This window comes from Mauremys mutica, chromosome 13 (genome assembly GCF_020497125.1).
Source record: "Mauremys mutica isolate MM-2020 ecotype Southern chromosome 13, ASM2049712v1, whole genome shotgun sequence".
Lineage (NCBI taxonomy): Eukaryota > Metazoa > Chordata > Testudines > Geoemydidae > Mauremys > Mauremys mutica.
Window position 1 is genome coordinate 32,761,723 of NC_059084.1, and position 141,907 is coordinate 32,903,629.

At 52.1% G+C, this 141,907-nt stretch overlaps 2 protein-coding genes across 2 annotated transcripts in view; both read left to right on the forward strand.

Moving 5' to 3' along the window:
* Nucleotides 1-12,933: 12,933 nt before the first annotated feature.
* Nucleotides 12,934-118,910, forward strand: LOC123347263 (arf-GAP with SH3 domain, ANK repeat and PH domain-containing protein 2-like). The gene is made up of 28 exons (XM_044984667.1): nt 12,934-13,071; nt 32,448-32,520; nt 34,223-34,368; nt 42,236-42,310; nt 47,439-47,488; nt 47,596-47,725; nt 55,199-55,284; nt 55,758-55,833; nt 57,335-57,421; nt 58,870-58,970; nt 65,151-65,220; nt 65,986-66,073; nt 66,928-66,976; nt 67,940-68,103; nt 70,657-70,790; nt 72,224-72,315; nt 77,826-78,012; nt 96,275-96,360; nt 98,043-98,158; nt 103,790-103,857; nt 105,034-105,141; nt 105,725-105,947; nt 106,557-106,733; nt 107,435-107,498; nt 108,437-108,492; nt 111,382-111,527; nt 113,403-113,525; nt 117,451-118,910. The coding sequence occupies exons 1-28, from the start codon at nt 12,934-12,936 to the stop codon at nt 117,523-117,525; spliced, it is 2,988 nt and encodes a 995-aa protein (XP_044840602.1). The 3' UTR covers nt 117,526-118,910.
* Nucleotides 118,911-133,730: 14,820 nt separating this feature from the next.
* Nucleotides 133,731-141,907, forward strand: part of LOC123348703 (CMP-N-acetylneuraminate-beta-galactosamide-alpha-2,3-sialyltransferase 2-like) — a 9,965-nt gene continuing 1,788 nt past the window's right edge. Inside the window, exons 1-5 of the mRNA XM_044986317.1 lie at nt 133,731-134,015; nt 136,341-136,531; nt 139,644-139,823; nt 140,711-140,756; nt 141,871-141,907. The exon at nt 141,871-141,907 is cut by the window's right edge and continues 83 nt beyond it. Of these exons, the coding sequence (XP_044842252.1) occupies nt 133,731-134,015; nt 136,341-136,531; nt 139,644-139,823; nt 140,711-140,756; nt 141,871-141,907 (739 nt within the window). The remainder of the gene's footprint in view (nt 134,016-136,340; nt 136,532-139,643; nt 139,824-140,710; nt 140,757-141,870) is intronic.

A 141,907-nucleotide genomic window follows, 5' to 3' on the forward strand; every position in this document is an offset into this window, starting at 1 on the left:
CACTTCCCGCTGCCGGTGAGTCAGGAGGGGAACCTTTCCTTACCCCCCCGTCTCCGAGCGACATGGCTGGGGACAGGGCAAGGGAAGCGGAGCGGGCTGGGGCTGCCGGCAAGAGCAGGGGGGTGTCCTTTCCTCAACCTCCCCGCACTCACCAGCGGCGGGAAGTGGAGCGCCGCGGCTGGGAGCTGGCAGAGTAGACCCAGGGCGAGGGAAGCGGAGCAGGCTGCTCCAGGTCCCCCGCTAATCCCCCGGGCCACTCTGGGCCTGTGGGCCCCCCAAAAGTGCCTGCCCCACAGCTCCTTCCTCCCAGACACTGGGGGGAGGCCTGGGGGGCTGCATAGGGTACCCAAATGGCTTGGGAGGGCCCTGACGGTACCCCAATCCAGGTCCCAGTTTTTCAGGAGGCTATTTCTGATATGTTTTTGGAAAGTAACTGTCTCTCTTTACATCAAGATGCAACTCCAACGCCTGGGACAGCAGAAGAGTTGAGACCAGGAAATTGCCAGTTGATAGTTTGTGAGAACACAAATGACTCAACTGACAGAGAAGGGGTGTTTCCCCCAGGCTGGCAAGAGACAGGAAGCAGTTATGGAAAAGCTGCTGGGAAAAGGTGAATCTGATCAAAGGGTAAACACACCTAGCCCTGAAAGCACAGGTCACAGCCCTCTAGGGGGGCAGGGAAGGACCCAGTGCTGGGAGGGGGAAACACCGGGTAACCCCAAAACGGGAGCTGGATTTTCTGCATATGTACAGTCCTGGGGTTGGGAGACCACTCCCCAAAGGGCCAGCCAATGTGCCAATGTGCAGGATCCACCTGGACCCTTATCTTGCCAGACCCTGAGATACCAAAATTCCAGAAACATAATTAAATTAAGAGCCCACACAGAGGGGAACATTGGAGGGAAAGAAAAGCCAGTGACTGATTACATGGTGGAGTGTCAAAGGACACCATGGGTAATGAACAAACTAACTTCAAACTACGCTCTTTGAACAGAGGACATGGTATCGTAAAGATACTTGTAAATGCACATCTGTGATAAAATTTTTGGTATTAATGTTAACTTTTGGGGATAAGAATTTTGACGTGGATGTTAAACCTTATGATAATGCTACTTTTCAATTAATACCTGTAAAGAGACTTAAAGCTTACTACAGCGGAGAAACCATAACAAACCTGGTTTGCTGGGTGAGGGGGAAACTGAGGCATGCTGCCTCATGGCCTTAATGGCTGGATGCCAAGAGAACTATAATGCAAACTGCCTTCAAGATAGTCAGTGACTAACCCTCTTGCAGTAAACTAAGGGTGTAGGTGTGACACCCTGTATCTCGGGGGAACACCCTGCACCCACCACATTCATCTTAAACCCAGAAGGACCACTTCTGGATAACAGTGGCTAAGGGACACTGTAAAAAAAGAACTATAGCGCATGCTCCAACTGGGGGTAATTGAGGAATCCCACAGTGAACGGTCTGGTCAAATCATGCTGGTCCCCAAACCAGACTACAGTATTCAGTTTTGTATTGACTACCGCAAAGAAAAGAGAGTATCTGAATTTGATATGTACCCTATGCCTAGGAGTCACGAGATGCTAGATCAGGGGCTCTCAGCCTTTTTCTTTCCGAGGCCCCCCCAACATGCTATAAAAACTACATGGCCCACCTGTGCCACAACTGTTTTTCTGCATATAAAAGCAGAGGTGCTGGAACTAGGGGAACTGGGGGTGCAGCTGCACCCCCTGGCTTGAAGTTTTTTCCATCATGTACAGGGTTTACAGTTTGGTTCAATGGCTCTCAGCACCCCCACTGTACAAATTGTTCCAGCCCCCCTGTATAAAAGCCAGGGCCAGCACTGGGGGTAGAAAGCAGGGCAATTGCCTCGGGCCCCACGCTAGAGGGGTCCCGCGAAACTAAGTTGCTCAGTCTTTGGCTTCAGTCCCAGGTGGCAGGGCTCGGGCCAGCGGGGCTTCAGCTTTCTGACCTGGGCTGGCTCTAGTGAGTCTAATGCCGGCCCTGCTTGGCGGACCCCCTGAAACCTGCTCAACACTTCCAGACTACTGTACCCCTTTCAGGAGTCTGATTTTAGCCCTGGACGGTGGGGCTCAGACTTTGACTTTAGCATGTACCTTAGCTTCACAGGGCCAGTGCTTGCCAGCCTCTAATGCCAACCCTGCACTTGCAACCCCCAAACCCATCCTGCCACCCCAAGGTTGAGAAACACTGGTATGGCATGTAGAGCAATATAAACAAGTCATTGTCTATATACAATTTTAGTGTGTGCTGACTTCGCTAGTGCTTTTTATGTAGCCAGTTGTAAAATTAGGCAAATATCTAGATGGGTTGACGTACCCCTGGAAGACTTCTGCATACCCCTGGTTGAGAACCACTGGCTTAAAGTATGAACCAGGGTGCAAGCTGACTCATAGGCTGCTGCAGCCCCTGGTTTGAAGTGGATTCTATTATAAAAAGGGTTTATAGTTTGATTCAACGGCTCTCAGTACCCCCACTGTAAAAATTGTTCCAGCACCCCTGAGCTCACCTTCTCTGGTACAGCCCACCAGGGTATTTTCACTGTCAGTAACAGTATTGTTCTCAATTTTCTGTTGCTTAGCTATGAGTTGGGCAATGGGCACCAATTGCTTTATTTTTCATTGTACCAAATTAGGTGGTGTTAATTGACAAGGGAGGTATGGGTGATTTTTATTTGGTGGTGTTCGTTACAGCTTCTGTCACATTTTTCTTCATCTGCACATTTGGCCATAGGGCGTGAGTACCAATCTGAGAGAGGTGAGGTTCAGACAAAATTCATTCAGGTTTCCCTGGCATAGTGTTTTCTCCACTGAGAAGCTGTGGTATTCCAGAGCACATACTGTGTTTCCAAGCCATGCCACCTTCTTCATTTTTTTCTTAAATGACTAGATGTGCCCACAAAGTTGCTTGATTACTTTCAATTTTTTTTATTTCCTGCATTAGATGCATAACAAGTTTTGTAGTATATATGCTGCATGCAATTGCCTGAGAAACATTATTACTTAATGAATGAATTACAGTTTTTACAAATATATAATTAATTTTAAAATTTGTGCAATGGAGTGCATATTACTAATAATGCCTTTTGCTGAATGGGTAAAGTGCTACTTCCTCCTCCTTTTTTAATGGCTTGACCTAATTTATTAGTTAGTGAATTAATTAAGTGATGGGCACAGCAGGCATTAACTGAAGGTGGGAGGGCCAGGAAGAAGAGAAGACAGGCTAGTCAATGAAGATACCCAGAGTTCAGAGCCCCAGGATGATCCAGGGTGAATCGCAGAGGATTGCAAGGAGAATAAAAGACAAGAGGACTTCAGTAGACCCGCTCCCACCCCTGGCTCAGTGGCATTGAGGAGTGCAGGGGAGAGAGTTACCCTGCCGGGAACCGGCTCTGCCCGACTGGCCCTTGCACCATGTTGTTGAAAAGAGCTGGTGGGGACCCATGTACCCACCTCCCTGGCCTGCTATTCACCCACCGCCCCCAGGAGCAGCAGTGCTGCAGCCGCCAGTGAGAGGAAGGCCCAGGGCTGCGGAAGGGCTGTTGGCTCCATGGTGCCACCCACTTGTGCTGAAATTCAGCCTCACACCCACCTCCCATCCCAAGATACACAGAGACCCAAGCACCCCGCCCCTGATGCCACCTACCCATTGGCTGCAGCAGTCCCACAAGTCCCGCCCCCTTCCTTTTAAAGAAAGAACTAGTCACCCTGACACAACTCAGGGCGGACACAGTTATCCCGGGCTGGAAGCCGCAGTCCACCTGGTCGCGGTCAGCGCTGCTCCTGAGCAGCTGTTGTTAGCCAATGGAAATGTCATAGAATCATAGAATCTCAGAGTTGGAAGGGACCACAGGAGGTCATCTAGTCCAACCCCCTGCTCAAAGCAGGACCAAACCCAACTAAATCATCCCAGCCAGGGTTTTGTCAAGCCTGACCTTAAAAACCTCTAAGGAAGGAGATTCCACTACCTCCCTAGGTAACCCATTCCAGTTCTTCACCACCCTACTAGTGAAAAAGTTTTTCCTAATGTCCAGCCTAAACCTCCCCCTCTGCAACTTGAGACCATTACTCCTTGTTCTGTCATCTTCTACCACTGAGAACAGTCTAGATCCATCCTCTTTGGAACCCCCTTTCAGGTAGTTGAAAGCAGCTATCAAATCCCCCCTCATTCTTCTCTTCTGCAGACTAAACAATCCCAGTTCCCTCAGCCTCTCCTCATAAGTCATGTGCTCCAGCCCCCTAATCATTTTTGTTGCCCTCCGTTGGACTCTCTCCAATTTGTCCACATCCTTCTTGTAGTGTGGGGCCCAAAACTGGACACAGTACTCCAAATGAGGCCTCACCAGTGCTGAATAGAGGGGAATGATCACATCCCTCGATCTGCTGGAAATGCCCCTACTTATACAACCCAAAATGCCATTAGCCTTCTTGGCAACAAGGGCACACTGTTGACTCATATTCAGCTTTTCGTCCACCGTAACCCCTAGGTCCTTTTCTGCAGAACTGCTGCCCAGCCATTTGGTCCCTAGTCTGTAGCAGTGCATGGGATTCTTCCGTCCTAAGTGCAGGACTCTGCACTTGTCCTTGTTGAACCTCATCAGATTTCTTTTGGCCCAATCCTCTAATTTGTCTAGGTCCCTCTGTATCCTACCCCTACCCTCCAGCGTATCAACCACTCCTCCCAGTTTAGTGTCATCTGCAAACTAGCTAAGGGTGCAGTCCACGCCATCCTCCATGTCCCTTCCTCTCACCTTAATCTGTCCCAGTTAGCAGCCACAAACCCAATATAACCAGGGTGCAGAGAAAACATAGGTGCTGTGGAGGCTGCCGCACCCCTTAGGTTGAAGTGGTTTCCATTATATACAACATTTACAGTTTGGTTCAATGGCTCAACACCCCCACTATACAAATTGTTCCAATGCCACTATCTCCAGTGTTAACACAAATTGTCATAACAGCTTATAAAAGCTTTAACTTTTGAAGTTGAGTGTTGTCATTAAATAGTGCCCCCCATAATGTCCCACAACTACAAAAATGTAAATTGATCAAAATCTTTAAAAATGCTTAAAAATAAACATCAATATTATCTGTTGAAATTATTTAAAAGATAAAAATTGAATTCTGCCAAGTCTACCTGAGGGGCTTCCATTTGCTTTTTAATAGGGCCTCCAGTACTGCTAACGTTTCCTGTTCTAGTAGTTTGATTGTCTTACCCAAGGCTGCAGGTCACTTCTCTGACTAGCAGCTTCAAGCTCTTCACATTTTCTTTCAATATATGCCCTTTTCTTTTCCAGCATTCCTTTTTACCTCTCTATCTAAGGCCTTGTCTACACTGGCAAGTTTCTGCACGGTAAAGCAGCTTTCTGCGGTGTAACTCCCGATGTATACACATCGCCGAGCCACTCAGTGTGCAGAAACTGCACAGTTGCAGTGCTGTAAAAAAAAAAATCACCCCAACAAGAGGCATGCAGCTTTCTGCGCCGGGGCTATGGTGCTGTGGTGCCAGTGTAGACACCCTGGTCGATTACAGCGCGGCAATTGGCCTCCGGGAGGTGTCCCACAATGCCTGTTCTCACCTCTCTGGTCATCGGTTTGAATTCTTCTGCCCTGCCCTCAGCTGACCAACCATCAGCCCCACCCCTTAAATTCCTTGGGAATTTTGAAAGTCCCATTCCTGTTTGCTCGGTGACTCGTGCAGTGGGCTCAGCGCATCTTTCCAGGTGACCGTGCCTACTCCACACACCAGGCAATCCCCCATTTGGAGTAATGCCAAGCTGCTGGACCTCATCAGTATTTGGGGAGAGGAGGTTGTCCAGTCCCAGCTGCGCTCCAGCCATAGGAATTCTGATACCTACAGACAGATTTAATGATGCATGACAGAATGTGCCCTGGTCATGGCCCCTCTGCCGTGCAGGGTCAAAGTGAAGGAGCTGCGGAACACCTACCACCAGGCACGGGAGGCAAAACACCACTTCGGTGCTGCGCCCATGAGCTGATGGTTCTACAAAGAGCTGGACGTGATACTCGGTGGCCACTATGGATACTGCGAAGGCCACTGTGGATACTTCAGTGGCTCACATGCCAGTAGAGAGTAGACCAAGCCAAGAGGAGGAAGTCTTGGATGAGGATGTGGAGGGTGAGGGGGACCCAGAGGCAGAGGATGACTCCACCCCAGAGGAGGCTAGTCAGTCGCCAAGCTCTGACTGCTGTGAAGTGCAAACAGGAGAGGAGGCCCCTGGTAAGTAGTTTTGATTTTGGGAATCGCTGAAGCGAGTTGAAGCAGGGTCATGTCTGCATGATGCACATACCACCACATGCCTAGTCTGAGCGGCAGAACAGGGTGTTGATTGACTCCCTCACTTCACGGGAATCTCCCTCAGAGATCTCCACAAAACTCTCATGGAGATACTGGGCAATCTGCTGCCACAGGTTCTTTGGCAGAGCTGCTCTGTTTCTTGCCCCATTAAGGGTAACTTTCCCATGCCACTCTGCCATCACTGGAGGGTGGGGGAACCATTGCTGCACATAGGTGAGCTGCATAAAGGCCAGGGCGGAAGCAACAGGCTTGGAGAAGACCTTTCCTTGATTCCCTGCTCACCCTCAGCAGTGAGAGATTTTCCATAATGATCACCTCCGGTGGAGAATGTGGGGACAGTAATGATTATAGGCCCCCCCGCCCCCTACAGTGCTGGCTCTTCCCAAGAACCACGGGCTCAGTACAATCCTGGCACACTGATTTCCCCTGTCCCTGCAGTTACTCACCGTTTTGGGGGTCTTGTGGCTCATGTGTGCTTGCCTGGGGTCAGCCAGTTAGTGACAGGTGTGTGAGTACTGGCTGTGTTTTAAATCACTGAATCAGTGTCTGTATTACAAACAATACTGCTTCTGTAAAATGTTGCATTTTGGCTTCATAGATATGATTTTGGGAGCAGGGCCGGCTTTAGGAAGTGCGGGGCCCAATTCGGCGGGGCCCCAGCAGGGATGACTCACCCAGCGGCGCTCCGGTCTTCCGCGGCAATGAAGGACCCATCGCTGAAGACCCGGTAGGGAATCGCCTGGTGAGTACATCTCCCCCCACCCCATCCGACCCCCACCCATGTCCTGCCCCCGACTGCCCCCCTCTGAAACTGCAACCCATCAACCCCCCCACACTCCTTGTCCCCTAACCATCCCCTCCCAAGACCCCCCACCTTAACTGTCCCCCAGAACTCCACCCCCTACCCAACTCACCCTGCTCCCTGTCCCCTGACTGCCCCAACCCCATCCACCACCCCGACAGACCCCCTGGAACTCCCACACCTACCCCCCCCTTCCCCATCCCCTGACCGCCACCCCGGAACCTCTGCCTGATCAACCCCCCCCACACCCACTCCCTGTCCCCGGGTCTCCCTGCCCCTACCTTATCCAACCCTCCCCCCACCTCCTCTTACCATGCCGCTTACCCCCGCTGGGGCCAGGCCGGAACCGCGCCACCCGGCAAGAATCAGGGCCGGGGCCGGGCCGGAGCCGCACCGCCCGGCCAGAGCCAGAGCCAGAGCCAGAGCCAGAGCCAGAGCCAGAGCCAGAGGGAGCTGCTTGGCTGGGGCTGGAGCTGGACTGGGCCGGGCCAGGCCGCGCCTCCCTGGAGCCCTCCTCGCGCCCCCTCCCCCACCCCAGCTTACCTTGCAAAGTCCCCGCTTGTTTCTGAACCCTCCCAGGCTTGCCACGTGAACCTCTGATTCGCGGGAAGCAGGGGAGGGGGAGGAGAAGGGGGCGGAGCGTTCAGGGGAGGAGGGGGAGGTGAGTGGGGCCAGGGGCAGGGCGGACAGCTGCCGCTGCTTGGAAACTGGCTCCAGCTCACCACTGGGCACGGGGCCCTCTTAGGCGCAGGGCCCGATTCAGGGGAATTGGCGTAAAGCCGGCCCTGCTTGGGAGCCCAGCCTCTCTCTTTGTTATCGCTGGCTGAACGGCTGCACAGAATTAGAAAGCAGCCACAAAGAACTAAAGAGGACTGTCTGTGTGAGGTCATGATGTACTTTGTGGCCCAAAAGCAAGAACTGAAGGAGTGGTGGGACAGTGAGAAGCGGGACCGAAAGGAGAACGGAGCATGCCAGAACAAAGCCATGGAGCAGCTCTTAAAAGTTATGGCATGTCAAGCAGATACGAGCCAGGCACTTCTAGCACTACAAACTGATCAGCTCCATGCCTGCCCTCCCCTCAGCCACTGTCACAAAACTCTTTCCCATTTGCCCACTAGACACTGCCAACACACTCTATCAACCTCCTGGCTCCAATGTATACCCACGGCATTCCACTCCTGCCCCATCTCAGTCCAGCCCTGCGGACTCCCAGTTCCCACTGCACTCAACACCCATCCCTCTGCCATTTAGCCCTGCTGAAGTACAGTACCCGCTGCACTGTACTCCAAAGGACAAGGTTGCATATGATACTTGGATATACACAAATCTTTAACTATCCCAGGACCGTACCTCCTCCTGGGAACCTCCCTTCCCCCATCCTCCACAGTGCTGATGTGTTTTTTTGTCTCTCTCCTCCAGTTGTTGTTTTTTAATAAAGGAATTGTTTTGGTTTGAAAGCAATCTTTATTCCAGTAATTGAAAGTAAACAGAGGCCTGCAAAGCAACAATTTTCTTAAACCTTCATAGTGCATCGTCTGCACCAGTCACAATCACCTCCTAGCATTACAAGCACTGCACACCCGAGCATAGCAACAAATATTAGTGGATTTCAGCTTCAAATGCCTCAAGGCATCCCTGATCCTTATGGCCCCTTGCTGTGCCCCATCAATAGCCCTAGTCTCTGGCTGTTCAAATTCAGCCTCCAGGCGCTGAGCCTCAGCGGTCCTGCCCTAAGTTAAGCTTTCACCCTTCCCTTCCCAAATATTATGGAGCGTACAGCGGCTATAAGCATAGGAATATTGTCATCAGCCAGGTCCAGCCTCCCATATAGGCAGTGCCAGTGGGCCTTTAAACGGCCAAAAGCACACTCAGTCATTCTGCACTTGCTCAGCCTGTTGTTGAACTGCTCCTTGCTGCTGTCAAGGTGGCCCATGTATGGCTTCATAAGCCACTGCATTAAGGGGTAGGCAGGATCTCCCAGGATCACAATGGGCATTTCGACACTACTGTGGCTTTTTTGGGTAATGTTGATCGCTAATTTGGCTCCTGAACCACTGAGGTCTGAGTATCACTGCTTTATACTTCTCTTTTCCATTGATGCCCAAGTAGCTTCGCTAATTCATTCTTCTCTTTTAGATTCTGTTATTAGAACTGCCTTTGCATTTTCTTGATAGCACTCTGATGTTTTCTTATTGAGTACCAGGGTGAGGAGTAGGATGTTGGTAAAAATATTCCGCTCCTTTGTGGAGACCTGTTGTCTTCTGTTTGCTTTTTTGGACGTATCAGAGACAGAAGCTGGTGTGTGCCAGACTGATTGGGTGGGTTTCAGCAGCCCATCCCTGATTAGCGTGACCAAGCTCCCTGGAGCTGTAGAGTGGAGAATATCCAGGAGTTTATGTTATACAGGGGAGCAGCTCTGGGGAGGGGTAGTGTGTGTGTGCGTCTGGAGGTAGCGCCAAGAGAGTATCTGTTTTTGAGGGGCATGAGTGGTGTCTGGGGTGGGTGGGGGTATGTCTACAGTGGTGGGGCAGCTCGGGGGATGGTGTCTGTGATGGTGGGGCAGCTCTGTGGGGGGTGGGTATGGGCAGCAGGTATTGAAGGCCAGGGCAGGCTAAGCTTCTCCTGACACAGGCTGTGGCCCCGCCGCCCATGTTCCCCCAGGAGGCCCTGCCCTCCTCCATCCTCTAAAATCATAGGACTGGAAGGGACCTTGAGAGGTGAGCTAATTCAGTCCCCTGCACTCATGGCAGGATTAAGTACTCTACCCTGAAATCATCCCAACATGGGCTCAGCTCCATGCTGGTGGCCTCGGGACTCCTCCAGTCATGGGAGGGGGGGAGGGGAGGGCCAGCAGACTAGCCTCCCCAAAGGAGGGGGGTCACTCCCCACCTATGGGGGTGCAGGGGTGTAAGAAAGTCACACTCATCTCTCATGAGCACCCCCTGGCTGAGTGCACGTGCCTGCCCTCTCTCTCTACCTGTTTGTGGTGGGTCTTCAGTAACTCAGCCCTCCGGCCGAGGTTCACACATTTTGTCAGTGTGATAAAAGCAAAGCAAACTCCTTCCAGGGTATAAGTCCAACAGGGGGGCCTATTTCAGCACATTCTAAGGTCCTTCGATCTGCAGCCCTGTCCTGTAGCTCACTTTTCAACCAGTCCAAGAGGGCCTATCACAGTACCCTGATCCAAAGTGTCTCTCAGTCCCTCTGGGCTCTCTCAAGTTGCCCCTGCTCTTTAAGCAGTCCCAGCCCTGGTGTGGAGCCATGTCCCCCAGGGCTCTCTCCTTGAAGACTCTTCACCTCTCTGGGCCTTTCTAGCCCCAGCTCTTCAGCTGGACCCCTAAAAGAGTTCAGTTCCCCTTCTAGAGTGTATCGAAGTACAGGCCACTTTCCCAGTGTCTGGTGGCAGCAACTCAGGCCTGCCCTCTACTCCAGGTCCACACTAAGGGACCCTATAGATAGCAGCCGTCCACCATGTCCGTTTAAATACACTGCATTGCTGTTACAATTCCCTGGGCCACTTCCCCATGGCTCCAGCATAGTTTTCACCCAGACAAAGCCCTGAGGTAAGGTTGAAGTCTCAGCAGCCAGCCCAGAACCATCCACACTTCTCCACCGCTGGCAATGAACTGAACTTTCTCTGGAACTGCAGTTTTACTTATACTACCCTGCTGGGCCCTGATTGGCTGCTTTCCACACAGCCAGTCTAGGGAACTTGGAGGACCTCTCTACTGCCCTTTTCTGGGGCACGGTGTGGCAGGGCCATCAAGCCTCCAGAAGGGGGCCTCAGTACCTAGTCCAACCCAACACAGGGTGTCTGGGTTGGAGGGGGCAGTGCAGGGGCGGCTTTAGGATTTCCGCTGCCCCAAGCACGGCGGCACGCCGCGGGGGGCGCTCTAGCGGTCGCCGGTCCCGCAGCTCCGGGGGATCTCTCGCAGACGTGCCTGTGGAGGGTCTGCTGGCCCCGTGGCTCCGGTGGACCTCCCGCAGGCATGCCTGCGGATGCTCCACCAGATCCGCGGTCCCAGCGGACCTTCCGCAGGCATGCCTGCGGGAGGTCTGCCGGAGCCGCCTGCCGCCCTCCCGCTGGGACGCTGCCCCAAGCGCGCGCTTGGCACGCTGGGGTCTGGAGCCGGCCCTGGGGCAGTGTCATAGTGGGTGGGTGTCATAAACAGATAGTTAAGGGTTAATGTCTCTTTTACCTGTAAAGGGTTAAGAAGCTCAGTAAACCTGGCTGACACCTGACCAGAGGACCAATGAAGGGACAAGATACTTTCAAATCTTGTTGGAGGGAAGGTTTTGTTTGTGTTCTTTGTTTTGGGGACTGTTCGCTCTCGGGACATGAGAGGGACCAGACGTCCATCCAGGCTCTCCAAATCTTTCTGAATCAGTCTCATGTTTTAATTTTGTAAGTACCCAGCCAGGAAAGCGTGTAGTCTTATGTTTGTTTTCTCAACCTGTAAATGTTTCTTTTGCTGGAAGGATTTTTTACCTCTGTTTGCTGTAACTTTGAAACTTAGAAGGGGGGAGGGAGTCCCTCTAGGTTATATGAACTGAATACCCTGTAAACATTTTTCCATCCTGATTTTACAGAGATAAATTTTACTTTTTCTTTCTTTAATTAAAAGCTTTCTTTTTAAGCAGCTGAACGCACTCTGAACCCCTTATTTGTGGCCCCACCCCAGAGCCCTCACCCCCAGCCCAGAGCCCTTACCCCCTCTCACCCCAACCCCCTGCCCCAGCCTGGTGAAAATGAGTGAGTGAGCGAGGGTGGGGGAGAGCGAGCGACAAAGGGAAGGGAGATGGAGTGAGCAGGGGGCAGGGCCTCAGAGAAGGGACGGGGCAAGGGTGTTCAGTTTTCTGCAAATAGAAAGTTGGCAACCCTAGGTGGGGTGTGTCTGTGATGGGATGAGGGGTGGGGGGGCAGTGCATTAGGTGAGTGTGTGGGGGATAGGATGAGACAGAGGGGCTGGTGGGCTGCTGTGGGGGGATGTTTGTCTGGGATGGAGAATCGGGGGCAGCTCTGAAGGAATGTCTGGGCTGGGGGGCGTGTGTGAGTCTGGGATGGGGGGTCACTCCTGGGGGTGTGTGTATCTAGGATGGGATGGGATAGAGACCGCCTAGTTTTGTGTGTGTGTGTCTTGGGGGCAGCTCTGTAGGGGGTGTCTGGGATGGGATGGGGGCAGCTCTGGGGGTGTCTTGGATGGGATGACTGGGGGGCAGTTCAGGGGGGTAGGTTGGGGGTGCCAGAATGGGGCAACTCTGGAGTGTGATGGGAGGTGTCAGGGGTAGCTCTGTGTGAGGGGGGGATGTGTCTGGGAAGGGATGGGATGCGGGGCAGCCTGGGGTTGTGTGTGTGTGTGTCTGAGTTGGGTGGCTGGTAGGGGGCAGCTTCTAGGTGTGTGGGGTGGGGGTACTGGGATGGGAAAGCTCTGGGTTGTGTGTGTCTCTGATGGGAGGGGAAGGTTGGGGGGCAGCTCTGGGGTGTGTGTGTGCCTGGGATGGGATGGGTGGGCTGGGGGACAGCTCCAGGCTATATGAGAGAGAGAGAGAGAGTGTGTGTGTGTCAGGGCAGGGTAGCAGCTTTGGTGTGAGGCTAGGATGGGCAGGGGGCAGCTCCTGGGTGGGGCTGGGCCAGGATATCTGCTCTTGTGTGTCGCTCTCCCTGCATGAAGCAGCTGCCTTGGCCACTTCCTCCCAGGCTTGCGGTGCTCTCAGCAGTTCCCCTTCCTGGAGCCGGACGTTCCGCTCCTGCTGGCCAGACCTTATCACCCACCCGCAGCACCCTGCATATGCCATTCAGGATGCCGGAGCTCATCTCTGTCCAAGACTTCATCTCTCAGACTCTGGAGGATCTGAGCTCCCCAACCACCTCCTCCTTCACCAGCCACATGGGCAAGTGCCGAGGCACCGTCTGCAGCCTGGAGGAGGTGAGGGGGCTGGGGAGGTTCTGCAGCCCGCAGGCTGGAGCCGGGGAGGGGGTGCAGCAGTGGACAAAGTCCCACTTCCCTGCCCTCTCCTGTCTTGGAGCACAAACAGCTGGTGGGGTCTGCCAGGGCTCAGCTTATTGCTGCACTTTGTCTGCTGCTGTCTCCAGCCATCTCTCACCTCCCCACCCTTCAGACCTTGACTTCCTCTTCTACAATCTGCTTGCGCCTGCCTGCTGCTTCCCCATTCAGTTTTTCCATTGTGAAGCCTAAACTGAATGTCCTGGCCCCACAGAATCACTGAGAAAGTTGCTGTGGAATAAGGTTTAGGAGCCTGCCCTGGGTCCAACTCTGCCCAGAGTAATGGATACAATTAAAGTTGGATACAGGGAAGCATTAATTTGAAGGAAGATGAGACCACAGTCATTACAGGGAGATATTCACACCACTGTGGTAAAGGCTGTAACTTACTATTTAACAGACACGTTTTCTAAGAGCTTTTCTTCACCGGAAATGTAGAACCATAGAATTATAACCCTGAAAAGGGTTAAAATGGATTGCAAGGGTCATCTAGACCAGGGGTTCTCACAACAAATTTTTTAGTGGCCTCAGAGTGTGGCCACCAACTCTTGCTGGTGGCCACGCTGAAAATTTTTCCTAAAATACGTAATTAACTTTAGGAAAAGCAAATAAATATGTGTATATACATGTCCAAATCATTGTCATTTATTTATAGAGGACTTTTTTCAGACTCAGTAATAAAAATTATGTACATTTGTCTCTATTCTTTACTGGACCTAAACAGAATAGAAACACAAATAAGGTGCTTTGCATGTTCTTGTCTTTTTGTTGTTGCTTCTTTTTTAACTTGCTAGATAGTAAGTCTGCTGCTGTGAAAAGTGATATTTGTATGTTTGTTAATATCACTTTTCACAGCAGATTTACTCAGCCCCAGCAAGCCCTGGCACAAATTAAGCCCTCGATGGGGAGGTGGGCAGGGAAGCCGCGGGGCCCAGGGACGATGGCATGGGTGGTGAGCCTGGGACCAGATCCTGCTACTACGTAGATGGAGCCCGAAGCCCTGTGGCCAAAGCCTCCCTCCACCCTGGGAAAGTGGGAAATTCACTAGCTGCCTGCACGTCCAGCATTTGTATCACTGGAGAGGGGCAGGGCCCAACCCCCACTGGTGGCCCTTGGAGAGGGGTAGGGTGACCAGACAGCAAATGTGAAAAATCGGGATGGGGGTGGGGGGTAATAGGAGCCTATATAAGAAAAAGACCCAAAAATCGAGACTGTCCCTATAAAAGCAGCAAAGAATCCTGTGGCACCTTATAGACTAACAGACGTTTTGCAGCATGAGCTTTCGTGGGTGAATACCCACTTCGTTGGATGCAAGCCTATAAAATCAGGACATCTGGTCACACTTGAGAGGGGCCACTGCTCCCCCCACCCAGTCACAGCCCAGGAGGCTGTGGTCACAAGAAAAGCCACTGGTGGCCACATTTGAGAAATGCTGAATTCTAGTCTAACTTCCTGCAAAGATACAGGATTTGTTGTGTCTAAACCATCCAAGCCAGATGCTTTCCAGCCTCTTTTCGAAAACCTCCAGCGAACGAGATTCCACGACCTCCCTAGACGTCTGTTCCATTGTCCGACTGCTCTTCCAATTAGGAAGTTTTTCCTGAGATTCAATCTGCTGTGCTGTAGTTTGAACCCATTGCCTCTTGTCCTGTCCTCTGTGGCAAGAAAGAACAACTTTTCTCCATCTTTTTATGGCAGCCTTTCAGGTATTTGAAGACAGCTGTCATGTCCCCTTTTAATCTCCTCTTTTCCAAATTAGCCTTCAGCCTTTGCTCATATAGCTGCATTCCATCCCTTTGATCATCTTTGTCGCTCGCCTCTGGATTCATAGACTCTAGGACTGGAAGGGACCTCGAGAGGTCATCGAGTCCAGTCCCCTGCCCTCATGGCAGGATACTGTCTAGACCATCCCTGTTAAACATTTATCTAACCTACTCTTAAATATCTCCAGAGATGGAGATTCCACAGCCTCCCTAGGCACTTTCTTTCCACTTTCTCTTCATCTTTTTTATACACTAATGACCAAAACTGGACACAATGTTCCAGCTGAGGCCTAATCAGTGCTGAGTAGAGTGATACTATCACCTCCTGTGACTTGCATGCTATGCCTCTGATAATGGAACCCAAAATTGCATTTGCTGACTCATGCTGAGGTTGTGAGCCACCACAACCCCCAGAGCCTTCTCAGCAGTGCTGCTGCCAAGCCAGTTTCCCCCCATTCTGTATTTGTGCATTTGGTTTTTCTTCCCTAAGTGTAGCACCTTACATTTGTCTTTGCTGAATTTCACTTTTGTTATCTAAAGCCCAGTTCTCCAATTTATCAAGATCCCTCTGAATCTTAGCTCTATCCTCCAAAGTGATGGCAACCCACCCACCCCCAGCTTTGTGTTCCCTGCAAATTTGATCACTTTGCTCTCTAGTCCTCTCATTGTCACCACCTGCGTAGCCATGTATTTACTTCCCTGATTTGACACTCCTTATCCGGGCCTTTTCCTTCAAAAGGGAGGATGGATGAGAACACCAGTTGCACCCCAAGCTCTTTTATCCTTCTTCCCACAGCCATATAGGGCTGCCAACTTTCTAATCGCACAAAACCAAACACTCTTGCCCTGCCCCTTCCTGAGGCCCCACCCTGCCCCTTCTCTGTGGCCCTGCCCCCACTCACTCCATTCCCCCACCCCACTCACCCTCACACACTTTCACTGGGGTGGGAGGGATTAGGGGGAGGGGATGAGGGATCCAGCTGCGGGTGCAGGCTCTGAGATGGAGCCGGGGATGAGGGGTTTGGGGTGCAGGAGGGGGCTCAGGGCTGGGGCAGGTGGTTGGGATGCAGGAGGGGGTGTGGGCTCGGGTACAGGAGGGGGCTCAGGGCTGGGGCAGGTGGTTGGGGTGCAGGAGGGAGTGTGGGCTCTGGGAGGATGTTTGGGTGCAGGAGGGGGCTCAGGGCTGGGGCAGGTGGTTGGGGTGCAGGAGGGAGTGTGGGGTGCGGGCTCCAGGAGGGGGTTCTGACCTGGGGCAGGAGGTTGGGGTGCGGGAGGTGGTTCAGGGTGTGGGCTCCAGCCAGGTAGTGCTTACCTTAGGAGGCTCCCAGTCCGCAGCGCAATGAGGCTAAGGCAGGCTCCCTGCCTGCCCTGGCTCCGTGTGGGTCCCAGAAGCGTCTGGCATGTCCAGTTCCTAGGCACAGGGGCAGCCAGGTGGCTCTGCACGGTGCCTGCACCCATAGGTGCCCCCCTTCAGCTTCTATTGGCAGCTGTGGAGCCGGCGCTCAGTGCGGGGACAGTGTGTGAAGCTTCCCTGATGGCCCCTGCACCTAGGGACCACAGGGATATGCCGGCCACTTCTGGGACCCACGTGGAGCCAGGGCAGGCAGGGAGCCTACCTTAGCCCCGCTGTACCGCTGACCAGACTTTTAGTAGCCCAGTCAGAGGTACTGTCTGGAGCCGCCAGGGTCCCTTTTTGACCAGGCATTCCAGTCGTAAAATGGATGCCTGGCAACCCTAGAGCCATGTAATCTGCAGTGATCCGCTCAAGGTCATTCTTTGCAATATTGCTGGTGCCCATGTGGATAAGTAGGAAGGAGCAGTGGTCCAAGGGCTTGATGCATCTTGAAAGACTCTTCGTCACATCCTGAATTCTAACTCTAGGCAAGCAGCACACACTTGTTGGGATTCCCTGTCTGGGTGGCAGATAGATGAATGTCTCCCTTAGGAGGGAATCCCTGACCACCACCACCTTTCTCCTCCTTTTGGGAGTGGTGGTCGTGGAACTGCCATGCCTAGGACAATGCATCCCATTGCTTCAGGGCAACGGGGTCTCCTTCAAACTCCTTCCTCAGATGACTCTTCCAAGGCATTCTCATCAGTAGTACCTGTGCAGAGAGCCTAAAAGCAGTCGTTTACCTCTCTCTGTGCTGGGGTATATTGGTTCTCCTCCTTCTCCTTCTTCTGGAGGTCACATGCTGCTAACTTTCTTCTTTGTTCTTCATTCCCCCCTGCACTGCCCTCTCAGATTCTTCGGCATGCTGTGCCTGCAGTACCAAATCCTGACTTCTATCCAGGAAGTCTACATTTTCTCTGATGCAATGCACGCAGGGTCATTACTTGGGTCTCTACTCCTTTAAGCTTTTCTTCCAGTATGAGGACCAGCCTGCACTTTGTACAGACAAAGTCACTTCTAAGCTCCAGGACAAAGACGGCATCTCCCATGCAGGTCACAACAGCTCATACTTCACTATCTTATAAACTTATAGACTTTAAGGCCAGAAGGGACCATCACGATTATCTGGTCTGACCTCCTGCATACCGCAGGCCACAGAACCTCACCCACCCCTCTCCTGTAATAGACCCCAACCTCTAGCTGAATTACTTATGTCCTCAGATCACGATTTAAAGACTTTATAATTCCTTTAAATGACCATAATTTTCCTCCTAAACAAAGAGTGAGCAGAGGACAGAAAGGAGAGAGAGGCAGAAAAGTAATCTCCATATTTCCAATCTTGTATCAAGAGTCTCTTCAGATGCTGTAACTACTGCTCACAGAAGCCTGAAAGGCAAAACCTGGTGTGGGCTTTTCCCCTAGGCAAACACCCTCTGTTTGCTTCTCCTCTTTTTGCTGCAAGTCAGGTGTTGCCCCTAGCTTGAGTCCTGGTCACACACATGCAAAACACGGAACTTGAGCATGGTGGTGCTGGTGCCTGGACTTGGCTGGCCTGTCTAGGGCCATAGGCTACAGTCTGAGTTAAGCTTTGACTACACTTACAGCACTGCCGCGACTCAGCTGCACCAGGTACGGGAGAGCTTTGCCAATTGGCACAGGTACTCCATCTCCCCAAGGAGCAGTAGATGTGTCAACAGGAGAAGCCCTCCCACACACATAGTGCTGTTCACATTGGGACTTCGGTCAGTACAACTGTGTCAGTCACGGGTGTTTTGCACCCTCCTGAGCGATGTAGTTTGTAGTGTAAACCAGGGTTTACACACAATGCAGCAGCTGCTAATGCAACCACTCTGTACAGCTCCCGTGGCATTTGGCAGTGAGACTGCTCTCACTCGAGCTAGGCTAACTCAAGAGGAAATGACTTATGGGAGCTAACTCTACAGTAAAGACATAGCCTTGGTGCTCTGAAACCCATGTGCTTATGTAACCCTTCTGCCCGTCAGAGTTGGCAGCAACAAGGTCTGGGTTCAATATCCAAGGGATCAATTTCAATAACTCAATGCAAAACCGGCTCGAGCCCCCACCCAGTGACCTGGGACAATTACAAACCACCCCCCTGGGCGCCTCTAAGAGGCAATACTTCCCCTCTAGCAAGCACAGAGTCTGTGTGTAGCAAAAGCCTTTTAATAAAGGAGGGAAACAATGCCACATTATGTTGGGGAAACATCACAAACAGGATTCATAACCCAAACCATGAGCAAAAGACCCACTCCCAAGTAAGTAAGTTTGGCAGTGTCCTTTTCCCCTTAGGGTCTTAAAGCCAGCAACCCAACAGTCACCCCCACCCACAGTTTCAGCCCCCAGACTTCAGAAGTTCATCTGCAGAGTTTACCTCCCAACCCGGGTGGAAGTGCAGGGAGGTATGAGGGGCAGATTACATGCTCCACTGCTTAGGTCAATGGCTGAATACCACACCTCTGGGGGATTCAGTTATAGTCTTCACTGCCCCATAGCCACTTCTCTCCACCAGCTGTCCAGCTCACCACTTACCAGTATGTCTTCAGCCCCCACCTTAAACCAGCTCTCAGTGATTTCAGCTGTTAGTAGAGGCCTAATGCTGGTGAACTTAGAACCACCTACCCCAAACAGTGATTTCAGTTCTGCAGCATGTAACAAGACTCCTAATGGAGTCAAAATTAGCTCTGTTATTACACAGTGGAAAGATCACAGGTCAACATGGCCTTTAGAGGCCACACTGCAGATACATATCTATCCCCAGCTTCTCTCAGTTCACTACCCTTTGGCACCCATGTCCCTTGCCTAGTGAGTGCTACTTAGTTGAGGGCGAGTCCCTCCATCATAAAATGCCATGTACAGTTCTACTGTCCCTGATTCCATAATCAGGATAACAACTCCTGCCCCAATAACAAAGAGACTGGGGTCCCACAGCAGACAGTGACCATTTGGGTAAGCAGTCCCTTCATGCTAGGGATGGGTGGGTGTGCCCATGCAAACGAGATCAGCCCCTGAAGTCCTTTTCCACAACTCACCACCAGATGTCAGGGCAGAGCTCATTCTGACTCTGCTTACACTTAGACAGTGCCCTCTGAGGGGATAATCTATATTGGAGGTTGTTTGAGCCAGGGGTTCTCAAGATACTTCCCCAGAATGATGTCATCAATATTTTACTGTTTTTATTATTTGTTGTGCACACTTGGTGCTCAGAGGATAGCTCTGATCCTCCTCAGACTCACATCACCCACTTGTGTTTGATCTCAGAGGTACTCACTGGCCCTTTGGGGAAACAGATGCTATTCACTGTAAAAGCTGGCTCTACAATGTGACTCAAACCATTGACACATGTGCAGCAGGACTGAGACTCTGCTGCAAGCCAGTCTGTTTGAGAGCCTAACATTAGAGTGAGTGGGTGGCTCAAGGTGCTATACTCTGCCTGTTGACCCTGGTCCCCTCCCCACAACGTATTGTGAGTTTGAGTCCTGCCTTGGCAGCTTTCAGAGTCTGTGGTGGGCATATTAGTTACTCTTGCCTGTATTCCTTCTGGAAGATTTGTTCTCTTCCTAGTTTAATAGCTGATATTTCAAAATTCTCTGAACAGATTCAGATGTTACTTTAGAATTATCAAGGAAAATAGCATTAATTAAATAGAAGGAAGATGAAACAATATTAAGGTAATATAATCACACCACATCCTTCCCAACAATTTCCTGACTAATTGGGCTGATTGTAACCAAAGAAAAGTAAACAGTTGCAACTTTATCAATGTCAGCATGATCAAGGGGGTGTTGCTGAGCAACAGGAAATGAACCCCAAATACACCAGTCCTTAGAGTACAGCTGTCTAAGGTCAACTTAGACTAATGCTGTGCCAGGATAGTGTCAGTCACAACCGACACTTCTATTTCTCATGAAAAACAAACATAGAAAAACTGCAGCTTTCTACAACAATTCATTGACAAATCTAGGAATGATACTTATCCATTTCACCATCGAAGTGTTGTAGTTCCCGTGAGCCCCTCCCCCACCCCCTGCAAGAGTAAGCCTCTTTGGCTTCAGTGCCTCCTGGGACCCCAACTTCCACAGTCAGCAGTGACTCTCAGCCAGCGTCGTAAAACAGAAGGGTTTATTAATCATCTGGAACACAGCATAGAACTGTTCTTTGTTAGCTGTAACTTTCTGGTTTCTGTGCTAAGTACATCTTGGTCAGGCCCAGAGCCCTGGCTCCCACCCAGAGACCCAAACCAGGAGAGTATCCTGTTTCCAGCAGCCCATCCTCATTCATGCCCATTTGCTCCTCCTCTGCCATTCTGGCCTTGGAATCTGTTAATCAAATCTATCTCCTCATTATCCTGTCCAGTGGCCCCTCACAGTGCTCTGGGCAGCACCACTGATTCAAGGAATACTTGCTCCTGTTTGGGATAAGGAACAGGGACCTCGCTGAGGGACTCGGCAGGGCAGGGATCAGAGATGGCAGAGGTAGTTTTTTGCATGTGAATAGGGATGTGAAATAGTGTAACGGGTTGCAGGACTCACCACCCACTGGTTGCTCCGGGAATTAGCTCTTTTCAGCTGTGGAGCACCCTCTGCACCTGGTGTCTCACTAGGGTGACCAGATGTCCTCATTGTATAGGGGCAGCCCTGATTTTTGGGTCTTTTTCTTATATAGGCTCCTATTACCCCCACCCATCCCGATTTTTCACTTTTGCTGTCTGGTCACCCTATGTCTTGCCCATTATCTGCTCTACTGATTTGGGAACCATGTTGAACCCCGCTCAGCAGTGCCCTCTTCAGAACACTGCACTCCAGCAGTGCCCACTGCTTCTTTCTCACCCCCCTTGTGGGGGTCACAGCCATCCTTGGGCTTGCACCCACCACAGGCCAACCACAACCCAAAGTCTAGCCCCTCACTTCAGGGGCAAGTTGCAATCTGTATTGGCCATGCTCCCCCACAGCCAGCTGCAGTGCTAGGGGGACGGGGGAAACCCAGCCCCCCCAGGTCCAGACCCAGGGACCCTCTAGCAGCAGCCTCTCTGTTCTCCTCTCCCCTTGTCTGCCTATTTTCCCTTGGCCATTGCACCTTCTTGGCCCTTTCTGGCAGGGGCCTGCAGCCTAGCAGGTAACAGGCCAGAGCTCACTCTCCGCTCCCCTGAGCCTGCCCGGCACTGCTCTGTCTCAGGTGCTATCCCTGGGAGCCAGTCCTCCTCCCTTGCTGGTCAGGGAGAGAATCTCCTTATATCTGGGCTGCCCCAGCAGCGTCCTCCTGTCTGGCTCCTAACAAGCCTGGCTGTAATTAGCTGGAGGTTTCTACAGCCTCCCTGGCTGCTTCTGCCCCACCCCCTGCTGGAGTGGGCCACCTGCACCACTACAGTCCTCCTTGAGTTCATTCTCACATCAGTCTCCTTGTCCTTTTCCAGTGGTCTTGACCTTGCTGACTAACACGGGACATGGTGCAATTTCCTTGTGTTGCTTCATTCTCAACCGCCACTATTTGTATCTCTCTCCAAAGCCAGAATCGCTTATTTAAAACAGAGCTGCTACATCCGGAAATTGTGGTTATGGGAAATGTTGTTTACTACTGAGCCCAGGCCTAGGTCTCTGCAGACCTTAAGGAATAAAAGGTAACTAGAAAACCAGTGGGGTTGTGCCCCTCTGTGCTGCTTTTATGGTACATAAGGAGGGCCTGGAAGTGTTGGTTTTTGCTTTAACATGGTTTTTACAACTTGGTTTTTACCTTAGAAAGGTCAGGAAGGAGACCACTAGCTAGTCTCTCCTGGTTTTGCTGGAGGCGCCTCGGTGGTAGGGTGGGAAGGCTCAATAATGTGGCCATTGGGCTTAATGGAAATGTGCATTTTTTCTATGTGCATCTTGCACATATAAACATTGAAATACAATGGTGAGAAGGTCAGAGCTGGTGCGGGGGAGGGGAATTGCACAGATGGTGCTTGACATGGAGCATAAGTTATTAAAATAACATCCACTCTCCAGATTCATCGATTCCAAGGCCAGAAGGGCCCACTGTGATCATCTAGTCCAGGGGTTCTAAAACTGGGGGTCAGGACCCCTCAGGGGTCGTGAGCTGTCAACCTCCACCCCAAACCCCGCTTTGCCTCCAGCATTTATAATGGTGTTAAATATACAAAAAAGTGTTTTTAATTTATGTGGGGGGGGTCACACTCAGAGGCTTGCTGTGTAAAAGGGGTCCCCAGTACAAACGTTTGAGAACCGCTGATCTACTCTGACCTCCTGTATAACACAGGTCAGGGAACAGCCCCAAAATAATTCCTAGAGCACATCTTGTAGAAAAACATCCAATCTGGATCTTAAAATGTCAGTGATAGAGAATCTACCACAATCCTTGGTAAATTAGTCCAATGGTTAATTACTCTCACTGTCAAAAAATTACATCTTATTTCCAGTCTGAATTTGTCTAGCTTCAACTTCCTTCCATTGGATTGTGTTAGACCATTCTCTGCTAGATTGAAGAGCCCATTATTAAATACTTGCTCTCCATCTAGGTACTGATCAAGTGTAATCAGGTCACTCCTTAACCTTCTCGTTGTTAGACTCAAAGAGCTCAATCTATTTAGTCTAGCTCCATATGGCAGGTTTTCTAATTCTTTAATAATTCTCATGGCTCTTCTCTGAATCCCCTCCAATTTTTCAACATCCTTCTTGAACTGTGGGCACCAGAACTGGACCCAACATTCCAGCAACAGTTGCAGAAATGCCAAATACATAAGTGAAATAACCTCACTACCCCACGACTTGAGATTCCCCACTTTAGACATCCCAGGACTTCATTAGCCTTTTGGCCACAGTGTCTCATTGGGAATGCATGTTCAGCTGATTATCCACCACAACACCCCAAAACTCTATCCTGGGAAGCACTGACTCTGAAAGAGTCCCCCATCCTGTAAGTATGGCCTATGTTCTTTGTTCCCAGATGTATACATTTACACTTAGCTGTATAAAAAACACCGTCCATCTGAGTGCTTTACAAGCACAACCCTTATGTAGATAGGTCAGTATCATAGTCCCTGTTTTACAAGTGGAGGGAAACTGAGGCAGACAGAGGTAAGTGGCTTGCCCAAGGTCATACTGGGCATCTGTGTATAGAACTCAAAACAATGTGTGTTACGAACTTTAGCTGTAGGTATATCTAGGAACAAAGAATGCTGGCGGCACTTACAAGCTGGAGACTGTATTCTGAAAAGGATTTAGCAGTTGTGGCAGAAAACAACCAAACATGAGCTCCCTGTGTGACACTTTGTATCAGACAGCAAATGTGATCCTTGGCTGTATAAACGCAGGAATATTGAGTGGGAGTTGGGAGGTGATGTTATCTCTGTAGAGTGATGGTCAGACAGTTCATGGATACAGTATCCAGTTCTGGTGTCCACACTGTAAACGGGATATTGAAAAATTGGAACAGTTGAAGAGAAGAGCTACAAGAATGATCTCTGTACTTTTTTTCAATTCTAATATCTCTCTTTTGAGATGGAGCAACCACATCTGCATGCAGTCTTCAAGGCGTGTGTGTACCATAGATTCATATCGTGGCATATGTTCTGTTTTCTTATTTATCCCTTTCCCTATGGTTTCTACCATCCAGTTAGCTTTTTTAACTGTCGCTGCACATTGAGCGGACGTTTTAAGAGAACTATCCACAATGACTCCAAGGTCTCTTTCTTGAGTGGCAACAGCTAATTTCGATCCCGTCATTTTGTGTGAATAGTTGGGATCATGTTTTCCAATGTGCATTACTTTGCACTTATCAAAATCAAATTTCCTCTACCATTTTGTTTCCCAGTCACCCAGTTTTGTGAGATCCTTTTGTAATTCTTCGCAGTCAGATTTGGATTTAACTCTCTTGAGTAATATTGTATAGTATTAATATTATATGTAATATTGTATAGTAATATTGAGTAATATTGTATAGTCTGCAAACTTTGCCACCTCACTGTTTACCCCTTTTTCCAGATCATTTATGACTATATTGAACAGCACTGGTCCCAGTACAGAACCCTGCTATTTACCTCTCTACACTGTGAAAACTGGCCATTTATCCCTACCCTTTGTTTCCTGTCTTTTAACCAGTTACTGATCCAGGAGAGGCCCTTCCCTCTTATCCCAGGACAGCTTACTTAACTTAAAAGCCTTTGGTGAGAGACCTTGTCAAAGGCTTTCTGACAGTCCACGTACACTATATCCACTGGATCACCCTAGTCCACATTTGTTGACCCACTCAAATAATTTGAACAGAATTATCTGAAAATTACTTTTTTTTGTGGGCCTTCCTTGTTGCCAAGGAAGTTGGTGATGGCACAAGTGTCCATGGAGAATCGCTGTGCTGCCTGGCTACAAGCTGTTCCACCCCAAGAATGGTAAACTTGCTCCCTTCCCTAAGGAGGACTCTTGGGCATCTGCATGAGCCCAAGAAATGAGGAGTAAATTTGTGTGCTTTTCCTAAAGGGAGTGACTGTCACTGCATGAAAGGGGTCAGAACTATTGTGATGGGTTGTCACCCCCGGGGTGCAGTCTGAGAGCTGTGAGAACCGCTGCGTCCCTCTAACCAGCCAGCTGGGTCATGCCCTCTCAACCTACTTTGTTGATGATTCAGCCTCTCCAGGCCCTGTTACCACCCAACACGACAGCAGGTGGCGCCACACACCCAAGTAAGCTACCTGAGTGCTCACCTAAGCCACTCACAGACAGACAAGAGACAACAGCCAATTTCCCAGTTTCCCAGGTTCGCACCCCCCACTGGAGTATAAACCCAAAATTATACCATTTTGCACTGCACGGGGGTCTGTACAATGTAAGCTCATAAATAGTTCACCCCTCCCATGGGTGACCAGATGTCCCGATTTTATAGAGACAGTCCCAATTTTGGGGGCTTTTTCTTATATGGACACCTATTACCCCCCACCCCCATCCCAATTTTTACATTTGCTATCTGCTCACCCTACCCCTCCCTCAATGTGGAGAGGACAATGCACACTTGTGTTAACCAAGCAGAGATTTTCCCATGACATTTCACTTAAAGGCACACTGGTTTAGATTAAAACATAAAACAAGTTTATTAACTACACAAGTTATTATAAGTGATAGCAAACAGATCAAAGCAGATTACTTAGTAAATAAACCAAACTGCAAGCTAAGCCTAAAATACTGGAAAGGTTGGATATTGTTGAGCCAAAGGGGGAGGGGGGAGGGGGGGAGCTCGGATACACTCAATGAAGCCACACCAGGTGCATAAGTATAACCGGTTTTATTGCCAAAGTATAATAAGCTTCCCAGCCTTCACGCATCACTAAATACGTGCTTTCCAGCAACCAAGCAAGAATCAATGCTTATTCCCCCTTCTGCTACGGACAGTCCTGGACCCTCCAGCCTTGTCCTTTGAGGGCTCGTAGCAGGTGCTGCTCCAGCATGGGGAATTCCTGGGCACCCACGAGGGTCCGCAGGTGAAACTGTTAATCTAAAGCAATTCTCATAGCTGCTTTTATCATCTCCTTCTAAGGGGGGGGCGTATTCACCCACAAGCAGGCTCTGGCAGGTAACACAACTGCTCTCCATTCCCACACTCAACACTCTCCAGCCTTCCTTATCTCTTTACTTGTTTATCCAGTCAAGTGGCTGCAAGCCAGCCCAGCTGGTCAAAGCCAGTTCACTATTAGCTCCCCCCAAACCATTCTGTAACAACAGCCCAAGATAATTTGTGGTCAGCCCCAACAGATAAGAATTAGCAATCTCTCACCCTGGCTGATGATACAAGCAGGGCCGGCTTTAGGCCAATTCGCCCAATTCCCCGGAATCGGGCCCCGTGACTAAGAGGGCCCCATGCTGGCGCCTTTTTAATTTTTACTCACCTGGCGGTGTTCCAGGGGGTCTTCGGCGGCATTTTGGCGGCGGGTCCTTCAGTGCCGCCAAAGACCCGGAGCGCTGCCGGGTGAGTACAAATCGGGCCCCGCACCTGCTAAAGCCAGCCCTAGATACAAGCAGGCTTGCAGAGTCTCAAGGAACAAGCTGCATTTGCTTTGCAGCTTGGGCCCCCCCACCCCCATTCCAAGTCCTTTTCTTCCAGAGCTTCTCTCAGGTGTTGAGTTGTGGGGGAGTGAAGAACAAGAGATGATGTCACTCCCGGCCTTATATAGCTTTTCCATATGGCAGGAACCCTTTGTTTCAAACTTGGCTTCCAGACCAGTTTGTGGAAAAATACAGGTACCCAAAACGGAGATCAGTGTCATGTCATCTGGTCACATGCCTTTGTATACCTTGTGTTAGAGGGCTTTCCCTTCACCCTCTCCCCGGTTCTTGTCACGCAGACAGAAAGCAGAAGACCAGAAGTCCGAAGTGCAGGCAATGCAATGTTTATTGGGATTATTTTCCAGCAAGCATGTGTCCCATAACTCTGATGCCGCAGAGCCTTGTTGCCCAGTGTTCCCTCTCCCCATCCTCAGCAGGCATAATTATACCTGAAATGCACATCCACAATCATACCCCTTATAACTTAGCATCATGTTCCATTTTGGGTCTGGGGTCTTCATCTCAACTCTTTTGTACCCCATGGGAGGGGTAAGGAGTGAGGTTGTCGTATGGTCAGGGACAGGCATTTCTTTGGTCTTCTAGTGTTTTATACCTTCCCCGCAATTGCCCTTTGCCCCTCCCGACTGGTTGCTTGACTTTGCCTTGAGATTGGGGTTGAGGCAATCTTAAAGCGTTCGTTCGAGTAACACTTTAACTGCTTTTATCTGTTCCCCTTGTACTAACAAACCCATCTGACTAGGTAGAAGCCATAGACACAATCTTTGTTCTTTGTTCACACATAGTAGTGTAAAATATAAGAGTATCAAAAAGTCAAACCCAAAATTCTATCCCAGGCTAACAAACAGACTTATATGCTAACACCTTGCTGAGTCATAACAGCCATTACCCACAGGCTGTCTGGAACGTTCTCAGGAAGGCTCACCAGGTGGGGATAAGCTTCTCCTATGGCCCATTACCTTGAACAAGACCCTTCCCAACCTGCTGTCTAGACTGGAAGCATCTTACCTACAGATGATGTCACTCAGGTGTAACTACATTTGAAATACAGCTACATAGTCAATATTCATAACTTTAGATGCAAAAATGATATATGCACACAAATAAGATAATCATATTCAGCAAATTGTAACTTTTCCCTTCTTCTCTGGTGATGTATAAGGTGGCCTCGAATGCGCCATCTCTCTCTTACATACTTTTCTGGGCCCCATGGGTGTAATATCTGAGCACCTCAGAGCCTTCGGAAATTAGAAAACAGGTTTTATGGTGATTGACTCAAGGAGCTCAAGGGGGTGACTTGATACAGTCTATAAATATCTACATGGGGAACAAATATTTGATAATGGGCTCTTCAATCTAGCAGAGAGAGGTCTGACACAATCCAATGGCTGGAAGTTCAGGCTAGACACATTCAGGCTGGAACTGAGGTGTAAATTTGTTAGAGTAATTAACCACTGGGGCAGCTTCCTAAGGGTTGTGGTGTGGTCTCCATTACCGGCAATCTTTAAATAGTGATTGGATGTTTTTCTCTAAGATCTGCTGTAGTTCAACCTCAGCCATAGTATTTAGAACAGGAGTAATTAATGCAGGGATGTCATGTATTATGCTGGAGGTCAGACTCAATGACCTTAAAATTCATTAATCTAATGTGTCCTCACCCACCCCTGTGAGGCAGGGCAGTGCCCACTCCCCATAGTACCATCAGGGTGCAGAGAGATGGGTAACTTGTCCAAGTCACGCAGGAAGGCTCGGGTGGAACAAGGCACCTTAATGCTGCCCTGCAATAGCCATACAATTATCATTAAGGCAGGGTGGGTTTGTGAGCCTTGTTTAGATTACACTGATTTAAGGCACCATCATTTTTCCTCTCATGGTGTATCCTGACCCTCATGTCTTGAACCCAGGTCTGTAGGGGAGCCTCCAACCCTCCACTTGGCAGCCTGCTGGCTAGCACTTACCTGGGACCTGTGAAGCCCAGCCCCAGTGTGAGGATCCACCCCTGAGGTCCAATTGGTAGAGTCCCAAGGTGGTTGATTAGCCACCGGCCCTGCTGAAGCTATCAGCAGGAACAAGGAGCAGTCTGAGGCCTGGTCTACACTACGCGTTTAAACCGGTTTTAGGAGCGTTAAACCGATTTAACGCCACACCCATCCACACTAAGAGGCCCTTTATATCGATATAAAGGGCTCTTTAAACCAGTTTCTGTACTCCTCCCCAACGAGAGGAGTAGCGCGAATATCGGTATTGCCATATCGGATTAGGGTTAGTGTGGCCGCAAATCGACGGTATTGGCCTCCGGGCGGTATCCCACAGTGCACCACTGACCTCTCTGGACAGCAATCAGATCAGAACTCGGATGCAGTGGCCAGGTAGACAGGAAAAGCCCCGCAAACTTTTGAATATCATTTCCTGTTTGCCCAGCGTGGAGCTCCGATCAGCACGGGTGGCGATGCAGTCCGAAATCAAAATCCAAAAAGAGCTCCAGCGTGGACTGTACGGATGTGATCGCTGTATGGGCAGGCAAATCTGTTCTACCAGAGCTCCGTTACAGAAGATGAAATTCCAAAGCATTTTTAAAAAATCTCCAGACAGAGGCCACAGCAGGGACTTAGCACGCTGCTGCGTGACAAATGTAACAGAAAGCCAAAGAATCAAATGGATGCTCATGGAGGGAGGGAGGGGGGACTGAGGACTCAAGCTATCCCACAGTTCCTGCAGTCTCCGAAAAGCATTTGCATTCTTGGCTGAGCTCCCAAAGGCTGTAGTGTCAAACACATTGTCCGCGGTGGTTCAGGGCATAGTTCGTCAATTTACCCCCCTCACGCACCCCCAGAAGTAAAAGGGAAAAAAATCCTCTCTTGACTCTTTTAAATGTCACCCTATGTTTACTGAATGCTGCTGATAGACGCGATGCTGCAGCAGTCATCCTTGTCCCCCCCATGGGTGGCTGATGGTACAATATGGCTGATATCCATTGTCATCATCAGTCTTGTGGCAGATGGTGCAGTACAAAAGGACTGGTATCTGTCCTCATCATCAGCCCGTGAGTGCTCCTGGCTGGCCTCCAGTCAGGGCCGGCTCCAGACCCCAGCGCGGCAAGCACGCGCATGGGGCGGCATTTGCCAGCAGGGGCGGCAGGCGGGTCCGGCGGACCTTCCGCAGTCGTGCCTGCGGGAGGTCCACTGGAGCCCCGGGAGTAGCGGACCTCCCGCAGGCACGACTGCGGAGGGGGCGCTTGTCCCACGGCTCGGGTAGACCTCCCGCAGGCATGACTGCGGACGGTTCGCTGGTCGCGTGGCTCGGCTGGACCTCCCACAGGCACGCCTGCGGAAGCTCCACTGGAGCCGCGGGACCAGCGAACCCTGTGCAGCTGCGGGAGGTCCAGCTGAGCCGCGCGACCAGCGGACCCTCCGCAGTCATGCCCGCGGGAGGTCCGCTGCTCCCGGGGTTCTGGTGCACCTCCCACAGGCATGACTGCTTGGGGCGGCCAAATTCGTAGAGCCGCCCCTGCCTCCAGAGAGGTCACCTGGGGGCGCCTGGGTAAAAAACTCCTGATCATTCCTGGTAGATGGTGCAGTACAGCTGGTAACCATCTTCATCATAGCAACAGGGGGCTGAGCTCCATCAGCCCCCGCCCTTCATGTGTAAAGAAAAGATTCTGTTCTGCCTGGACTATCATAGCAGCGGGATGCTGGGCTCCTCTCCCCCACACTGCTTAATGTCCTGTCTGGACTATCATAGCAGCTGGAGGTTACCTTCCCCTCATATCTCACTAACAAGTCACTGTTTCTTATTCCTGCATTCTTTATTACTTCATCACACAAATGGGGGACACTGCAACGGTAGCCCAGGAAGACTGGGGGAGAAGGGAATCAACAGGTGGGGTTGTTGCAGGGGCACCCCCTGTGAATGGCATACAGCTCATCATTTCTGCAGGATCTGACACGGAGTGGTTGTGCTCTCTGGTTTTCTGATACACTTGCCCCATATTCTAGACAGGACTGATTCTACTTTTAGATACCATAAAGGAGAGATTGACTTGGGGAGTCATTCCCATTTTTGTCTTTTGCGCCCCTGGCCAATCTCAGTCAGGGGCACCTATGACAGCAGTAGATGGTGCAGTACAAAAGGACTGGTAACCATCATCTCATTGCCAATTTACAATGGCATGGTAGATAGCACAGTATGGCTGATAACCATCTCTGCTATCATGCAAAAGCAAATGAATGCTGCTGTCTAGCGCTGCTGAATCGCCTCTGTCAGCGGCATCTAGTACACATACGGTGACAGTGACAAGAGGCAAAACAGGCTCCATGGTTGCCATGATATGGCGTCCGCCAGGGCAATCTAGGGAAAAAGGGCGCGAAATGATTGTCTGCCGTTGCTTCCCCGGAGGAAGAAATGACTGACGACATTTACCCAGAACCACCCGCGACAATGATTTTTGCCCCATCAGGCATTAGGATCTAAACCCAGAATTCCAAGGGGTGGGGGAGACTGCGGGAACTATGGGATAGCTACGGAATAGCTACCCACAGTGCAACGCTCCAGAAATCAATGCTAGCCTCGGACCGTGGACGCACACCACCGATTTAATGTGCTTAGTGTGGCCGCGTGCACTCGATTTTATACAATGTGTTTTACTAAACCGGTTTATGTAAATTCAGAATAATCCTGTAGTGTAGACATATCCTGAGCAACTGGGCTCTACCCTGCTCCCCCAGTTTCATTCCTGGCATCCGACCTGGTTTGACTTCTGGCATCTAAATTGTGGTTTCTGAGTCCAATTTGCCACTGACGTCCTAACCTGGCCCAACTCATGGTTCGAATCTCCAGTTTGTCTCCTGCAGCAGACTCTGGGTCTGATTTCTAGGTCTGGCCACCCATGCCCGGGCTGTGGCATGGCAGAATTAGAGTCTGTGGGTGCCCTACCCTTTCTTACCTTAACAGATTGGGATTTCTGGGAAGTGTAACCTTAACTCTGAATTGCTTGGGTTTGCAATGCTTGGTTTAGGGCTATTGACGCTGTCTTAACGATGGTTTTGTCATATGTTACCCAGGCAATTGTAATCCTGGCATTGGGGTGCAGGATGTTGCTATCTTAATAATGTACTTGGAGCATGGGCTGAGATGGGAAAAAGTTCCCGCAGAGTTGGGTGCCCAGCTCAACTCCCACTGTAGTGAGCTTTGGGCACGGAGGGCTTGATCCACGAAGAGACGTAGGCCCTAAGTCCAACACTTAGGCACCGCTGAGATCGTCCAAACCCTCACTCGGCTGCCACCTAAGTTCCCTAGGCTCCTAAGTGTTTGCAGCTGGGCATGTGGAAGCTGCCAAGTCCTGGTGCTGGTGTGCTCTGAGCCTGCCTAAACCCTCACAAAAGACAGCTGTGGGTTAGCAGGTCAGGAGTTTTGGGGGCGGGCTAGCTAGTGTGTGTGTCCCAGAATACCCACAGATAAGGCCTTTTGGGGTCTAGCCATGACTGTTGAAAGCCCCAGCTGCAGTATTTTGTGTGTAAAGAGGGGAAAGAACAGGGTATGGGCAACAACCGGGCTGTTGGTTATTAGGGCTCCTTCTAGCAGCTTCCCTCAAACAAAGCCTCTAAATGAGCAGAGGCTGGGCAGGGCAGTGTGTGTTCCTTGGGCCCTGGGGTGTGCTGGCTGGTGCCCAGAGGCTGTATAAACCAACAGGGCCGCCCAGAGGATTCAGGGGGCCTGGTGTCTTTGGCGGCGGGGGGCCCCGTTTCGGCAGTAATTCGGTGGCAGGGCGGAGCGGAAGGACCCCCCGCCGCTGAAGACCCAGAGCAGAAGAAGCTCCGGGGGCCTGGGCCCCAGGAGAGTTTTCCGAGCTCCCGGAGTCAGTGAAGGACCCCGCTCCAGGGCCCCCAAAAAACTCTTGTGGGGGCCCCTGAGGGGCCCAGGACCTGGGGCAAATTGCCCCACTTGCCCCCCCCCCCAGGCAGCCCTGTAAACCAAGCCACCTCCTGGCTGTGTAGCCCATCTGCAATGTGGCCGGGTCTAGTCTCATGTTTAGAGGGTTTGGCAGGTAGAAACCCACAAACCCTCTTTTGTTGTTCCTAGGCCTTGGATTCTGATCGAGCTGTATTGCAAAAAATGAGGAAAGCCACCAAAGCAGAGCATGCTTCTGGACAAGGTGAGAGCAGAGCCGGAGACCCAGAGTGGGCCAGGGGGAGGGAGGCCTGTCTGTTGGGCTGGAGAGTGGGCAGGGGGAGCTGGGGTTTTGGAGACATGCCCTCACGTTTGTGCCTGTTTCTGGGTGTGCTGGAACCCCCTCCAATTGCAGGGGAGTCCCCCAGTCCTGCCGCTCTCTCCTCTCTGCCATCTGCGATCCAGCCCTGATCCTTCCTCCTAGCTTTACAGTGGACATCAGGGCTGGCCTCAGCTGCCTTTCTGCCCTCCTCACAGAAACCCTGCAATGAGTGCTGGGCATGAGTGGGAAATGGGGCAGGCCAGGCCAGGCAGCACCCTTGTGAGCAGCATGCACCCCAGCCACGGCCCCACAGCAATGCCCTCTGCTTGGCGAGCAGCTGAGGGGCAGAGACCACCCCTAGCAATAAGGATGGCATTGCATAACTAGTAGCCATGGCATCACCAAACCCCACTGTGCCACCCAGCTCGGCTTACACGCCCCTGCTTGCGCCACTCAGCTCCCTCCGCATCTCCCAGCCCAGACAGGCCTGGGGTCACTAGTGCTCACTGGAGCCAACAGGCCCTGGCGCTCCCTGCCCAGCCCGGTGAGCATGGACCACTCCACTGATGGGGCTGGATGGGAGCTAGCTCTGCGCTGGAGCTTCGTCCTCCACCCCTGCCACCCCTGTGCTGACCGGAGCATTAGCCCAAGGACCCTGCAGTGTGCCAGGAGCAGGAGGAGGTAGCGCTGCTGCCGCTGCCGAGGGGCACTGCCAGGGCTGGAGGCAGGGGGTGGAACCCTGCCAGAGGCTGTTTCTCAAGGGCACCTTCTGGGGGCCTGTGCTGCCTCCTGCAAAACCTGGCTCCAGCGTCTGTGTGCCCAGAGTGGGAGCCCACCAGCTCCAACTGCCCTGGTGCAAGGTCCTCCCGCATCACAGAGGAGGGGCTGTAGGAGGCACACACACACACACACACCATCACCTCCTGCTCTGCCCCACTCACCTGCCCATCCCCCCACCCCTGCCTTGCCCCTCCCCCAGCCCTGCCGCTGCTCTGCCCCACTCACTCGCCCCATCCCCCAGCCCTGCCGCTGCTCTGCCCCACTCACTCGCCCCATCCCCCAGCCCTGCCGCTGCTCTGCCCCACTCACTCGCCCCATCCCCCAGCCCTGCCGCTGCTCTGCCCCACTCACTCGCCCCATCCCCCAGCCCTGCTGCTGCTCTGCCCCACTCACCTGACCCACCTTCAGCCCTGCCGCTGCTCTGCCCCACTCACTCGCCCCATCCCCCAGCCCTGCTGCTGCTCTGCCCCACTCACCTGCCCCACCTTCAGCCCTGCCTTGTCCCTCCCCACAGCCCCAAGCCTGCTCTGTCCCACTCATCTGCACATCCCCCAATACTTCCTCTGGTTTGCCCCACTCACCTGTCCCATCCCCCCATTGCTGCTCTGCCCCAGCCCCCTAGCCCCACCCCTGGTTCCCTCACCGCAATCCCCACCTTCCCTCTGCACTCACCTGTCCACTGCCCCCAGACCCAGTGCTCCTCTCCCCCACTTGACTCCCCCTTCCAGCCCTGTCCTACTCTGGCCTAGATGCTGACAGCTGTCTGGGGAGGGGGTTGAGGTGTGGATGACTGGACAGCCAATGGTAGCTTCCTTCTCTGCTCTCCTTATCCATGTTGATTGGGGCTTGGTGTTTGTGTGCCTAGATCTTGCTAGCCACATAGAAGCTCATATTGCAGCCCAGGAAAAATTCTCTGCAAACTACCAGAGTGATGGTGACGAGCAACTGGCCGGTGCCTTCCTCACCTTTGCCGACTTCTCCCGGGAGCTGCTGGCCCCAGTCAAGGGTCTGGTAAGAATTGCTGACCAAGTGCCCCAGGCCTGGGTGCTCTCCCAGCCACAGATCGTATGTCAGGGGTAGAGGGGCCCAGTTGGTTTCCTCACCCAGAAATGAAGCCACTGTCATATGGACAAAATAGAATGTGATGGTGTAATTGTGGCCTGAGTTGTTGTAACTCAGAGCGTGAGTCCCCCCTCAAGGCAGGCTGTTAGGGTGCAGGGCCTAAACCCCACATTGGTGGGGAGTTCTATACTCAGATATCACCAACCAAGTATCAGGTATAATCCTCAGAGACTACAACAGCCTAACCATGGAGTCAGATACAGTCCCCTGGGCTACTCCCATCTGTCTTGTCACCTTTGTGATAGCTGGTCCCTTGCACCAAGAATCACAGCAATACTCAGGCTACTCCCGGTCCCAAAAGACCAGTCACTTACCCCAGGTCAGTTGCACCTTAGATCTTACACCAAAGACAATGCCTGTAGCCAGTCCTAGAATAAGCTATATACTGATATATTTACTAGGAAAAAGAAACGAGTTATTTACCAGGTGAAAGCAGGTAAGCATAGATACAAAAATGAGTTCCAATCTTATGTTCCAAAAGGTAATAAAAGCTTCTATAATCAGCGCTATATGTTCCTTAGGGCTAACCCAAGCTAAGCAGCTGGGGATCCTTTGCTTATGCCTTGAAAACTTTGTCCCCCAGAGTTCAAGCAGCATAGAGATCTCAGGTTCCTTTTGTCTGGCATTTTTATCTCCTTCCTGCCATGTGCTGTGAGCTGCAAACTCAATTCAGTTGATGGGAGGAGTCCACTTGCCTGGCTCATCTTCATGGGGAGAAGCAGAACAACAACAAAATCTTTTGTCTTCTTTTTGCAGTATCCCACAACTGGCCATCTGGTATGGATGGCTCCTTGCTTTTGGGAAGGGAGAAACACTTGATAGAGGTCAGCCCTTCATACTAGTCAGTGGCTCTCTCCTGTTTGGTCATTTACACAGTCATAGAGACTCACAAGACAAACTGCTCAAATATCACTATCCAATCTGGGATACGATGGTAAAGGTGAGATTGGTGCAGGCAGCTATGCATGAGCATTCAATAACGTCTGAGCATTAAACACATTCTTAGGAGTCTTATTATTCTAATACCTGTTATAACAATGCCAGGGAGCCAGCCTGATTTCAGCTCTGTATTTGTCAGGGTTCAGCTGAGACTGAGGATGTTTCGATGGGCAGCAGCAGGAGGCGGATCCATTTTGTCTGTGCCCCGTGTGCAGGTTCCATGCCATGTGGGGTTCTGAAGCGAGGTGTGGGGTAGAGCATGTGCAATGCGAAGGGAACGCTGGGTGAGCTTGGGAGCAAGCCCAGGCCAAGCTGGCTGTGTGACTCGTCGGCAGGCAATGGTGATTTTTAACGGTGAGGTCCCCACTAGGTCCCTCCCTGGGCCCGGGCCTGGGCCCACCCTCTTGCCAAATTCCAAAATGCTAGCGCAAGCCAGGGGGCATTAGAGCTCTTCACCACAGCTGCAGGAACTGTTTATAATAGAAAGTGTTAGGCAACTGAACCACAAGTGCCATTGCTCTGCCCTGCAATAGTAGGGAGTGACAATAGCTCCCTGGCTCCCGCCTCTCGGGGAGGTGCTGTACCTACGCCAGCAGGAAAAGCTCTCCTGAATGCTGTTGTGGTGCAGCCATGTTGCTGCAGTATTGTAAAGTGTTGACAAGCCCTGAGTCCCTTCAAGGAAGGGCTTTTAGCTCTGCTCTCCAGGGCTCCAGCACCATTCACTGGACCGTGGCTCCTGTACTATTCTGCAGGCAGCCCAGCCTCACCTCTTGCTCCCCTTGTCTCCTCCCTGCAGGCAGGATTCCTGCTCTGGCTCCCCAGTCCCTGCTGCCTGTCTCCATGGAGCAATGCAGGGAGCATACACGGGTGTCTAGTTAAGACCCCTTGTGCGAGGAGCTAAAGAGAAAGTGGCAGCTACAGGCAGGTCCAGGCAGGGCAGGGAGACAAAAATAAATGTCAGGCAACTGATTACTTGGCCACAGAATCAGAGTCACTGGGGCCCTGACTGAGACAAATGGGGCAGTTCACACCTTTCAGAGTTATTGTTTCAGGCTGTCTGCAGACTCAGGCTTTGGCTACACTTGCACTTCAAAGCGCTGCCGCAGCAGCGCTGCCGCAGCAGCGCTTTGAAGCGCTAAGTGTAGTCAAAGCGCCAGCACTGGGAGAAAGCTCTCCCAGCGCTGTCCGTACTCCACGTCCCTGTGGGGAATAACGTACAGCGCTGGGAGCCGCGCTCCCAGCGCTGGGGCTTTGACCACACTGGCGCTTTGCAGCGCCGCAATTTGCAGCGCTGGAGAGGGTGTGTTTTCACACCCTGCTGCAGCGCTGCAAATTTGTAAGTGTAGCCAAGCCCTCAGGCATGCCACACTACATCAGTCATACTCAAGGTTAACTACGTTCATTTAAAAAAAGTGGAAACTCAGGTTTTGGAGCCCAGCTCTGCACAAGTGGTGAGTTCTGCAGCAAATGTGATGACTATGGTCTTGTGCAGTACAGGGCCCTAACCACACAAACACCTACAAAAAGAAAGCTAAGCGCTGAGCCTGCAGTTCCTACTGGGAGTAGTTCCTGGATCGGAGTAAGTGGCAGTCCTAGTAGCAAGTGTTTGTGGGTTGAGCGCTCTGGTTTGAGCCTACTGACAACTTTCATCTCAATATACTCTGTCCTAGAGGAGGCTCTGTGACAGACTTACAATATCCTGTAATATCCTGACGAACCTGATGGAATGAAGCTAAGCTTTACTGAGTTAACCCCAATTCCATATGGTTTAACTTAACACCTTTGGGCACAGTATGACAAAAGCAGTTGTGGCTGTGTTGTCGTGGCAGTTTGTGCCACTTCTCTAGCAGGGACGGGGGATACTAATGTACCTCCTCCATTCCCAGCCCCAGTTACCCCCTGGGGAGAGCTGCATATGTTTGTGCAGACTGGATTTTCCAAAGCCCATCAGACAAAGAAAAGACTCTAGCATAAAAGCTTGGGGTTTAACCTGTCTCAGGACCTTCTCCCTACTCCAGCAAATGGGCAGGACTCCTGGACGCTGGAGGGCCCCAATCCTTAGGAGAGGGTTGGAAGGACTTGGCCTACTGAAGCCTCATATGACTGGGTGCTTGTTCTGAGCTGAAGCTATGATGACCTTGTAATCACAAGGATGCTCCTAGGGTGTGGTATTAAAAACCTGCACTTGCCAGAGCCCAGGAGGGAGTTGGGGTAACTCTGGTGAGCTTATTAGCATGCGGGTAGGTTCTTTTGTTCTGTTTTCTCGGTAATGCTTTGTACCTTAGGAATATACTTGGCCTGCTTAGGAAGAGTTTGGTGGTAACTTGTATCTGTAGCAATTGCACTGTTCTCTGTCTCTAAAGAGCAGGGCTGACTCCAGGCACCAGCGAAGGAAGCAGGTGCTTGGGGCGGCCAATGGGAAGGGGCGGCACATCCAGGTCTTCGGCGGCAATTCGGCGGCGGGTCCCTCAGTCCCTCTCGGAGCTGAGGAATGAAGCGGCGTGGTAGAGTTGCCATCGAGGTGCCACCGATCGTGGCTTTTTTTTTCTCCTTCTTTGCTTGGGGCAGCAAAAAAGCCTGAGCTGGTCCTGCTGAAGAGAAAGCAAACAGGTGCCCTTGGGCAACTGGTCTGTGCTGGGAATGACACAGTGAAGACAAGGAGCTGTGAAGCCTGGGAATACCCTGGTCAGAAGGGAGAGAGCTGCAGGTCTCCACCCAAAGAGGCAATGGCTGGGGAGCTATCAGCCTGAGAGTGGGTGCCCTTGCTGAACCACAGAGGGGAAATCCAGGTGCAGCCGCCCTGAACCACAATCTCTATGGTGGCAGCAGTGGTGGGATCTCTTAACAGTGTCAATTGCATAAATGCCAACAGCAGCAAAAGCAAGTTACTTAGACAGGAGAGGCACAGAGAAAAAAGCCTCAGTGGCCTTTCTGAGGAAAGGGACAGTGAAAAGGGAAATGGGGAAAATGAATTACGAACAACTGAAGAAAAATCTATTGTTGAGCTATGCAGAGAAAGGGAGATTAGCCCTGAAGATAGAACAAAATCATACTTAGTTGATTTGCTGTATTCTAATGACCAGTCAAGAATGGTCCACGTTCACAGAGAACCTCCAGTCGACTGACAGAGGGCCCAGCAGACAGGGAGAATTTTGGAGCCAACACCCTGGAGAGAAACAGGGAAGAGGCTGACAGTCAGCTACTGAGTTCCATCCAGACCAAGGCCACCACCGCAAGAGGAGTGCTGGACAACCAACAGCTAGAGCAGGAGAAGCTTCAGCTGGAGAGGGACAGAGTGCATCTGGAAACCTAGAAGCTTGCAGACCTAGAGCAAGAGAGAGCAGTCTGGGACCCGCAGCAGTGCCAGTAAGACCAAACACCAGCGCCAGTAACAGCACTAGAAGAGAGAAAAGGACAGGGAGCATCAATATCAGATCAAGATGGAGAAACTGTGGCAGCAGAACCATTTTCCAGTAGGTGGAGCCAGATACCATGGACCTGTGCCCATGGGTGGCATAGACTCCAAATGACTTCCTCACTATATGAATTAAATAAGCTCGGACAGGGGGACATGGTAAGGGACCTGGCTCCACTGCTTTCTGGGCAAAGGCCCTGGACATCTTTACCCTTATGGGAAGACTGTAAAGATTATGATAATTGAAAACAAGCTTTGTGGCTGAAGTTTAAACTGACCCCTGAATCATATTGGAGAAGGTTTTGGGCAGTTCAAAAGAAAGAGAACATAACCTATATAGAGGCGTCAGCTCAATGGGGAACTGGTTGGAGGGTTACCACAGTCCATGAGGCCTCTGAGTTAATGAGTATAGAACAGCGGTTCTTAAAGTATGGGCCACGCCTCCCAAGGGAGGCATGGGAATGTGTAAAGGGAGGTGCAAGCTCTCTGTATGTATGTATGTATGTATGTGTGTGTGTTTTTCCAAATGCTTTCCTGAAGTGGGCAAAGACCAATGTAATCAATGGACCAGGAACCCATCAGCTTAAGCCGAATCCCACAGATATGCTGTCTTCAAAAGAAGAGAAAAGCCTTATAGTCTGGTCAAGTGACAAGGAACTGCAGCACAAATGTTCACAAATGCCAGATGCAGACTTTTGGTTATCGGTGGGATCTGAGTTTCGTGAGTTAGCACATGGGAGGTCTTAAAGCCCTCGTTCCTTTTTCAGCCACCTAACTCTGCGAATCAGCATTAACTGCAATTCCAAGTATTGCTCCTGGCTTTCTGCTGAAGATGACTTACATCTTTTCCTTCCTACACAGCAACCCCAAAATCCATTACTTTGTATAGTGAGGAAACAAACACTCTCCTCCCATGGATAAGATAGGACTGGTGGATATTGTACTGGATTAATAAACCATTGTTTGGTGTCATGTTTCCAGAAATGTGTGCAAAGTTTTATTTTTGCTGCTTCCATTTGTACTATTTTTAACTTAAAATTAATACTTCTGAAACTCATACTGATCTATAACTGATCAAATCCTTACAAGTTACCACCAAAAATGAATAAAAAAGTATCTGTGGCAATTGCACTGTTCTCTGTCTCTGAGGAGAAAGCAAACAGGTGTCCTAGGGCAGCTGGTCTGTGTTGGGAAAGGCAATTAACTAGTGAGCTGAATACCCAGAGTGGCTCCCCTTACAGTGGGATCGAGCTGACCTGCCCTGAACTGAGACAGGCTCCTCTCCCAGGATTTGATTTTTCCAAGTCCATTGGCGAAGTTAAGCCCAGTGTCCTTTCTCGCAAGTATTTAAAAGCCTGAGTTAGGCCTTCCAACAGTCGTGAGATTTAGAAACATAAACAGGTTCTTTCACTTTGCCTTCTGCTTTTGAACCTGTAGGCTGCACTCAGGTCATGTTGCCATGCTTTTCTCCACAACAAGGAGGACTAGAAACTTCCTTTTGTAATGGAAGCTGATGGTCTCACCTATTCACATGACTCGAGGAGCTGGGGCTTTAAGAAAACTAACAAAGATTGGAAGAGACACAAGCTGAAGCGCTGTGTGGGTAATGGTTTGTATGGGGCTAAGTGCTTTGGGCTACATTCACAAGGGGGACCTGGGCATTGCAACGCCAACTCCTAGGCACCCAGCCACCTTGTGGATTCCTCAGCCCCAGTTAGGTACTCCATGCCTGGAGAAGCGGGGAGCCTAAGAAAGGGTTGCTCAGGTGCCAGCATGCTGAACGGGGCGCCGCTTGGGCCAGCCAGTGGGAAATGCGAAGGAGTGGCAAAAAGAATTAGGCCTCTGCTCACAAAAAATGATAGAGGCAGTGCTGTGCCCAGACCACTCATCTGGGATGGGAGAGCTCTGGGTTCAAATCCCCGCTCCAGATCAGGCAGATTTGAACCTGGGTCTCCTACACCCCAGGGAGTGCCCTACCACCGGGCAATTAGGTATTAGGGGCGGAAGGCTCTGAGTATGCCTATTGGATTGGGCCCCAAGGACAGCTACATAGAGAATGTCTCATTTGACACTCCTGCTAGGGCTAGGCATGAGCAAGGGTGGCGAGCTGCTCAGCACTGTCATCAGGACATGGGCAGTTTTGCGCATGCTTGTTGGGAATGTAGGGAATATATGTAGCAGCTGAGCAGGGGTTTTGTGAATGCCAGTGGTGCCTGCATGTTGGATGTGGGCCCCTAAAGGGCAGGTAGGCATTGAAATCCCCTTGTGAATGTAGCCCTTTGGGACAGGGGCTGGCTCTTATTATGTCTTTGTACAGCATCTAGCACAATCAGGCTCTGATTGTGGTTGTAGACTCCAGATTCTTCTGAAATACCAATGATACAGAGCCTGATCCTCCTCACCTGTGTAACTCTGTCAACTCCTGAATTACACTGCTCAGAATCTGCTCCCTGCTTGGAACAAACTTGTAAGGGTCAGAGTTTTAAGGTTTTAATTGCATTTGGAGTTAAACTTTGGTTGTGGTTTGGTATTATTGGGGTATCTGATATATTCAGAGAGTAGAATAGATGGTGAAATGACTTAATCTCCTTTCCTTGCGGTGTTTGTCTTGTTTAAAAAATCCTGTGCATAGTGATAACTGAAAGCGAATGAGGTTTCCTGTCTGGGAATTAGAGCTGGCATGTGACCTCTCTAGTTATGATTGGCTAAATGTATCCATTTTAGAGGCCCTTGTTTAGTTGCTTATAACTTGGTCAAGTTTCATCTTTCAGGCTGGAATTTTCCAGCTCTGGTTTCTGTCTGAGGGCTTTTTTCTCTTTCAAATATGAGGAAAATTGTTTTTTTGAGAATTAAGAAAATGAAAAGTAGCCAACATTTTTGCCCATATCAAACTCTTTCTCTGTCTGAACTGCTCTGGAAGCTCTGTGTTTGGGGTGGGACAGACATATGCGTTACAGAAGGCTGGTGAAAATCCCCTTGGATTTGGTTGTGGGAGAATATTTTCCACCCTGCCCTTTGCCCATGCACACGTGCTTATCCCTCACAACCTCTGAGCTACCCACACGATGTGAGGAACCAGCAAGGGAGTCTCAGCCCCTGTTCCACATGCCTGAGAGCGCGTGGGATGAGACAGGGCTCCTCCTGACACCTCCACACCCTGCCTGCTCCAGGTAGGGTGGAAGTGGCTGAGTTTGTCCTCCAGCTGCAGAATCAGAGCCCAAGGGAAAACATGGCAATCAACAGAATTTGTAAGACAAGTGCTTCCCCAGGGAGCCATGGTCCAGGAGGAGAGCACTGAGGGGGATCCTCCTGAAGGCTGCCAAGTGGGTGAGACCTGCTGCCTGGCTTTGTGCTGGGGGCTCTCACAACGCAGGCTTCAGGTTCTCTCTCCTTTCTTTCCAGTTGCAGAGCTTGTCTCACAACATTAACTTTTCCCTGGACTCGCTGGTAAAGAGAGACTTAAAAGAGCTCAAAGGGGTGAGTAGATGCTGAACGGGCCTGTCAGGATGGGCCCTGGGAGAGGGGCTGCACCAGCTGAAGGATGTTCCCTGCTCCCCCCCACCCCTTTCACTAGCAGCAGGCAGTAGCAGTGCTAAGAGCTGGGTTCTGAGCTCTGTGGGTGCAGCTGGGCCCAGCAGTGCTCCTGAGCCCTCCAGAAAACTCCATCTCTGTCTCCTGCCGCTGCCGCTCTCCAGCCTGCTCCAGCCTCTGAGCAGGATGCAGGCATGGATGTGATTGACAGCAGGGCAATGTCCCCACCCACCTCTTCACTCCTCCCCCTTCTCTGACCCAATTTGCCTACAGCTCTTTGGCTGAACCAAGGGGTGTCATGGGAGTCCCCCGGGAACAAAAGAACCTGTTTACCCCCAAATACTTCATAGCTTCCCATCACATCACCGCATGAGCACCCCCTATGGCCTCCCAATCAGTTCCCTCACCTTCCTGCACTGAGTGTGCATGGCCTCCCAGAAAGCCCTTCCCCTGGCGACTGTGTCCCCCCATGGCCTCCCTTTGAGCCCCCGGGCGAGTGCATGTCCCCAGGGCCTCCCAGGGAGACCCTGTTGAGTGCATGTTCCAGGGTTGCCAGCCCTCCTGGTTTTGCTGGCAGTCTCCCGGAATCAGGCTCTATCTCCCAGAGGATACTGAAGCCAAACCGGGAGATTTTAGTCCAGCAGCGCAGCGAGGCTAAGGCAGGCTCCCTGCCTGCCCTGGCCCCATGCTGCTCCCCAAAGTGGCCAGCATGTCCCTGCAGGCCCTGGGATGGGGGAAGGGAGTCTCTGTGCACTGCCCCCGTCCCGAGCGCCGACTCCGCAGCTCCCATTGGCTGGGAACTGCGGGGGTGGTGTCTGCAGTCAAGGGCAGCGCATGGAGCCCTCTGCCCCACCAGAGGCGCAGGGACATGCCAGCCGCTCTCAGGAGTGGCATAGGGCAGGCAGGGAGCCTGCCTTAGCCCTGCTGCACTGCTGCCCGGGAGCCGCCCGCGATAAGCGTTGCCCAGCCTGCACCCCAAGCCCCTGCCCCACCCCTGAGCCCCATCTGGCACCCAAACTCCCTCCCAGAGCCCACACCCCTCACCTCCTCCCACACCACTGCCCCAACCCTGAGCCCCCTCCTGGAGCCAGCACCCCACACCCCCTCCCACACCCCAACCCCCTGCCCCAGCCCTGAGTCCCTCCCAGATCCTGCACCCAAACCCTTTCCTGCACCCCAACCCCCTGCCCCAGCCCACTGACAGTGAGTGAGGGTGGGGGAGGGCGAGCGATAGAGGCGGGGGGGGGGATAAAGAGCAGGGCATGGCCTTGCAGAAGGGGCGGTTCAGGGCCGAGGCATAGGTGTTTGGGTTTCTGTGACAGTTGGCAACCTTAGTGTCCCCATGCCCCCCCAGGAAGCCCTCAAGTGAGTGTGTCCCCCATGATCTCCCATTGAGCCCCCAGGCGAGTGGGTGTTCCCCATGGCCTCCTGGGGCACCCCCAGGTGAGTGCATGTCCCCTGTGGTCTGCCAGGAGCACCCCCAGGCGAGTGTGTGTCCCCCATGATCTCCCATCGAGCTCCCAGGTGAGTGCGTGTCCCCCCATGATCTCCCATCGAGCCCCCAGGTTAGTGCGTTTCCCTCATGGCCTGCCAGGGGCACCCCCAGGCGAGTGTGTCCCCTGTGTTCTGCCAGGGAGCCCCCAGGCGAGTGCGTGTCCCCTGTGATGTGCCAGGGAGCTCCCAGGCACGTGCATGGCCCATGGTCTCTCAGCGAGCCCCACTGTGAGTGCATGGCACACAGGGTCTCTCAGTGGGGCATCCCTGGGCGAGTATGCACCTCCTGTGACCTCCCAGCAGGTTCTCCCCTGGGGTGAGTGTGCACCTCCCATGGCCTCCCAGCAAACCCCTGCACCCTCACCAGTCAAATCATGCCCTTTGTGGCCTTCCCCAGGCAAATGTACACCCGCTGTGACCTCTCAGTGGGGCCTCTTTGGTACGGCCTTTGGCCTCCTCACCCGCCCTCCTCTGGTGTTTCCTGCCCACCCCATGTGGTCTCTAACGTGCTCAGGGAGCTCACCCCACTGTGTGTTTGTGTGTCCACATGGTGGCAATGGGTGTGTCTGGGTGTGCATGGCTCTCCTAGCTTCATAGATTCCAAGGCCAGAAGGGCCCAGTGTGATCATCTCGTCTGACCTCCTGTATAGCACAGGCCAGAGAACCTCCCTGAATCAATTCCTCTTTGAAGTAGAACTGAACTTTTAGACAAACATCCAATTTTGGTTGAAAAATTGCCAGTGCTGGAGAATCCACCTTGACCCTTGGTACATGTGTGTAAGTGTGTGTTGCTTTCAGGTGTGCTGCTCTGTATTGATATATGTGTTTGCACGTGCCCATTATTAGATGAAGATGGTAAAATTGTTAACGATGCAGAAGAGGTAGAAGTGTTCAATAAATATTTCTGTTCTGGGTTTGGAAAGAAGCAGGATGATGTGCTTGTGTCACATGAGGATGAAGAAATATCTTCCAAGTCCACTAGTAACTGAGGAGGATGTTAGCAGCAGCAGCAGCTAGGGATAAATATTGCCCCCAAAAGGCCTAAAAGTGTTGACTGAGGAGCTCTCTGGCTCACTGATGTTAATTTTTAATAAGTCTTGTGTATACAAATACCTTCTCTGACAGGGGCCGTGACTGAATTTTGTTCAGGCTCCCGGATCTTGATACACCTCTGGGAATCCCGAGCACAGAGGCTGAGATTGCCCTCACAGCAATCCCAGGGGGAGGCCAGGAAGAGGCATTTGCTAGGATCTGGAACAGAATGTTAATAGCTGGGCGGAGGGATAGCTCAGTGGTTTGAGCACTGGCCTGCTAAACCCAGGGTTGTGAGTTCAATCCGCAAGGGGGCCATTTAGGGAACTGGGATAAAAATCAGTCTGGGGATTGGTCCTGCTTTGAGCAGGGGGTTGGACTAGGTGGCCTCCTGAGGTCCCTTCCAATCCTGATATTCTATGATTCTAGCTGTGGGATACTGGGACAGCTAAGCAACATTGTGGCCCAGGACTCCACTGAGAGCAAGGAAACTAGGCACTGCTAATAGGTAGTAGGTTTCAAAACTCTGCAGGGAAACTGAGGCATGGCTGAAAGGTGATGTGTCAGAGCTCCCCTGGAATGAGGGTGACTCTGGATAGTAAAGAGTGCTGCCAAATAATGATGCTTGGCAGAATGTGGGAAAAGCCCTAGACAGGTGTGAAGCAACCACTGGGTGGAGTCTTGAGGTTAAGGAGGGAGAAAGTTGCCCCTTAATCTGTGGTTTCACATTGGTCAGTGGAGGTGGAATTAAACCTGAGGGGGATGAGGGAAGCAAACACACTTCACCTCACCCCAGGGGGGAATTGGGAACTGACCTATAATGTTGTCATGAAACTGTGTTTTGGTGTGGTGATTGGAACTGTTTATCTGTTTATTGACTGACTGGCTGTATGAAGTTTAAATTAATAAGTAGTAAAGCAGATGTGCTGTCAAAATGGGGGAGGGTGGGCAGAACATCGTTGGAGTACTTGTTATGTACCTCTGCTCTGTTCCCTTTTGAAAGGGGGAGAAAAGTGATGATTTGGGGGCGCTGCCCTGGCGCTGACAGCTCTGCCAGGGTATGAGGGAGGTTCCAGATGTCAGCCCCGCACCCAGCTGAGTGCCAACAGGCGATGTAAGTAACGCAGTGTCTGTGTGGACACTGTCGCCCTAACTACATCGACCTAAATGCTGTGCCTTTCGTGGAGGTGGAGTTAAGTGGATGCAGTGGGTGACTTACATCAGTGGGAGCACCACTGCACTGCAGTGTGGATGCTGCCTTACGTTGACCTAACTCTGTAGTGTAGACCGGGCCTAAGTATAAACAGCGTAGAGTTGATATATTGAATAAAATGTGTGTGTGCATGTGCGTGTGTTGACTGCTTCACAACTGCTGTCTGCCCCTGAAAGAGCTGAAGTGTAAAGCAGAAGCTTCCTGCTGTGGGGTGGAGTTCTGGCAGAGGGGTGTCTGAGTACAGGGGAGTCTGAAGGGTCAGCACTGCACCCAGAGGAGCTACATGGCTGGACAGCAGGTTCCAACGTTTGGGGGTTGCCAGCTAGAAAGTCTGTGGCCTGAGAGTGTGCTTAGGGACCCGGAGATTCGGGCAGTGGCTGGGCTCCATTCAGGCTCCAGGAGCTTGAAACCCCCTGGAAACCCACAGCACAGCTTGGATTCCCTCACAGCAATCCTAGTGGGCAGCCAGGAAGGGGTGCTAGCTAGGATCTGTGACACCTTCCTGGGGAGAAAATACCAGGTATTACAGGGCTCTTTAACCTAGGGAAGAAAGGCAGAACAAGAACCATCAGCTACACGCTGAAGCCAAACAAGCCCAATTTGTAAGCATGAGAGTGATTAGCCATTGGAACAAACTCCGAAGGGAAGAGGTGGATTCTCCATCTCTTGGTGTCTTCAGATCCAGACTGGCTGCATTTCTGGAACATTCTTTAACCAAACACGAATTACTTGGCTCAATGCAGAGGTAATGGGGTGAAACTGAATATCCCGTGCTAGCCAGGAGGTCAGCTTAGATGATCCAATGGTCCCGTCTGGCTATAAAATCCTTGTGTGCACATGTGTGTGAACATATGTCTGTGTGGCTCTGGGTCTGTGTATACACATGTGTGGGTCTGTGTGTGTGTGCGTGTTTGGGGGGTGTTCCTGTTTTAGCTTTCGTGCACGCTGCATGAGCAATAGGGGAACTCACTCTTAGCGATGTGCAGAGTGAGATGACACAGATTCTCCAGCTGGTGAGTGTGACAGTTTCACTCCAGCAGCATGGCGGGGAGTGGGTAGCTGTAGAGAGCACTCTGGTGTTCCCTGCACAGCTTCCAGCCCCTGCAGGTTCAGAATGACACGTCCATAGGATACCACTACCCGGGACACACAGACCAAGCTGACTTACTAGCTGGGCAGCTGACGTGGCCTTAACAAACAGGCTAGAGTGCACATTTGGGCCCCGACTGGGCAGGCTAGCAGTGTGCGTAGAAAGCTCTGCCATGCCAGGGGTAAGGAACAGGGGGCGTATTGCACAGGGCGATTGTCACTAAGCACTTACCCGTCTCTTACCAGGACTTCAAAAAGCCTTTTGACAAAGCCTGGAAAGACTATGAGAATAAACTGTAAGTTGACCTGCCCCCTGTCCTGTTTACTCAGGCTCACCGGGAGCCGATTCTAATAAAGCCTGGCCGGAGGGAGCCTTTCAGGGTGTTTTTTCCCTTTCTTCAAGCACAAAGATTGAGAAGGAGAAGCGGGAGCTGGCGAAGCAGCACGGGCTGGTGCGGAGCGAGGTGGTGGGAGGGGAGATCGCAGAGGAGATGGAGAAGGAGCGCAGGATGTTCCAGTTAAACATGTGTGAGGTAAGGGGGGGTGGGAGGGAGCACCAGCATCACAAGCACCTAGAGCAATGACCCTTTCCACTGAGCAGCACTGGCCTCTTCTCCGCAGCTCCCACCAGCTGTGAACTTGGAAGTCACAGCCATGGGAGGAAAGGTGCAGAGTGGCTCGGGGGTGGGGAGGGGAAACTCTTGAAGAGGAAGACCCCTAATTCTCACATCGTTGTGGGGTTTTTTAACTCCAATTGAATGTCTTTGTGGGGATTGTATCAAGGCCTCTTCCACTGCCAGCCAGCCTAGCTCCCGGTGGCTGCTTTTCAGCTTCTTGCGTGTCACAGAGATGTTTCTAGTGTTCATTTTTGACCAGATGCCTTGTTTCCTGTAGTCTGACACCTTGTTGAATTTACAGAAATTACAATTGTGCCCATCCCCTCTCCCTTCCCCATGGGCAGCGGGTAGAAGAGGCTAGGAGATGCTAAGCCTCCCCAAACAGGCGGGTGCTGCCAGCCCGTGTCTTTGGAGCCCTACCACCAAAAAGGTCCCATCGTCTGGCCCATGTTCTGCCCCAAGGCCCCGTTGTGCTCGTCCTCTTCCCCCGTGGCCCCGCCTGCCACTCATGCCTCTCCACCCGCCGAGTGGTGGGCAGGTAGGGGGGCGGAGAGGTGTGAGCAGTTGGTGGAGGTCTTGTGGGAGGGGGCGAAGAAGCGCGAGGGGTGGGAGGGGGCAGAGAGGGGTGGAGTGGCCTCGGGGGAGGGGGCCAAGCCTCGAGGCAGAGCAGGGGGCAGGGCCACGGTCTGGACACCAGTGGCTCCCCCACACTTCTTGGGAGCATCCAGCGCTCACGCCCAGCCTCCCAAATGTGGGAGTCGTGTGCTGCCCACGCCCAGGCCATGTGCTGTGTCCCGCCCTTCACTGGGTACAAAGCCCTTGCTATTCCTGACCTCCAAACAGCTGCTTTGTCTGACTCCTGTGCTCCTCAGACCTTGTCAGCTTTGCCCAGCGCCTCATTAAACACCCCCAAGCCTCTAGTCCCTTCTGAGCAGTAGCCAGGTTCCACTGTAGCTACAGCCTGTCCCTTCCCCTTAATGCTCCCTGCTGCCTCATAAATGTAACCCCCTCCTTGTTAAATGCTCTCCTCCTTCCCCACTGAGTCCCTGGAGTCCCCAGTCTGGCTGACCCTGCGTGGGGAACTGGAAGCATCCAGAGACAGCCCCCGTGGGGCCCTGGGTATAGCCTTTGTCCTAGCCATCTAAATGTAGCGTGGAGGGGTCAGGGAGCATGCTCGGTGCAATGGAACGTTCAGTGAATTTACAAGCAAGTAGAGAAGCTCCTCTCATGGATCAGTAACTGGTTAAAAATAGGAAACAAAGGGTAAGAATAAATGGTCAGTTTTCAGAATGGAGAGAGGTAAATAGTGGTGTCCCCCAGGGATCTGTGCTGGGAATAAATGGTCAGTTTTCAGAATGGAGAGGGGTAAACAGTGAGGTGGCAAAATTTGTAGATGATACAAAACTACTCAGGATTGTTAAATTCAAAGCAGAGTGTAAGAGTTACAAAAGGATCTCACAAAACTGGGTGACTGGGCAACAAAATTGCACATGAAATTCAGTATTGATAAATGCAAAGTAATGCACATTGGAAAACATAATCCCAGCCATTCACACAAAATGATGAGGTCTAAATTAGCTGTTGCCACTCAAGAAAGAGATCTTGGAGTCACTGTGGATAGTTCTCTGAAAACATCTGCTCAATGACAGTCAAAAAAGCTAACCAGATGTTAGAAACCATGAGGAAAGGGATAGATAAGAAAACAGAACATATGCCGTGATATGAATCCATGGTACACACACACCTTGAAGACTGCTCCCTGCCCCCCCCATTCCGGCACCATTGGCTGGGTGCACAGCTGGGACTACTGCTCATCCAGCAGTCCTGGATCCAGAACTATGCAGGGACCCCCAGGCAGGGTACCAAGGATCATGTGGTGTCCCCATTCCCTTGAGAAAGAAAGAAATCCCAGGGAGGAAATCCCAGCCCCGGGGTCAGAGAAACTCCATCAACAGGAACAGGCACAGGGCATGGCCTCTCTGGGTCCCAGGGTTGCCAATATTCTAACTTCAGAAAAACAAATACCCTTGCTCCACCCCTTCTCCGAGGCCCCACCGCTTCTCTGAGCCCCGCCCAGCTCACTCCATCCCCCCTTCCTCCGTTGTTTGCGCTCCCCCGACCCTCACTCATTTGTGGGGCAGGAGGTTGGGGTGCGGGAGGGGGTGAGGGCTCCGGGATGGGGCTGGGGATGAGGGGTTCTGGGAGTGGGAGGGTGAGGGTTCTGGCTGGGTGTGTGGGCTCTGGGGTGGAGCCAGGAATGAGGGATTTGAGATGAAGGAGGGGGCTCCAGGCTGGTCAAGGGGTTGGGGTATGGGAGGGGGTGTGGGATGCAGACTCTGGGAGAGAGTTTGGATGGGGGAGGGAGCTTAGGGCTAGGGCAGGGGGTGTGGGGCGCGGGAGGGTATTTGGGTGTGGGAGGAGGCTCAGGGCTGGAGCAGGGGTGTGGGGCGCAAAAGGGTGTTTGGGTGTGGGAGGAGGCTCAGGGCTGGAGCAGGGGTTTGAGGCATGGGAGGGTGTTTGGGTGTGGGAGGAGGCTCAGGGCTGGAGCAGCGGGTGTGGGGCACAGGAGGGTGTTTGGGTGTGGGAGGAGGCTTAGGGCTGGAGCAGGGGTGTGGGGTGTGGGAGGGCGTTTGGGTGTGGGAGGAGGCTCAGGGCTGGAGCAGGGGTTTGGGGCATGGGAGGGTGTTTGGGTGTGGGAGGGAGCTTAGGGCTAGGGCAGGGGTTTGGGGCACGGGAGGGTGTTTGGGTGTGGGAGGAGGCTCAGGGCTGGATCAGGGGTTTGAGGCATGGGAGGGTGTTTGGGTGTGGGAGGAGGCTCAGGGCTGAATCAGGGGTTTGAGGCATGGGAGGGTGTTTGGGTGTGGGAGGAGGCTCAGGGCTGAATCAGGGGTTTGAGGCATGGGAGGGTGTTTGGGTGTGGGAGGAGGCTCAGGGCTGGGGCAGGGGGTGTGGGGCGCGGGAGGGTGTTCGGGTGTGGGAGGAGGCTCAGGGCTGAATCAGGGGTTTGAGGCATGGGAGGGTGTTTGGGTGTGGGAGGGAGCTTAGGGCTGGGGCACGGGGTGTGGGGCGCGGGAGGGTGTTTGGGTGTGGGAGGCGCTCAGGGCTGGAGCAGGGGGTTGGGGCACGGGAGGGTGTTTGGGTGTGGGAGGAGGCTCAGGGCTGGAGCAGGGGGTTGGGGCACAGGAGGCTGTTTGGGTGTGGGAGGAGGCTCAGGGCTGGAGCAGGGGGTTGGGGCACGGGAGGGTGTTTGGGTGTGGGAGGAGGCTCAGGGCTGGAGCAGGGGGTTGGGGCACGGGAGGGTGTTTGGGTGTGGGAGGGGGTTCAGGGCTGGAGCAGGGGGTTGGGGCACGGGAGGGTGTTTGGGTGTGGGAGGGGCTCAGGGCTGGAGCAGGGGGTTGGGGCACGGGAGGGTGTTTGGGTGTGGGAGGGGCTCAGGGCTGGAACAGGGGGTTGGGGCACGGGAGGGTGTTTGGGTGTGGGAGGGGCTCAGGGCATGTACAGGGGGTTGGGGCACGGGAGGGTGTTTGGGTGTGGGAGGGGCTCAGGGCTGGAGCAGGGGGTTGGGGCACGGGAGGGTGTTTGGGTGTGGGGGGGGCTCAGGGCTGGAACAGGGGGTTGGGGCACGGGAGGGTGTTTGGGTGTGGGAGGGGCTCAGGGCTGGAGCAGGGGGTTGGGGCACGGGAGGGTGTTTGGGTGTGGGAGAGGGCTCAGGGCTGCAGCAAGGGGTTGGGGTGCAAGAGGGGGCGCAGGGTCCGGGCGGCACTTACCTCAGGTGGCTCCCGGGAAGCGACTGGCATGTTCCTCCAGCTCAGGAGCGGCCAGGTGGCTCTGTATGCCACCCCTGCCGGCAGGCGCCACCCCCACAGCTCCCATTGGCTGTGGTTCCCGGCCAATGGGAGCTGTGGAGCTAGTGCTCAGGGGCCCAAGCTGGCGGGACATGCAGGCTGCTTCCTGGGAGCTGTGCTGCAGAGCAGAGCAAGGAGCCTGCCAGCCCTGCTGTGCCGCCAATCGGACTTTTAATGTCCTGGTCAGCGGTACTGACCAGAGCCACCAGGATCCCTTTTCAACCTGGTGTTCTGGTCAAAAAACAGACATCTGGCAACCCTACTGGGGCCCTAAGGCCTGGGCTACGAGTGGGGTGGTTCAAACTAAGATACGCAACTGCAGCTACGCTATTGGCATAGCTGAAGTCAAAGTATCTTGGTTCGGCTCACCTGGCCGGCCTCACGGCGGCGAGCCAACCGCTGCAGCTCCCGCATCGACTCCGCTTACTCCTCCTGCCGAGGTGGAGTACGGGCGTCGATTCGGGGATCGATTCATCACATCTAGACGAGATGCGATAAATCAATCCCCGATGCATCGAACATGACCCGCCAATCCAGCGGGTAGTACAGACGTACCCTCAGACACTGATGATGTCCCAGGACCAGGGCTGGTGCTACCATTAAGGTGAACTAGGCGGTTGCCTAGGGCGCCAAGATTTGGGGGTGCCAAAAAGCGGCGCCCCCAATTTTTTTTTTACAGCGGTTCCTCCCCGGGCGTGTGGTCGCTGCTCCACTTCTCCCACCTCTCAGGCTTGTGGCACCAATCAGCTGTTTGGCGCCGCAAGCCTGGGAGGAGAATTAGAGTGGGGGCGACATGCTCGGGGAGGACAAGGAGCAGAGGTGAGCTGGGGTGGGGAGGTGCTGCATGGCTCCCCGGGGGGGGGAGCTGCTGCGGGAGGGCCTCAGGGCAGGGGGGGCGGGGAGCTGCCGCAGGGCTGGGGGGGGTGCAAGGTGGAAGTTTTGCCTAGGGCGTGAAACTTCCTTGCACCAGCCCTGCCCAGGACCCCAGAGGGCTACCTGCAGCATTGCTTGGAGCACCCTTTTCCTGTGCTGATCTGGCTGCCTGCCCCAGCTCCCTCCTACCCCCTCCTCATTCAGTCTGACTCCCATCACACAGTCTGACTCCCAAGTGGCCCCCAGGCTCTCTTCCTTCTCTCCCTCCCCCTGCTCTTTTCTCCCCTCCCTTCCTCTCCCCTATAATACTTGTAAGCGAAACAGCAATAAACTAAGCCAACCAACCCTTTCTCCCCTTCCCCCACAAAAAAAATTGAAAAAGAAAAGAACTGAACTGAAAAAAACCCGTCACCCAGAAGGGAAGAGAAACCCCAGCCCTGCCATGCTGTTTGCTGCCCAGCACTCTGCTCCTGTCTTCTAGCCCTGCCCCTCCTGGGCTGGGTCTGTCTCTCTTCCTGGTTTCATTTCAAGTGTTGGGATTCATGTGTGAGCGGTGGGTGGAGGTGGAGACCTGTGCAATACTGGAGGTCAGACTTGATGATCTGGGTGGTTCCTTCTGGCCTTAAACTCAGTGACTCTCTTTTTTTGTGTGGGCTGGATGCTCCTCATGGCTGGGCCTGTCTCCTGCTGCCACAGTGCACCTCATAAGAAATACAGTGCATTCAAAAGGCTGGAAAGTTGGTCAGTATTGTTAAAATTACTTAGCTGTCATTGACCTCATCCCTGGAAACACCATTTCTGCTGAAACTTTCCAAAACTATTGAGCCTGAGGCATATATTCGGCATGAATAAATTCAGCCCAACTTGTTCAAGTTTGGCATCGTTATAAGCAACTAAACCCAGGACGTGTTAGGTAACTTCCATACAGTAGTTGCTACCATTAGAAAGGAGCAAGCTTGTATCCCTGCTGGACTGGATGGGATTCAAACCAGCCAGACAGAGGCAAACAGGTCTGTAGCAACACCCTCAATCATCCATTCCCTCATAAGAGTGAGGGGGGGAGAGAGGGGGAGGCTGCTTTCTGGAAAGATGAGTTTATTAACTCACGTTCCAGCCACTTTGGAGCCCATACAGGCTGGGTCTCCCTTCTCTGCACACAGGCAAAATCTCCCACGCACTCCTAATCTCAAACACACTGTCAGCCACACTCTCTTCTAAAAGGGCCAGCTCCCATTAGCCAAATGCATGCAACAGTAAAATGCAACAGTAAAAGAAACAAGCACAGCATCCACATTCACTTCTAATTACAAGGTTCTGCAATGTAAAGTCATTCCAGTAGTTACTTCAGAGTCCTTCCACTAATTGTTATACATACATATTTAAGCCTTCAACACAGACCACTTCCACATTAACTACAGGAGTAACTGGGGCCTGTATGTTGTTGTTCTCTATGCTGGACCGTCCGATAGGGAGCCACAACACACACACAGGCAGTGGGTTACACACATATTTGTGAGACAGTAGAACACTGGGCCTCAGGATTCCTGGTTTCTATTTCTGGCTCTGAAAATAGATTGTGGTGTAGTGGTTACAGACTGGGTAGCTAAATGTAATACCACCTGTTTGGGGCATCTCTGGGGTTTGAACCCAAGACCTCTGGATATAAACACCTGAGTCACTGACACCAGACCTTAAGAACCAGACCCGTCCAGTACGGAAGTGTTGCAGGGTCATAACATTCTATATGTGGTCTAGCTTCTAGAGAGTAACCGAGCCACAGTGTGTTAGCGTGGGATACACAAGAGCCTAGTTTGACATGCATATTCTGAGGTGTGTGGCAAAGTAAGTGAGACTTGGCCTTCTAGTATGAGCCCTGGGTTAGCATTAAATGACCTCACTCCTGTTCAGTGAATCTCTGTGAAAGCTTGACTCACAATAAGAGCTGTGAAGAGCACAGAAGTGTTAATAGGAGCTAGTGGCAGGGCCGGCTCCAGAGCCCAGCGGGGCAAGCACCCGCCTGGGGTGGCCCTTTCCCGGGTGGGCGGCAGGCTGGGCCAGCAGACCTGCCGCAGTCATGCCTGCGGGAGGTCCACCGGAGCCCCGGGAGCAGCGGACCTGCCGCAGGCATGACTGCGGAGGGGACGCTTGGCCGGCGGCTCCAGTGGACCTCCCGCAGGCATGACTGCGGGCGGTTCGCTGGTCCCGCGGCTCGGCTGGACCTCCCGCAGGCATGCCTGCGGCAGCTCAACCGGAGCCGCCGGACCAGCGAACCGCCCGCAGCTCCAGGAGGCCCAGCCGAGCCGCGCGACCAGCAGACCCTCCGCAGTCATGCCTGCGGGAGGTCCGCTGCTCCCACGGCTCGGGGGCGCCTCCCGGGCATGATTGCTTGGGGCGGCCAAATTTGTAGAGCCGCCCCTGGCTAGTGGAATAGCTGGGGCTAATCTCCAGGCTTACAGATCAGTGCACCATCTACTAGGCTACGTTAGGCAGTCTTTGCTGGTCTCTGGCTCGCTTCCCAGGAAGTCTATAGCTAGCACAGAATGGCAAGACTGCAGTAGTGGGAGCCAAAATCATGTTATTCACAAGTCATGGCAACATGGAGGGTGATAAGTAAACAATGCAGAACCCAGCAGGTAACAAGAACCAACTCCTGGGTGTGTTTTCCCCTCAGTATCTGATCAAAGTGAATGAGATTCAAACCAAGAAAGGAGTGGACTTGCTGCAGAACCACATCAAGCATTGCAATGCTCAGTTCAAGTAAGAGTGATCGGTCGTCTTTATTCCCTGTCCTCCCTGTGTTTGCCGGGTCCCCAGTTTAACTGAGGAGACCTAGGCATTGATTTATTTTGCAGTGAACAAGTATCCTGCAGTCACCCTCCACCGGTGTGGTAACATGCTCAGCTTCCTCTCCCTCTGGAGATGGTGTAGCCGTAGGGCTCTACGGTTGTGTCTGTCCTGCAAGTTACAGGACGTGGAACTTGCGTTTGACAGTACAATACAAGGCAGTTAGAGTGCTGGCTTCCCACTCCTCCATTTGTTCTCACTGGTTATTATGGGAATCTGGGGGGTCCTGATAACGATAAGGTGTGTGAGGTCAAAGGGTTAATAATGACACAGCAAAGCAAAGGTCTAAGGACTGCAATGCACAGCGGCATGTTGTTCACAGGCAGCACTGCCAATGCTAGGAGCTTTAGTTCAAACCATTCTCTCACATTCGCTTCTCCTGTTAGTTTTTTTCAGGAATGTTTAAGGGCAACCGAGACGCTTAAGCAGTTTATAGAGAAGCTCACCCCTGAGCTACAGAGCGTGAGTATGCATCATAACGCCAGCTCACCAGGGACCAAGGCAAGAGGGGGCATGGGCCCTGCAGGAAGAATGTCTGCCCCCTAAAGTCTCTTTTTACCCCTAAGGAGGCTTCCCATATGTCCAGCTTTTCTGGGTCATGACCTCGGTTTTGGTCCGCCAATCTCTGTTAGGGTAGATTTTTAAAATATTAGTAATTGTCCAAGATTTCTCCCCCTCACCCCCACGTGGGGGGCTGACAGCTGGGGCTGCAGCCTCCCTGCCAAATACCCCAACCCCTTTCCCCCTCCCTCTCCCCCCAGCACTCGCTCCTCCCCTCTCCAACAATATCCTCTTTTTGGGAACCTGAAATACGTTAGTCCTACCCCTAAGGAAGTAGAGAAGGTTTAAAGGTGAAGTGGAAAGTTCCCAGGGCTTGATAGCTAGGATAAGGACATACAGCTCATGAAAAGATTTTGAGGATGCTACTATATACTCCATGGTCCTATCATCTTTTTAAAGCGCTGCTTTTGTTATATCTCTCTGATGAGGATGAGGTTGCAATCCTCATTTGGGTGCAGTACTGATCTTTAGTGCTGAGCCCTCAGTAACACTGCAGGTAATTCTGGAGTCTTCCTTACATGCTTCCCTCGCAGTAGTTTTGAGTTTAATAGATATACAGCTGGCTGGTTTTAATATTTTGCACGGAGACTGACTTCACCAGCCCAAGGTGGGTTCTCCAGAAACGGCTCAGTGCCAGTTCTTTTAACACTCTTGGTCTCTTTACATTTGTAGCACATTAATACAAACAACATTTTAAAAAACTCTCCAATACATTGTCTCAATACAATCTATTCACAATCAGTAACTTGAGGAATGGAGAACAAGGCATAATACACAGCACTTGCAGTGTCCCTTAATGCTATAAACACACAAACCCTTCAGCTATGCGTCTGCCCTACAGGCACATTGAAAATTAACTCTCATTTTCTGGCAAACTGAACTTTTGATCCCGTTGACTGCTTTCATTACTGACTCATCTCAAGAGGTGACCATATTGAGCTTCAGACTTCTGGATAGTCAATGCCTGGTTCAGAAACATAAACAGCTGTTGTAATGATGACCTGTCCTGAGCAAACATTGTTTATATAATGCAGCCAAACCATAGCCACTATGCACCCACCAGGCTCCATTTGTCCTGGCTGAGGAGCACTGAGGAAACACTGCTGTTCCCTCCACCTGCAGATAGCTCTGCCCAAGCTGCTTTGGAGGAGATGGGATTTTGGAGAAGCTTGTATTAGAATAGTACATGCCCTGTGCCATGGTGCTGCACAGGGTGAGACGACCTCAGCCTGGCCTGTGTTTTCAATATGGTGCTTCCCACAGGAATGGGAACTCATTTGTTATGTAGTGTGGGAGAGAAATGCCTGTCTTGCCTAAGAGAATAAGTGGGATGTACAGACAGAAGCAAAGTACAATCCAGCTCCCCTGCTTGAGTGAATCACTGTGGTGTGATGCCTTTCAGATGAAGGTCAGGCAGGACGAGGAGAAGCAGCAGCTGTTCTCCCTCCGAGATCACCTGAAAACAGCATTACAACTGGAGCAGAAAGAGGTAAAGTGTGTCCCCCTTCCTAGCCGCTGCCATTACGGCTGCCTGGTGGAGTATTCATGGGGAGCAACCAATCAGAGCAGTCACTCCGGTCCAATACTGTGCGTTGCACAGCATCCCTGGAGCCCATGCAGGGAACGATGCATGTGCAGGGTGGCAAGTCCATCTCGTTCCTGGCTATGAGCTGAGCCCTGTGAGGTGGGCTCTGCCCCCACACCCCTCCAGGAAGCTATGGGGCCAAAGGGAAGCAGCTCTCCTTGCTCAAATCCGGAGGGGCCAGGGGGATGGTGAGGCCTCTGCTCTATCCATGGCCCTGCAGAGTTCTCCTTTGGGGGCTGTGGACTGGATGTTGTGAGTGAATTTCATGTGCCTGGAAGGTGCTGGAGTTACAGCCCTGGGGACTGGAGCCCACTCTTCCCAGAGCAGCTGGGGAATGGGAAGCGGAGGGCATGTTTCCCTCACCCCTCCTGCTGTCCCGGCAACATGCTCCTCCTGTTCCACACAGACCCAGCTGCTGGAGATGCCTGGTTGTCCCAGGGGAGTAGGTTGAGGCTGAGGTGTTGTCGTGGTTTCTCCCTGTTGAGTTTGCTGACTGCCTCCCTCTCCGGGGCAGCCCGTCCTGATGGCCTCACCCAGGGCAGCCCGTCCTGACGGCCTCTCCTGCAGCCCTGGCAGTGCCCCCTTTGCAGGCTCCCTGGGGATTGTGCACATGCCAACGGGCAGCGCAGTCTGGGGCATGCAGCATCCCCAGGCTGGGCCATGCCAGACTGCCCTAGCTGTGGGAAGTGGGGACTCCAGAGAGAGGGCACGAGCCCAGAGGGAGCAGCAGGATCCCCTGCCAGAGGCTGTGGGAAGACAAGGAGATGAGGGGGCCCAGGGAGACTGGAATTGGGGGAGGAGCCCTCCAACACCCCTCTGGTAAGACTCCCACCTACTCCCTTTAGCATTAAGCACCCCACCAATGACAGGAGCTCCAAACCTGACCACTCGCGTACCCAGCACGCTGGCAGCCTCCCCAGGGCTCACTCTGCCACAAGGGGTCTGTTCTGGTGGTGTCTGTGTGATGTGGCCATGTCCCCTCCCACACACCCCACGGCCACAGAGAGCGGCTAGGCAGAAACCGCTTCCGTCACTACTGCCCTGCAGTGGTTTGGAACCAGGGCCGGGCTCCCTCTCCTTTCTGTGCCCAGCCTGGGAACGGGGCAGTGCTGTGGAGTGGACTGAGTGATTTGTGGCTTTTTGTACCACTCGGGTCGGTCTGTGATTGCTCCCTGGGCAGGGCACTGCTCTCTGAGTTTGGTTCTTGCAACATTTGCTGCACTCTGTATTAACATCACATCTCCTCCCTGGATGGGACCTGTCTAAGATGCCAGTCTGGAATATCCCGTCAGGAGGAGTCACCCTAGGGAGAGATGGGCATGGGCTAACAGCTATCTCTTTCTGTCGACTAGGACTCTGCTAACAAGCAGCTACGGTACAACATGCACCAGTTGCAGGGGAACAAGCAGTATGGGACCGAGAAATCGGGGAACCTCTTTAAGAAAAGTGACGGGTAAGTGCAGATCTCACTAGTCTGTAGTGTAGACATTAAGGATCTCCAGCGCAGCCCCCTCAGCTGAGTTACTAGGCTGTTCTTGATACTGTGTTTCCCTCACAATGAGTTCATTTTGGATCAGACGGGAACAATGCTGTGTGCAATGAAAATTATGGGCAGCAGCATAAACAAAGGGGAATGAGAAATAACATGGGGGGGGGGGTTCTAGTGACAATCTGCATGGGGGCTGGGCTTAGGGATGGCAGCACCGTGTTCCCAGGAGCATTCACTGCAGAATCCCAAGCTGAACCTCCTTTGGTTTTTTTCTACCAGTTCCAAGTCTTTCCAGGTCCCTTTCCTACCCTCCCCATGCTCAGTGGCATGACACTCTGCCCGGGTTAGCCTCCCCTGCACACTTCACTAATGTCACTCCCCCGCAACATTAAGGAAGATATTAAATGATGGAACAGTGATCTTCCTGCACAGATCTCAAAGCCATTCACGGGAGCTCAGTACCATGATCCCTCTGTGACAGAGACAGGGCCGGCTCCAGGCACCAGCCGAGCAAGCTGGTGCTTGGGGCGGCAGATTCCAAGGGGCGGCTTCCCGCCCAATCATATTTTTTTTTTTTTTTGCACTTCGCTGCTTCCGCCACCCCTACAGGTTTTTTCTTTTTGGTTTGCTGCTCCTGCTGCCCTGTAGGGGGCGGCGGCGCGGAGGAGAGGAGCTGCTGGGAGCGGTGTCAGGGCTGCAGCAAGCCCGGCACGGCAGCCCGCATCCTTCCCTGCCCGCCCAGCAGAGCGGCGCGGAGCCCTCCCAGCAGGCGGCGCGGCGGGAGGGGCCGCATGGCGAGCGCCCCGCTTAAGGAAGCCCTGGCGCCCCCTTCTCTCTTTCCCCCCCCCCCACTAGCTGGGGTGTGCACACCGCTGCCCGGGGTCTGCAGGGCTGGGAGTCCCCCTGCACCCCCCGCCCCGCAGGTATTTTTTTTTCTTTTGGGTTTTTGTTTTTTTCTTCCTTTCACTGCTCCAGCCGGCCGGCAGGTTTGTTTCACACCCCACCCCATTCGTTGCTCCGGCCGACCGGCAGGTTTCCCACCCCTCCCTTTGCTGCTCCGGCCGGCAGGTTTGTTTCACGCCCCCTCCCCCTTCCCCCCGCTGCTTTGTTGCTCCGGCCGGCAGGTTTGTTTCATGCCCCCCCCCCATTGCTCTGACCGGCCAGCAGGTTTCCCGCCCCCCACGCCCCACCTTTGCTGTTTCGGCTGGCTGGCAGGTTTGTTCCCCCCCACCCCTTCGCTGCTCTGGCCGAGTGGCAGGTTTGTTCCCCCCCCCTTTGCTGCTCCGGCCCCCGTGCAAGTTGGTTTGTTTGTTTGTTTGTTTTGTTTTGTTTTGCGCTTGGGGTGGCAAAAAAGCCAGAGCCGGCCCTGGTCAGAGAGGCCAGGGAAGACACAGGGCAGTGAAGGGGCCACAGCTGGTGGATGGCAGAACCAGGAATAGAAGCCAAGTCTCCTGTGCCACTGCCTTATACGCAATGGGAGGGAACACAGGGCAGCTGGGATGCTAAGAGACGCGTAAGACGATGGTGTTCCAGATCAGGGCTGGCTGCACCTGTCCCCACCTTGGGTCTCCAGATCTGAGGCCTCTAGCTTTCACTTCTGTGAGTGGAGTCCTGTGATTTCCCCCACTCAGACCGGGTCCTTGTTTTCCAATCACATTTGACTGCAGTAGGAACCTGTGTTTCTTCCCTTGGGGAGCTGTGATGAATACAGTGACCCAAACTGTTCCTGTTGTCTACTGTGAACAGCAGTAACAGCTTAATGAGAGAAAAGGATTTTAAAACAACAGTAGGCCTACACATGACTCCTGCTACTATAGAGACCTCTTTCTTCTTCAAGTGATGGCCCCTATATGGATTCCAAAGGTGTGTGCACATGTGCATCATGTGCCAGAGCGGGAACAATTCTGTAGCAGTGTCTGTTGACCCAGATGTGCATCATGCATTGTCCTTGTATCCATAGCCAAGGTTATAAGAGGTTGTGTGCATCGACTCCACTTCAATTCCCTCTTACCGTCACATGGGCAGAGTCGGAACCCCTGTTCCTCTGCGTTCTTAGCCTAGCTAAGAGAGTTGATAGTCTGTTCTGCCTTTGCGTACATAGTTACAGATAGTATTTTTCTTGTTTTTATAATGTATTGTAATTAGTTAGGTTTCCTTTCAGACTTCTTCTCCCGTTGGGGGAACTTCCCCACCTGGGGACTATGCCCTGGCAAGTCAGCTTCAAAAACTGCGCTTTGTGCCCGCGCCTCTTCTCTGAGAGCGACAAGCACCAACAATGCCTCTACTGCCTCGGCAAAGCCCATGCTGTGGCCCACTGCACCATCTGCCGTTTGTTCCCAATCCGAACACAGGAAGCCAGGGAACTTTGTCTCTGTAAGGTCCTCGTGGAAGAGGCTATGTGCCCATGTATGTGTCTATACTGCCGCCGCCTGACAAGCCCTGCTCTGACCATAAGAAGCACAGCCATGGGCATACAGACAGATCCCAGTCTGGGACTGCCCCTAAATGCAGCATTGCCTCCCTGAGCCAGGTCCAGTTGGTTGAGAAGTCACATGTCAACTTGGCTGCTGCAGCTCCCAAGTAGTCCAGGACCGAGAACAAAGAGAAACACTGCTGCATTCACCGGTGCCGCCACCAACTGCAGTCACCGCTCCAGCAGCGTTGTCACCGCACCCGCCGCTTGCACTGCCGGGATCCTCCAGTCTGCCATGCACAGTCCCCCACACACCCAGCTGCCTGGAACCGAATTCTTTCAGGATGTAGTCCACATCAGGTGTTATTGTTTGATGATACGATGTATCTAGTGTGGGATGGTAGATGACAACTAGGGGTGTGCAGTCAGAGGGTTTTTTTTCCCTCTACTGAAATAGATTCTTCTGGAGTATTTGGGTGGCTCATTCAATGATGCAATATGCTTCTCTGATGGAGTGTCTTTGTTTAGTGAAGGCGGTTTTAAGTGTGTTTAGGTGTGTATCCTGGACTTTCTCACGGGAACATATTCTGTGGTATCTGATGCTTGGCTGTAGATAACCAATTTCTTTGCATGTCTGGGACTGTTACTGGATCTCTGAAGGTAGATGTGGTGATCCATGTGTTTCTTGTGCATAACTGTCTGTAGGGTTCCATTGCTGAAGCTAATCGTGGTGTCCAGGAAGTTGATGCTGGTGTGGGAGTGTTCTAGAGAGAGTTCAATGGATGGATGGTGGTTGTTATAGTTGTGGTGGAAATCTTTGAGGGAGTCTAAGTCATCTGTCCAGAGGATGGAAATATCATTGATGTATCTCAAGTATATCATTGATTTTGTGGGGCATTTTTCCAGAATAGTCCATGAAGAGAAACACCACAGACAACCATATACAAGAAATCCATGGATTACCACCCCTACCTTCACAGATCCTGTAACCACCCCAAACACACCAAGAAATCGGTTATCTACAGCCAGGCACTCAGATATCACAGACTATGCTCCGAGAAGAAAATCAGGGATACACACCTTAACACATTTAAAACTGCCTTCACGAAGCAAGGACAATCCACCAGAGAAGTAGTTTGCATCATGGAACTGGCCACCCAAATACCTGGGTAGAACCTGCTTCAATACAGAAAAAGAAAGAGCCTTTGACTGCACACCCCTAGTTGTCACCTATCACCCCACATTGGAATCCATATGAGGTATCATCAAACAGATACAACCCATATTTGATGGGGACTACATCCTTAAAGAAATCTTTCTTGAACCCCTTTTCTGGCCTTCAAACCTCACTAAGCTCATCATCAGAAGCAAGCTCCCCACGGATCATGACACAACAACTCAAAGCGGCACCAGACCCTGCCAGAACAACAGATGCAAAACCTGCAGACATGTCTCCATTGCTATGATGATTAATACTCTCCACAACACACTTTTCAAGTTCCATGGGACCTACACATGCCTATCCCAACGTGAAGTGTATCTCATCCACTGCATCAAATCCCCCAAGTATGTGGCTGAAGCCAGACAATCACTGTGCTCTCAAATTAACTCTGACAAAAAAATGAAAAAAGACAAAAACACCAGATCACATGCAGGCAAACACTTTTTCACAAAATGCTCACTCCACATCTGACCTCTCAGTCCTCGCTCTCAAAGGAAACCTGGACAAAACCTTCAAAAGATGAGCCTGGGAACTTAGGCTACATCTACATTACCGCCTATGTTGGCAAAACATATGTCACTCAGGTGGGTGAATAAACCACCCCCCTGAGCAACATAAGTTACACCGACATAATCACTGGTGTGGAAAGTGCTATGTCGGCAGGAGAGCTTCTCCCTCTGACATATCTCTGCAAATGGCAGATGCTGGTTTTATTATGCTGATGGGGGAGCTCTCTCCCATTGGCATAGAGTGTCTTCACCACACGCACTGCAGCAGCGATATATGCGTAGACATGGCCTTAAATTCATAACTCTCTGCTTGACATTAAAAATCATGGACTTAACAGAGACTCTGGATTTATGGTCTATTACAACAATTTGTAACACACCCTGCTACCTACTAACCCTACATTGTCATCCACTGCAAAGGTGCTAATTGGTCACTTCATTTTAAGTGGTCTCCTACAACATGTGAACCCCTTTTGCTTAACAATCTGTTCCACCTTAGAATTGTAGAAATTTAGGACTGGAAGGGACCTCAAGAGGTCATCTAGTTCAGCCCCCTGAACTGAAGCAGGACTAAGTATTATCTAGACCAGTAGTTCTCAACCTTTGTGGACCCAGGGCCCATTTGTAAATGTTTATGCCCTGTCGCAACCCAGTAAATAGTTTGGGGGTAGAGGCCCTCGGGTGGTTTCAATTGGATCTTGCCCTCGGGGGGCTTGGATCGTGCTCAGCACTCACCCCAGAGTGGTGGCTCCTGCAGCTCCAGTGCTGTGGGGTTGGCTGGACTTGGCTCTCCGCTCTAGGCATTGCAATCTCAGGGGCTGCAGCGCTGCTCAGGTTTGGCCCTGCTCCCTGACTGCTCCCTTGACTTTGTGAGAGTGGAATTGTGACCTGGCTTCTGAGGCTGCAGTGCCACTCACTCCCATTTGGCGTACTGGGACTCCTGTCATGATGACAGCTGCTGAAAATCTGAATGGCACGGGACCTCAGAGGTTGCAGTGCCTGGAGTAGGCAGGCGAGTCCAGCCTGTCCCGTGGGACAGGAGTCACAGGAGCTGCCATGCGACCTTTTGAAACATTCTGGTGACCCAATGCTGGGTCCTGACCCACGGGTTGAGAAACCCTGCTCTACTCCATCCCTGACAGGTGTTTATCTAACCTGTTCTTAAAAACCTCCAGCTTGGAGACACTGATTACCTTCTCCAGACCTGAGGAAGAGCTCTGTGTAAGCTTGAAAGGTTATCCCTTCCACCAACAGAAGCTGGGCCAATAAAAGACGTTACCTTGCCCACCTTGTCTCACGCATAGATTATTACAGACACTTCCAAATCTGTCATGAGTTTGCAGTACGATATGGCAGCAAAGAGGCCAGGTAAACCCTGGAAATGATCAGGGGCCAAAGGGATTGATGTGCGAAGGAGACTGGAAGGGCGTAACATGTCCAGCTTGGCTGAGCAGTGCCTGCAGGTGGGGAGAGGACAAGGCAGTTTACAAACCCCTGTGGGGCGTAAATATCAAGGCAGGATTGGAATCTAGGACATGACAAGGGCTACAGCTAGAAGTGGAAGGGAGCACATAAACTGAGAGGCCTGGAGCGCATCCTAGCAGTGAGCTCTGCCAGGCTGGGACTGGCAGCAGTGGCAGCCCATTGCTTGGGGAAAATGCTGTATACATCGTCTCCAGTAAGAGGCTGTGCTGCCCGTCCATCACGCCTCTTGCGGCGTGCCACAGGCCACCTCGCTCAGCTCACAGCAGGCCAAAGGCTGCCCCCCCGCCCCCGTTCTTACTACACCCCCATGCCTGGACGAGCCAGGCAGTTTGTCAGGAGCAGAATCTGTGGCCTTAGCTGTGCCCTCCTCTCCTCTCTGCATTGCTGCCTGTGGTGGTGCTGCTCTGCACGCTCCTTTGATAGGCTGGTCCCTGGCTGAAGGGGTCTCCAGCCCCCTGGGCAGTAGGACTTTGAGCAACTCCTTTGAAATGAGAGAATTCCCGGTTCATTTTCAGGCTGAGGAAGGTCTGGCAGAAGAGGAAGTGCACGATCCAGAATGGCTACCTGACCATCTTTCACAGCACGGTAGGGCCAGTGCCTCCATCATGGCCCATGCTCAGAAGCGGTGGGCTGAAAAGACCTGTGGGATTCAGTCCCTTCCAGGGGGTTGTGCAGATGATTAGCATTGTTACCCACAGTGAGTCTAGTGGTTTTTCCTGAGCCTGACTAGAAACCTGGAGTGTGATCTTCTCCAGCCCCATGCTGCTGGCCTGACCCTGTGCCCACTGGAGTCTTTCCATTGAGGCTGGAGTCCCTGTGCCCTCAGTGGACCACAGGCAAAGGCACTAGGGTCTTGCCCAGCCTGAGAGCCTGCATGGAGAGTGCACCAAGCATCCGGGAGCAGGGGAAAGGGGGAGCATTGCTGTGATTTCTTTTATTGTTATTGATGACAGCACCAGCAAGAACAACATGCCTGGGTTACTGGGAAGGCCCACTGCGTTCTGTCTGGCCCCTGTCACTGGCCTAGCTGAGTGCTCACAGGCTTCAATGGATTTCCCCTCACAGCTCCCATGGGAGGCAGGGCAGGGCTGTTATCCCCGTGGACAGAGGGGAACTGAGGCTGGAGAGACTAAGTGACTTCCCCAGGCTCACATCGGCAGGCTCTTACAGAGCAGGGTCTTGAACCTGAGTCTGCCAAGTTCAGGTTTGTCCCTAACCGCTGGGAAGTTCTTCCTCCCTGTTCCCTGCCTCAATGGCCCTAATTGCTTGGGAGCATGGCAGGGACCTGCCCCCAGGGGTTGCTGTCCTAGCAATGCTGCAAGTACTAAGGATCCATCTTCCATCCACTAGCTAAACCGCCCACCAGCCAAGCTGAATTTGCTGACTTGCCAAGTGAAGCCGAACCCGGATGATAGGAAGTGCTTCGACCTCATTTCACGTGAGTCCCATTGTTTGTTTCGTAATGTCTGGGGAAGGCCCAATGGGCAGCCGCGTGCTGGATTTCTGACTCAGGGCCCCGAGAAGGCGACATGTCAGAGAACCAATGCAAGCAGGCAGCAAAGTGCAGGGCAGGGGCACTGATTGTGTGGTTCCAATGGGGAGCTATAGGCCAGGCCCAGGGCATGGGGATACAGAGCATGTTTGCGAGGCCGTTTGCAGTTCTCAGCTTTCAAGCTGCTTGCAAACACCGAGCTAGGCTGTTGTGATGAAAGGGAATCTCCATGGTGGGATTCGCTGGAGTACGTCCATGCTGGATGTCAGCCTGGGTGAGTGGCACTAGCAGGAGGAAAGCAGAGGTTCAGTAACAAGCACATTGTAATGCAGGCAGCTTAGCCAACCACAGGGGTTCCTAGGTATTGGTATTGCGACTCCGAGACAGGGTCCCATTCTGCTGGGTGCTGTAAGTGCAACTCAGTGAAACACAACACCCTGGTTGGCTTCCTGAAAGGACTTGGGGCTGAGGAAAGATTGACAGAGCAAAAGCGGTACAGCTCAGTGATGCAGCACCTTCACAGCTTCAGATGCTTGCGGCTTATGGCATGAGGTCCAGAGCTCTTGCACCTGGCCCCACTGGCACCACCTTCGGGTGGGGCAGGCAGGGTGCTAACCCATGCACATTGGCTGCAGAGGTTAAGCAAGTGAATGGCGTAGGAGAGGGCCCTCTGTGTGTGCTGGACTGTGCCACACACCCCTCACCTGGGGAGTGCAGACAGCTGGCTCTGGGGGGCGTTGGTGCCCTCTGGGTGCTGGTTTGTTTCAGGTCTAAACACAAAATGGTTCTGTGTATCTCAGATAACCGCACATACCACTTCCTGGCGGAGGACGAGCAGGAATGCACCGCGTAAGTACTGGGGCAGGAGCAGGGACTGCGCTGAGTTGGGAGCAGAATGGCTCCTTGGGGGGGGACAAGTACCAGCCCTGAGAGCTGCTGAATGGAAGCCACCTCGTTGGGCCATCTCACTCCTCTGCCGCGGGCTGGAGCCCTGTGTCCTCCTCGCCCCTGCAGGAGGGAGGGCAGCAGCATAGCCAGGCTGAGGCAGAGGCTGCTGATGCCTGATTTGCCCAAGGCCATGGCTGGAATTCAACGGCCCCTGGCTCCCAGGCCTGTGTGTGGAGCAGGAGAGCCAGCAGCCTCCATGTTGCCTGGCCCTAGCACCAGCCGGTGCAGTGGGACTTGCCTGCAAAGCTCTACTGCCTTGAGCCTCCTTCTCTTGCCCATCCCCAGCTGTGGACGTGGAGGCTGAAATGTGGCCTTCTCTGTTGGGCTGCCTCTGTCTGCCCTACAGGGAGACGCAGCGGAAAGAAGGCAACAGTGGCCTGTCTGAGTTCACTGGCCCTCACTGCCAAGTTCCTGCCAGTAATGAGGTGTGGGGAGGGGCCTGTTGTGAGCCCACCCTACTTCCTTCTCTGAGCCTGCACAGGCCTGCCAATGCTTTGGCCAGCCCCAGGCAAGTGTTGGTGCAAGGCAAAAGGTGCTGGGCAGGTCTGGAAGCACAGTGCCCACCCCCGCAGCCCTGAGATGCTGCTCTGCAGCCACACCGGGGCTCCTGCCAAGTGCCAGGGTGAGGCCCTGGGGTAGAGTCCCTCTTCAGAGCAACGTGCATGTGCAGAACTCGAGGTCTCCACTGCCCCATCACCCTCCCCATGTTAGCCTTGAGCATGCAGGGGCAACAGCACAGCATGGAAGCAATGGCTCATGCCTAGCCCTCGCCTCTGCTCCCCCATGCACCAGAGTACAGAGCCTGTACCCCCTTGCTGACATGGAACAGGAGCCCCTCTGACAGCAGCTTCCTCCTCCTTGCAGCTGGATTTCTGTTCTCAGCAACAGTAAGGAGGAGGCTCTGAACGTGGCATTCAGCAGGGTGCATGGCAGTCAAGAGAGCAGCATGGAGGGGCTGACCAGGGCCATCATCGAGGAAATCAAGTGCATGCCAGGGAACAGTGTGTGCTGCGACTGCTCAGCACCAGGTGAGCATAGTCATGGGGGATGGGACAGGGACAGGCACCCTAGAGCCACTGCACAGTCAGCACCCAGCACAGTGATGCAGTGACCATACTCCAGCCAAGCCAGCAGCCATCCCAAACGCAGCCGCTAGCCCCTCTGCAGCCCTGTACTCCACTCACAGGATGGGGCTGCTGGAGCCATGGGTGCTAGGGAGCATCTGGACACCTTACTCCCACCTCAGCCAGCACACCACTGCTCCCATCCCCCTCACCAGCACCGTTCAGGGGATTTCCACAACTCCCTGGGAAAATGCCCTGCACTCCTCCCTCCTGCAGAAGTACCCAGTTTAGCAGGAGCCTCACATATTCCCTGAATTACAGCCTTGAGGGAGGGGAACCATGGATCTGCCCTCAAGTTCTTGGACCCCCCCAGAATCAATGGAAGGATCCTGCTGTGAAACTGCTCGGTGAGAGGAGACTGTGTCCCCTCAGCCATCAACTTAGCTGAGCCCTTTGCACCTCACAAATCAGTGCCTCTAGTCCCCCTCCCTCCCGCCCTTTGGTTCCTCCCACTCAGTCACTCCTGCCCTCTGCTGCTGGAATCCTAGGTCCGGTTCTGGTGCCCACAGTCCAAGAAGGATGCTGATAAATTGGTGAGGGTTCAGAGATGAGCCACGCAAATGATTAAAGGATTAGAAACCTGCTTCATAGTGATAGACTCAAGGAGCTCATTCTATTTAGCTTAACAAAGAGAAGGTTAAGGTAAGGGGGGATGTGATTAGTCTAGAAGTACCTATGTGGGGAACAAATATTTGCCAGTGGGTTCCTCAGTCTAGCAGAGAAGGTCTAACACTCCAGTGGCTGGAAGTTGAAGCTAGACACAGTGGTGACTTCTCCATCCCTGGCAAGTTTTGAATGAAGACAGGGATTATTTGGAGTTCGCTGGCCTGTGTATGCAGGAGGACAGATTAGATGAGGCCTTGGAATCTGTGAGTATTAAAGGTGGGATGTCGGGCAAGAAACCCCAGGAACTGCCTTGTACTGGAGCACTGACAGCGCGATCACCTCTGCTCTGGCAGCAGCCTACAAACTCCATCAGCATTTGCCTCTTACCCAGGGGGAATGGAGGCACAGGGAGGGGAATGACTTGGTCAAGGTCATCCAGCCAGTTAGTGTTAGAGTCTGGCATAAAGTCAAGTCCTGTGCTCTAGTCACTAGCCCACACTGCTCACTGCCCCCCGGGCCTGGGAGCTCAGACATGTCCAGGCACTGGCGGCTGGCATGTCCGTGTGTGACTTACTAAGTCAGGTTCTTTCTTCGAGTTTTGTTGCTAGGGAGCTAGCTCCAGAGGGGGCAGGGCCCTTTACAGTCAGAGCAAATAGCAAGGCAGATCCCTGCCCAAAGCAACGTCCAGACCAAGCATTTGTGTGAGTTGCACCTAAGCTGGAGCACTAGCACTCGGACGTGGACCTGCGAGGACAAGACACCAACCTCTCGCTCCAGTGAGGGAGCTGGAGGAAGAAGCAGTGGCCTGGAAACTCCTTCTAGAGAGACCTTTAAAATCAGTGAATTTATGCTCCCCTTCCCAGACCCCCATGGGCAGCCCCATCACTGTCAGCAGCGATGGAGAGCGCATTTCCATGGGCCGTCAGGGAAAGAGCATCTTCACCAAATTGCTATAGCAGCGCAGCTGCACCAGTGCAGATGTGCCATTTTAAGTGTAGACCTGCTAAGAGTGCCACTGCGTGCAGCATGCACAACCCACAGCAACAGCATGGCAAGGCAGCCAGCAGACCTGTCAGCTCCCATCCACAAACTCCAGGGGGATGACAGCATCCAAGTGGGGGAAAGGGGCTCCCCACTCTCCTCCCACCCCCATCCAAAGCTGGGACATTTTCAAATTATTTTTATGTTTGCCATAAACAGCCCCCTTTGCCATCCCCCACTCAGTCGATCATGTAAAGTCAAGTGGCCAGTGGCTCCTTGGACCCCATGGCACTTCCCCTTCCTGTTCTCACATTTTTTTCTACAGCCCAGACTCTCTATTCTGTCCAGTTATGCCTCCCTGATTCTCTGCCTGGTCCCTGGCACAGACTAAAGCATCCTGGGGGCTGCTCTGATCTGCACCAGCTGGCTGTGCTCCCTGAGGGACCATCCACCAGCTTGAGACTGCCAGAGAGCATTGTGCTCTAGCCAGTCCCTCAGAGGCACCTGAGGCTGCATGGAGGAAAGCAGAGGAGCTATGACAGTTCTAGGCCCAGCAAGGACTCTCTCAGTAAAGCGCACCTGGTCTGGGAAGGGGAATCTGGCTCTCACTGTCCATGTACCTTCATTCCCAGTTTAGCTTCTCTTCCACTCTCCTTCCTTTCCTGTCTCTGTCCCAGTCCATCTCGCCTGCTCCTCCTCTCCCTTCTACATTTCCACCACCTACTCAGGTGCCCCACTGTAGGCATGGGGGGGGGGTGAGACTGAGTGGTTGACGAGGTGCCTTGCCCACCCCACCCTGTGCCTGTGACTGCCCAGCACCTCTGGCAGGATGGTGGTGCTAACCAGAGCAATGCACTGTCTCCCCAACAGACCCAGCCTGGCTCTCCATTAACCTGGGCATCCTGATCTGCATCGAGTGCTCTGGGATTCACCGGGAGATGGGCGTGCACCACTCCCGCATCCAGTCGCTGTCTCTGGACAAGCTTGCAACCTCCGAGCTCTTGGTAGGGAACTGCCCACGTGTGCTCCCTCAGAGCGCCCCCCCACTGCCTCCTGCACTCCTCAAGGCAACCCCCCCACTCTGCTGCTGACCACGTGTGCTCCCTCAGAGTGCCCCCCCCACTCTGCCGCTGCCTCCTGCGCTCCCTCAGGGCAACCCCCCCACTCTGCCACTACCCACGTGTGCTCCCTCAGAGTTCCCCCCCGCTGCCTCCTGCGCTATCTCAGGGCAACCCCTGCGCTCTGCTACTGCCCACACGTGCGCCCTCAGAGTGTCCCCCCGCTCTGCCACTGCCTCCTGCACTCCTTCAGGGCACTCCCCCGCCCTGTTGCTGCCCACGTGCGTGCTCCCTCAGGGTGTCCCCCCTCCACTGCTGCCCACGTGCGTGCTCCCTCAGGGCTCCCACCCGCTCTGCTGCCGCCGCTGCCCACATGCGCGCTCCCTCAGGGCGTCCCCATTCCACTGCCGCCCACGCGCACTCCCTCAGGGCACCCACCCGCTCCACTGCTGCCCATGTGCGCGCTCCCTCAGGGCATCCCCACTCCGCTGCTGCCCACGCGCACTCCCTCAGGGCACCCACCCGCTCCACTGCTGCCCATGTGCGCGCTCCCTCAGGGCATCCCCACTCCGCTGCTGCCCACGCGCACTCCCTCAGGGCACCCACCCGCTCCACTGCTGCCCATGTGCGCGCTCCCTCAGGGCATCCCCACTCCGCTGCTGCCCACACGTGCTTCCTCAGGGCGTCCCCCCGCTCCTCTGCTGCCAGGAGCTGCTCTAGGATTTCCGCCGCCCCAAGCAGGGCGGCACGCCGCGGGGGGCGCTCTGCCGGTTGCCGGTCCCGTGGCGCCGGTGGACCTCTTGCAGACGTGCCAAAGCCAAAGCCGCGGGACCAGCGGACCCTCCACAGGCATGCCTGCGGGAGGTCCACCGGAGCCGCCTGCCACCCTCCCGCGGGACGCCGCCCCAAGCGCGCGCTTGGCACGCTGGGGTCTGGAGCCGGCCCTGTCTGCTGCCCACATGCGCTCCCTCAGGGTACCCGTCCCTGCTCTGCTGCTGCCACCTGTGATCCCTCAGGGTGCCCCTCCCTGCTCTGCTGCTGCCACCTGTGCTCCCTCAGGGTGCCCCTCCCTGTTCTGCCACCACCTGCACTCCCTCAGGGCGTCACCCCGCTCCACTGCCACCCATGGGCGTGCCCTGAGGGCGTCCCCTTGCTCTGCTGTTGCCTGCACCTTGGATAGCGCATTGCACAGACAGGAGCTAGTTACAAAATGGGCCGGAGCCTCAAAGCAAGCTTACATTCCTGCCTGGCCCCTGCCCTTAGGCTCTACTGTCTAGCACCCTCCCCCCGGTACGCTGGCTGGCATGCCCTCCCAGCTCTCAGCATGGTGCTGCATATTGCTGTTGCGCCAACTTGTTTCGTGCTTGTTTGTTTTGCAGCTGGCTAAGAACATTGGCAATTCTGGCTTTAACGACATTCTGGAAGCCAACCTCCCCAGCCCTTTGCTGAAGCCCACAGCTGGCAGTGATATGTAAGTAGTTTCTCAGGAGCCTGGAGCCAAGACAAACATCTCCAGATAGGGCTTTGGGGTATTAGCTGAGGAACATTGGGTTGCTTAGCCTATCTCCTGCACCTATTTGGAATGCACTGTATATTCCCAATCGCCCTCCCAATTTTCTTGGAACACTGATGCCTGGGTTCCTCCGGGGTAGGAGGGTCAGAGTACACCCCCACCCACGCCCCACTCCTCAGCAATGCTCAGTCATGGAATGAGGGAGCCGGATGGCATTTCTTTCTGGAGGAGTCCTGTAGACGGGCTGGACTCACCCCTGCGGCGCCTCCTGCTGGTGACTCTGGGGAATTAGCTCTTTCCAGCGTTCGGAGTGCCCTCTGCAGGCCGGTGATCCCCCTGTCTTCTCCTGACCCCCATGTCCCTCCCAGGACCCCGGTGCCCCTTTAACCTTTAACTGGGTTGCCCCTTCCCAGGGGAACCCCCACCCTACTATCCCCACTTCGCCTCAGTAGTGGCTACTGCCCAGTCTCTATCTAGCCCCTGTTCGCTGGGGCAGACTGCAGTAGCCAGCACTCATCATCGGCAAAGGGGGTTTGGACCTGCTGCCTTGGCCTACCCCTAGGTTGCCCCCTGCAACCCCCAGTACCTTTTGCCCTATGCTAGGCCGCAGCCTGGGACTTTCTAGGCTGGAGCTTCCCCAGCTCCTCAGCCTTTCCCCAGCCCTGCTTCACCCTAGGTACCTTGTCTCAGTTCCCTGCAGCCAGGCCCATCTCCCTCTAGAAACAGAGAGAGAGAGTGTCTGGGCTTCTGGCTTACAGCCTTTATAAGGGCCAGCTGTGGCCTGATTGGGGTGTGGCCCAGCTGCAGCCACTTCCCCCAATCAGCCCAGCTTGAGAGCAGCAGCTCTCAAACCCTGCCAGGCCGCTTTTAAACCCCTTCAAACCACCCTGCTACAAGTCCCCAGACTGCTCTGGGCATTTCACAAGGACAGACACAGCAGAGAGGCAGTTCAAGCAGGGGGGATGTGACTTCAGGGCTGAGATTTCCAAAGCTGCCTGGAGCGTGGGCGCCCAGTTCCCTTTAATGTTACTGGTAGATTTCCCTGGGTGTCAATGAGAGCAGTTAGACCAATGCTGAGTGCATTGGAAAACACTCCTCAGCGTGGGAAGGTGCCATGGGCAGGGGCATACCCTTGGGTGCCAACTCTTCAGTAACGACCTTCATATCAGTTACATTTCAGATAAGACTGTGGGCCCAGCCCCCCATTGCCCCAGGGCACAGTAGTCGTGTGCCCCAGGGCATGATGTGCAGTGGATGCTACTGAGTTGAAATGGCAGAATTTTACAGCCACTGTGCACAGGTGTAAATGCCAGTGCCAGGTGTAGCCCAAAGGGGGATCAGGTCCAGCGTGAGTGAGGGCAGAAATCCAACAAAGGAAGTGGAAACACACAGTAGAAATAACAAGGCGAGATTCATTTTGGAAAAATACAAGACTGTACTTCTAGGGAGAAATAACACCAAATAAGCCCACAGCAGGTGGGAACAGGAACAGCTGCTGGAGAGTAGTCAGCAAATTCCACTGTGCTTCCAGCACACTGAGGTGCTCCAAGGGAATCTGGGCTGCCTGGATAAAGGTGTCTGTGACAGTATCCCCGAGGTGCAACCTAGGACTGTGGGACTGCTGTGCCCCCTTAACTGACTAATCTGGGTTGTCTCTCACAATGCCTTACTGGTGACAAGCAGCAAACCCCTCCAGGTGCTATCATCACTCAGTACAACTGCATGTGGTGCCCCACACCCAGCTAGATTGCATGAATGCCCCCAGAGCCACTCACGAATCACAGCGAGAAAGGTAGGATGACTATGAGTAGGCAATGTGATGTGGCCGTTAAAAAAGCTAATGCGGTCTTGGGTTGCATTAGGCGGGGTATTTCTAGTAGGGATAAGGAAGTGCTAGTCCCGTTATATAAGGCGTTGGTGAGACCTCATTTGGAGTATTGTGTGCAGTTTTGGTCTCCCATGTTTAAGAAGGATGAGTTAAAACTGGAACGGGTACAAAGAAGGGCCACTAGAATGATCCGAGGAATGGAAGGCCTGTCGTATGACAGGAGACTTGAGGAGCTCGGTTTGTTTTCCTTAACCAAAAGAAGGATAAGGGGAGATATGATTGCACTCTTTAAATATATCAGAGGGATAAATACCAGGGAAGGAGAGGAATTATTTCAGCTCAGTGCTAATGTAGACACGAGGACAAACGGATATAAATTGTCAGTCAGGAAATTTAGGCTTGAAATTAGACGAAGGGTTCTAACCATCAGGGGAGTGCAATACTGGAACAGCCTACCGAGGGAAACAGTAGGGGCGAAGGACCTCCATGACTTTAAGATCAAGCTAGATAAGTTTATGGAGGAGATGGTATAATAGGATAATGGGCTTAGTCAATAGGTCAATTAAGTGCCAAACTGGTACTTAATTGGGTCAAAATGGGTCAATGATATGATATTCTTAACCTCTTTCAGAGGGTATGGCTGGAGAGTCTTGCCCGCATGCTCGGGGTTCAGCTGACCGCCATATTTGGGGTCGGGAAGGAATTTTCCTCCAGGGCAGATTGGCAGTGTCCCTGGAGGTTTTTCGCCTTCCTCCGAAGCATGGGGCAGGGGTCGCTTGCTAAAAGAGTGGGTAGATCGGCTAATGTGGCCTGCATCTTGCAGGAGGTCAGACTAGATGATCATAATGGTCCCTTCTGATCTTGAATTCTATGATTCTATGATACCAGCCAGATTCCCTCAGCTCCCAGCCTAGTACCTCAGGAATATACCATCTTGCACTGCTGAAGACCCTTTCTTGAGCAATGCAAATTTATTAATTGGTTCACCACTTCATGAATGGAAAGTGGATATACACAGCAGCCTTTGTAAACCTGAGCACATTTACCAAACACTTCAGGCAAACTCACTGGTAAAGATAAACAGTTAAACAAATTTATTGACTACGAAAGATAGATTGTAAGTGATTAGAAGTGATGGGCAAAAAGTCAGAGTGGTTACCAAAGGAAAAGAAAATATAAACACTCAGTCTCAACCTTAACTCTTATCACACTAGACAGTATTTAGCTCAAGCAATGTTCTCACCCCCACTGAATCCTACAGTTCTCAATATACAGGTTTGTCCCGTAAACCTGGGCCAGACTCCTCTATTGAAGTCTTCTGAGCATCCTTGTTGCTTGCAGCATAGGTGAGGGGAGGAGAAAAGACCGAGCATGGGGCCACTGTGTTCTGTTTTATACCCTTAGTCCCATGTGCTTGGAGAACACAAGTCCAGGCATGTCTGGTGGGCATTGCTGAGTCATCAGGCAAGGTTGAGCAATTCCCCTGCTGTGCCTTTGTGCAAGTGAGTCATTGTATTGTAGCTCCCTTGCTGGACAATGTCTGTTTGACACCTGCCTGGGTGTTGGTCATCCCCCGGTTATTGTCTTTGAGGAGCTAGTATCTGGGCACTTCCTAAACCCACAGCATATTTAAGTGACAACCATGCAACACAGTTCTCATAACTTCATATGCATTAATGATACACACATTTAGATGGAACAGTGGGTTTCAGCAGATCATAACCTTTCCCATGATATCTTACATGGCCTGCTTTATATGCAATATCACAGCTATATACAAATGACAAATATGGGGGTTACAGGGTGCTCCCCTGGGGTGTAGAGTGTCATAGTGTCAATCACAGACCGGGGAGGCAACTGCACTGGCACCTCTCGAGATCCCCTAGACATTGAAGTCAAGGCTGGTGGTCTACTTCTAAGTTCTGCTCTAGCTCAACCACAAGTTCTGGGCTGAATCTGGGAATTCCTGGGTGGGTTCTCTGGCCTGTGTTTGCAGGAGGTCAGACTAGGTGATGCTAATGGGCCCTCTGGCCTTAACATCTATGAATCTCTAAACACTGCATCCAGCTCTGGGCATTGCCTTGTCAGAAAGATATAGACAAAGGCCTGAGAGCAATGGAACCAGCCATGAAGTGAGAGGCTCTGCTTTATAAGGAAAGAATAGAGAGCTCAATCTGCAGGATGTGGCTAAAGCAAGACTGTCTGGGGGGCACACACAACTAGGCGTGGGGTGGTCTAAGTGTGATCTGTGGGGCTAGAACCTGGGGAAATGGGTGGAGACTGAGAGAGAGAAAAGAGATGCTGCATCTCAGGAAGTGACCCCTGAGCTATATGAGGTGATGCAAGCGCCTCCCAGGGGACAGGGCAGGAATCCCATGATTTGGATATTTAAAACTAGATGGGACAAAATGCTAGAAAATAAGCCCTGGGGAACAATCCTGCCCTGGCCAGGATAGGCTGGAAGGGCCAGCAGGTGTCTCCATCGCTAGCTTCCAGCATTCTGTGACCTGCAATGCTTGCCACTGGTGAAAGCCCCTGAAGCCCTCCTATTCAGAGGGCAGCAGCAGGGGTTGATGTGCTCTTGTGCACCATGCTGGTGCTCTGCTCCCCCCTCAACTCCTGCCCTGCCCATCCTTCACCTCACAGCACCATGCCTTAGTGTAGCACATTGCAATCCATATGGAGAAATCTACGGAGTGCCCCTGAGGCAGGGCGGCATTGCTAACTTGACACATCAAAATCATGTGTCAAGCCCAGATATCATGAGATGATAACATTTGATAAGATCATAAGAGCGGCCATACTGGGTCGGACTAAAGGTCCATCAAGCCGAGTATCCTGGCTTCCGACAGTGGCCAATGCCAGGTGCCCCAGAGGGAATGAACAGAACAGGGAATCATCAAGTGATCCATCCCCTGTCGCCCATTCCCAGCTTCTGGCAAACAGAGGCTAGAGACACCATCCCTGCCCATCCTGGCTAATAGCCACTGATGGACCTATCCTCCATGAACTTATCTAGTTCTTTTTTTGAACACTGTTATTATCTTGGCCTTCACAACATCCTCTGGCAAAAAGTTCCACAGACTGACTCTGTGTTGTGTGAAGAAATACTTCCTTTTGTTTGTTTTAAACCTGCTCCCTGTTAATTTCATTGGGTTCTTGTGTTATAAGGAGTAAATAACACTTCCTTATTTACTTTCTCCATATCAATCATGATGATGTCCTTTGCCTTCTGATTTGTGGGCCTTTCGCTTACATGTGGGACATTGCTTCCAGTGGCCAGAAACTGACTTTTGAAGGATAGAAACCGCAATTCTCACATAATCACCTGACTGCAGCAGCTGCAGTTTAAGACAGCACCAAATATCTCAAGAGTTGGCAGTGCTTCTGGATCATGATCTGGGGAGCGGTGCAGGAGGGTGGGGGCCAGGCAAGAGGAAAGGAGGGACAGAGGTAAGAAGGAACCAGCAGCAGGAGAGGAGGGGAATCACCGCCTCTCTGATGGCTGCCCACCTTGTGGCAGCCTCGAGCCTATGCCTGCCTTGCCCAGAGTGGAGCAGGAGCGATCGGGAGCAGGAGCACAGGGCCTGTGCATTCCCCTGTGAATTCTAACTCTCTTCCCATGCTGGCACCACCCCAGGGCCCTTCGGAAAGATTTCATCATCTCCAAGTATGTCGAGAGGAAATACGCCAAGAGGAGCTCTAGGAGCCCAGCTGCCCAGCGCCAGGAGCTACAGGAAGCCATCAGGTGGAAGGATTTATTTGCATTGCTCCAGGCCTATGCCGAAAAGGTGGATTTAAGTGAGCTTGTTCTGGAGCCTGTGCAGGTGAGGATGCCCCTGTGCTGGGTGCCCCAAGAGACAGTGTAGATGGAAAGGAGCAGCCCAGGCAGGGACAGTGCAGACTGGGGCAGTGGGACCATGTCACTGACCGTCGGGGACAGGCATGGGGCACTGTGCTGAGGCACCAGGCCTGCGATAAGGGGCTGACACACAGGCATGGGGTAAGGGGCCCCACCCCTCTGGTAGGGGGCAGGGTCAAAAAGGGGTCTGGGTTCTCTGTCTCCAGTGGCTGCTGCTGCTACACTGCCCCAGTTTTTCTTACCTTAGGTCAGAGGTTTCAGCTCTTTCTTCTTGCTCCTGCTGCTTTTGGCACCTGTGTTGGCTTTTCACAGGCAGTGCCCCCATCTGGCCCTGTCGGGAATCACAGGCTCTTGGTAGATGTGCAGTTGCTTTGCCATCTGTTTTTCTTCCTTTCCTGCCTCCTGCAGCAGCTACGATTGGCTGTTCTTCCCCAGGAGGTGGAGAAGTGGGAAGCAGCCATTCAGAGGGGGATTTCCTCCAGGCCGGCTAAAATGTGTTAAGGCTGCAGCTTCTCCTGTCATCGTGAGACTGGCTCCAGCAGGGTCTAGAATCCTGTGACTGTGATAAATTTGGGAGAGTTGGCCACACTGGCTGTACTATTAGTGCATGAAAGCACTGTGCTTTGTTTCAGGTAAGATTGCACTGCAGATAGCATCGCTTGGCACGCCCGTCTCCTCCTGAGAGTCTGGCTCCAAAAATATGCAGAAGGGGTGGAAAGAGCAGAGGGCTGCTGGCTTTGAGGTGGTGAGAGCTCTGGAAAGCAGAGGCAGAGCTAGGGTTGGGGTTGATTCTCTGGGGTGTGTGGTTGTGCTAGTGGGGAGGCGACAGCTCTGGGCTGAGCAGATGGAAAGTTCCGTTGGATGGCTTCACTTTGCATTTCTGTCATCTTTAGATTTTCTGTAGAGCAATTTTAACTGATCCCCAGTATAGTGTTTTGAAGTATGATTTCCCTGGTCTCTGGAGACTTGGATAGGGCCTCCAACCCAGTGACGATGCCTTTCATGATGGGCAGGCCCTTTGTCAGAGCATCCAGCGGGCTCAGAGCTCGCTCTCAGCACTTTCATCAAGATCCTGGTATTCACCAAAAAGCTCTTCGAAAAGCTGTTCTACTGGCTCATACTCTACTCCTGAATCCACTCAGCAGTGTGGCGGGTGTCCTGCCAGGGTGGATAAAAAACTGGTTTACAAAAAAATCAGACTTTTTAAATTTAAAATTGAATTTTTTTATTTTTATTGTTTAAATTATAATATTTTTTCTTTTCCAATGAAATCTGAATTTAATACAAAATATGTTAAGGCCTAAACTTATCATAATCTCTTCTTAAAAATAAAAAAAAAATATGCTGATTCCATGAGCCACTGCTTTTCTATATCAAGAAAAAATCGGGGGATAAACATCGAATTTTGGAGGTCAAGCTTTATGAATATGGCACAGTAGGTCATGTGCTGTGGTAAGGGCCTGATCTTGTGGTGGACCTGGGGCTGTGCTACTGGGTTTAAGAGACAGACAAAGTCATCACAGGTGCTGAGACCCAGCCTGTGACTCCAGGAGACACCATCATATATCTCACCAAGATCATCCACTGAACCCACCTCAGGGGTCTCATACTCCTGTTTTATAGCCTCTCCCTCCCTGAGTTCTGTTGGGCTCAGTTCTCAGATTATGAAGATTTACAACTCCACCCACCATGGAAACTTACTAAGGGACAATATTCATCTGAGTGCAGCCTCTTGGGTTGATTTCAACACCTGGAAACTGGAGGGGAAAAAACTGCCATGGCTTCAGCTCATTTAAAAAAAACCTATCTGGGAATATTTTCAAGAAATTCCTTTACCTCTGGGTAAAAAGGGAACAGGAGTCAAATGTAAACAGTGCAACAAGGAAACGCAAGGCCTGGTTGTCAAAAGGAAACAACATTAAGAAAGGGCCACTCAGAAGGCAATGACTTTGAAGCTGATGTGGACTTGTCTGACCAATCTGAATCAGCTGGTTAGTAAACTTATTTTTGCATTCTTAGACTGCCTGCCATGGTTTACTATGCTAGTAAAGGCTTACTTAGATTATTGTCATACATTTATGTTTTGAGTGGATTAATTGCTTACGAATTTCAATATATTTGTGTTCAGAATATAATTGGTATGTTGTGGGAGTATTTATCAATTACATTTTTACTGTTACTGCTGGACTTCTGAAGTGATCTTTTATTGCTCAGTATAATCAAGCATCCTAGGTGAAATTTACCCATTTAAAAGTAAAGTTTTATTAGCCATTTATGAATTTTGGTATTACATTTTTTCCAAGCTGTTTGGTATGTTCTAGAGGTAAAGGTTCAAAAAAATTAGGTAATTCTTATGATTTATTAATTTTCCCTATGAAAATGGGTTTCAAATAAATTATATCATTTCAACTGTGGCACAAACAGCTTCAGTAAGAGGAATCTTTCATTTACAATCCCATTTAAAAAAACAACAGTGCACTGAGTAATAGTGAGTGAGTGACTTTTTGATCCTTTTGTTTCAGGGTCCAGCTTAGACAGGAGGGGTTATAAATGTCCATCATTTACAATGTCTACAACTTTAGAGTCATCGGCTGGTACCATCGGCAGTGCTACAACTATTCATGTGTCAGACAGTAAATTACCAGTATCAAAAAAACAAAAAAGACTTTCTTCATCCTCCAGTAAAAGCATGGGGGGGGAGGGATAGCTCAGTGGTTTGAGCATTGGCCTGCTAAACCCAGGGTTGTGAGTTCAATCCTTGAGGAGGCCACTTAGGGATCAGGGGCAAAAATTGGTCCTGCTAGTGAAGGCAGGGGGCTGGACTCAATGACCTTTCAAGGTCCCTTCCAGTTCTAGGAGATTGGTATATCTCCAATTATTACCTTTATTATGGCTCCATTTGTAATCAGGACCAGCACATTCCAGCAAAGCTCCATAGATGAAATGGTTGCTCAGTTCATTTATGCAATACATTTTTCCTTTTGTCTTGTTCAGAACAAACATTGCATTGACATGATTCAGTCATTACAACCAGGCTGTGCTCCTCCTGGCAGAGCAGACATTGCAGGAAGGATGCTGGTTACAGTATATGAGAAGGAAATGGAACAGTGTGCAAAAACATTGATGGGAAATTCGTTAATCTGAGTCTTGATGAGCAATGTACACAACGATCCAGTAATATGTGCTTGTGTGGCAACAGACAATAAGGTTGTGTCTCTCAAACAATTGATACATCAGGAAATGCATATACAGCAGAATACTTAAGAAGTAGCAATACAAGCTGTAACAAACTGAAGAAAAAGTCGTGTGTAGGTTTGTCACAAACGGTGCTGCAAATATAGCTGTGACTGTGGTCACTGGAGGGGCTATACTGACAATACTCAACCAGAGCAAACTGCAAAGAATAAGGTAGATGATCCCTCAAACCTGTGGTTTATTCTTATAATTAGATTCACCAAGCAAGCAACAAAACAGCTTCTGTAATACCTTACTGGCTACTAAGAAGCCAAAATACGGTTCCTTTTAAGCAATCCAGCTTTTGGGTCTCACCAGACAGCCAAGTCTATATAGTGAGGGATATTTAAGACCTTATTCACCATATAGAAAGTTCTACCAATCACAAAAGATCAGCCACATTACCCATCAGATCAATGAATATTTCAGATCTCACTCAAATACATATTTACAGCGAGTTTTTATTAGCTAATCTAATATTTATTACTTAAAAAGAAAATAGAGTTATTTTGGTTAAAAGATTATTATACATACATATATGAATAAAGTTCTTAGGACAGTTTCATAGAAGAGATGGTGAGGCTGCTGATTTGTAGAAATTAGGGCTGTCAAACGATTTAAAAAATTGTGATTAATTGCATAATTAAAAACATTAATTGTGCGATTAATCGCACTGTGAAACAATAATAGAATACCATTTATTTAAATATATTTGGATGTTTGAAAATGTAGAAAATATATTGATTTCAATTACAACACAGAATACAAAGTGTACAGTGCTCATTTTATATTTATTTTTATTACAAATATTTGTGCTGTAAAAAAACAAAAGAAATAGTAGTTTTCAATTCACCTCATACAAGTACTATAATGCAATCTCTTTATCATGAAACTGAACTTACAAATGTAGAATTATGTACAAAAAATAACTGCATTCAAAAATAAAACAATATAAAACTTTAGAGTCAACAAGTCCACTCAGTCCTACTTCATGTTCAGCCAGTCACTCAGACAAACAAGTTTGTTTACTTTTGCAGGCGATAATGCTGCTCGCTTCTTGTTTACGTCACCTGAAAGTGAGCAGCATTATCGCCTGAAAGTGAGAACAGATGTTCACATGGCACTGTTATAGCCTGCTATAATATGAAATAGGTGGCAGAATGTGGGTAAAATAGAGCAGGAGACATACTAGTCTCCCCCAAGGAGTTCAGTCAAAATTTCATTAACGCATAATTTTTTTAATGAGCATCATCAGCATGGAAGCATGTCCTCTGGAATGGTGGCTGAAGCATGAAGGGGCATACGAATGTTTAGCATATCTGTCACATAAATACTTTGCAATGCTGGCTACAAAAGTACCATGCAAACTCCTGTTCTCACTTTCAGGTGACATTGTAAATAAGAAGCTGGCAGCATTATCTCCTGTAAATAAACACACTTGTTTGTCTTAGCGATTGGCTGAATAAGAAATAGGACTGAGTGGACTTGTAGGCTCTCAAGTTTTACATTGTTTTGTTTTTGAGTGCAGTTATGTAAAATAAGTTGCACTTTCACAATAAAGAGATTGCATTATGGTATTTGTATGAGGTTAATTGAAAAATACTATTTCTTTTGTTTATCATTTTTACAGTGCAAATATTTGTAAAATATTATACACTTTGTATTCTGTGTTGTAATTCAAATCAATATATTTGAAATGTATAAAAACATCCAAAAATAGTTAATACATATTCAATTTATATAAAACTGTGTTTAATCACAATTAACTTGTTTAATCGTGATTATTTTTTTTCAGTTAATCGCATGAGTTAACTGTGATTAATCAATAGCCCTAGTAGAAATCTTTCTGAAATTAATTTTAAAAGATATAGTGCAATAGGCAGTGCATATGCAGAGTTTGTTCAAATCTTCCATAAGAATTGCAGGGCTAACCCAGAATAGACATGGAGACCTCAGTCTTGCAACTTGAACTTCCCCTGACCAAGTTTAAGCAGAACTGAAATGGTAAGAATCAGGCTCAAAAATTCCTTTATAGCTGAAGTGCAGCTGATAAGCCTCTTAGAATCATAGAATAGAATATCAGGGTTGGAAAGGACCTCAGGGGGTCATCTAGTCCAACCCCCTGCTCAAAGCAGGACCAATTCCCAACTAAATCATCCCAGCCAGGGCTTTGTCAAGCCTGACCTTAAAAACCTCTAAGGAAGGACAGTCCACCACCTCCCTAGGTAACCCATTCCAGTGCTTCACCACCCTCCTAGTGAAAAAGTTTTTCCTAATATCCAACCTAAACCTCCCCCACTGCAACTTGAGACCATTACTCCTTGTTCTGACATCAGGTACCACTGAGAACAGTCTAGATTCATCCTCTTTGGAACCCCCTTTCAGGTAGTTGAAAGCAGCTATCAAATCCCCCCTCATTCTTCTCTTCTGCAGACTAAACAATCCCAGTTCCCTCAGCCTCTCCTCATAAGTCATGTGCTTCAGCCCCCTAATCATTTTTGTTGCCCTCCGCTGGACTCTTTCCAATTTTTCCACATCCTTCTTGTAGTGTGGGGCCCAAAACTGGACACAGTACTCCAGATGAGGCCTCACCAATGTCAAATAGAGGGGAATGATCACGTCCCTCGATCTACTGGCAATGCCCCTAATTATACAGCCCAAAATGCCATTAGCCTTCTTGGCAACAAGGGCACACTGTTGACTCATATCCAGCTTCTCGTCCACTGTAACTCCTAGGTCCTTTTCTGCAGAACTGCTTCCTAGCCATTCGGTCCCTAGTCTGTAAGAGTGAATGGGATTCTTCCATCCTAAGTGCAGGACTCTGCACTTGTCCTTGTTGAACCTCATCAGGTTTCTTTTGGCCCAATCCTCTAATTTGTCTAGGTCCTTCTGTATCCTATCCCTACCCTCCAGCGTATCTACCACTCCTCCCAGTTTGGTGTCATCTGCAAACTTGCTGAGAGTGCAGTCCATGCCATCCTCCAGATCGTTAATGAAGATATTGAATAAAACCGGCCCCAGCACCGACCCTTGGGGCACTGTGCTTGAAACCGGCTGCCAACTAGACATGGAGCCATTGATCACTACCCGTTGAGCCCGACAATCTAGCCAGCTTTCTATCCACCTTATAGTCCATTCATCCAGCCCATACTTCTTTAACTTGCCGGCCAGAATACTGTGGGAAGCAAGTGGTCATAGGAGGCATTCCTTAGGCGAAGAATAGGTAATGTACATTGTTGCTTTGAAGTAATTCTCTATTTCCTAGGCATACAGCACTATCTAATTGCATTGATTAGCAAAAGGCAATTAACCATCCAAACAGTTCATAGGTAGTTTACTACAAACTTCAAAGAGAAATAAAGACAATTATATTATTAAACCACAAGTTTCATCTAAATATTAATATCCCCTTTTGATTGCTGAATCAATAGAATATAGTAATGAAACATTACAGACAGGAACCAATGTTTAGCATCTACAAGGTAATTAGATCACAGTGTTGAACTTCTAATAAGATATCGGTAAACATAGACAAATAGAATTAGTATCTACTTCTGATTCTCTAACAATACAGGCCTACATTTCAAGACTTCTAGTCTATAGTTAATATAGAGGACCTCTAGTCTTCTATACTGTGGAAAGGGATCTGGGGGTGATAGTGGACCAGAAGCTAAATATGAGTCAACAGTGTAATGCTGCTGCAAAAAAAGCAAAAATCCTTCTGGGATATATTAGCAAGAGTGTTGTAAGCAAGACACAAGAAGTAATTCTTCCACTCTACTCCGCGCTGATTAGGCCTCAACTGGAGTATTGTGTCCAGTTCTGGGTGCCACATTTCAGGAAGGATGTGGACAAATTGGAGAGAGTTCAGAGAAGAGCAACAAAAATTATTAAAGGTCTAGAAAACATGACCTATGAAGGAAGATTGAAAAAATTGGGTTTGTTTAGTCTGGAAAAGAGAAGACTGAGGGGGACATGATAACAGTTTTTTCAAGTATGTAAAAGGTTGTTACAAGGAGAAGGAAGAAAAATTATTCTTCTTAACTTCTGAGGATAGGACAAGAAGCAATGGGCTTAAATTGTAGCAAGGGAGGTTTAGCTTGGACAGTAAGAAAAACTTCCTGTCAGGGTGGTTAAGCACTGGAAAAAATTGCCTAGGGAGATTTTTAAGAGCAGATTAGACAAGCACCTGTCAGGAATGGTCTAGATCAGGGGTCCCTAACCCCCGGGCCATGGACCGGTACCGGTCCGCGGCTTGTTAGGAACCGGGCCGCGAACCGACCCCTAGCACATCAAGCGGCGTGTCTCCGGCGGGGCCCCTGAGCCCCGCCCCCTCGGAGCCACGTGGTGAGGGGGCGGGGCTGCGAGCTCCGGGCTGAGCTCAGCTGCCTCCGCTCGGCGTGGAGCTCCCAGCCCCGCCCCCTCACCACGCGGCTCTGAGCAGGACGGAGCTCAGGCCCCGCCAGAGGCACGCTGCAGCTGTCAGGCAAGGCACTGAGGCTCCGGGTGAGGAGGGAGCCGGGGGTAAGAGGCTGGGGCCAGCGGGGTTGGCTAAGGGGCAGGGAGTCCTGGGGACAGTCAGGGCACAGAGAGGGGGCGGAGGTTGGGGGGTGGGCAGGGGGCAGGGAATGGGGGGGGGTTGGATTGTGGGTGTTCCAGGGGGGTCTGTCAGGACTCAGTGGGGGTTGGGGCAGTCAGGGGACAGGGAGCAGGGGTGGGGTCCCAGGGTGGTGGGGGTCTCTGGGGGATGGTGAGGGGACAAGGAGCAGGATGGGTCGGGGATTCTGAGGGGGGCAGGCAGTCGGGGGGGCAGGAAGTGGGTGGGGGTCAGATAGGGGGCAGGGCTCCCACTAATTCTGCATTATGGTCAGTTGTATAATTATTTCATCATATATTACAATAATAATAGAAATAAAAGTACAAAAATAAAAGTAATGCGCTTGAATCGTCCCAAAACCATCCCACAGGTCCGCAGAAATTTTTTTTTCTACGAAACCGGTCCCTGGTGCCAAAAAGGTTGGGGACCGCTGGTCTAGATAATACTTAGTCCTGCCATGGGTGCAAGGGACTGAACTAGATGACCTCTTGAGGTCCCTTCCAGTTCTATGATTCTATTTAACATGGCTTTGCTAACTATCTATACAGAATGGCCCTATTTACCATTTCAATATTCTTCTAATATGTCCTTAAAGGTTGCTTTTACTTCAACCAACCAGCTGGTTGCTTAACCCTCACTGGCTCAGCGTCACAATAGCAAAAATGAGAAGAAATCTAAAAGAAGATAATGAATCATAGAAAATTAGGGTTGGAAGAGACCTCAGGAGGTCATCTAGTCCAACCCACTGCTCAAAGCAGGACCAACCCCAACTAAATCATCCCAGCCAGGGCTTTGTCAAGCCGGGCCTTAAAAACCTCTAAGGATGGAGATTCCACCACCTCCCTAGATAACCCATTCCAGTGCTTCACTACCCTCCTAGTGAAATAGATTTTCCTAATATCCAACCTAGACCTCCCCCATTGCAACTTGAGACTATTTCTCCTTGTTCTGTCATCTGCCACAACTGAGAACAGCTGAGCTTCAGGCAGTTGAAGGCTGCTATCAGCCCCCCCATACTCTTCTCTTCTGCAGACTCAACAAGCCCAGTTACCTCAGCCTCTCCTCATAAGTCATGTGCCCCAACCCCCTAATCGTATCGGTTGTCCTCTGCTGGACTCTCTCAAATTTGTCCACATCCTTTCTGTAGTGGGGGGCCCAAAACTGGATGCAGTACTCCAGATGTGATCTCACCAGTGCTGAACAGAAGGGAATAATCACTTCCCTCCATCTGCTGGCAATGCTCCTACTAATGCAGCCCAATCTGCCATTAGCGTTCTTGGCAATAAGGGCACACTGCTGACTCACATCCAGCTTCTCGTCCACTGTAACCCCCAGGTCCTTTTCTGTAGAACTGCCACTTAGCCAGTCAGTCCCCAGTCTGTAGCAGTGCATGGGATTCTTCTGTCCTAAGTGCAGGACTCTGCACTTGTCCTTGTTGAATCTCATCAGGTTTCTTTTGGCCCAATCCTCCAATTTGTCTAGGTCACTCTGGACCCTATCACTACTCTCCAGCATATCTACCTCTCCACCCATCTTAGTGTCATCCGCGAACTTGCTGAGGGTGCAATCTATCCCATCATCCAGATCATTAATGAAGATGTTGAACAAAACCAGCCCCAGGACTGACTCCTGGGGCACTCTGCCTAATGATCTAGCCAGCTTTCTGTCCACCTTATAGTCCATTCATCCAATCCATACTTCTTTAACTTGCTGACAAGAACACTATGGGACACCGTATCAAAAGCTTTACTAAATTCAAGGTATATCACGTCCAGCGCTTTCCCTATATCCACAGAGCCAGTTATCTCATCATAGAAGGCAATCAGGTTGGTCAGGCATGACTTGCCCTTGGTGAATCCATGTTGACTGTTCCTGATCACCTTCCTCTCCTCCGAGTGTTTCAAAAGGGAATTTGAAACTTACAACATATGGATGCAGTGCTAATTTGATGCATCTTGTAGCCACCGACTTAAGTATAACTGCAGGAAAAAGGAAAATGTTGAAATTTTAAAATACTTCTTTAGCAACCACTTTGCTTCAGCTTCACTAAAGAAAGCAGAACATAAGAATGGCCATACTGGGTTAGGCCAAAGGTCCATCTAGCCCATTATCTTTTCTTCTCACAATAACCAGTGCCAGGTGGTTCAGAGGGAATGAACAGAATAGGTAATCATCAAGTGATCCATCCCGTCACCCATTCCCAGCTTCTGGCAAACAGTGGCTAGGAACACAATCCCTGCCCATCCTCGTTAATAGCCGTTGATGTACCTATCCTCCATGAATTTATCTAGTTCTTTTTTGAACCCTGTTATAGTCCTAGCCTTCACAATATTATGTGGCAAGGAGTTCCACAGGTTGTCTGTGCGTTGTGTGAAGAAATACTTCCTTTTGTTCATTTTGTTTTGTTCGTTTTAAACCTGCTGCCTATTAATTTCATTTGGTGACCCCTAGTTCTTATGTTATGAAAAGGAGTAAATAATACTTCCTTATTTACTTTCTCCACACCAGTCATGATTTTATAGACCTCTATCATATCCCCCCTTAGTCATCTCTTTAACAAAATAAAAAGTCCCAATCTTATTAATCTCTTCTCATGGAAGCTGTTCCGTAGTCCTAATCATTTTTGTTGTCCTTTTCTGAACCTTTTCCAATTCCAATATGTCTTTTTTGAGATGGGGTGACCACATCTGCATGCAGTATTCAAGATGTGGACATACCATGGATTTATATAGAGGCAATATAATATTTTCTGTCTTATTATCTATCCCTTTCTTAATGATTCTGTTCACTTTTTTGACTGCCGCTGCACATTGAGGGGATGTTTTCAGAGAACTATCCACAATGACTCCAAGATCTCTTTCTTGACTGGTAACAGCTAATTTAGACCCCATCATTTTGTATGTATAGTTGGGATTATGTTTTCCAATGTGCATTACTTTGCATTTATCAACATTGAATTTCATCTGCCCTTTTGTTGCCCAGTCACCCAGTTTTGTGAGATACATTTGTAGCTCTTCACAGTCTGCTTTGGACTTAACTATCTTGAGTAGTTTTGTATCATCTGCAAATTTTGCCACCTCACTGTTTACCCCTTTTTCCAGATCATGTATGAACATGTTGAATGGCACTGGTCCCAGTACAGACCCCTGGGGGACAACCAAACTAATTCTCCCCCAAGATATACAATGGAATTTAGTGGTTGACTGTTTTGAGCTTGTAATGGATGGTGCTCACTGGTGGAGTCATCTAATGGTTAGGGCACTGTGTCTCTACTCACTTCACCTCCAATGTTTCACCTGGGCACTGTTGCTCCATGGCAGTCTGTCTTTTGCTGGTTGTTGACTTGATCCTCTAGTCAGGTCACCAGTTAGCTTTATCCCTCTCTGGAGTAACAGAGTTCCAAGAAAGATACTGGGCCTCATGCCCTCATGACTGGGGTAGGAATTCATCCATCTGTGGACTCCTCCAGGTGTCCAGTCCTAACCACTGAATTTTCAGTCTTTACCCTCCCCTGGCTTCCTCAAGGGGGAGTTTGGAAGTGAGGAGCATAGTGCTCTCTGTAACAAAGGTGGTTGGTAAGAGAGCCCAGACCTTCCTACTCCACTGGGCTCTGGCCCAGGACCCTGTAAGAGGCAACAATGTCCAGCACCCAGGAGTGCCTTAAGACTGCATCCCTGGGCCACTTCCTACATCCCTGGCTCCAGCCCAAGTCTCACAGAGTGACACAAAGCAGTAAAGAAAAGGAGAGTAACTGACCGGCAGCCCCTCTGAGTGCAGCAGACAGGCTCTGCCTCCCAGGGACAGGGTTCTGCAGCACCTCTCTCCAGGTGCTCTCTGCCTGCCCTATCAGGCCCCTTCTGAGCTGTCTGGCTCCCTTTCAAGCTCCACCTCCAGCTGGCGCATGCTCTGTAGGTGCGGCTGGACGGGGTCACCTGGGCCCAGAGCTGCTCTTTAATCATCTCAGTCCCAGTGTGGGGTTTATACATCCCATCACAGAGCTATTTATTAAGAGCTGGCCTAGACTGATGACAATTTGTGAAGAAAATCATGACAAAACAGAAAGTATCACAGCCAAAGTAGCCACCATTGGACTAACGAGAAACATAAAAGATATGCTAGATATACTGGAACCAGTTTCCATGGCCTTGGACAAACCGCAGAAAGATTGCTGTTGCATTGCTGATGCTCTTAACGTTTGGAAAGAACTTCAAGAGACATTAAAGAAAGAAGTGTAGGCAGTAAATAAACAGATGGATCAAGCACTTACTCCACCTCACTTTCTTGCTAATATCCTCAACCCAAAGTACCAGGGTAGATGTCGAACTGCTGAAGAAGATGCTGCTATGATACGGGCATTTAATAATCATCCCTTAATCATGTCAACCATAATGAATTTCAGGGCTGGAGGTGAACCATTCACACAGGACATGTTTGCTGATGATGTTTTAAAGAAAGTCATACCACTGAACTGGTGGCAGTAACGAACTAAGCACCTGGAACCAGAGTTTGTTGAAATGTTAAACCAGCTTTTGACAGCAGTAGCGTCTTCTGCAGGGACAGAAAGAGTATATTCTTCATTCGGACTAATTCATTCCAAGTTAGGAAATCAATTGGGAGTTGAAAAAGCAGGAAAACTTGTTTCTCTTCCAATCTATGAATAAAAACGAGAAGGGAAGGACAGCCTAAGTCTCTTAGGAGACTGTTGTCTCATTTTCAGGAGACTTAGGTGAGTAGGGACTTAAGCTCCAGTCACTTTCAGGTATATTTGAATTTTTTTCCAGGCTGACCTGAAATAATCAGTTTCATTCACTGACTACAGTGAATCCCTTTGTTCCTGTAATAAATTGTTTGTGGTAAATGTGAAACCCATTTTGTTCAGAGAAGTTATGTATCCAAAATATTTAAGGTTGTTTTGTATAATAAAAATAAATTATATATGGTGTGTTTAATTAAGTTCCTGTTACCATCCTAATGTAGCTTGATATAAGTCATGAGGTTAATTATCTAGTAAATAAGCAATATATCATTCACCATTTTCTAACGTACTAAAATGTACAGTTAATAAGAATGTGAAAATATTAAGCTTATATAATGATTAAATAAGTGTATATAGTTATAATGTACCCTCCAAGGCAGCAAAAAGATGTTCCAAATCTAGTGTAAAAGCTCTATTTAGTTGTAAATCAACATGTTTTAATAGTTATATTAGCCAATGAGAATGCACCTTTCTTTAGAAAATAATAAATACAAATGGAAAAGTTGATTAAAATTGATTATTTAAATTGAGGTTTTCCCACTTGGTGATTTAAATCACCTTGATTTATATCAGCCCACCCTGCATCCAGGTCATGGTCAAAGCAGCTGCTACTGAGTCAAAGATCTTGCTCTTTGTAAAACTGTCCAGCTGTCTTGGTATCTCAGTTTCAACGAGATCCTGATCTCAGCAAAGCATCCATTCCTTTGTCCGTGATATTCTCTAGCCCAACACCAATGCCCCTGGACAAGCACTGCCCACTCCCCATACACCATGGTAGCCCCAATTTCAGACACAGGAAAGGTTCCTGGGGTCAACTGACAAAAGGCAGTATTGTAATTCTTTCTCACACTTTTCAGAAAGACTTCCCCACACTGCATCAGAGAACGAAGGTGGCCAATTTAAATCATGCTTTCCATAAGCTAAGCACAGTGCATACAGATTTAATTATGGTAAATAACACTAATACATTCTCTTCTTTTTGTTAACTTGCAAACTAGTCACATCCAAAGAGAGATGCCACACTCTCCCTACATGCATTTCTGTATGCCATAGTTTTTAAGCTAGAGAGGCTTGAACAATCATAAAACTCAATCTTTTTGAGTTAGAACTTTTTAAGGCCAATTTTTAACTGATTAAAACTCAGAAATTAACAGATTTATTGAAATCCTCAGAAAGTTCACACATTACTCAGATTATGGGCTGAACAATTGGGACAGATACATTAGGTTTTCAGACCAAAGTCTGAAAGATAATACGTGCTTCAAGTGAAATAATAGAACACAACCTTAAGTCAGAAGTCACTGCCACTTGGTATGGTTACCTCAGGAAAGGGATTCCTGTAGAGAGAAATGAGAGAAGGAACTCAGCCTAACAAAATGATGAAATGAGTGACTTCAACGGGGCAAACAGCACATTGGTTGCTTCTTGGAACAGCTAGCTCTAGAGCACGCAAGACGAGAGGCTGTTCTCAACTTCCTAAGTAAGGCCTGGTCTGCACTGCACAGCCAGCTGTCTTACATCAACCTAATTATGTCAGTGTCTACACGACAGCCTTGTCCCACCGACGTTAAGTGCCCTACTACACTGAAATAATAACTCTACTTCCACGAGAGGTGCAGGGCTTATGTCGGTGTAGTTAGGGCGACAGTGTTTGTGTAGACACTGCCTTACTTACAATGGCTCTTAGCTGAGAAATTGACAAGAAAGCCAGGCAGCTGGAACCCAGTTGCTCCCTGCTCCCCTGGAGAGCTGAGTGCCTGGACCCCTCTCCCAGCTGGGAACTAGGGCAAAAAGCCTGGGCAGCTGGACCCTACTCCCGGCAGGGAACGGGGAGGTGAGAAGCCCCGGGCGGCTTGCCCCATACTCCTGATGGGTAATGGGGAGCCGACAGGGGGCCGCCTGCAGGGAGGCCAGGAGCCTGTGGGGCAGCTGGGCTTCCGGCAGGGAGCCGCCAGCAGAGATGAGACCAGGCTCTCGGTTCCACACGCTGCCCCGCTTAGGTCGGTGCTCCTGATGAGGATGCGGATGAGGATGCACACCACTGACCCAAGGAGGTAGAGTGGACTAATTACTGCGGTGGCTGTAAGTCGAGCTAATATAGGTAAACTTAAGCTTTTAGTGTAGACAGGCCCTTACACAGGAGTTAAATCAAGAAGTAAGAATAGCTGAGCCACTATGGGTGTGTCTACTCTGCAATTAAAAACCCGCCTCTGACCTGTGTCAGTTGACTCGGGCTCACTTCGCTCGGACTAAGGGGCTAGTCAGTTGCAGTGTAAATGTTCGCGCTTGGCCTGGAGTCCAAGAACTGGGACCCTGCGAGGTGGGAGGGTCCCAGACTTGGGCTGCTGCCCGAACCCAGAAGTCTACACTGCAATTAACCAGCCCTGCGAGCCCAAGTCAGCTGGCACAGGCCAGCTGCAGGTGTCTCATTGCAGTGTGGACATACCCTTAGGTGCAGGCTGCCAGGAGGAGGAAAGATTGCAGTAATGAGCACGGTGACACTAAACTTCAAGAAAAGGAGGAAACAAGTAAAAACCATAAAATTAAGAAATGAGGAAATTAAAACCCTTGAATTCAGCATGAAGACTGTTTAAGCAACCCTAACAGTCCCCAGAACATATGTACCCTCAATTGGAAAGGGAAGCAGAAAGACAGGAAGTAAACCTGCCTGGCTAAATGGCAGGTTCAAGGGCTATAAACTGAACAGGTATCCTTCCAAAACTGGAAAGCCAACGTTAGTGAAGCCTGTGTGAAAGTAGAATGAATTATATTGTAAAAATAGAAAGGATTAAAGAAATGCTGTCTGTACCTTTAAGCAAAATTGCTGGAATGCTGCAATCCAGGTGTCAGGAATACAGACATTAACATAGAGCAATTGCACCATTTAAGGGAAATTGGTGAAGCATTAGCCTTAGATCGATAAGAGTTAGTAAGGAAGTAGGATATGCATGCTGTGCCCCAGGTGAATTTTACTGTTTTGCTCTCTTTGTCCCTTTGTTTAATTCCTGCTCTTTTATCTGTATAAATAAGACTGTTTGGGTCTTGCATGGCCGCTCACATTATCTGGGTGTTATTAGCAGAGCGCTGTGCTAATAAAACAGAGTGGTCTGACAAACTGTGAGTCCTGAGTCTAACTTTGACACCTGTAAACGAACATGTAGACTATGTCAGGCAAAATGTCTGAAGGAAATCAGGAGGCATAAGAGGGAATCCAAAGAGCAAATAACTAACGGCATAAAAACAAATCACAAGCCATGTTTGAAGTATATCGAAAGCAGGACACCTGTCCTGTGAGAGAACTCGGGAGTCTGTTGTCCTGCTGCAGGATAAAGGGAACAATTAAGGAGGGTAAGGAAGTGATTTTTGTAATAAAGACGAGGCACTGCAAGAAATTGTGGTGTCAATATAGGAAGTATTAGAGCAAACTGATCATTGAAAGATTGAGTCTCCAGGATCAGATGGCACACATCTAAAAGGAATCCAATGGGAGGCATTGTGGTCCCTTTGGATAGGGCACTGGATCTGAACTGAGGAAGGTAGGGCAGTTCTGCTGTTGACCTGAAGTGTAACCTTAGACAAGTCTGTGCCTCAGTTTCTTCATCTGAAAAATGGGGTATTTACTATAAAGCTCCTTGAGATATACAGTTGAAAAGTGCAATATGCGGGATAGGTATTGTTTATTATTGAGAAATAAAATGGCTGAGCTGCTTATAAAATATGTAGTCACTTGTTAAAATCAGCTACAGTAACTGGTCAGCTAATGGGTATCAAGTGTGAAAACAGTGCCCGGGGTGATGTGGGGAATTACAGATCACTGAGTCTTCAGCACTAGGAAAATTCACTAAAGTAATCATTAGAATTATACACCACCACGATGACCTGGATATAAGGGAGAAACCAGCATGGCTTCTGCAAAGGAAAATCACACCTCGCTGATACATTGCAATATTTTGTACATGTCAGTACAAATGGGTGAAGAGGGGCCAGTTGGTTTAGCTCAGGTGTCTGTGAAACAATGAGATCCTAATTCTAATTGTGGCCTCTGGGTGCCCCACTAATACTGTATGATTATAGTGTGGTGACCCGGCCAGGCAGGCAAGGCAAACTGGGAGGAGAGGCAAAGGCAAACCAAGACAAATGGGTCATTTGAAATTTTTAGAACTTTATAAGGGAAAACCCCAAAATTGTACCAGGAGCTTAAATCTTATAGAACATTGCCAAAGAGCTACTGTTCATAGTACTAAACTATAGGTTACCAACTTGTTAACCTCTGGGGCTTGTACACCCTGGGCAGTTAGTACCAAACGGATTGTTATTAAGAAGAACAAAGAGATTCCTTAACAAAAACTGTGTCACTTCACAGAAGAGTCAACTTTTCTTCTCCTTGGCTGCAAGTCAAGCTCTACTCTTGCTGGCCTGTTCTTTGCTTCTCTTTGGCTTGAAGGGCTCCTTAGATTTGCTGTCCCTGTGGCTGTATCTCTTTTCACAGAATTTATCTACAAATGGGGTTTCTTCACCTAGTGGGCCCTCATTTGTGCATTAGGCCCCTTTGAACTGTATCCCATCACTAGATGGTCACAGTCACTCTCCCTGCTCATGTGCTTCAGGTCCCTTGTGGGCGGCCTTCTCATTTACCATTTTCAGGATCTGCTTTCATCTAGCACAGCTTTCTGATCAAGTCCCTTTTTCACCAGTTCTATTTCCTTCCAGTTTTTCCCTTGGTGCTCTGTCTCGGGTCAGTCTACTTCCCTTCTCTATTAGTGCCTGCTCACGCCTGCCAAGTCTGTTTATTTTTCTGCTTCTCTTGACCTGACACCTTGTTATTTTCCTTCTTTCCTCCTTCTCATGTCCCAGTCCCCTACTTTTATTCTCCTGTTCTTCTTTTATTTTATCACCTCCCCTGGGCTCCGGTTCACCCGCTAGCTCAGCATCTCAATTCTTCTCCTTCTCTAACAGCTTTTCCCAACTGCCCCTTTGGGTGGATTCAGAGCCACCTCCCCAGTTCAAGCTGCTCTCCCATTGGCTGTCCCCTCCCCAGGACAGTATTGTGTGCTGCTGCATCGCAGCTGGGGCAGGGGCCAGTGCCAGGGGGTGGGTTACTGCACTACTATTATTGTAATGATGATAATTTGTCAGGGCTGCCGGTGATAGTAGGGATGGACCCAATGTCCCAGGAGGTCCCTTGCAGGTCTGTGTCCTAGTAAGGAAACTACGTCACCATTGTCTCTTACCATTTGGTGATTGCACAATGGGGCCCTGATCTAAGCAGTACTGCTGCTCTTAATTACTGATGACTTCATCTGCAGTTATATTACATAAAGAGTCGGGATATGAACCCTCCCCTGCCCCGCTTCAGGGTATGAGCAAGCCTCTAACTGATGGGTGTGAGGAAGACACTTCCCCTATGGATGGATTATTCCAAACTTGTCCACTCTGGGGTTTCTTGTGCCTTTCTCGGAAGCAGCTGGTACTGGCCACAGTCGAGATAGGGTATGGGGCTAGACAGGCCCCATCCCTGATCCATGGTGGCAATTCTTCAAGTCCTGGAAGTTAAGGAGGGGTAGAACATGCTTGTTTTGCATGGAGAAACTGAGAAACTCAGATGCATCCATTCACTTGCTGTTTGTGTCCCGTTTACAGGAACCCGGGGAAACTGTTCTCCACCTGGCAGTGTTGTTAGCTGACCGAACCTCTCTACACATTGTAGATTTTCTGGTGCAGAACAGGTAAGCTGACTGCAGCGTTTGCAGGGGTAGGACTGTCTGCTCAGGATAAGACACATAAGGTCATCAGCGGAGTTAGAGCTGGATAGCCTTGGAGGCCAAGTGCCTCTGGATATCCCCTGAAGTACCACCAGGGGGCAGCATCAAGGCATTTCCATGTGGAAGTGCCTCAGTTTTGAGTTGGAGAAACTATCTTTAGGGTTAGAGGGGAATTCATGGCCCTTCCCTGGACTCTCTGCTGAGGGGAGCAATGAGTGCCAATGGAGATGGACACGTGTCCCCCTGGATGGTTCAGCCCATGCCCCTCCTCCCACCCCGCCACTGAACAACTCTCCGGTGGGCACGCCCACCCTGATTGCAGTCCACTGGTGACAGGCTCCATATCCCATTAGCCACTACTCCGGGCCAGCCAGGCTCGAAGATGGGCTTCCCAAGGGCCGGCTCTTGGTTTTCTGAGTGAGTCTGGTTCTTCCTGAACAAGAGGAGGGACATTTATGTTCCTTCTGCATTCAAGCCCAGTGCACCATTGATTGGGGTGGAACCAGTGTTAAAGTCTGTCTCCCTAAGGGCTGCCCCATGGTGTTTGGATACCTCCCAAGTGTTTATGGATTTATCTTCCCAGCACCCTTGTGAGCTCAGGCTCCGTTATCATCATCTCCGGTTTACAGAAGGGGGAATGGAGACTCAAAGGGAGGAAGTGACTTGTGCAAGGTCACACAAGAAGTCTGTTGGAGCTGGGAATGGAATTCAGCTCTCCTGGGTTCCAGCCCATACAAAACCATCCTTCCTCTTAGATGCTCCTTCTAAACCCTTATCTTCTGCATCACCTCCTGTACTGTGAACTCTTCTCTTTATCTCTAACCCCCACTCCCCCGCAACCATATATGGTTGTAAAACTTGAAAGCTGATAAAACTGTGTGCTCACTCCATGCAAAATTCCATGCTGGCATCACTCAGTGATGCATAGCTGTGTCTTCACGGATGTGCTGTCCTGTGTGATCTGCTTCGCAAGTGCAGGACTGTGTTCTGAGTTCGGCTGCTGCTGCAGTAGAGCCGGTATTGTACCAGCCACACAGCACTGCCCATTGCTGGGGAACATGCACACAGCTGCCAAGACTGGGGAAATTCCATGGGTAGAGTATTCAATGAGAAGAGTTGCATATGCTCACATAATTTGCATACAATCCTAATTATTTTAATAAACGCTGTGTGATTTATTACTGGAGGCAGCATCTGGCAGCTTGGGATGAGACAGCCTCCCCTGACCCTTTTCAGACCCTGGTTTAATCTGGGCCCCAGTCAGTCCCTTCCATTCAGCGTGTGTCACATCCCCTCCCCCACAACAAGCTGTCTCTTCCTGCCCGAAGCCATGTGCCACAACAGCCTCTTGTGGTCATAGGATGAACTGCAGTTGCTACCTCAGTCAAATGTGTGAGGTTCCAGGTGAGCTGTCAGCAGGGGTGGCAGGGCTGACCAGTGCACCGGAGCTGCACAATCTGCCAGACGTTTGGCAGCCCTACGTTCACATGCCGTGGCTAAAAGCCCGAATGCTGGGCAGTGTCCGTTCTGATCTACATTCCTGTGAGCCAGGGAGAAGCGGGTGGGGTTGAATGTCACACACTTATTGTTATAGATGAGAACTGTTCTTTCTCAAGCATACTGATACTGACTGTCCTTTGCCCCAGTGGGAGCCTTGTGAAGCAGACAGTGAAGGGAAACACACCGCTTCATTACTGCTGCCTCCACAATAAACCCGAGTGCCTCAAGCTCTTTGTGAGAGCCAAAGCCAGCATCGCCATCAGTAAGTGACTGCACGGGCTCTGTTCTCCAAACAGGGAAGAAGGTGTTGGGGTTGAGTTCCTTATTTTTTACTGTCTCACTCGCAGGGCCTGTGTCTGCTCTCTGCACCTTGCATGTCTTACTGGCAACAGAATAGGAGCCCTTTGCACCAGGTACTAGGCCAAATGCAATAGAAGAAGCATGAAGAACCAAGTGGCTTTTATACACAGAATGTGTAGCATTGTAAACCCACAGAGCAATGTGTCTCAGGAGCAGCGCGGAGGTGCCCCTGACAGGGTCGGCAGTACATGGTGTGTAACAGGGATTATGGCTTAGCGCTGGTTAGAGAAGTCAGGTACTGATCCTTGATGACTCAGTGGGCTGTAAGAATCCTGATTCCTTCAGGAGATACCTGGACAGGAGAGGCTGTGACTGGGAATGTGACAACCATGGGTTTTATACAGGAGTGACTATTCCAGGCCACAGGAAGGCAGATATTGCTGACCCATTGGCTTGGAGTTACTTGTATCTTATTGACCAGTGGTTTTGAAGCAGCTCTGAGCATGTTTGAGGTGTCACTAATGTCTATTAAGCAGATGTAGAGAATCCCAAAACAAAAACCTTGTTACAGTTAAGGTTAAGTGCAAGTCAAGAGCCATCTTACAATAAACCCATCTTAAACCCCTCAGACATTAGCAGTTTGGGCAACAACCTATACTTGAGCATGTGCACACACACACACACTTACCATTAAAGAGAAAAATGCTCAATGACCACCGCTCAAACAACCTTAACTCTGCCCCTGCATTTGTGTTAATATGTTAGGCCCTGACCTGACCTCTGCTAGAGACAACAGCAGTCTTTGCTTTTACTTTATTGGGAGCTCCCTTGGTCCCTTGTGCTCCTGTTACATAATCTTATATGTGTCCTTCCTCTATTCTGTGTCTGATTTGTGATGATGTTCACAGTCCCTGTGTTAATATAATGAATGTGGATCTTTCTCAGCTGGTGTAGCAGTTCTGGTTAGTTCATACAGTAGCGTTGTCTCTAACAATATGTCTTTAATTAGGGGTGCATGGTAGTAGTAGGAAAAAATCACTTTTTGGATGGGTTTGCATGCTGTGCCGATGGGTCCTGTAACAAACTTTAGATCAGGGGTTCTCAAACTGGGGGTTGGGACCCCTCAGGAGGTTGTCAACCTCCACCCCAAACCCCGCTTGCCTCCAGCATTTAAAATGGTGTTAAATATATTAAAACGTGTGTTTAATTTATTAGGGGGGTCACACTCAGAGGCTTGCGATGTGAAAGGGGTCGCCAGTAAAAAAGTTTGAGACCCACTGCTTTAGATGCATATTGTGACAGGGGGTATAGACCCCATGAAGACAAGGAAGGGCTAGCCCCACCCCTTTGGCCCTGTGAATCATGTATGATAGGGAGGATGCCTTTTAAAGGGAGGACACTGCAGTCAGCAGGGTGGGAGAGGAGCAGGATTGCCCTAAGCTGCAGACTGCAGGAGTGACTCCTAGCCAGGAGACCTTCACCCTGAACAACAGACTCCCAGAGTAAGAAGGACAGGCTGAGCCTGACCCAGAGGCCCGGCCAGAGCAATTTCCCCCAAACCAGTACCTTGGTGCACTGTAGACTTGCTGCCCCTCCCCTTTTGCTAGGCTAGTGGGAGGGAGTATCCCTAAATGTGTTGGGGTTTGTGACTTTCATTTTTGATACCCCCCCTCTGGAGAGACTTAAAAGGGCCCACAAAGGGCAGAGCCCCCCACCCTCAAATAGTAAGGAAGTGGGGCCTGGGCTGAGACCCCCCAGTGCAGATAACTGGGCATTGTCAGGTTCCTGCTCTCCCCCCACCCCCCGAGGGAGGAACCACCAAGGACTCTGTTACACATATGAATTCAGGGATTCCTAAAGTGCCTTTAGTTTGGTGGATTGGATTTTAGCTTTACAAAAAGCCTGATTGATGACAAGGGGTACCAGATGGGATAAACAGAGGCATATCTTAGACTAGTCTTGGGATTTTATAAATGTTATCTCAATCGCTGTAAGCCAGGCAATGTGTGCTGGCTGGTGGAGAGCTCCAATCGCTCCAGGAGCTACAATCAGTGAGATTAATTACTACAGACCTGGGACAGGTAGACAACTTTGGAGAAGTACCACCCCCAGGGGAAATTGCACAGACTAATTCAGACCATGCAAGAGGCACAGGAGACAAAGAAGAGCTTGTAAAGGCCCAGCCTGAATTGGCTGAGGAGGTCCTGCTTTTGATCCAACAAATTGACATGATCCTTTGACCAAAGGGGCAAACCCTACCCAAAGGCTTGAAGGACTATGACCTACCAGATCCCCCACGTGGATGATAGGCGACCTCTGAGAAGCTAACATGTGTTTAGACCTTTCTTTGTTGTATGATATATTTCCTCTGTGATACTTTTCTCATAAAATCAATGTTCTGTGCTCTGTGAAATCTGTCTGGTACCAGGTAACCCCTGTCTGGTTCCAGGTAACTCATGGACCTTGGAGGATCAAAGTAAAACGCAGGTGCTGAGCGAGGTCAGATCTACTGGAATAATCACCGTGAGTTGCACAGGGACTGCAGCCTTTAAACCCCCAGTCTGAAGGGAGAGGGGAGATGGCTGGAGGCCTCAGATCTAAAGGGGTGCCCTTGAGCAGACCATGGAGGGGGTCAAAGGTGCAGTTACCCTGAAATGGTGACACAAGCTTTCTATAATAAAAGTAACGTGTCCCTGCTTTTAGGTGCAGTTCTGAGAGAAAGCTCTGTGATGGATGGATCATGTCGTTCATGGAGTGTGCTTTCTCTTGGCGGCACAGTTAAAGTTGTTTGAGTGCTCGGCATTGAGAAAGTTGTTGCTGATGTCTAAATTGTTTAGGTATCAATTTCTATCCATACCTGTTAATGTTGAGTGGGGTTGCTTTTATGTGTCCAATGTGGCTTCTTCTCTGGACTATCATGTGCTACTTTAACTGCAAATTGACAAAGTCTTTGGGTTGGAATCCCTGTTTTTGTAAGTCTCAGCTGGAATCCAAGGCCAGTGTAATATTACTTAATGCTTTCTTGGCCAGATGTGCAAGGGTGTCCTCAGAGCAGCTTTGGTGGTTTAACCATCTCCATGGTTCACAGCCCTTCTGCTAGGCCAGCTCCCAGCCCCTCAGCCAATCACCAGCCAGTCATCCTCACTCAGCCAGATCTCACTGTCCTCTTCCAATGCCCAGTCAATCAGTCCTTGCTTTCTAGCTGCAGCTGTGCTCACTAGCCCCATCCCCAGGCCTGTTCCATGGACCAGAAACACCTCAGGTCCTCTAGCCAGCCCTGTTTGCAAGCTCCAAACCTTAGGCAGTGCCGGCTCCTCATGTCCAGTCCTGCAGCCCTCAGTCAGCTCCTCCCTTTGGCTCCTGCTGCACCGCCATGCACTCGCCTCTCTCCACTGAGGTCTGTAGAAGGGGAGCCCCATGCAGCTGGACCTATATAAAGTCTGCCAGAGCAGGGCTCCCCTTCATTAGTCACTGGGCTGCACATCACAGCCTCCTCTTTCTGTCTCTTTCCAGCGCCCCCCCCCCAGGGCCCCACCAGTAGTTCCCTCCCTACAACCTCTCAGCTCGGCCTGCTCCCTCCAATGGTGGCTCCCGAGGAAGGGGACCATTGACTTGGAGAGAGCTATGGGAGTTTACCCCAGCTGAGGATCCGCCCCAGGACATTTGTTCAACATCTTCATTAATGATCTGGATGACGGGATAAATTGCACCCTCAGCAAGTTCACGGGTGACACTAAGCTGGGCAGAGAGGTAGATACGCTGGAGGGTAGGGATAGGGTCAAGAGTGACCTAGACAAATTGGAGGATTGGGCCAAAAGAAATCTGATGAGGTTCAACAAGGACAAGTGCAGAGTCCTGCACTTATGACAGAAGAATCCCATGCACTGCTACAGACTAGGGACCGACTGGCTAAGCAGCAGTTCTGCAGAAAAGGACCTGGGGATTACAGTGGACGAGAAGCTGGATATGAGTCACCAGTGTGCCCTTATTGCCAAGAAAGCTAGCGACATATTGGGCTGCATTAGTAGGAGCATTGCCAGCAGATCGAGGGAGGTGATTATTCCCCTCTATTCAGCACTGGTGAGGCCACATCTGGAGTATTGCGTCCAGTGGAATATTTGCCCCCACTACAGAAAGGATGTGGACAAATTGGAGAGAGTCCAGCGGAAAGCAATGAAAATGATTAGAGGTCTGAGGCACATGATTTATGAGGAGAGGCTCTGGGAACTGGGGTTATTTATTCAGCAGAAAGAAGAGTGAGGGGGGATTTGATAGCAGCCTTCAACTACCTCCAAAGAGGATGGATCTCGGCTGTTCTCAGTGGTGGCAGATGACAGAACAAGGCGCAATGGCCTCAGGTTGCAGTGGGGGAGGTCTAGGTTGGATATTAGGAAACACTATTTCACTAGGACGGTGGTGAAACACTGGAATGGGTTACCTAGGGAGGTGGTGGAATCTGCCCACAAAATAAGCTCCACCCTGGTGCATTGCCAACACAAGACATGAGACACAGTAGATTATGTCAATGTTCAGAATATGATCGTGTGCCAACTGGGCTCCTTGAGCTTGGTTCTGCCTTGGCAGGGCCTGAACAAGCCTTTGGGCTCTGCTGGGCTCCGCACCTTTTAGACTGGGGAAGAAATGAATTGTGGCATCTGCCCAGTGCCACCCACCTGCAGCACCAACATGAGCCGTTACTCAGTAAATGGCAGGTGTGTGGCCCTCCCTTTCCTCTCTTCTGGGGTACGGGGGGGCAGAATAGCTCCCCATGGTGACACCTGAATGTTCATCCCTAGGCCTCTGAGCAATCGCCTCCCTGAGATGAATGAGGCAGGGCACACCTTTCAGAGCTGCCATTCCAGATTCAGGCAGACATGTCTGCACAAGTAATACTTTGCTCACACTTTTGAGGCTTTCTACACACAGAACAGCTAGGGGCTTCCTTTCTTAAAGAATGAGGGCTGAGATTCTGGAGAACACAAGAGCAGGCGTGGAGCAGTACTGGTATGGTGTATGGGCATATGCCGGCTGTTTTTGAGCCCTGACCAAAGAGCTAATCTGCTGTGCATGAGGGTATGAAAAATGTACCTGTGTTTGACCTTTGAGATTTATAAAGAATTCCACTTTAAAGTTCGGGGTGGCAGTAAAATCACGAGAACTAATTAGTGTCTGTATCTTTGTCACGCATTTGTCAGTGGTGTCACACATTTACCTTTAAAGGCTGCCCAGGAACCATTTAGAAGTAAGGGCTATTTGGTTGTTCTCTCCTCTTTACAGTCCCTGGCTGTACACACATCTGTGCTCATGTGCAGAGCAAATTCTGCAGGGGCCAGTCAGGGGGCTAAAAGCGTGTCCTGACCTGAGGGAAGCCAAAACTCCCAAGGCTTGGCAGCCAAATGTTAAACTCCCCTGTGCCAGCACCGCACCAGGAGCTCTGAAATCCTGCATCCCACATGGAAGCACCCAAACAACTCACTCACTCAGAGCAAGAGCTAGAGGAGATGGGGGTTAACATGGAACTCCCAGGGCAGCACCATGGAGAGTCGCTGCCTTCGCGCTCACAGGGCTCATGGCAGCTGCTTTTCCCCCACAGCCAATGAAGCTGAAGAGACGGCCCTGGATGTGGCCAGGCGCATGAGACACTCCCTGTGTGAAGAACTGGTAAGAAATGGCACCTTACAGTCTCCACCCTTGGGGTGTGAGCTCCACGCAGCAGGTGGGACGCTCAGTAGCAAGCCAGGGATTGGACCTCATTAGAAGGGGAAGGCCCCACCACACTGCTTCTGCATGGTGCTTCCCCGAGCTCACATTGCACTCCCTCCAGCATAGATCTAGCAGTGTGCTGGGCAAAGAGCTACCTTCTAAGGTCTTGCCTCTTGTTTAGTAGAGGTCCATAGCACTCGGCTTTACTGCCCATAGTTGCACAGTGCCAACAAGACACCTAAGCTTCTGGCCCAGGCTGCACCGGGCTCCATGTGATGACTTGGCTGAATTCTGTGAGGTTGGTCTCTTCTTGGTCTGGAATCTGACCTGAACTTTGCCTGATTGGTAGGGGGTTCTGAGCTTAGGGGTGGGGGGAGAGCTGGGAGTTGCCCCTCCCCCAGCTCATCCAGGATGGCCTAGGAGTGCTGCAGGCAGTGCATGCTGCTTCTGCTGGTCCTGGCTGACAGCTGGTGCCCTGATGCAAGGCCTTGTCTGAGTTGCTAGGGCTCTGCTGGTACCCATGAGGGATGCAGAGCAGGACATAAAGTGACCTCAGGCAGATGCCTGGTCTGCTGTTGCTGACAGAGAATGGGATTCGTTCAGACCCTACTTGGGGGATGGGACAGCCAGTTTGGAGACATTTCTAGTGGTAGTGCAGGCTTTGGGGTTAGAGAGGTGTTTCTTCTCCCAGCTAACAAAATCAGAGTCAGAACTGGTGGGACATGGTCTGGATTTGCCAGGTTGAGAGGTCTTTGTGGCTATCGCTGCTGGGCTCAGCGCGGTCTGCTGTGGGATGATCTCCCGCTGGCATATGGAGGATCCCACACCCAGAGCCCAGAAACCACCCAGAAATCTTGCTTTTGTGCTGTCCAGGGCCATGTGTTAGGGCTCCAATGCAAACAGCAGTGTCCTGGAAAGAGGAGGAAGTTTGTAGGAAAGTCCCCAGGTAGAGGTGGGGCAGCCTGGGTGCCATGCTTACCAGCTGGAAACCACTGCTTCAGACTGAGGCGTGTCTTCCCCCAGGACCTGTCTCTGTGACCCTGGGCTGCCCACTCCACTTTCAGCCTTGATGCAGAGCACTATAGGTGGGTATAGGAGAGAGTTTGACCTGAGCCCGATTCCTTTGTGTTCCAGCTGCTGCAGGCTCAAAACAATCAGTTCAACATGCGTGTTCACGTGGAATATGAGTGGCGGCTGGGCCAGGATGACATGTATGAGAGCGACGATGATCTGGATGAGAAGGTAAGGTCCCAGCACACTACAGCTGTCCCCAGCTACAAGCCGAGGTTCTTGCCCACATATATATTGACTGGTATGGACGCAGCACAGACCTGGCTCAGCACTTCTTCCCATCACTGAGCCATTAACCGGGACTGCGTGTGCAGATCTTGCCTGTCCCCCTATTGCAGCTGCCTCTGATCCTGCCTCATTTCCCTTCAAGGTTATCATGTGAAACTGTATTGGATGCTTCACTGAAGATGAGCAAAAATATGGCACCCATTTTCTCTTCCATGTTGTGCCATCAACGCAGGAGCTGAAACTGGGCTGGAATGGGATTTGTTGCAGCCATGCTGCTTGCTGTTTATCACCTGCCTTATTATTGTTACAGTAATTTACCGGGCGGGGAACTCTTTCGTCCATCCGTCTGCCTGCTTAGAAATTGGCATGACACGTGCATGTATCATGTGCTCAGGGAACTCGGCAGTTGAGGGTGAAAGAGCTTTTCAGCTGAAGCTTGCTGGATTGAATCCAGCCCAGGTTGCAGTGACCAAAAGTCTCCATCAGTTCACTCCAGATAAACAACATGCCTGTCTCTTCTTTTCAGTTGGGTTCCCCGAAGGAGCGCATTCTCCGCCCTCAGAGCTGCTACCATTCACCTGCCACTGCCTCCCAGCCATGGGGAAATGCAGCAGGGCTTTCAAAGGGTGCAATTCCAGCCCCCCAGGGGAAATTGCATGACATCTATGCACACCCTCACTCCCACATACCAGCGGCCCCTGCCTCTGCTCCATGTGTGCCACCTCTTCCACCACGCAGTGTAATCCGAGGTGAGACTTTCCTTCATGGTAGCCCTGCTGCAGCAGTGGGGTTTGTGGGGTAGGGCCAGCCCCAGAGCAGGGGAGTCCGGCTGGACAGATTTCAAACAATAGCGATGCCCTTCCTTCTTATCCTAGGCAAAATTGGCAGTTAATTGTCCTGTTGGCCCCACAGACAATGCCCCATCCCTGCAGCTCCCTGCCCCAACCCCGGGGCCTGGCCACTACTGAGCCAAGTCCTAGAGCAAGCGTTGTCAAAGCAGCCAGGCCCAGACCAATCTGCCTGCAGCAAATGTCTGTGAGGAAATGTCTTCAGTTATTCTCCATGTACAGGGGGTGGTGACCTCTCAGGGGCTGAGGCGGGGCAGCCCCCCAGGTACAAGGGGCAGCATTAGTAGCTATCCATGCAATTCAGTATCAGCCCCTCTAAGTTTTTGTCCACCGCAGGCCAGATTCTCAGCGGGTGTAAATCAGCCTTGCTATGTTAATGTCCATGTAGCTTCTCTGATGTGCACCAGCTGAGGCCCTGTCCACCACAGCTGTCAGTAGTCCTGCCCTGCGTCCCCCTCCCTCTCCCTCTGCTCTCCTCTCACTGCCAGACTTGCTGTTGATTTTGTGTAGCTCCCAACCTGCCCCCGCCCGCTCCTCCTGCCAGCCAACTGGCCAGTGCTGTGGACCCTGGAGTCAGGAGGATCCTGTCACTACCTCTGAGCATCAAGCACAAACGAACCTCATCGGAGCCTGTGCCCTGGGTGCCGCTCAGCCCCACGCAGCCCAGCCACAGCAGCCTGGCTCCAGGTAAGGGACTGGCCAGCAGGATGGGGCTGTGTGGGGAAGACGCTTGGGGAGCTGAGGACACTCGCTCTGTCTCCGTTGCCCTTGGCTCCATCCCTGCCCGAGGTACACACCATTCCTGTCAGTCCTGGCCTGCTGGGCATGTCCAGCTCCCTGGGATTGCAGGGTCTGACTCTTCCAGTTGAATCCTGAGAGATGCACAACCCCCTCCCCCGCGAAAGCCAGAGAGCGCAGGGATGGAGAGGATCCCCAGATGGCAGCGGACTGAACCGTGCAGCTGCCAGGGACTAACCCTGCGCCAGCCCTTCACCCCGGATTGTTCCCTTCCCTGGGGCTCTGGGGCTCCTTGGCCAGGCCTCTGGGGCATGGGGGAACGTACTGAACCTCGGAGCCGCATGTGATCCAAGTGCAAAGCATCTGCATCTGGGAATCCCTGGCCGTCCTGGCTGGCATAGTACATCGCTCCCAGCTCTGGGCCAGGCCTGTTCCCCTGCCCGGCTCAGCTCTTAGAGATGCTAAGGCAGTAGCTGAACGTTTGCCCCGTGCCCGGGGCGGGGTCCCTGGTGCTGGGTGGGGGTGGAGCATGGCTTGGATGTGCGCATTGCCCATGCACAGTGGGTCAGCAGCTGCCGAGAAGGCACCACCCGCGGGCAACACACCACTTGTTTCTCCATTGCTCTGGCCATTTCTCTTCTCCCGGTCAGATTCTGGATCCTCCTCACCTCCCAAAGGCCATTCTGCAGCAGGAGCCCCTCCCAGGAGACTGAGGTAACTCCCCATAGCTGAGCTCACTGAGGGGCAAGACCCTGGCACCCCTTAGCCTCGGCCTGAGTTCACATGAAGCTGAGAGAGCTGGAGCCTAGTCATGTCACTTGGCTACAAGCCCCATGAACCTGGGACGAGCTATGCAGGGCCTCTGGGGATCACAGGGGAGAGCTCCCTGGGCAGAAGGCTTCTCTGTGGGGCAGGGTAACCTGGGGCTCTCTGGAGGAAGCTTCCTGCACAGCTGGGGGGTTGTCAGTGTTCGGGGGAGGTGAGTGTCCTGATTGTGCCTCGCACCCAACAGGAGGTCCTGAAACAGGCTGGGGTGGGAGGGCAGGGGGACGCTGACGTCTGCAGCCATTGTCTCCCAGGGCCACTGTCCCAAGACTGGGAGCCTTGGTGATGGCTCTGGGTGCCACATGCTGCTGTTGCTAAATACCATGTCCCAGCGCCCTGGCATGGGTGTGTCTGGCCAGCTGCCCTGTGCGATGGCCCCTTCCCATCCCACCCAGGAGGGGTGGTGGCCGTGGCACTATGGCGAGGTGTGGGTGAGGCTTTGCCCTCTCACCTCCTGTCCCCTTCCCCATGGCAGAAGCCCCAGGCTGCCCTCCATGGAGGCTGCAGCATGGCTGGCCCTCTGGAGTGCCTTGTGGCTTGCTGGATGCGGCAGGGCTCCTGGAGGGGCTGCCTCCACCACTGGAGAAAGACCCCAGGCCAAGCCCATCACCCAGCTAGTGTCATACTCCTCTGTGACTCTGCCTGCCAGTGGGGCTGGCAGTGGGGCTGGCTGGCAGTCAACAGCCAGCAAGGGAACCCCATGGAGCCCTGGGGCCCACCTGAGATCTGCTGCCCACCAATACGCGCTTCAGGAGCGCAGGGTACCTGGGGCCCCACCCATCCTCGTCCTGTCTGAGTGACCAGCCCTTCTCTGCGGCTTCCCTCAGCACCGGATCCCACCAGGGCACCAGCCACTCTGCCACCAAGGACACGACACAGCCTGGTAAGGACGACCTGAGCCCTGCTTGGCTACCAGTACCTACCCGCGGCCTGCCACATCGGGCCCAGCTCCCTGCCCTAGCGCCCTTCACTTTGCAGGCACTGCCCAACTAGCCCAGCTGCCCGCCACCATCCCCCCCCTCCAACCCCCTCTGTCATCTCACCCCTCCCCCAACACCCTCCCCCAGCCCCTCTGCCATCCCTCCCCTCGCCCAGCACTGCCACCCTCCACTGCCCCACCCCTCCGCCACCGTACCTCTCCCCCAGTCCCTCTGCCATCCCACCCCTCGCCCAGCACTGCCACCCTCCACTGCCCCACCCCTCCGCCACCGTACCTCTCCCCCAGCCCCTCTGCCATCCATCCCCTCGCCCAGCACTGCCACCCTCCACTGCCCCACCCCTGCGCCACCATACCTCTCCCCCAGCCCCTCTGCCATCCCTCCCCTCGCCCAGCACTGCCACCCTCCACTGCCCCACCCCTCCGCCACCGTACCTCTCCCCCAGTCCCTCTGCCATCCCTCCCCTCACCCAGCACTGCCACCTCCACTGCCCCACCCCTGCGCCACCGTACCTCTCCCCCAGTCCCTCTGCCTCCCCTCGCCCAGCACTGCCACCCTCCACTGCCCCACCCCTCCGCCACCGTACCTCTCCCCCAGCCCCTCTGCCATCCCTCCCCTCGCCCAGCACTGCCACCCTCCACTGCCCCACCCCTGCGCCACCGTACCTCTCCCCCAGTCCCTCTGCCTCCCCTCGCCCAGCACTGCCAACTCCACTGCCCCACCCCTCCGCCACCCAACCTCTCCCCCTTCCCATCTGCCATCCCTCCCCTCGCCCAGCACTGCCACCCTCCACTGCCCCACCCCTCCGCCACCGTACCTCTCCCCCAGTCCCTCTGCCATCCCTCCCCTCGCCCAGCACTGCCACCCTCCTCTGCCCCACCCCTCCGCCACCGTACCTCTCCCCCAGCCCCTCTGCCATCCCTCCCCTCGCCCAGCACTGCCACCCTCCACTGCCCCACCCCTCCGCCACCGTACCTCTCCCCCAGCCCCTCTGCCATCCCACCCCTCGCCCAGCACTGCCACCCTCCACTGCCCCACCCCTCACGGACGGTCCCAGTCCCCCAGCCCCTCTGCCATCCCACCCCTCGCCCAGCACTGCCACCCTCCACTGCCCCACCCCTCCGCCACCGTACCTCTCCCCCAGCCCCTCTGCCATCCCACCCCTCGCCCAGCACTGCCACCCTCCACTGCCCCACCCCTCCGCCACCGTACCTCTCCCCCAGCCCCTCTGCCATCCCTCCCCTCGCCCAGCACTGCCACCTCCACTGCCCCACCCCTCCGCCACCGTACCTCTCCCCCAGCTCCTCAGCCATCCCACCCCTCGCCCAGCACTGCCACCCTCCACGGCCCCACCCCTCAAAGACGGTCCCAGTCCCCCAGCCCCTCTGCCATCCCACCCCTCGCCCAGCACTGCCACCCTCCACTGCCCCACCCCTCCGCCACCGTACCTCTCCCCCAGTCCCTCTGCCATCCCACCCCTCGCCCAGCACTGCCACCCTCCACTGCCCCACCCCTCCGCCACCGTACCTCTCCCTCAGCCCCTCTGCCATCCCACCCCTCGCCCAGCACTGCCACCCTCCACTGCCCCACCCCTCCGCCACCGTACCTCTCCCCCAGCCCCTCTGCCATCCATCCCCTCTCCCCGCACTGCCACCTCCACTGCCCCACCCCTCCGCCACCGTACCTCTCCCCCAGCCCCTCTGCCATCCCACCCCTCGCCCAGCACTGCCACCTCCACTGCCCCACCCCTCCGCCACCGTACCTCTCCCCCAGCTCCTCAGCCATCCCACCCCTCGCCCAGCACTGCCACCCTCCACTACCGCACCCCTCTGCCACCGTACCTCTCCCCCAGCCCCTCTGCCATCCCTCCCCTCGCCCAGCACTGCCACCTCCACTGCCCCACCCCTCCGCCACCGTACCTCTCCCCCAGCCCCTGTGCCATCCCTCCCCTCGCCCAGCACTGCCACCTCCACTGCCCCACCCCTGCGCCACCGTACCTCTCCCCCAGCCCCTCTGCCATCCCACCCCTCGCTCAGCATTGCCACCCTCCACTGCCCCACCCCTCCGCCACCGTACCTCTCCCCCAGCCCCTCTGTCATTCCACCCCTCGCCCAGCACTGCCACCTCCACTGCCCCACCCCTCTGCCACCATCCCTCTCCCCCAGCCCCTCTGCCATCCCACCCCTCGCTCAGCATTGCCACCCTCCACTGCCCCACCCCTCCGCCACCGTACCTCTCCCCCAGCCCCTCTGCCATCCCACCCCTCGCCCAGCACTGCCACCCTCCACTGCCCCACCCCTCCGCCACCGTACCTCTCCCCCAGCCCCTCTGCCATCCCACCCCTCGCCCAGCTCTGTGCTGTCTAACCCCAGCCCCACTGCCCTCTGCCATCTTGCCCCAGCTGAGCAGTTCTTCTGTCTCCCTCCTTTGCCCAGCCAGCTGCCAGAGGAGGCCTGGCTGGTACAGTGTGGTGCTGAGCGCCCTGTGCTGCCCTGTGGGTGGTGCTGAGCGCCCTGTGCTGCCCTGCGGGTGGTGCTGAGTGCCCTGTGCTGCCCTGCGGGTGGTGCTGAGTGCCCTGTGCTGCCCTGCGGGTGGTGCTGAGTGCCCTGTGCTGCCCTGTGGGTGGTGCTGAGCGCCCTGTGCTGCCCTGCGGGTGGTGCTGAGTGCCCTGTGCTGCCCTGCGGGTGGTGCTGAGTGCCCTGTGCTGCCCTGTGGGTGGTGCTGAGCGCCCTGTGCTGCCCTGCGGGTGGTGCTGAGTGCCCTGTGCTGCCCTGCGGGTGGTACTGAGCGCCTGTGAAGAGAGGGAGTTGGTGACTGTTCTGCTGGTGTCCTAGCTGCCCTGGGGACAGTGGAGACGCTCTGTGAGGCCGGCCCCAGCAAAGGAAGAAGCCGCGGGCTGCCGTGGCCCTTGCAAGACCCAGGTGGAGGCCCTGGCCCAGCACAGGACGTGCCGCCCCCGATCCCAAGGAGGGACGTCCTGGTAGGTTGTCTGGTCTGGGATGTCGCGCTCAGATACCCCTTTTCTCTCCATATTTGGTTGTTATGCTGGCAAACGTGCCCCCCCTCTAACTCCAGTGCTGCCCTGCTGGCACCCTGGCCATGGACAGGGCTCGGAGGGCAGCAGAGCGCCACGTGGAAATGGCAGGAGCTGATTGCAGGCATGGAGCCCTCCCCCTGCGGGGGCATTCACAGAACACCCTGGGGAGCAGGGGCTAGCCCGAGTCCCTAGGTGCACAGCACCCCTCATCCCCACACAGCCCGAGCAGGCTGCCTGCGGCCAGCAGTTCCACAGGGCCTGATTTCTGAAGGGAGGGACTGGGGTCCCTGCTCCCGTCCCCTGAGAGCACGTGCAGAGTGGGTGCGCGTGCGTCCCTGGGGACGTGTCAGCTCCTCTGCCCGGGCAGACGCAGGCGTGGGGGGCGGGGGAGGTACGCACAGTGCATGGTGAAGGCTGCATGCTGCAGATCAGGCCCTCAGCCTCCTGGGGGTGCCCTGTCGCTGGGGCCCTGTGGAGGCCAGAGCCTCTGCCTCACTCTCCCACCTCTCCCTTCCTAGCACCAACCCTTCCCCCAGGCTCCCTGCCCCCAGGAGAGCGCCACACAAGCCCCGCTCTCTCCCAAAAGCCCACAGGGCAGCAAATATTCTAGGACACAGGACTTGCTGTCTCCAGGAGGATTATAGGGTTTCCAGGTGTCCGGTTTTCGACTGTAAAGTCCGGTCGAAAAGGGGACCTAGCTAAGTCCCGCCAGATTTACTGACCAGACACCAAAAGTCCGGTTACCGCAGGAGGGAGAGAGGCGCCGGGCCATCAACCCACCCCAGCCCCTGCTCAGCCGGGGCCGCCTCCTACTGCATCTCATGGGCAGGCAGGCGTGAGGCTCCGCACGAGGCTGCAGCTCCTGCCCCAGCCAGGGAGAAGCAGAGGGAGCCCAGCTGTGGGGGGCAGGGGGAGAGAGGATCAAGCAACGAGGGGGGGGTAGACCAGTGAGTGAAGGTGGGGGAGAGGAGCCAGCAGGGGGTGGGGCTTCAATGGAAGAGGCAGGGCCGGGGCCTTGGGGGGGAAGAGGCAGGGGCAGGGGCCGGGGCCTTGGGGGGGAAGAGGCGGGGCCGGGGCCTTGGGGGGGAAGAGGCAGGGCAGGGGCCGGGGCATTGGGGGGGAAGAGGTGGGGCCGGGGCCTTGGGAGGAAGAGGCAGGGGCAGGGGCCGGGGCCTTGGGAGGAAGAGGCGGGGCCGGGGCCTTGGGGGGGAAGAGGTGGGGCCGGGGCTGGGGCCTTGGGGAGGGAAGAGGCGGGGCCGGGGTCTTGGCGGGGAAGAGGCAGGGCCGGGGCCTTGGGGGGGAAGAGGCGGGGCCGGGGCCTTGGGGGGGAAGAGGCGGGGCAGGGGCCGGGGCCTTTGGGGGGAAGAGGCGGGGCAGGGGCCGGGGCCTTGGGGGGGGAAGAGGCGGGGCAAGGGGGCCAGTTTTCAGAAATTCAAAAGTTAGCAGCTCTATGGAAGAACACTGCACTTAGGGAGCTGCCAGAGCCACACTACAGTCTGCCACATCTGGACGCCTGCAGCCCTTCGTCACCCCCTCCAGAGCTCCCAAAGCACCCACAGCCACCCAGCACTCGCCTCCCCTCTCCCCCCAGCCTGATCCCCTGCGGCCCCATGGCATATCCCTCACTCACCTGCTCCCATGCTGGTTGGTGCCCCCCACCCATGAGCCTGGAGGGGATTCTCTCCTGCCCTGAGTGCACGGGGGCTTGGGGACCAAAATGCCCCTGCGCTCAGGCTGCATGTGTTTGTGTCTACCAAAGAGCATGGTGCAGGACAAAGGGATCCAGGCTTGATGGTGTTCTCCCCTCCTGATTTGCAGAGTAAAACGCGCCTCTTCCGGGTCCGAGCCCTGTACGACTGTCAGGCTGACCGGGAGGATGAGCTGACCTTCCGTATAGGAGAGATCATCATTGTGGCTGAAGAGGAGGACAGCAATTGGTGGGTAAGTATCAGCCTATGCTGTAGTACGGCACTGCAGGTTCCAGTGTACATGTGTAGTGCCGACAGACCCCCGGTTGCCAGCGGACAGGATCTAACCGGGGACCTCTGGAACTTAGTGCATGAGCCTCTACTTCATGAGCTAAAAGCCAACTGGCTCTTAACTAAGGCTGTAGTGCAGACTCATTTTCCGTCTCTCTCTAAGTGGTCTCAGTGCCACTAGATGGGACAGAACGCCACACCCAGGAGGTGTGTGGGTTACACATGCTGATGTCCCCTTGACCTGCACACCAAGCCCCTCTCTAGCCACAGCTCCCAGAATCTTAGCCAAGCTGCCTTCCTCCCTTGCCTCCCCTGGAGCTCTGTCCTGTTTTTTTTCATGGTCCCCTGTTCAGAGCTGAGCCATCCCACTCCTGTCTTGCTGATCTCCAGAGCTCTACACCCAGCCCTCTGGACTCTCCACTCTGATGTGCTCGCCCAAACCCTCATTGGCTCTCTCTTCCCTCTGCCTCTTGCACTGAGACCTGTTAATCCCCTTGCTCCTGTCACACCCTACTCTCCTTCAGCACTTCAGGTTCTGCTGTTGCGCTAACCAGCTACAAACTTGAAATGCAAATGTTAGACTCTTGGGAACCAGTTGGTCCTGTCCCATCTCTACTGGACATCTAGAAATCTAACTTATGGCTGGCTCTTCCAAGACAAACAATACAGATGTCACCATTTTATTAAAAAATAATAATTATGACGGGTCCCCTCTCCTCCCTCTCCGGGGTGCCACCTGGGCCTGGGGTACCACTGAGCCCACCTGACCCACCAGCCTGGGTTCCCTTAACACTGTACTGGTCTGCAGCCTACCAAGCCCTCCCTCAGGCTTCAGACTGCACTTTACCAGCACACATACAGGCAGGGACACACCCAGCTGCAGATTCACCCAGATGCTGAGATCAGCTCTGCATGGGAAGGCTCAGCTAAGGTACAGCCCAGTACTCAAGTGCACACCGCCCTCTAGAGGGTAAATCCAAAATGATGCCGTCGTGCGCTACACAAGAGATCTGTGCAACATAAGGTCATGAAATTCACCCTCAATGTGGAGAGGAATATACACAGCTTTCTGCCCCACGGTTATGATTTCCACACACTGGCTTTAGATAAAACAAGTTTATTAACTACAAAAGATAGATTTTAAGTGATTATAAGGGATAGCAAACAGATCAAAGCAGATTACCTAGCAAATAAAACAAAAGCACAATCTAATCTCAATATTCTAAAGAAATTGGATATGTGCAGCAAATTCTCACCCTAAATGTTGTTTTAGGCAGATTGCAGAGATTCTTGAAGGCAAGCTGTACTGGCTTGCAGCTTAAAACTCCAGTTATTCCTTTCACAGGCTAGACAACCCTCTAGCCTGGATTAAGCCCTTCTCCCCTAGTTCAGTCCTCTTTCTTGGGCAGGGAGTCAGTGAAGAACGAACCACAATGATGTCACTCCCCTACCTTAAATAGTTTTTGCATAAGGTGGGAATCCTTTGTCTCCCAGTTTGATTCCCACACCTGCTCAGTGGAAAAACACTAGTATTATCATGGAGTCCAGTACCAGGTGACTTGATCACATATCCCTGTAGGGCCACTGCAGCCATGACTCAGAGGCTGTTTGCAGCGTCCTCAAGAAGGCTTCCAAGGAAGGCTCCCCAGTGGAAGATTAGCATCTTCTAAGACCTTTTGTTCTCCCTAATGGCCCTTCCCAGCCAGCCATCTAGAGTGATTGCATTCCCCAGGTGTAAACACATTTGTAATAGATGCATAGACACATTCCTAACTTCAGATACCACTGGCTGCTGCTGGGGCAGTCTCAGGGCCCCTCTGCCCCCCAGCAGAAGGAGTTTGGGTGTGGGGCGGCTCAGGGCTTGGGATTGAGGCCAGTGATTGCTGGGGTGGGGGCTCCTCTCCCTGAGATCCTGGCTCCATATGCTGCCTCCACCCACAGGCACCGCCCCGGCAGCTCCCATTGGCCATGGTTCCCAGCCAATGGGAGCTGCAGAACCAGGTCTTAGGGTGGAGCAGAGGAAGCATGTGGAGCTAGGGAGCAGGGACCACCACTTCCCAGGATCTGGGTAGGGAGCCTGGTCCAGCCCCACCAACTCCTGCCCAGTACCCATGCCCCGCCCCGCCCCGGGCCATGACTCCCCCCACCCGAGCACCTGCACCCCCTCCCTAGCACCCACCAGGAACTGCGGCCAATGGGAGCTGTGGGGGCGGTACCTGCAGGCAGGGGCAGTGCACGGAGCCCCCTGTCTCCCTGGGGGTGTGCTGGCTGCTTCCGGGAGCAGTGTGCAGAGGGGGAAGCGTGAGGAGCCCCCTGGCCCCACTTACCTCGGGTGGCTTCTGCTAAGGCAGGCTCCATCCCCACAGCTCCCATTGGCTGCAGTTCCCAGCCAATGGGAACTGCAGAGTCAGGGCTCGGGGCACATGCAGCACACACTGACCCCTGCCCCGGCAGGGGCCACCGGGACATGCTGGCTGCTTCTGGGAGCAGTGTGGGGCCAGGGCAGGCAGGGAGCCTGCCTTAGCCTGGCTGCACTGCCAACCAGGAGCCGCCCAAGGTAAGCACCCCCCAGCTGGAACTGACACCCCTCACCCCCTCCCACACCCCAATCCCCTGCCCCAGCCCTGAGACCCCTCCTGCACCCAAACTCCCTCCTAGAGTCCACACCCTGTCCTGCACCCCAATTCCCTGCCCCAACCCTGAGACCTCTCCTGCACCCAAACTCCCTCCTAGAGTCCGCACCCTGTCCTGCACCCCAAGTCCCTGCCCCAGCCCACACCTCCTCCAGCACCCCAACCCTGAGCCCCCTCCAGTACCCAAACTCCCTCCCAGAGCTTGCACCCCATACCCTGTCCTACACTCCAACCCTCTGTCCCAGGCTCAGCCCAGAGCCCCCTCCCATACTCCAAAACCCTTGGCCCAAGCCCAGAGCCCATGCCCCCTCCCACACTCCAATCCCCTGCCCCAGCCCAGTGAAAGTGAGTGAGAGTGGGGGAGAGCAAGCGACGGAGGGAGGGGGGAATGGAGTGAGCGGAGCGGGGCCTTGGTGAAGGGGCGGGGCAGGGGTGGGGCCTCAGGGAAGGGGGCAGGACAAGGGTGTTTGGGTTTGTGTTATTAGACCGTTGGAAACCCTAGCTGGAACCCTGGATGGAGTGCCCTGGTTCCTGTAATGACTGGGGCTTGGGTGGTCAGGCCTCATGGCTAGAGTCAGGCGCCAGGCCGCGGGTCGAAGCTGGAGTCAGCATCGGGGTCGAGCATAGGACCAGGGATGCGGAGTGAGGCAGGAAAGCAGGAACTGGGAACAGACGGGGGTCTAGGATAAGGATGACAGCAACAGGGAGGAAGGCAGGAACCAGGAGTCATGCAAGCAGGCAGGGTCCATAGCAGTAGTAGCAGCAGCCAACCAGGGATTCCTCTAGTTGCTCAGACAACTTCCTGTCCCTTTCTGGTCTAAACAGAGCTCCCCAGCCAGTCCATGTTGCTGGACATTTGCCCCAATCAGGAGCTTCGGAGGCAGAGCCCTTTGTGAGCTAGAGCTTCATTGGTTCTCTTCTACAGTGGCTCAGGTGAGCTGCTGGGTAGTGGCTGTGGACGGAGGATCCAGGGGCCCAGATTCGAAATCCACTCACAATACCATTGTGTCTTCAGTGATTCAGGAAAGAAGAGAGGAACTAATGCAAGCTTGCTGAGAACCTCGGGACCTGCCCAGAACCTGGCCTTGTTCTCAGGGCAGTTGGCTAGTGCGGAGACTGGAGTGGCTGGGCACTGCCCAGGCTGGTTTGGGAATAGCTTGCAGTCATTACTATAGTCAGTGCCTTTCCACTGGCTACCCAACCCCATGGAAGAGCCATAGCTGACTAAGCCTTTGCTGGCTTTTCTCTTCACAGAGCGGCTGGATTGAAGGGCAGCCCCACAGGAAAGGCGTCTTCCCAGCATCATTTGTTCACGTGCTGAGTGAATAGGACCTGGATGGCTGACAGAGGAACGAACATCTCCGCTGCTCGAAGTGCAGATCCCCCAGAATCCCTGTTTTCAGCAGGCTTCCTGCAGAGAACACATTGGCGAGCTTGTGCTGTCTCATCTCTTGTACCTTGTCACTCTCACCTTCAGGCCTGCAGTATGTGGTTCAGCCCACGGGGCCCAGAGTGGGGCTTGGAGGGGTCAGATCTTTGCCTGTCTCCTGAGTTGCAATCAAGTATCCTATCAGGTGTCCTGCTTTCAGCTCCAGCTGTTCAGTGTGCAGCCTCCCACACAGCAGTGCAGCACTCACTCCTGCATGGTGCTGGCTGGGAGTGGCCAAAGCTGGGAGAATGCCAGTTTAGGGACACCAGAGTTTGGGGCCTGTTTTAACATGGGATAACTGACTGCTGATTAACTGGATAGTCAGTGCCACTCTAGACACGCCACAGACGTCTGTTCCACACTCAGCCCTAGTGTCCAGATTAACACTCTCCTCCCAATTAACGTGAGTTAACTCAGGTTCAAACAGGTCCCAAGCCCCATTCCAGTCAAACCCTTCCACTATCCCAGCCAGGGAGCTGCCCGAAACAGGTTCCTTTCCACTCTCCCATTTGAACCAGTCATTCACCTGAGCAGCCACTTTGACACCCGAACCCATAGAAACTGCACCAGTTCCTGTCTGTGCTGGCAACAATTCACAGTGTTTTTCTGCTCCAGTGCTACTACTAGTGTGAGCTGGGAGTATAGCTAAGGCTGAGGCATTTTTACCAGCCCAGTTCAGAGCCCTCTTTCCATTAAAGCTGCCACCACTGGAATCACCGGCAGAGCTGTACTGGGACCGAAAAACACCAATCAGTGTTCCCAGTGGACAGGGGCATGTGACAGGAGAGAGCTCATAGACTTTAAGACCAGAAGGGACCATTGTGATCAGCTAGTCTGACCTTCTGCACATTGCAGGCCACAGACCTTCACCCACCCACTCCAATAATAGACTTCTCTGGCTGAGTTACTGACGTCCTCAAATCATGTTTTGAAGACTTAAAGGTACAGAGAATGCACCATTTACACTAGTTTAAATCTGCAAGTGACCCATACCCCACGTTACAGAGGAAGGCAAAAAAACCCCAGGGTCTCTGCCAATCTGACCTGGGGGAAAATTAGTTCCCAACCCCTAAATATGGCGATCAGTTAGACCCTGAGCATGTGGGCAAGACCCACCAGCCAGGCACCTGGGAAAGAATTCTCTGAAGTAACTCAGAAACCTCATCATATAGTGTCCCATCACCAGCCATTGGAGCTATTTGCTGCTAGCAGTCGCAGATCGGTGACATGCCATTATAGGCAGTCCCATCATCCCACCCCCTCCATAAACTTATCAAGCTCAGTTTTAAAACCAGTTAGGTTTTTTGCCCGCACTGCTCCCCTTGGAAGGCTGTTCCAGAACTTCACTCCTCTGTTGGTTAGAAACCTTTGTCTAACTTGAAGCCTAAACTTCTTGATGGCCAGTTTATAGTCATTTGTTCTTGTGTCCACATTGGTACTGAGCTTAAATAATTCCTCTCCCTCCCTGGTATTTGTCCCTCTGATGTATTTATAGAGCGCAAACATATCTCCCCTCAGCCTCCTGTTGGTGAGGCTAAACAAACCAAGCTCTTTGAGTCTCCTCTCATAAGGCATCAATCCTCTGATCCTCCTAGTGGCCCTTCTTTTCACCTGTTCCCATTTGAATTCATCTTTCTTAAACATGGGAGACCAGAATTGCACACACTATTCCAGAGGAATTCTCACCAGTGCCTTGTATAACAGTGCTAACACTTCCCTGTCTCTACTGGAAATACCTCACCTGATGCCTTATGGGAGTGCATTGGCCTTTTTTACAGCCACATCACTTTGGCAGTTCATGGTCATCCTGTGATCAACCAATACACCCAGCTCTTTCTCTTCCTCTGTCACTTCTAACTGATATTTCCTCAGCTTATAGCAAAAATTCTTCTTGTTAGTCCCTAAATGCATGAGTTTGCACTATTATATTTCATCCCATTTCTATTACTCCAGTTTTCAAGGTTATCCAGATCTTCTTATATGATATTCTGGTCCTCCTCCATATTGGCAATACCTCCCAACTTTGTGTCAGCTGCTATTTGTATTAGTGCCCTCCCACTTTTTGTGCCAGGGTCATTAATGAAAATTTTAAATAAGATTGGTCCCACTGATCACTCCACTAGTAACCTCCTTCCGGCCTGACAGTTCACCTTTCAGTATGACCCATTGTACTCTCCCCTTTAACCAGACACTTACCGTTCAATTCTCATATTAATCCTGTCTTCTCCAATTTTACTAATAATTTCCCATGTGAAACTGTATCAAATGCCTTACTGAAATCGAGGTAGATTAGATGCATTTCCTTTGTCTAAAATATCAGTTATCTTCTCAAAGAAGGAGATCAGGTTGGTCTGGCGCGATCTACCTTTTGTAAAACCATGTTGTATTTTATCCGAATTACTCTTCACCTCTATGTTCTTAACTACTTTCTCTTTCAAAGTTTGTTCCAAGACCTTCCATACAATTTAGGTAAAACTAACAGGCCTGTAGTTTCCTGGATCACTTTTTTCCCTTTTAAAAAAATAGGTACTATATTAGCAATTCTCTAGTCATAGGGTATAGCTCCTGAGTTTAGGGATTCCTTTAAAATTGTTACTATTGGGCTTGCAAATTCATGCACCGGTGCCTTTAATATTCTTGGGTGGAGATTGTCTAGGCCCTACAATTTGGTCCCATTAAACTGTTTGAATTTGACTTACACCTTGGATGTGGTGATTTCTACTTCTGTCTCCTCATTCCCATTAGCCACCGTGCCACTACCCCTAACTCTTCATTACCCTTATTAAAAACGGAGGCAAAGTATTTGTTTAGGTGTTGGGCCATGCCTAGATTATCTTTAATCTCCATTCCTTCCTCAGTGCTCAGCGGTCCCACTTCTTCTTTCCTTGTTTTATTTCTTTCATTTATATGGCTATAGAACCTTTTATAGTTGGTGTTAATTTCCTTTGCAAGGTCCAACTCTGCTTGGATTTTTGCAGTTCTCATTTTTTCCTTACACTTTCTGACCTCCAAGAGGTAGCTTTCCTTGCTGATCCATCCCATCTTCCATTCCCTGTAGGCTTTCTGCTTTCTTTTAACCTGTTTGAGATGCTTGTTCGTCCTGTTTGGTCTGCAACCCTTCCCTACAAATTTTTTCCCCTTGCTTGGGATTCAGGCTTCAAATAGGTTCTGCAACTTTGATTTAAATTAATTCCAAGCTTCCTCCACATTCAGATCCTTGAGTTCTTCAGTCCAGTCCACTTCCGTAACTACTTCCCTTAACTTTTTAAATTTAGCTCTTTTGAAATCAAGGATCCCAGTTGCAGACCTATATTTGTTGATCCTTCCATTCAGTTTAAACTGAATTAGCTCATGACTCAAACCAAGATTGTCCTCTACAGCTTGTTCTTCTGCGAGGTCCTCACTACTCACCAATAGGAAATTTAAAATGGCATCCCTTCTTGTTGATTCAGTTGGTGAAGAAATCTTTCATCTGTCACATCCAGGAAAATCTGGGCCTACCACTCATCCTCTAGTGTATATCTGGAAAATTAAAGTCTCCCATAATCACACAATTCCCAGTGGTATTTATTTCATTAAAAATATTAAAGAGGTCTCTATCCATATTCAAATTGTATCCTGGGGTCTGTAGCAGACCCGAAGCACTGGGACAGTGGAGCCTTTGTTATCTTTCTTCCCCAAAAGTGATTTTGACCCAAACTGACTCATCCATTCCATCACTTCTAATTTCTTTACAGTCTACCTCACCATTAACATACAATACTATTCCACCTCCTTTGCCTTTAGTTCTGTCTTTCCTGAACAGCACGTACCCTTCACTACCTGTATTCCAGTCACGACAACCTTCACCACCTTTACGCCATTGCCAACAACCTTCACTACCTGTATTCCAACTCTACTGTTTGGAAGTTGAAGTGGGTGCCCTGGGATCCATGGGAACAAGTGCATCCAAACTGAGGATCATCCTGGATTCAGCTCCAAGAGTATAGCCCGCACTCACTTGGCACCACTAGCAAGCCTCTCTTGCAGGGCTGGCACTCTCTGAACTGGAGAAGATTCAGATAATTGCTCTGTCCTTTGCTAGAAGCCCTGGAACAGTGCTGAGGCCGTGAGCTTCTGGGATAGTAACTCTAACTCAGGAACCAATCCATGCAACAAACCTCGATGCCAACTCTGCCCACATATCTACACCAGCGACACCATCACAGGACCTAACCAGATCAGCCACACCATCACCGGTTCATTCATCTGCACGTCCACCAATGTAATATACGCCATCATATGCCAGCAATGGCCCTCTGCTATGTACATCGGCCAAACTGGACAGTCTCTACGGAAAAGGATAAATGGACACAAATCAGATATTAGGAATGGCAATATACAAAAACCTGTAGGAGAACACTTCAACCTCCCTGGCCACACAATAGCAGATCTTAAGGTGGCCATCCTGCAGCAAAAAAACTTCAGGACCAAATTTCAGAGAGAAACTGCTGAGCTTCAGTTCATCTGCAAATTTGACACCATCAGCTCAGGATTAAACAAAGACTGTGAATGGCTTGCCAACTACAGAACCAGTTTCTCCTCTCTTGGTTTTCACACTTCAGCTGCTAGAAGAGGGCCTCATCCTCCCTGATTGAACTAACCTGCTTCTTGCTTGCTTATATATACCTGCCCCTGGAAATTTCCACTATATGCATCCGACGAAGTGGGCATTCACCCATGAAAGCTCATGCTCCAAAACGTCCGTTAGTCTATAAGATGCCACAAGACTCTGCTGCTTTTACAGATCCAGACTAACACGGCTACCCCTCTGATAGCTTCTGGGATGTGACCCAGTCACCAGTAAATACTGACTGTCCACTACTTGGTCTCACAGAAGGAAGGAGTGTTCCAGTTTCTCTCTCCAGCCTTCTTTCCAAGCCCACCCCTACCTGGTCATCAAACCACATCTCCTGGGAACTGGTGTGGAAAAGGCCCCTAGGATCCCATCTAGTCCAGCCATTGAGGGTTAGGGTACAAGAGTCACTGCCAGCTTTTTCCAGTCTAGTCTTAAATGTACCAAGTAATGGCACATTCCTTGTGTATTCTAGGCCCAGGGTCCAGTCTAGGGTATGACTGTGTTTACTGTTCCAGAAACCAGCGGTGTGGGGCCAGGGTGGAGAGAAGGGTTTGCCCATTGTGTCCGAGGAGTTATCTGCACAGCTGTTGAAGTGTCCCAGTACAATGAGCCACAGGAAAGAAGTGTGGGCTCCATCTTCCTCCATTTTCCAGAAAGCCCATTCCCCAGCTGAGTAGATCTCATTGCCAGGGAGATTACCGGAGTCTGAACCTAAGAGTTTCCTGTCTTAACATCCCCCCTCTGTGCCTAGTTCTGCTCCTAGCTCCCCTCCTGGCTTGGTGTTTACACCCCTCAAAGACCTGTAGACAGCTGAGTTCAGCTGCACATGCGTGAAGAAGAGATGCTGGGGTCCCTTCTGCTGCACACAGATTGTAGGGGAGGCACTGCCAGAAAGGACCTCTCTCCTAGCCTTCCAAGAGAAGCTGCAACCTGCTCAATCTCACACACACTCTTCATTCAACTGCTAAAACATGTGAGAGAAGGAAAAGAGACCCCACCCCCTCACACACACACACATCCCATTCTGCTCCGGTTTGCAGGCGCAAGCCTACACTACATCCTTTCCCACAGCAAATGGCGCCACAGAGGCCAAGTGGCTATGCCACTCCCCTAAGTATCTGGCATTGGATACACCTGAGTCACATGCCACCTCTTCCCACTGTCTATCACAATCCCAGTACTCAGCTGGGGAAACCCTGTCTCCAAAGCACCTTGCGCCATCCAAGGGACTCACCAAGCACCTGTAGCCACCCCTGCCTAATGAGCCCCAAAGCCATTCACATACTCGCTAGCAACTGCCACCCTGCGGGGGAGGGTGGGGGTCAGGCGTGCACACATGCTGCTGTGAGCTGGATGGGGAAGCTGTGAAGGTAGAGGTGTAGGCCTTGGCCAAAGCCAAGTGCACACCTCTGTGCCATTGGTCTGAGGGGGGTGGGTCATAACCACAGTCAGCCTCCATGCTTCTCTCCTTTGAGCTGGGATGTGTGCCAGGGACTGGCAGTTTCACCCAGCACTGGCTGCTGCCACCCTTTCTTGCACTGCATTTGCAGGATGGGGCTTTGGGAAGTAGCTTCCATGGGTGCCCCCCAACTATGAATCCCCAATAACAGTCCCCTTCCCTCTGAGTTCTGCTTCTCCTCTGCCCTCCTCTGTTCCTGACAAGTGCCCAGCATCAGTAACATTCTGGGATGCACTTGTGTCTTACTCAATAGTTACATGTGCTAGTTGGGACAGTGCCATCAAGAAAGATGTCACATCCTGCCCTTTATGGGTTTTCACAATTTAATTATTTCGTAACAACCACACGAAGCCAGGGTATTTGTTGCTCTTTCCAGCAGGGCAGTAGAGGTGACACAATGCTGCAGGGACAGGACTTGCTCAAGTAGAAGATAAGCTGCCCTGTTTCCTGTGTGGGCATCATTCTATTCAGGGCTCATAATGCAAATAACCCTGAGCATGCTAATTGGATTTTCCAAGGTGTAGTACAGGGATGTACAGGGCTGTGGACAGCCTCAGGGCCCAGCGCACACAGGGCTGGGACAAGGCCGGGTGTGAGCTTTGCCGGCAGTCAGTGCCTGGGAAGGGTGGATCTATGCATCTTGTTCTTCCCGCCTGTTTTGCTGGTTCTGCTGCACAGTGACCAAAGGCAACGGTGCAGTTGTGCTGCCTGAGCCTTCGTGAACAGCCCCACAAGGGAAGGCAGCAGGGACTGCACAGGTGGCATTCAGGCTGGAGCTGTCACTCGGATGAAAAATGGGTCTTGATGTGGAAAATGTAATGAAAATGGAGGAAATAATCATTTTTCTCTAAATTTTCTTTGGAAAATTTTGATTTTTCAGTGGAAATGGAAATACAAAAAAAACCAGTAAAAAATGGAAAGAATTCAGCTGAAAACCAAAATATTTGACTTGGGAATGCTGTTGCGATGCCTCATAGGAGCTGGAGTTCGGGTGGCTTGTGCTCCCATTCACCTTTGTAGGTTGGACTCTTGGGTTTGACTATGTCTCCCATGATGCACTGTGGTCTTCCTCTTGGGAAGGGGAGGCAGTGAATCATGGTAATCCCTGGCCATGGTGCAGCATGGGAGATGTAGTTTAGCTGGGTGAGCCTGGACCACAGAGGAAAATGTGGACAAGGCACCAAACTACAACTAAGAGGCACTGCAACAGCATCTCTCAATTTTCAGTTTGTGGGGTGGTGTTTTTTAATGAAAATATCTAAATTTTCCAGAGGATTCAGATACTTTCAAAAAAAATGTTTTGTTGAAAATCCAATTTTCCGCAGAAAACAGTTTTGTCAGCACATTTTCCACCAGTCTCAGTGGCCCTTCATATGTCCCTTGTGCCTTTATTTACTACACCTTGGAAAATCCAATTAGCATGCTCAGGGTTATTTGTATTACGAGCCCTGAATAGAATAATGCCCACACAGGAAACAGAGCAGCTTATCTTCTACTTGAGCAAGTCCTGTCCCTGCAGCATTGTGTCACCTCTACTGCCCTGCTGGAAAGAGCAACAAATACCCTGGCTTCGTGTGGTTGTTAGGAAATAATTAAATTGTGAAAACCCATAAAGGCAGGATGTGACATCTTTCTTGATGGCACGGTCCCAACTAGCACATGTAACTATTGAGTAAGACACAAGTGCATCCCAGAATGTTACTGATTTTGCAAAAAAGGATCTGAGTAATGGTGAGATGCCCCATTCACATAGTTTCCAAGTGGCCACTTTTGAAATCTTAGTATTCTGTTTGTATCAATCTAACCTGCACCAGTCCACCACAGAAAAGTCAAATATACTATTTTAATGACTACATTTTTTAATTTCTATTTTTGCAACACTTCTAAAAACAAATTGTGACATTCACTCCTGTTAAAAAGAAATGCCTAACAATGGGTTTGCTACTGTGCCTCCATAATACCAGTACACCATACACTGCCACCTCTATCTATACCTTCTTATGCGACCAGTAAGCCTGAGTTACAGGAAATATGTGCCCTCACCATTGTGTATGCATCTGGAGCACTGCACTTCTCTGGGGGATGAGACCTCCAAGGCTGCTGTGCCGTTCTTCTGGTGTCCCCAAGAGCATGAAAGCTGATGTGGCTCCCTGCCCTTCCCAGGATGCCCTGTGGGATAGGGCTCAGTCTGGGATCAGGCCCAAGGAGCAAGCCAGAGGCTATGTGTGAGCAGATGCAGCAGGCCAGAGGCAGCTTCCCAGGAGAATCTAAGAACTGTGCCGGAATGCAGGCTGTGGCTCAGAGGGGTGATGGCTCTGGCAGGAGAGCAATGCAGGCCCCAATGTGAGCACAGGTGATAAGACTGAACTCTGGCCAGTGGGAGGGGCAGCCTATCAGCAGTTCTCAAACTTCATTGCACCGTGACTCCCTTCTGACAACAAAAGTTACTCACAACCCCAGGAGGGGGGGACCAAAGCCTGAGTCCACCTGAGCCCTGCCACCCCAAGTGGGGGAGCCAAAGCTAAAGCCCAAGGGTTTAAGCCCCAGGTGGGGGGGCCTGTAACCTGAGCCCTGCCACCCAGGGCTGAAGCCGAAGCCTGAGCCCCCATCACCACCATCGCCAAAGGCTGAAGCCCCAGGTGGTGGGGCTCGGGCATGGGCCACAGGCAGTGGGGCTCAGGCTTTGGCTTCGGCCCTGGGAGGTGGGACTCAGGTTTCAGCCTCAGGTGGTGGCTTCGGCCCCAGCAAGTCTAACACCATCGCTGGTGAGTCCATTAAAACAGGGTCGTGACCCACTTTTGGGGTCCCAACCCAGTTTGAGAACCGCTAGCTCAGTAAAAGGCCAAGGGAGCCGCTGGAGACAATTATCCTTGTGCCACCCATTGGGAACTACTTTGTGGCCTGAAAGAGCTGTCCCTAGGGTCTTTCCCCATCTCTTCCTCCAGAACCAGCAATGGCCCTGCCCTGCCTGCCTGGGGGAGTGAGAATGGCTGGGAGCAGAGCTGTGTGCCAGGTCTGGTGTGCCAGACCTAAGCCACTGCTGGAGTCACTCTCCACCCATGCCCAAGGGCCAGGGGAGCTGCCTGCACGGGACTGGAGGAGAGGCACTTCCTGGGAGGCTGCTCAGCATGGGATTCCTTCCCCCTCCCCCTTCAGCAGCCCCATGGGCCTCCTCCCTGGACTGGGAACGTGCCCAGCAGGACCCCGTTCCCTGACTTCCTCAGGCTGGGTAGCAGCGAGCATGTGCCTGTGACAGCAGCAGGGGCGGGGAAAACTCAGAGCAGCTCCATGCTGAACCAGCTGCTGGAAGTGGAGTGGGGGAGGTAGCAGGAGAGACGGGGGTGGGGGAGGGGTGCGTGTGCGCATCCCAAGGAGAAGGCTGGAGCCCAAACCCAGCCATTAGATTTTGAGCATACTGACCTTTATCCCTGTGGGACTGAGGCCTGCAGTGCCCTAGGAGGCATATGCTGGCCTGGACACTGAGCTGTGGGGGCCATCACCCTGGCACCCCTGCAGAGGGTTGTGGGGAGGGGACAGCACCTCCCTGGCATGCACTGCTCTCTGGGATCCTGTGGGGTCTGGATCACCAGTGGGGGAGGGGCAGCAGGTTTGTGTCTGCCCCCTGGCACAGAGGGCCCTATGGGACTGTCTGGGGAGACCAGCTGCATGGGTCCATGCAGCCAAGGGGCTGAGAGCCATGTGGCTTTGCAAGGTCTTCTGGCTTCTCCCCCCCGAGGGTGCCAGGGGAGGCCAGGCCTGTGCAGGGTTGCTCCATGGGAGCTGTGTGGCAGTCCCAGAACCCACTCTGAGGGGTGGCTAGGAAAGCACCTGTAGTAATGGCTCCCCAAACCCCCAGTGAGTCACTCAGCCCAGCACAAGCTCTCCTGAGCCCTGCTCTGGTAGCCCTGGGGTGCTGTCAGTCAGCCCTCAATGCGCATGCTCCTCAGGCTGTTTCCACAGGGCTGAGTTGTTATCAGGCTTGTGGGCTGCAAATTTCCTCTGTGTGCTACACAGATAGTTCCTGTTCAGAGAACGGATGTGTGCTCCCCGCCCAGCGCAGTGAGTGAGCAGGGAGAGTGCTGGGGGCTGCAAGGCGCATGCTGGGACGGTCACTTGTCATCGTCACATCTCAGTGCCGCCGGGTGAGGCACCCCCCAGGTGAGTGTGCAGCAGCGCAAGTACGGGGTCTACATTCTGCTCTGGCACAGCAGCATCTTTGTAACGCAGTCCACAAGGCCATGTGCCAGCACACGGGCCCTACCTGCATGCCCAGCATCTTGGCAGGCTGAGGGGAGGGGCAGGGAGACTGTCCCACTCGCTCAGGCGGTGAGCAGGTTCCTGGATGCGGCGCCTCCAGCCTGGGTCTGCTCTTTGTTGTTTTAAACCAGCCACCAGGGCTGCATGAGGCGGCCACCCCATGTTGGCTCTCCACTGACTGCGTCTTTCCTCAGAGGAGCAGAGTTTGCTTGGTCTTCACCCAGGCCCATGGTGTGGCTAAGTCCAGCTGGGGAAGGGTCGGCTCCCATTGCGCTGGGCAGATTGAGGGAGGGCGAGGCCTTTAGAGTCTAGAGCGCCCTAGGAACAAGTTCTCGCCCCCTCAGCTGCTCCCATTCGCTGCCTTTTGCACACAAGAGCTTAGTCTCCTGAGGACTGAAATGCTTTGATCTAGTTCAAGTCTTGGGGCTCAAATCAGGAGTACCAGGATCATAGAAGCATAGAAGATTAGGATTGGAAGAGACCTAAGGAGGTCATCTAGTCCAGGCCCCTGCTCAAAGCAGGACCAACCCCAGCTAAATCTTCCCAGACAGAGCTTTGTCTAGCTGGACCTTAAAAACCTCTAAGGAAGGAGATTCCACCACCTCCCTAGGTAACCCATTCCAGTGTTTCACCACCCTGCTAGTGAAATAGTGCTTCCTAATATCCAACCTAGACCTCCCCCACTGTAACTTCAGACCATTGCTCCTTGTTCTGTCATCTGCCACCACTGAGAACAGCCAAGCTCCATCCTCTTTGGAACCCCCCTCAGGTAGTTGAAGGCTGCTATCAAATCCCCCTTCACTCTTCTCTTCTGCAGACTAAATGATCCCAGTTCCCTCAGCCTCTCCTCATAAGTCACATGCCGCAGACCCCTAATCATTTTCATTGCCCTCTGCTGGACTCTCTCCAATTTGTCCACATCCTTTCTGTAGTGGGTGATACTTAGTGACCTGCATTATACAGGAGGTTCCTTCTGGGCCTTAACCTTCTATGATACCATAGAACCCCCCAGAAACCTGCATGTGCCTGGAAATTCCATGTGCCTGGAAATTTTATTGCCTCTGTCAAGGCTGATTCCCCACACTGTTACTCCGAATGCAGAAGGTGGGGCCCACAAGGATTCTAAAAGTTAATATTGGCCACAACAGGCTTGTATTAAACTCCCAAGGTTACAGCTTTTCTCTGATCTTGTATTGGTAGATGCTGCCACCACCCAAATGCAGAACCCCTTTGAGAGCCCAGGAAGGGGCACTTGGGAATTCCTTCCTGTGGGGTACCTTCAAGCCCTTTCACCCCACCTCCAGGGAAGAGCCGAGAAAAAAAAGGAAATCAGCTGTTGCCACCAGCTAATTACACATGTGCACAAACCTCTTAAGATACAAAAATCGAAGCCTATTCTTAAAAAAGGTAAATGTTATTAATTAAAAAAAATAGAAAAAATTAAAATTTAAAATTCAGCTACTCTGCTGAATAGCTGATGGCAGCAAATGTTGTGCCTTGAGGGAAGGGGGGGTTACCACCACTTTGGAGGCCAGAGCTAAAATTCAGAGGGATCTTGATAAATTGGAGAACTGAGTTATAGACAAAATTAAATTAATCAAAGACAAATGTTAAGGTGCTACACTTAGGGAGGAAAAAACCAAACACACAAATACGGAAAGGGGGTAACTGGGCTGGCAGCAGCACTGCTGAGAAGGATCTGGGAGTTGTGCTGGATCAACAATATGTCAGCAATATGATGCTGTTCCAAAGAAAGCAAATGCAATTGTAGGTTGCATTAACAGAGGCAGAGCATAAGAACAGTAGGACAGTAGGACAATGGAACAGATGCCTCAGGAGGTTGTGGAAGCTCCTTCACTGGAGGTTTTCAAAGGGGCGGTGGATAGCCATGTGTTTTCAATGGTTAGACACAACAAGTCCTGCATCTTGGCAGGGGTTAGACGAGGTGACCTATGCACTCCCTTCTGATTCTATGAGTCTATCTGTATTTGTTTTTAAAGTGCTAAGAGTGATTAAGGAAATTAGAATTAAGCCTTTTTTCTGTACCTAGCAAATAGGTCAAAGAGATCATTAAAAATAGGCTAATAAACACCTACCAGTTCATGCTCTGACAGGGTCTGCCAGCACGGCTCCTGCAAAGGGAAATCATGGCTCTGATCTATTGGGCTCCTTTGAACATGTCAGTAAAGTAGTGGATAAAGACCAAGCTGACATCATTTATTTAGGTACCAGAAGGCGTTTGACAAGGTCTGGCATGAGAGGCGACTGAAGAAGCTAAGTTGTCATGGGGTGAGAGGCAAAATATTGTCCTGGCTCAGAAACTGGCCAGGACATGGGAACCAGGCAAGGGTTAAATGGTTGATTTTCACTGTCATAAAAGGAGACCAGCTGGGGCCTCTAGGTTCTGGCCTAGGCCCCACGTTGGTTAATCTATTTATTAAGGGCCAGTGGGCCAGCGAGAGAGGGAGTGAGACTGGCCTCCTAGCCCAGTAGTCAGTGCACTCTCCTGAGAGACCCTGGGCCCAGGCCCTGCTCCAAGGGCTATTTCACTATTTCATGCAAGAGAGACTGGGAGCTCCGCCCCAGCCCAGACTAGCCGGCAGTTGGTGAGGAGGACACTGGCATGGGTCCAGGCTCCTAATCAGCCTCAGGGGTCAGTGCTCTAACGATTGGATATATTGCAGGGAGGGTGGGGCTGACCTGGTTTAGGCACCTAACTCCAGGAGAGGGGCAGGGCTCCTGCCCTTGTATAGAGCTGAGGCACCTCTCTCTCCCCATGCATTGTACGGGGAGCCTGGGCGCTGAACTCAGCGCTGTGAATTTCACTGGGCAGCAGGGCACCTAGACGTTAGGGGCTGCAATGCTCGGCCTGAGGCGTGAGTCCCCTGTGTGAGTCTAGCCCCAGAATGCTTAAAGGTTCCTGCTATAGCTCTGTGGGGCTTCTCACACCTGGGGTGTGTCAGACCACGGCTGGGTGCTGCCTGCGGGGAGGGGTGGATCCCAGGCTGGATCTGCTCCAGTGCAGTTGTATTAATTTTGATGGAATAAATGGGCCCAGAGTGCCAAGGATGTTAATGTGACCCTATCCCACACGTAACAGTCAATGATGAGCACACCATTAAAAATCGTTATAACCTTTTATTAGCGATACTGAATGTCAGAACATCAGTTAAAGCATTTGACGGATAAAGTATTAACTAAGGCTTTCATTCTGAAAACCTCCCTGGCTCCCTTTAGCCGTAGAGAACTTTTACAAGGGGGAACGACCCTATTTGACAGTCTTTTCAAAGGTACTAAAGAGGGCAATGAACATCTGTGATTTGAAGGGCATGCCTGGCCCTTGAGCACCTTGGGGGAGTAGCCATAGGGCTGCACACAGTAGCACCAGAAGGCTTCTGGAGTTCTCTGGTTGTGATCTCCCTGAGGAGTGTGGAGTAGTGGTCCACCATGGTCAGGATTTAGGATTGGCTCCACCTTCAAGTGGTGCAGTGCTACCAGCTCTAAGGTGTGCTGGTCTCTATCGGCTGGAGGAGAGGCCCTGTCACCCATACCAAAGTTCCTTTTGCTGGTGCAGACCGAGCTGCTTTCACACCACTCCTGCATGCTGCGGCCCAGCCCCACCAGGCACAACCTCCTGCGGACATTCAGCTTGCTCTTTTGGGGCCCAGAGTGGCCACAGCAACAGGGTAGACTTGGAGCAGCATCTCGGTTGCTCTGGGGCAGCACCATCTGGGGGATTTCTTCATTTTTCCTGGTGTCTTGCATATCAGTCTGCCCGCTTGCTCATGTGAATAGGCCTGCTGCTTCAGCAGCGGGGTTATTTCTGGGGCAGAGCACGCCGCTCTCTGGTGGAAAGCCCAATGCCTTGCAGGGTAATCTCTAATCCTCTATGAATAACAGGGCTGCGGCCTTGGCTCTGGATCCAGAGGTCCTCATCCTTTTCAAATGCTTCCAGGGGTTTCCCGTGAGCCTCAGGGTGACAGCAGTTGCCTGGCAGCATGCCGGGAGCACTTCAGTGGGGATGGCCCAGTACTACACGGTGCTGCATGTGCCCAGCTCCTGCTGAACTCAAGCGGGCGTCAAGCTGAGAACACCAGATTCCAGACAGAATAGGGCAGACTCACCCCAACCTACTGGTTATCCTATCATTAGATTATACTAAGCCAGTAACAAAAGTGACCATCTGTCTCACCACACTGGCTAACAAGAAGTCAAAAATGCACTCTCCTTAGGCTTTCCAGCCCTTGGCTCACCACCCAGACGCTGGCCTGTATGATGAGTGGTTACTGAAAACCAGTTTAAACAAATATAGGGTCCTTCTAATCCCAAGAGGTCAGCCACTTAGCCAGGTCAAAATATAACTCAGATCTTACCTAATAACTACGCCGATGCCAATCCTTTTGTAACTAAAAACTAAAGGTTTAATAAGAAAAGAAAAGAAGAGAGTTGTGAATGGTTAACTTTTCCATTGACACCTTCCATGACATACTTTGTATGCGATTTGTTGCAATTGTCTAACCATGGTACTATCACTGATATAATGATTCTGTTCAACCATACAGCATCATACTGCCCCTGGCGAGATGAGGCCTGCCCTTTCCTTATGGGAGGATCCTTCCCGTTCTGGGGCTCAGCTCAAAGTGGGATTATTGTTTGGAGACTTAATGCAAAAGACTTTTAGCTTCTCTGAGTCAGGGCACAATGGGTGGGAAAATCCCTCTTTTCTGATCTTATCAGCTGGCGAGGGTTTGGTCCCCAAATAATAAAAAGAATGGCTGAGCCCTGGTTCTGGATCCTCACCAGGAGCTGGAGTCCTCTGGCATAGCGGAGTGTTCCTGAAACTGCAAAGCTTTGCAGTTCTGGGTTTGCCACATGCTACACAGAACTCTTCGCTGTTGGGAATGGTGGTGCCAGAGTCTCGCTGTGCATGTGCCAGGTGGAGGTGCACGTGGTTTATTTGTTCCTGGCCCACTGCCTCCTGGGGCAGCGGAAGGGATTGTCTTTGGGCCTCACTTAGCCAGAGCTGAGCAAGGACCAGCGTTGTTTTTCAAAGGAAAGTGCATGGGAAGCCTATGTCGCTGGAACACAAAGGCTGAGAATTTAAACAAAGGGGTGAGGTTCCCCCAGCAAGGCTGATGCCCCCACATTGCACTTGTGGCATATATCACATCTGGAAAATGGGGCTGAGTTAATGCTTCTGGGAGGAACCATAAGGTTTGAATTTCTTGACTTATGACTGTTTACATTCTCTGCTTGGACTGTGCATTAAATGTAGATTTGAGAGGTTCATATTCTTAGAAAAAAATTACCATAACAATAAATTACAAATACATTTACATTACTTAGAAAAACCTCCTCCTGTCCTCGGCCTAGTCAGTGCTGTCAGACTCTGTCCTGCAAGACTTTCCCCTGGCACTATAGTCTGTACTGATGCTCGTTATCTGGTCTGTTTCAGGCTGGGACAGAGAGAGCCAAAGCCTGGAAGAAGCTGTCCCCTGCACGGAGCTATGCGGGACTGGTGCTAACGCTGACTTGGGATCAGGGCTGGAAACCTCCAGTGGCTCCTGTGTGTGTTGGACATGCCTGCCCCTTCCTTCCATTCTTGGGGATCTGCAGCTACCCAGGAAAGGCTCCTGTTCATCCCGTAAGAGCAGGAAAACTGCAACGGTGCCCAAGTGCCTACGGGCAGTGACCCTGAACACCACACATGGGCCCCTTCCCATGGAACAGACCCACTGAAGTTCTGCAGGGAGGAGCTGGTGGAGTGAAGGATGCTGCACCGGAGGAAGTTGTGGGCTGCTACAACCCTGTGCATGATGCTTGTCCTGTGGCAGGTTCATCAGTCCTTGTACCTGGGGCATTCTGCCTCTTCCTGGAGCCTTGGAGACATGCTGTGGCCTCTGTCTGTCTCAGAGGCCAAGCCCTGTGGCTGTGCCAGCTGTATTGTGGAGCTCAGAAGCTCAGCCTGGTTTAACAAACGGTACAACTCAGCGATAAATCCCCTGCTGACGGTGCACACCTCCAAGATCGCCCCAGACGTTCTGTTGTGGTGGCTGGTGAGTTACAGAGTCACAGCAATTAAACCAATGCAGACACCTCCTACCATGGCCGTTGGTGGCAGAGCCCACCCTTGGGCCCCTCAGAGCATTGCAGCAAGGACAAAGCAGCGGACTGGGGCACGGCACCATGGCACGGGTGGGTAGCAAACAAAGGGATGCTCTGAGCGCCAAGGGCTGGCTCCTTTGTAGGACTGGTCCCAGGAGACAGGCTGTAGCAGCTGAAGAGGCCAGCAGAGACTAGTGAGGGTGGGTGCTTGCCCCTGCTGCCATGCTCCCTGGTTGGGGGGCATAGGGCCGGGCCAGGGTGCTTTCACATTCCCCAAACAGCTGCCCATGCGGAGAGCCTGTTCTGTGCTCCTCTCACTCCCCCATGGATCCCTCTGGGAAGAGGTGGTTGGGGTAGAAAAGGGCAGCCACCAGCACACCTACCAGCAGTTCTGGTCTGCAGGGCAAGCCGCTCAGCCGGCCCCTTCCAAGTCCCTGCTGGCTGCATCTGTCCACTGCGTGCAGCTCCCTGCTCTGACACCCGCAGCTGCCTGTACAGCCGTGCTTAGCTCAGCCAGGAGCAATTCTGGGGGCCCAGAGAGTGGGAGCTGCAGGGAGCAGCCAGGGGCCCGTGAGCTGAGCTTGCACTCTCAGGCCTTGTCTTCACTAGGCGTTAGCTCACAGAGTCACTCACACTCAGGGGAAGGCCAGGCTCTTTGGAGTGTTCCCACAAGATCACCGGTCGCGGGAACCCTGGGTTCCCCATCGGCATTAACTTGGCCTGTTAGCTCAGCTGGCCTGGTCTGCATCGGGATGGGACTGTGCGTTAGCTACCTCACGGAGCCACAAGATCCGTGCTACACTCCCAGCTTTGGAACAGTTTCTTGGAGGAACCCCTTTGATGTGCCAGACCCCCAGGGCCACCCGGCCTCGCTGCCTCCTAAGATTGAACCTCTGGGGCTGCAGTACTCCTGCTTCATACAGTGAGCTCTGTTCAGCGAGTCCAACGGAGACAGATTCCTGGGAGAGACTTGTCTGCTCTGCAGGGATTAATGCACCTCAGAAAGTATTTACAGGGACACTCAACAGTGGTTTCAAACCAGTTGGGTTTATTAGTCCCTGGGCACACAGCATGGGAAGTCCTTAGGTTAGCACAGAGAAGTGCAGCTTAGCACAGTCCAGTCTGGTCAGCCCAGAGCCCCAGCCATGCTGTAGTGAACCCTATTTTCAGGCTCTGTCCCTCTCAATTTGACCTTCTGTGTCAGTTCCCAGGTTCCTCCAGAGAACTCCCAGCTTCCTCCAGCAGCCCCACTGCCCACCTTCCAGTCCTTTGTTCTTAAACTGGGCTCTCTGCCCGACTGCCCTGCTGAGAGGCAGCGAAATCCAGGAGGCACTGGAGCTTGCATTGTTTTTTCGGGCCCTGTTGTTGAACTGGGTGAATTTCAACCAGTTCCTTAATGACTCTTTAATCCACCCAGACCTATGTCCCTTAGCATAGGTGCTGACTCAGTGGGTGCTCTGGGGCTGGAGCACCCACGAGGAAAAAATGGTGGGTGGGTACTGAGCATGCACTGGCAGCCCCCCATCAGATCCTCCCCACCCCCCAGCACCTCCCACCCACCAGAGTTTGGAGCACCTCCCTCTCCTTTCCCGGGCCTCCCGCCCGCCACGATCAGCTGTTTCACAGCATACAGGGAGACTGAGGGGGCAGGAGCAAGGATGTGGCACACTCGGGGGAGGGGGCAGAACTGGGCAGGAAATGGTGGGGTTGGAGTGGAGTGGGGATGGGAAGAGGTGGGGCGGGGTTGGGGCCTTGGGGGAAGGGGTGGAGTGGGGGCGGGGCCTGGGGCAGAGCCGAGGGTCAAGAACTGTGGAAAATCAGCACCTGTGTCCCTTAGTCTGCCCTGAAAGCAAACTTAATCCTTGTTCCCTACTGGGTAACCATGCAATGTATCAGGGAAACTGAGGCACACATCAGGGTCATACAAACTATTCAAAAATTCCCAGCTTCATTATACCAACACACCTAGTAGAGATGCACCCGTGTGGCCAGCAGAGCTCCGCTGGCAGGGAGCTTGGGGCAGCACTGGGCGAAGTTGCTCAGGCAGGGTGGGGAGGACTGCCCCAGCCATTGCACTGCAAAAACGGGGTGTCGCAGAGCAGGAGCCGGGACACGCTGTGTGCCCTCTGAGCACAGCAGGGTTGGGCTCACAGCTCTTCTGGCCCCTGCAGAGAAGGCATTGCCTGCCCGGGCCCAGCCCCCAGGCCCTGCCACCCTGCTGCGCATTGGGCTCGGTGAGCTACAGACATGCCCTATCTTTGTTCTTCTTCCTTTAGGAGCTGCAGGGCTCACAGAGCAGTGCCCAGCTCCAGGGAATAATCCAGCAAATGTTTGACATTCTCCCATCCCCAACGCTGGACGCTCGCGCCCCCTCCCGCTGCAGGACGTGTGCGGTGGTGGGGAACTCCGGGCGCCTGCGGGGCTCCCACCACGGGCGAGAGATCGACTCCTACCACTGGGTTCTGAGGTGAGTGGGACAGAGCTGACTCATCCCCTGCTCTGTATGTGCCTCTCCAATGGGCCCGGCCCTCTGCAGCCGCTCTGGTGGAGCAGAGTAAATCTCTGCCCACAGGTCTGAGATGGAGCCCCAGCAAAGGCGCAGATGAACCCAGGACCCTGTCCTGCCCCGGGGTGTCTCACGGCGCTGTGCCCTCCCAACAAGCAGTGAGGAGGCACCCGGTGCTGCAGCCAGGCTGCTGAGACCTCCAACGGCCCTTGGGCACCTGGTCATTCATAGAATCATAGAATCATAAAATCTCAGGGTTGGAAGGGACCTCAGGAGGTCGTCTAGTCCAACCCCCTGCTCAAAGCAGGACCAAACCCAACTAAATCATCCCAGCCAGGGCTTTGTCAAGCCTGACCTTAAAAACCTCTAAGGAAGGAGATTCCACCCCCCCCCTAGGTAACCCATTCCAGTGCTTCACCACCCTACTAGTGAAAAAGTTTTTCCTAATGTCCAACCTAAACCTCCCCCTCTGCAACTTGAGACCATTACTCCTTGTTCTGTCATCTTCTACCATTGAGAACGGTCTAGATCCATCCTCTTTGGAACCCCCTTTCAGGTAGTTGAAAGCAGCTATCAAATCCCCCCTCATTCTTCTCTTCTGCAGACTAAACAATCCCAGTTCCCTCAGCCTCTCCTCATAAGTCATGTGCTCCAGCCCCCTAATCATTTTTGTTGCCCTCCGCTGGACTCTCTCCAATTTGTCCACATCCTTCTTGTAGTGTGGGGCCCAAAACTGGACACAGTACTCCAAATGAGGCCTCACCAGTGCTGAATAGAGGGGAATGATCACATCCCTCGATCTGCTGGAAATGCCCCTACTTATACAACCCAAAATGCCATTAGCCTTCTTGGCAACAAGGGCACACTGTTGACTCATATTCAGCTTTTCGTCCACCGTAACCCCTAGGTCCTTTTCTGCAGAACTGCTGCCCAGCCATTCGGTCCCTAGTCTGTAACAGTGCATGGGATTCTTCCGTCCTAAGTGCAGGACTCTGCACTTGTCCTTGTTGAACCTCATCATATTTCTTTTGGCCCAATCCTCTAATTTGTCTAGGTCACTCTGTATCCTATCCCTACCCTCCAGCGTATCAACCACTCCTCCCAGTTTAGTGTCATCTGCAAACTTGCTAAGGGTGCAGTCCACACCATCCTCCAGATCGTTAATGAAGATATTGAATAAAACCGGCCCCAGCACCGACCCTTGGGGCACTCCACTTGATACCGGCTGCCAACTAGACATGGAACCATTGATCACTACCCGTTGGGCCCGACCATCTAGCCAGTTTTCTATCCACCTTACCGTCCATTCATCCAGCCCATACTTCTTTAACTTGCTGGCAAGAATACTGTGGGAGACTGTATCAAAAGCTTTGCTAAAGTCCAGAAATAGCACATCCACTGCTTTCCCCTCATCCACAGAGCCGGTTATCTCATCATAGAAGGCAATTAGGTTAGTCAGGCATGACTTGCCCTTGGTGAATCCATGCTGACTGTTCCTGATCACTTTCCCCTCCTTTAAGTGGTTCAGAATTGATTCCTTGAGGACCTGTTCCATGATTTTTCCAGGGACTGAGGTGAGACTGACTGGCCTGTAGTTCCCTGGATCTTCCTTCTTCCCTTTTTTAAAGATGGGCACTACATTAGCCTTTTTCCAGTCATCCGGGACCTCCCCCGATCGCCATGATTTTTCAAAGATAAAGTGGGAAGGAGTTCCCAGGCCGTGTACGAAGCACTCCCTGGAATCTGTATCGCCATCGCCCACTGTCTTCCCTCATGCACCATGTTTCAGCTCATCTGGGAGCTGCTGGAGGAGAGCGGGACACAGCTCTGGGGCTACATTTGAAAGTAAAAAAGCAGCCAGCTTGGGCTAGCAGCCCCAGTGAGCACCGGCCACGGCGACAGACAGATCCAAGCCCCCCCATTCCCTGCTGGCCAGGATGGCTCCCTTGCCCCAACCCATCCTCCCAGCCATAGCAATAACCATACTCCATCCTTCCCTCCCAGCCAGGGCAGGCCCTGAGCCCCATCCCCCACCCAGCCGGTCAGGGTGAATCCCGAGCCCCATCCCCCACCCAGCTGGTCTGGGTGGGCCCCACAGTGTTCTCTCTAATTTTTCCCACATCACCTCCATATTGGTGAACATAACAAAATTCATGTGGTGGGGGTAGGGCCAAGGGATTCGGAGTGTGGGAGGGGGCTCGGGGCTGGGGCCGAGGCTTGGGGTGTGGGCTTTGGCTGGGGGCGCGAGCTCTGGGGTGGGGCCGGGGATAAGGGACTCAGGGCTGGGGCAGACGGTTTGGGGGGGGTGAGGGCTCCAGCTGGGGGTGCAGGCTGCCCCGGGGCTGTGACGGGGAGAGAGAACTCCCCGCAGCTCTAGCTCCCCGCCGCAGCAGCTCTGGCCGGGGCTGGCTTGAGGCTGGGGGAGGGGCACCTCTCCCACAGCTGTGGCAGGTCCGGGGCGGGGCTGGGTTGGGTCCAGGGTTAGGGGAGAGGAATCTCTGCCTGCCACAGCCTTGAGCACCTGTGTGGTGCTTAATAGGCTTTTGCACAGTCGCATGGCCATGCAGCTTAGAGGGAACTTAGGCCCTGATCCCCATCCCCCACCCAGCTGGCCAGGGTGAGCCCCAAGCCCCATCCCCACCCAGCCGGCCAGGGCGAGGCCCGAGCCCCATCCCCCACCCAGCCGCCAGGGCGTGCCCCGAGCCCCATCCCCCACCCAGCCGGCCAGGGCGAGCCCCGAGCCCCATCCCCCACCCAGCCGCCAGGGCGAGCCCCGAGCCCCATCCCCCACCCTGCTGTCCAGGGAAGGCCCCGATCCACATCCCCACCCAGCCAGCCAGGGCGGGCCCCAAGCCCTATCCCCCACCCAGCCAGCTAGGGTGAGCCCTGATCCCCATCCCCCACCCTGCTGTCCAGGGCAGGTTCCAATCCCCATCCCGACCCAGCTGGCCAGGGCAGGCCCCGAGCCCCATCCCCACCCAGCTGGCCGGGAAGGGCCCCCTGGGAGGCTGGGAGCGCAGGGTCCCAGGCGTGCTGCAGCAGACTGATCTGTGCTCTCTCCTCGTGCCCCCAGGATGAACAGGGCACAGACTGCTGGGTTCGAGGAGGATGTCGGCGCGAGGACAACGCACCGCTTTATGTACCCAGAGAGCGCTGTGGACCTCCCGCCTGGGGTCCACCTGGTGCTGGTCCCCTTTAAACCTCTGGACCTGAAATGGGTGACCAGCGCCTTCTCCACGGGGGAGCTGCGCTAGTGAGCATGGGGCCTGATCTGCTGAGGGGGATCCTTTGAGGGCAGTGTCCCAGGCAGGAGGCTCCAGATGGGCATGGCTCATTTGCCCTTGGTGGAGGCTGAGGTGGCTCTGGGGGTGCTGTCTCACCCAAGGGGCAGTGGGCTCCAGTGTGCCCACAGCACAAATCCCCACACGAGATGGGGCTTAGGTGGTGCCCAGGCTCCACTGACTTGTGGAAGCTGATTCACCCCTTTGTCCAAGGAGAGGGGACTTGGGAGGCCCCCCAGAAGGATGACCCCACCCTAGGATGGGGGATGGAGGATCCCCAGGACACTGGCGCTGCCCCTCCCCCCAAGATGGCGGCTCTGCTCTGGGAAGCTAGATTGCTCCTGCCTCGTCCCTTGAGGGGACTCAGTGGCTCCCTTGGGAGGTTGATAGGCTCAGAGGCTCCTCCCCCTCAGGCCGGGGCACACACCAGACATGAGGTTCGGCTTGGCTCACTGAACCCCAGAGGGTGGCGAAGGACAGGGCAGACCTGAAGCTGGTTAGAGAGGGTGAGACCATTTGTACAGACCTCGGGGAAGGGCCACATCTCCTGACTGATGGCTCCAGCACTGGTGTTCAGACACACTCCACAGCTCCCAGGGGCTGGCTCAGTGGCTTAATGGCATTGTGCTGAAAGGCATCCTGGCTCCTGAGCTGAGGTCAGTGCATGGCCCCAAGGAGACAGCAGCTCCAGCAGACGCACTGATGAGGAGGCAGCCACTCAGCTCCTGAGAAGGTCTGCGCAGGCATTAGCCTCAATCCCTGGTGGATTGTAGAAGTCATGGGTGGGGCCAGAAGAAAGCCGAGCATTTGGTACAGAGGACACCACTTTCCACTGACTATGCTTCCTCTTCCTTTGTAGCACGTACACAAGAGTCAAACAGTTCATTGAAGCCGACAGAAGCAAGGTAAGGGCTGGCTGGGGACACAGCCAGCACCAGCCACCTCATGTTCTGGACATTTGCTTCCTGAGTCTGGTAGAGGATGGCCAGGTCTGTGGGGAGGACAGTTATCAGAGGCCCTTAAGGTTACATTGCCAGACGTTTACAGTTTCCTGACACTGCTTAATGGCGGAGGGAGGTCTAAGAATTTCCAAAAACTTTGATCAAGTGGCCAAGGACTAATCATGGAACCCGCTTGCGTGGGAAGCTGGCGACACAAAGTCTGTGCGTTAGAGTCTGGGGCAGGTTCTTGTAAAGTGGCTTCCAGTAAAGTGGCCTGATGGCCAGTTGTGCTCTGGAATCCCTGAGACACACTAGGAATCCATGTCATGCAGCCGACAAAGTGGGTATTCACCCATGAAAGCTCATGCTCCAATATGTCTGTTAGTCTATTCGGTGCCACAGGATTCTTTGCTGCTTTTACAGATCCAGACTAACACGGCTACCCCTCTGATACTTGACTAGGAATCCAGTCATTCAGGCAACAAACCAGTCCAGCCACACAGACGGTGTGTTCCTGAGAACCGGCTGCAGGAGCACTCCATCTTTCCTAGCCAGCCAGTGCAGAGCTCCAAGCTCCTGACACTGCTGGGAAACAGCAAAGCACAGGATAGCTCTGCCAGAGCCTCCTGGCCAGCCAAGTGTAGCATTCCCAGGCTGGCCATTTCCAGCAGCAGCTGGTTAGTGTGTCCCAGAAGGCTCTCAGGAGTGGGGTGCCCTTGTGGCGCGTTCTTCTGCTGTGCACCGGGTGATATGCACTGCCCACAGTGCACCAGGACCCAGGACGGGCCATTCATCTCACAGCAGACTAATCCAGTAGAGCTCCTGCCCTGATGGGAGCTAAGCTCACCCTCTCTAGGTGCTCATCTCTGCCCCATCAGCGAGTGCCCAGCCCTGTGCACACGGTCCCAGACGGGCTCTCACTGTGATATTCCCTAGCCCTTCCAGGACAGTGACGCACACAGGAATGTCAGCAGTGAGCAGGGGTGGGGCTGCGCCTTCCGGGCATGGCCTCTTAGTATTGGGTAGGATGATGACAGAATCGCATAGCATTTGCCCTGTTCTGTTCTCCTCCTCTCAGGTGCTAATCTTGAACCCTGCCTTTCTCAAATACATCC

Excerpts from the sequence above, each read along its gene's own strand:
- LOC123347263 (XM_044984667.1), top strand. The coding sequence starts at position 12,934 with ATGCCATTCAGGATGCCGGAGCTCATCTCTGTCCAAGACTTCATCTCT. Across the intron at positions 58,971-65,150 it reads CTCTTTAAGAAAAGTGACGG|GCTGAGGAAGGTCTGGCAGA; the intron begins GTAAGTGCAGAT and ends GTTCATTTTCAG. Across the intron at positions 65,221-65,985 it reads TGACCATCTTTCACAGCACG|CTAAACCGCCCACCAGCCAA; the intron begins GTAGGGCCAGTG and ends TCCATCCACTAG.